Source organism: Mus caroli, unplaced genomic scaffold (genome assembly GCF_978045245.1).
Source record: "Mus caroli unplaced genomic scaffold, Mus_caroli_1 scaffold_11, whole genome shotgun sequence".
Lineage (NCBI taxonomy): Eukaryota > Metazoa > Chordata > Mammalia > Rodentia > Muridae > Mus > Mus caroli.
Genome location: NW_028227266.1, coordinates 17,595,692 through 17,717,500, shown reverse-complemented (window position 1 = coordinate 17,717,500; position 121,809 = coordinate 17,595,692). Strand labels below are relative to the sequence as shown.

The 121,809-nt window shown below is 48.8% G+C and overlaps 3 protein-coding genes across 7 annotated transcripts in view; 1 reads left to right on the top strand and 2 right to left on the bottom strand.

Moving 5' to 3' along the window:
• Positions 1-19,908: 19,908 nt before the first annotated feature.
• On the top strand, positions 19,909-99,432 carry Olfm2 (olfactomedin 2). 4 transcript variants are annotated; one of them, XM_021171748.3, is made up of 6 exons: positions 19,909-20,033; positions 91,198-91,347; positions 94,340-94,486; positions 94,751-94,970; positions 95,292-95,398; positions 98,336-99,432. In XM_021171748.3, the coding sequence occupies exons 1-6, from the start codon at positions 19,965-19,967 to the stop codon at positions 99,011-99,013; spliced, it is 1,371 nt and encodes a 456-aa protein (XP_021027407.1). In that variant the 5' UTR covers positions 19,909-19,964; the 3' UTR covers positions 99,014-99,432. The 4 variants fall into 4 exon arrangements, with proteins under 4 accessions (XP_021027407.1, XP_085700579.1, XP_085700578.1 ...); XM_085844452.1 differs by lacking the exon at positions 19,909-20,033 and adding an exon at positions 39,668-39,776; XM_021171747.3 differs by lacking the exon at positions 19,909-20,033 and adding an exon at positions 40,879-41,245.
• Positions 99,433-103,228: 3,796 nt separating this feature from the next.
• On the bottom strand, positions 103,229-114,234 carry Pin1 (peptidylprolyl cis/trans isomerase, NIMA-interacting 1). Its single transcript, XM_021172184.3, has 4 exons — positions 114,129-114,234; positions 110,508-110,726; positions 104,516-104,626; positions 103,229-103,749 (listed from the first exon to the last, which is right to left on the bottom strand). Exons 1-4 carry the CDS (start codon positions 114,184-114,186, stop codon positions 103,640-103,642), a joined length of 498 nt encoding a protein of 165 aa, XP_021027843.1. The 5' UTR covers positions 114,187-114,234; the 3' UTR covers positions 103,229-103,639.
• Positions 114,235-120,178: 5,944 nt separating this feature from the next.
• Ubl5 (ubiquitin like 5) overlaps positions 120,179-121,809 on the bottom strand; it is a 2,124-nt gene continuing 493 nt past the window's right edge. For both annotated transcript variants that reach the window (XM_021172210.3, XM_021172211.3), the window contains exons 2-5: positions 121,756-121,809; positions 121,525-121,608; positions 121,355-121,392; positions 120,179-120,340 (exon numbers count right to left, since the gene is read on the bottom strand). The exon at positions 121,756-121,809 is cut by the window's right edge and continues 13 nt beyond it. In XM_021172210.3, the coding sequence (XP_021027869.1) occupies positions 120,297-120,340; positions 121,355-121,392; positions 121,525-121,608; positions 121,756-121,809 (220 nt within the window). In that variant the 3' untranslated portion in view covers positions 120,179-120,296. The remainder of the gene's footprint in view (positions 120,341-121,354; positions 121,393-121,524; positions 121,609-121,755) is intronic.

The window sequence follows — 121,809 nt, the reverse complement described above, 5'->3', positions numbered from 1 at the left end:
TTAATTTCAGCACTTGGGAGGCAGAGATAGGCAAATTTCTGAGGCCAGCCTGGTCTATAGAGTGAGTTCCAGGACAGTCAGGACTATACAGAGAAACCCTGTCACAAAAAACAAAAAACAAAAACAAAACAAAAATATTTAAGATTTTAACCAGGCCAGGGATGATGGAAGATGTCTTTAAGCCTTGGGAGGCAGAGGCAGGGAGATCTCTGGGAGTTTAAGGCCTGCCTGGGCTACCTACATAGCCAGTTCCAGGATAGCCATGGCTACATAGAGAGACCCTAAGTTAAAGAACTAAAACCAAAAGATTCAAACACCCAGGGGTCTTTTTTGCCCCTCAAAGAGAGTCATGTAGCCCAGTCTGTCTTGAAATCCTTATGCATCCAGGGAAGGTCTTGAACTGCTGATCTCCTGATGATAGGAGCTTCGCCTGCTCCCGGGCACCAGCCCCCCCCCCCCCTGTCACTAGCTGAGCCCCCCATAGACTTGCGGCCATCAGTCACCTCAAGGTGATACTCCAAGCCCCTCCACATGTAGATGAGGCATCCCTAACGTCTCAGACCAAAACAATTGGAAAAGAGACATGACCTGTGGTCACATAGGCTCAAAACAGAGATCTCCATGCAAATGAGATACCTAGAGGCCCGGAGGGGGAGCCAATAAGCTTTCTTTTCCAGACATCCCTCCCTGCAAAAGGTATTTAATCTCAGGCCCACTCTGAGAAGTGGGGTATGGTTTTACAAATCCACTTTCCACCATGGCATAAATGATTTGGAGCCACAGACTGTCTCTTTTCACTGGGACTGCCATGGGAAGCCATAGAGAAGGCATTTGCCTACAGAGCTGCTGCCTAATCTCCCATAGAAGGCCTCTCTGAGCTCCCAGCCACAACTGCCACCAAGCCTGCTGCTGGGTCAAGCCAAGGACTCTCCCTATGGGACCAGCTGGAGCCCCCTTTTGTACCCCCAGCCCTGGTCTAGATGCAGCCCTTGGGCCCAGACTCCTTTCTCAGCTCTTCCACAACTTCCAGAAGCTCCTGGGTGTCTTAGGGCCTGGGAACCCCACAGCCCCAGCCTCTGAACAAGCTCTGGCTTTCTCATGTCTCCACCTGTGCTTCCCACCTCTGAGTAGTGCCTTGGGGCTTCCCTGTGGCCCAGCACCCACCTGGCAGCAGCAGCGGGTAAGCACGGTAAAACTCCCCGAGCGGCCATGCCCTGTTGGGGAGCAGACACGGAACCCACAGCCCTACACACCTCCACAGCTGGATAATGCCCTGCTGAAGGTGGGACCCAGGGCTTCATGCATTCTAAGGTCAGCACTCTGCAACTGAGCCCCAGTTCTCCATGTTACAGTTATTAGGTCCTCACGTCTTTGGCTTGCCTGGAAGATGGTTCCAGAGATTTCCATTGGACATGGTGATAGTTGGAGGTGAAAGGTACAGAGGGTAAGGTCTGAGTGCTGGTTCAGGGTGAGTTGAGTGGAAAAAAATGAAGTAGGAGTTGAAGTTTGCTGTGATTTGGGAGTTAGAAATTAGAGGCTGGTTAAATTCTCCTGAAACTGAGGGCCAGGCTGTAGCTCAGAGGCAGAGCTTACCCAGCATATGCAAGATTCTGGGTTCCAATTCTACCACCTCAAAAGAAGTGCAGATGAGAGATGAACAGAGTTGGAGACTGGCTTTCTCTATATCGCATGAACCTGTGGCTGTGGAGTTACAGGCGCAGTGATGAGTGGGAAAGACCAGACTTGGAGGGTTGGTGGAATGGATCAGTGGGCAAAGGCACTTGACACACTGCAAGCCTGGAAGCCGAGCTTAATTCCTGGGACCTAGGTAAAGGTGGAAGGAGAGAACTGAATACACGAAGTTGTGCTTTTGACTTCCACACATGCTACACACACACACACACACAGAGAGAGAGAGAGAGAGAGAGAGAGAGAGAGAGAGAGAGAGAGAGAGAGAGAGAGGGAGAGGGAGAGGGAGAGGGAGAGAGAGAGGGGAGAGAGAGAGAGGGGGGGAGAGAGAAAGAAAGAGAGAGAATGAATCTCCACTAAATAAAAGTTTTGTTGGTTAGTGGCTAGGCATGGTGGTGCATGACTTTAATGCTAGCACTTGGGAGGTAGAGGCAGGTGGTTCTTTGTGAGTTCAAAGCTGGTCTGGTCAATATAGTGAGTTCTGGGCCAGCAGGGGTACACAGTGAGGCGAGGCAGTGTGTGTGGTCTGTCTGTCTGTCTGTCTGTCTGTCTGTCTGTCCACCATGTGTGATCAGTGCTCACACAGGCCGGAAGAGGGTGATGGATCCACCCATCCACTGGAGCTGGAGCCACAGACCGTTGGAAGCCGCTGCATGGGCGCTGAGATGAAACCCAGATCTTCTGAAAGAGAAGTCCTTGCTCTTAACTGCTGAATCACCTCTCCAACCTTAAAAACTTGTTTTTAAGGGTTAGGCACAGACTTGTGGACAGAGCCTCTCTATCTTGAGTTCTCCCACTGTGCAATAGGGGCTGGCATGTGGCTCTCTGGTACAGCAGTTACCTGGCATATGCGAGACTCTGGGTTCTATTCCAAGCACCACAAATAAAAAAAATGCATGAATAAACTGTGTATTGATAATTTACAATACCTGATGCAATGTACATGTTGTGTGAATAGTCATTGGGTAGCGGAATAATGATAAGTACATTTTCTGGAGCTGGGTCTCAGCTGGCAAAGGGCTTGCCTAGCAAGCACAAAGATCTGATTCCATTCCCAGCCTGGGATGAACCAGATGTTACTTTAGTTTTATCTCAGCACCTGGGTGATGGAGGCAGGGAAATCAGGACTTCAACATAATCCTCAGCTACAAATTCAGTTGGGGGCTAGCCTGGGCTCCACAAGACCCTCTCTCAATAAGACAGTAAACAGCCCTGGTCTTAGCTTAGTCAGTATAGTGCTTGGATTGCAAGCATGAGGAACTTGGTTGGATTTCCTGAAGCCATGGTGGCTTGTGCTTGTAAACTTCAGAGCCTAGGATGTGGAGACAGATGGAATCCTGGAACTTGGTGGCCAGCCAGCCCAGCCTACTTGGCAGTCTCCAGGCCAATGAAAGACCCTGACACAGAGAGCAAGATGGATGATTGAGGAATGACCATGGAGGTTGTCCTCCAGCCTTCACACGAAGGTGCATGTGAATCCATGAGCTACACACACACACACACACACTTAAACCTGCCAGCGCACAAGAAGTACAGTAATCTCACCTGGGCCCAACTCTTCACAGACACTCTATTCTGTTTGAGAGCCTCATGTAGCCCAGGCTAACCTCATACTTGGTGAGGACCCTCCTGCCTCTACCTCCCAAGTGCTAGGATGACAGCTATGTACTTCCATGATTTTCTGATCTTCCTTGGTTTTGCTGTTCTATCCCCATCTCTTCGCGGGTTTGTGCAGTGCTAAAGACAGGCTTCCTGAGTTTGTGCATGCTAGGCAAGTGCTCTACCCAGCGAGCCAGGTCTCCACTCCTGTGGCCCAGGGTCTGAGGGCAGATCTTCCTTGGTTTTGCAGTCCCACCTCACATACCCCAAGGCTTGCCTTTTGGATAGAAGGGATGATTAGTATATAGCTTAATGAGGATGCTTTAATCAGCCAGAAGCTTGTTAATGAATGAGCAACTCAACCCTGTAAATTTCAGGTTAATTGACAAAGGTGTGAGGAGGGAATTCCATTCTGAGCTCGGCTCAGCTTTTACTGGCGTCATTGCCAGCACTCTGGTGGCTGTTGGGAGAGCCCCCAGCTGATTTGCATATTCAGCAGCTCTAATTAATTGTTTTGTTTCCTCTGAATCTACTGATAGCCCTTGTTCCCAGCTGAGGTGCAGAGGCCAATAAGGGGCTGCCTGGGCTGCATAGGGAGCCATTTGTGGGGATGACCAGCAGGGATTGTGCACCTGGGTATGCAGAGCTGCAGCACATCAGGCACACACATTGACACATATGGAGCTGGGACACATTCAACTTGTCATTGTTGCAGCCTGTCTGTCTGTCTGTCTGTCCATCCATCCATCAGTCTGTCCATCCACCCATTCATCCATCTGTCTGTCTGTCTGTCCTTCCCTCCTCTCCTTTCCTCTTACCCCCTCCCTTTCATGCTTGTCTCTGTGTGTGTGTGTGTGTTTGTGTGTGTGTATGTGTGTGTGTGCACCCTTGGTCACACAGGAAGACCAGAGGAGGGTGTTAACGTCCCTGCTCTCTCTCTCTCTCTCTCTCTCTCTCTCTCTCTCTCTCTCTCTCTCTCTGAATAGACAGGACCTCACTGAACTTGGAGCTATGCTGGAGCAAGGCCCAGGGACCTTTCTGTTTCTATCCCCACAGTGCTGGGGTGACAAGTGCACAGGATCATGCCTGTCCTAGACCTCTGAGCTTAGATCTGCTTGCCCTAAGGATGCTCTTGTACAAGATATTGCCCCAGCCTCCCCTGCTTGTCTGTCTTCTCCTTCTGTCATGCTTTGTCCCGCCCTCCCTTCCTTCTTCCCTTCTTCCTTTCCTCCCTCCCTTTCTTGAATTTTTGACAGAATCTCTTGTAACCCACAAGTTCAAGGACATCTCTGGCTACAAAATTTAAGGCTAGCTTAGGTTATCTGTGAAACTTGGTCTAAGCCCTGCCTGCCCCTCCCCCAAATAAAATAAAAGGATGTCAGCTAACTCTCCATCTCCCCAGCTGCACCTCCCAGGTGTCGGATGGCAAGTCTCACCACAGTGGTTTTTGTGGTGCTGGGGATGGAACTCAGGGCTTTGTGGATACTAGGGAAGTGCTCTAGCCACTGAGCTACAGATGGAGACCCTGTACTGTTGTAGTTGAGGCAGGGTCTGCCTTTGCTTGTGTAGAATAACAGGCGTGTATTTTCACAGCCAGTGGACAATAGCTTTTTATGTTCCCAAAAACCAGAACCTGGGATATGCTCTGCTACCCTTGAGGCTCACCTTGTGGATGGAGCCCTGCTTGCTTATTCATCTGAGCTAGAATCCTAACTCCAGCCCTTCTTAGCTGTGTGACCTTGGGCAAGCAGCTTAGCCTCTCTGAGCTCCACTATAGTCTCTGGTGAAACCCATTCCCAAGTTACTGCAGAGTGGAAATAAACATGGACACCCACCCCTGCCCCCAGCTAGGAAGGGGGCAGAAGTCTGACTCCTCCGTGGTAGGAGCTGCTGGGGCTTCTAAGCGGGAGTTCCAAGTTCCCGTGACCACAGATGAGGGCTCTGTTTCCTGTCTTGGCAGAGCCAGGAAGTCTTATTGGGTCTCCTTGTCCCGCCAACTCGGCCTCAATTCCCAGGCCTGTGACTGGAAGCACATGCTCTGGCCCGCGGCCTCCCTCCTTCCCTCCTCTGCTCCCACTGAGGGCTCCTGAGTCATCCTGACCTCTGTGGCCATTTCTCCCAGGCTCATTCCCACGCCTGTGGGGCGGCTGCTTGTGTGTCAGAGGCCGTTAGTGTGGCTCCATGGGTGTGTGCGCATGACTCCCTGCCAGTGATGGGGACTCGGGGTGGGGGTGGGGTGGGGGGGGATGGGGGTGTGGGGGGGTGTGACTGTGCCCTAACTGTGCAGCTTCTGTGATATGCTCCGTATTAACTGTCTATACTGTCTGTGCAAGTGAGTTCACATGTTAACAATGAACCTTAGGGGTTTAAACATACTTTTTCTTTCTTTTTTTACTGTTTTTTTTTTTGAGACTGTCCTGGAACTCTGTGTAGACCAGGCTGGCCTTGAACTCACAGACATCCACCTGCCTCTGCCTCCCAGTACTAGAATGAAGCCACGACCACCGTGCCAGACCCTGAAGTTTTTATTCGGTACATTTTATTTATTTTGTGGGTAGTGGTTCACTCATGCCCTCAGCGTGGGTGTGCAGGTCAGAGAACAGCTTGCAGGATTCAGTTCTCCCGTTCTACAGTGAGAGTTCCAGGGATCAGGTGGTGAGGTTTGGAGGCAAGCCCCCTTACTTGCTGAGCATTTGCTTGTCCTGGCTTCTGTGTGCATGTGATGTTTGTTTTATGCATATTGGTGGAGTGTGTGTGTGTGTGTGTGTGTGTGTGTGTGTGTGTGTGCATTTGAGGGAGTGTGTGGCTGCCTGCTGCATGCAAGACATCAAATGGGCTCCTCTCTTGCTCCCCTCTTACTTCCTTGAGAGAAGGTCCATCACTGGACTGAAGCTCACTGTTTAAACTATGCTGTCTGGTCAGTATGTTCTCAGGATCTGCCTGTCTCAGCCACCAAATGCTAGGGTTACAGGCCCAGGTTTTTACTAGGGTGCTATGAATTCAAACCCAGACTCCTTGTGCATGTACAGCAAGCCTTTTTATCCACTGAGCCATCTCATAGACCCTCTTATGGTTTGTTTGTTCTTGAACTTTTTCTATGTGTGCAAGTGTGTACACACATGTGGGGCAGGGCCCTGTGTGAGTACATGTATGGAAACAGTTGCTTCTTTGCTTCATTTGCCGGCTTCACTTATGTAAGCAACATATTTGGATCATGTGCACCCCTGTACTTTCTGCTGAACCTCTTGTTTCCAAGAGGACCTCCTACTTTCAGTACCTTTTTTTTTTTTTTAATTATTGAGCATGGCCCCTCACTGAACTGGAAACTCACTGATTCAGCTGGGATTCAGCTGGTGCTGGGATTGCAGGCGACTGTCACCACATCTAATCTTGAGGATTGAATTCAGGCCTTCACACTTCTTAAGTAAGCAGTCTCCTGACAGACCCATCTCCCTAACTCCTGTTGTTTGATTGTTGTTGTTGTTTGTTTGTTTGTTTGCTTGCTTTGGTTTTTCTAAACAGGGTTTGTCTGTGTAGCCCTGGCTCTCCTGGAACTTACTCTGTAGACCAGGCTGGCCTCGAACTCACAGAGATCCTCCTGCTTCTGCCACCCTAGTGCTAGGACTAATGGCGTGTGCCATCACTGCCAGACCTGGTGTTTTGTTTTCAGGACCGGGTCTCACATAGTTCAGGCTGGCCTCAAATTCACCACTGAGCTGAGGACCCTTGAACTCCTGATTCCCCCGCTTCCACCTCTGAGCTGGGGTGACAGGCGTGCACTACCACACTCACTGTGACTGCCAGTGCTGTGGTGTTTGTAAATCAGTTGCCAGAGCAACTGGAGGCCCAGTTCCCATCTCTGTTACTGGGTCAAGGAGCGCATGCATGTGCCTGATGCCGGCAGGTCCCCAGTTCTCAGGCAGTGACACTGACAACGGACTGAAGGGAAGAAGTCTGCGGTGAGCCCAAGGGTCTGGGTGAAACTCAGGCCTCCCTTGAGAGTTTCTTTGGGGACACAGATGAGGCCTGTTCTCCCGGCTGTGGAGGCAGCTAGGCAGCGGGCATTGGGAGACTGATGTGGATGCTGTCTGGCAGGATCCTGAGGAGATGCCAGATGGGAGAAGTGAGGGAGCACTACCTCACCCTGGCGTGGACAGGCCCCACAGACACTCCTGCTACCTCCAAATCTGGAAAGGGCTGGAGCTGGGGCTGTGTTGGTAGAGTGTTTGCCTACCCTAAAAGCTCTGGGTCCCATCCCAGCAACATATAAACTAGATGTGGGGATGCACCTACCAGCCAGCACCTAAGCAGTGGAAGCAAGAGGACCAGGAGCTCAAGGCCATCCCCACAGGGTACTTGCAAGAATACAAGGCACTAGGGCTGGCTATAGCTCAGGAGTACTGTGAATCTAGCATGCTTGAGGCTGGAGTTTCAGTCTTAGCATAGCAGGAAAGAGGGATGGGAGGGAGGAAAGAGAGGAGAGAGAGAGAGGATGAGGAAGAGGAAGAGGAAGGGAGAAAAGAGAGAATACAGGAACTAAAGAGATGACTCAGCCATTAAAGCTACTTCAGAAGTTAAAGCTACTTCAGAGGTTAAAGCTACTTCAGAGGTTAAAGCTACTTCAGAGGTTAAAGCTACTTGCCACTAAGGCTGACAACTTGAGTTCAATCCCTCACATAGTGAAAAAGAACCAACTCCTTCCTGTAAGATATACACAAAATGATATACATGAAATAAATAAATAAATGTGTGTGTGTGTGTGTGTGTAAGAAAGAGAGAGGGGAGAGAGAGAGAGAGGGAAAGAGAAAGAGAGAGAGAGAGAATTCAAGGAAGAAAGGTGTGAAGGGACTTAGCTCAGTGTTGTTTATCTGGAGTCCTACCAGAAGGTAGCTTAAATTAAAGGGTGTTTCTGGCGTAGGAGGAGGGCAGATGGTTGTTCACTGTCCTGAGGTCTCAGGCTGCACAAGGAGGAGCCTCTTTCTGCAGGAAGTATTCATGAATACTTCCTGGGAGGCAGAGGCAAGTTTGTATCTGGTTACATAGCAAGCCATAGGCCAGTCTGGGCTACAGGATGTTAGTATCAAAACCAAACATCACCTTTAAATACAATGTGTGTAAGTGGTGTTTTGTGTGTGTGTTGAGTGTGTGTGTGTTGTGTACAATGTGTTGTGTATGCTGTATTGGGTATGGTATGTTGAGTATCGGATATGTTGTGTTCTGTCTATGCTATGGTATATGTGATGTGTTTTGTGTAGTATTGTGTTGTCTGTTTTGTGTGTTGTGCTACATATGTGCTGTGCTGTGTGTGGTGTAAGTTATGTGCTGTGAATGTGGTGTGCGTGTCAGTGTAGGTGTGTGTACATGTCCACACGTATGCACATGTGGAGAGAGGCTGATGTGAGTGTTTTCTTTATTCACTTGTGGTTTGTTTGTTTTTGAGTCAGGATCTCCCAGTGAGCTTGCTCATTGGTTCAGCTCTGCTGACTGGAGCTTCAGGGATCCATCTTACTCTGCCCAGATCCAAACAAGTGCAGAGATCAGAGGATCAATCTGCCTGCCTCCACCACACCCAGGTCTTCTCATGGGTGTTGGGAGTCCTCATGCTAAAGGAGCAGGCTCTTTACCAAGTGAAACCCCACCCCACCCCAAACACATCTTCAGGGTTTATCTCTGGGAAGCAGGAACCACACCAGGAGCTAGGGTGTGGTGTTGCTTTCCCCTCTCCCCTCACTAAAGTTTAGATAGTGGAACCTTGGCCTAGAGGTTAGTGGAACCTTTAAAAGGTGGGGCTTAGTGGAAGGTGATGCAGCCACTAGGGGGCACTGAGAGAAAGCTCAGTAAAGAGCACTGGCTACTCTTGAAGAGGATTTAGTAAGGGTATAGTGAGGTTATGGGATTCCTTCTCTCTGTCTCTGTCTCTGTCTCTGTCTCTGTCTCTGTCTCTGTCTCTCTCTGTCTCTCTCTGTCTCTCTGTCTCTCTCTCTCTCTCTCTCTCTCTGTGTGTGTGTGTGTGTGTGTTTCGAGACAGAGACTTACTATGTACCTCTAGCTCACTGTAGACCAGGCAGGTCCTGAACACACAGGGTTCTACCAGCCTCTGCCTCCGAGTGCTGGGATGAAAAGCCAGCACCACCATGCTCTCAAAGTGGATCATGCACAGATCAGGTTGGCTTCTGTACTCTCTGGCTCTCTGTCCTGCCTTGTGACCAACCTCTTTCTTACATGCCCACTACAATCCCCCCACCCCCTACTCCTCCATTCCCTTACCCCCACTACCACCACCATGAGAGTCTATCTAGAGTCTAACAGATGCAAGTGCTCTGCCCTTGAACCTCCAGAGAGACTTCTGTTGTTGTTGTTGTTGTTGTTTTTAAACCTTTTATGGATTCTTTGAGAATTTCACATCATGCACCCCCGTTCCACTCACCTCCCCAACCCTTCATATCTGCCTTCCACCCTTGTAACCGCCCCACAAAAGAAAGTAAAAAATAAAAAATTAAACAAAACCCAAATCCATCTGCCATGGGAGCTGTGTCACAGTGCATCCCACTGTAAATAAAAAATAAAATAAAACCAAAGTCATCCTGTCGTGGAAGCTGTGTCACGGTGCATCCCACAGTACACCCTTTTCCACACCGCTTTGCTTGCAAATGTTCGTTACAATGAGTCATTGGTCTGGTTAAAGGTTTCTGGTTTCTGCTATGCTATCAATACTGGATTCTCACCAGGACTCCTCTCTGATATCCTGTTGCTGCCTGGTGTCATGGAGATCCTGCAGCTTTGGGTCTGCAGGACTGGCCTCTTCCTGCACTCCAACAATTCATCCATGGGGCAGATGTTGGGATGGGACAACTCAAAAGTCCTGGATCTGGGCCTGGGTGGTGTCTGAGGTGCCAGCCTGACAGCTCTCCCACATCCACACCACCAGGGTGAGCTCTCCTCCAGCACTGCCTGGGCTAGCTCACCTTATGCTGCAGCCAGCAAGACAGGGGCCAGCTCTCTTGGTGCCCCAAGAGGGCCAAGGGCCATCAGGGCCAGCTAAACTCTGTGTGTGTGTGTGTCTGTGTGTGTTTGTGTGTGTTTGGGGTGTGTGTGTGCTCTCCAGAGTGTTACAACTGGTGAGGGGCAGATACAGTTCCTGGCTCTCATGACTGGGGGTCAGCTCTGGGGTGGGAGTGGGGATGGGGGTGGGGGAGCATCTCTCCTCCGCCCACACCACCTCATGGCAGACAAGTAGCCAGAGCTAGCTCACTATCACACCCTGGGGTCAGCTTGCTTGGCTCCCACCACCAGGGCCAGCTCTACTATGTTGCCCAGGCATGGTGCAGGGCCTGCTTTCAGAGTACAGCCTGCAAGGGGTGGGGCTAGATCTCCTGAGAGCCACAGCCAGTGGTGGGGGCAGCTCTCCACAGCCCTTGAATATCAGCTTGGTCCCTGGAGGCAGCCCAGACCAGAGACATCTGCATGGCCTTTGTTATAATATGAGCCACAGACATCAACACAGTCCCCTGCTGCTGTATAGCCATGGACCCAAATGTGGCCCTCAGTGGCAGCACAGGCTGGCACCATGGCCTTAGGTGGCAGGGCAGGCCACTCACAACAGGCTGTTCCTCTCCACCCTCAATCTCCAGGTCCACGTCTCTTCTTAATGTTCAAACCATTCGGCTTCTCTTTCTCTCCCACGTGTCTATCACTTACCTTAACATTGCAGTGGCTCCCACTGCGGTTAAGTCACACCATGGGCAAGACTTTGGGTGTCTTGCCCACCAGAGCTGTGTGGCAGCGGCAGACCTATAGACCTCTGTTCTTTTAAATAAAAAAAAAAATAGTGTGTATGTGTGTGTTCGAGCATGTGTGTACATTTGTCATGGCACATGTGCAGAGGTCAGGGGACAACCTGTAGAGTTGGTTTTCTTCTCTCACCGTGTGGGTTCTGGGGCAGCAAATGTTCAGGGAGTCTCATGTCTACTTGAATTGCTTCTGTTCTGACTGGGTGAGCCAGATCCCTGCACGGTTTGGATTAGATCTGTCTGATGACTGGTGAAGGACAGCTTTGGGTTCTGTATTACAGCAACGTGAAGTGAAGTGAGACCCCAGGGATCTTGGTAGTACAGCTCAGCAGCTGGCTGGGAGGATGGGGCTAGGAGTGGAGATGGTCTCACTGGCTTACCAATGAGCTGCTGCCTCTTCCCACTCTACTGATCCCCTACACACCAGGGTCAAGGAACTCATCAGAGAGACCCGCATTCTGTCCTCAGTGAGCGGGCAGAGACAGATGTGTGCAACCATCCTCAGCAGCCTGAGAACTTCCCCTAGATATTTAGGGACTCCAGCTCAGGCTACACTGAGATTTGTGGCTTTGAAACAGAAGAGAATTTCAGTTTATGAAACAGTTGGGGATTTTATTAAAATGGCTCTTTTTCACTTTGTTGGTTTTTTGTTTTGTTTTGTTTTTGAGACAGGGTTTCCTGTATTGTTGTGACTGCCCTGGAACTCCCTCTGTAGACCAGGCTGGCCTGGAAACTCACAGAGATCCACCTGGCTCTGCCTGGTGAGTGCTGGAATTAAAGGTGCATATCACAGCTGCCCAGCTTCCCTTTTTATATGTATTTATTTTTGAGGTCTGGAGAGATGGCTCAGCAGTTAAGAGCACTGGCTGCTCTTGTAGTGTTTGATCCTCAGCACACAATTGTGTGCTGAAGGTTGGTGGCTCACGGTCATCTGTAGCCCCTGTCCCAGAGGATCCCATGGCCTCTTCTGGTCTTCTGGGACACCAGGCAAACACGTGGTACACTGAGATCCTGAAGGCAAAGCATCCAAACACACAATTCTTTAAAATTTATTTTTACTTATGTGTGTATGTAGGTAGCCAGAGGCCAGAAGAGGGCTTCCTACGGGTGAAGCTGGGGTTACGGACAATTGTGAGCTGCCCATCATAGATGCCTGGAACTGAACTCAGGGCTTCTGTGAGAGTAGCCTGTGCTCTTAACTGCTACTGAGCCACCTTTTAGGCCTCAATTTTTTATATATGCATTTACATATATAAAAATATATGATCTATTATACAATAATATACAACATAATATGATATAAATTATATATCTTATAACAATATAATTCTATTATATACAAATTAAGTATTATTTTAAATAAATGCTAATTATGTAAAATTTATTAATATGTTTTTATGTTTATTATATTTTATATATTCTATTTTACTTTATATATTCTATTTTTAAATATATTTTATTTTAAAATACATTTCATGTTTTATATATTATATAAAATACATTATGTATTTTATATGTTAATATATGTTATTAATTTATTTAAATTATCAATGATACGATTAATTTAAATAAGTAATAAGTAATAGACCATATGTTATTATATTTTAATATAGTTTACTGTATTATATATTTTAAATTATCATATTGTGTTTTATATATTATAGTAATATAATAAATATTATGTTTTAATACATTTATTAATATAAGCATTCATTATTAAAATAAAAATAAAAACATAAATACATATATATTTTGTATTATGTATAAAATAATTATATTGTGTAATATATATATATTGTATATATGTATGTATATATACATAGTCAAGATAGGGTTTCTCTGTGTAGCCCAGGCTGTGTTAGAACTCACTCTGTAGACCAGGCTACTCTCAAACTCAGAGATCTGTCTGCCTCTGCCTCTGGAATACTGAGAATAAAGGAGTGAGAGTGTACCACCACTGCCCTGCTCAATATATATTTGGATTATATATTTATTGACATTATTATTGTGTATATGGTTTCTTTTTGTGTATATGGTTGTTTTGCCTGCCAGTATTGTGTGCCTGTATGTATACCTGTGCAACATGTGTGGTTCCTGAGGCGGCCAGAACATGGTATCTAGTCCATTAAAACAGGACTTATAGATGGTTTTGAGCTGCCAAGTGGGTTTTGAAGAAGTGAACCTGTGTCCTCTGAAAGAGCAGCCTGGGCTCTCAACCTCTGAGCCATTCTCCAGTTCCCCTCAAGACATTTTAATATGAGCTGATGCCCAAGGTTTAAGAGAAAAGGGCATTCAGGGTTAAAAGACATGCCTGAAGGTCTGAATGTGGGCTTCTCAAAGAAGAGTCGTGAGGCACGGCGAGAGATGCTCACCCACGTGAGGGTACAGGCATCTCAAGACAGGTCACAATGAACTGTCTTAGCATCAGCCATGTAGACCCTTTCAGTGACTCCAGTCAAAAGGTCACTGTAGAGTGGCTCAGGAGGCACCTTGGGTGGAATTATATTGGATAAGGTAGAACCTGGTGAGATTCCTAGAAGATTGCTGGATTAGAACAGGTGATGGTGTGGGACTTTCGACTCTGCCAGACAGAGGCTTCAACAAGACATCCCTCTCTTTCTATCTTTTCTCAACCCCAGAGCTCAGTAGGCTAAGACGTGTGTGCAGCCCTGAGTTCCAGGCCAGCCTTGGCTGTATATCAAGGCTGTGTCTCAAGCAAATAAAACAAAACTTGACTCTGAGAACCTTGAGACGACCAAGGACAGCAAAGGCACAGTGCTGGCCCAGGCTTGTGAGTGGACTGATGGTGGCAAGGGGCACTTTTCAGCAGGACACTTGACACAGTGTGATAGGGACTCTCACATTAGCACTGACCACTGATGTGGTCGCTGCAGTGGCATTAACTATATCTGCTTGGGTCCTATCATCAGAAGCAACAACAGCCCTGAGCTGAGCATGGTAGGATGCTATCCTAGCAAGCACAGGACCCTGGGGATCACCCCTAGCTTTAAACTAGGTGCAAAGGTACATGACTGTTATCCACTACACAAGAGGTGGAGGCAGGAGGATCAGGAGCTTGAGTTGGAGGCCAACCCGGGTTACATCTTTTAAAAAGTAAAATATTAATTAAAATAGATCTACCACAGTACACTATAGGGACTTCCACATGAGGAAGGGTCAAGCCTCCATCTTCCCAAAGACACAGGAACTAGGGAAGAATTAGTTCTCAAAGTTCCAAGTGGCAGATGCTAAGCCACAGAAGGAACTTCCTAAAGAGACTGAGACCAGAGGTGACAACAGCCACATCTAGACACACTTACAGGAGTGGAGGATGGAGAGGGAAAGAGGGAGGGAGAGATATAATCTGGTTTTACCTTTCCTCCTGCCCTCTATTTTCCTTTCACCTCCTAGTGTCTGGACCTGGTTACAAGGAAGGAAACCTGGGAGATGTAGTTTGCAGTGTGCAAAGGATGCTGGGAAATGTAGTTTAAGGGGTTTGTTTGAGGAGGATGCTGGAGAGACAGGTAAATAGAGGCACTCAGAACTTTAGCACCAAAGGTTAATTATGCCACAGAAGCCGTAGGTTGTTCGTGGTAGTGACCACTTCCCTGACATTGTTCAGGGAGGACAATTAGTATGGTCTGGATAAAATGGCCCTCATAGACTTTAGTAGGTTTGAGCACTTGGTCCTTACCTGATAGTGTTTGTTTGTTTAGGAAATCTGCGAACAGGAACAGCCTAGTAGAACTGGCCGGTGGGGACTGGGCCCTGAAACTGGTATCTGCTTGGCCTGGGCTCTCTCCTTCCTCATCTGAAAGATGTCAGGAGCCTCCATCATACTCTCTGGCTGTCGTACATTCCCACCATGACAGAGTGTGAATTAACTGTTCCCCAGTGGGGCTGGAGAGATGGCTCAGTGGGTAAAGCGCTTGCTAAACAAGCTTGGGACCTGAGTTTGGGTCCTCAGCAGCCACATAAAAGCCAGGTACAGCCAGGCAGACTGCTCAGTGGTTAAGAACACTGACTATTCTTTTATAAGACAGGAGTTCCATTCCCAGCAACTATGTCAGATGGTCATGAACTCCAGCTCCAATGAATCTGACCCTCTTCTGACCTGCCTTTCATGAGAACACAGGCACAGAGGTGTTTGTATGCGCATGTGCTCATGCACACACACACGCACACGCACACGCACACACACACACACATTGAAAGGACCTCCAAGACCAAGTTCTCAGCAAAGGGGATTTATTTGCCCGAAGGCACAGAGGGCAGGGAAGGAGAGACAAGATAGGGGATAGAGGATGAAGGAGTGGGGAAGGGAACAAGGGAGACGGGGAAGGGGTATCTGCCCTGGAGGGGCACAAAGTCCTGCCACTGGATAGTCATGCCTCATAGGAAAATGGCAGCTAAGGAAGAAACCCTGTTTTAAGATGATGTGTTTAATTTTAGTTGGGCGTGTTAATTAGGTGAGCCAAAAAGGGCTTTTGATTGCTGGACTTCAATATTCTGGTAGTTGGACCTGGGTGGTCGCTTCAGAAGGAGGAAATGGCCAAATAAGGGAATAGACCTCGGTGGCTAGCTTTAGGAATGTAATCTAAACATTTTAGAAAGGCAGAGGGAATGAAGGAGAAGGGCAAGGCCTGTCAGAACCATGTTTACCAGGCTGAACTGGCCAGAGTACACACACACACACACACACACACACACACACACACACACACACACACACACTCACACACAGCCCTGCCTTTAATCCCAGGGTGGGCAGAGGTGGTGGATCTCTGTGAGCTAGAGGCCAGCCTGGTCTATATAGAGAGTTCCAGGGGCCATCCAAAGCTACATAGTGAAACACAGTCTCACTAAACAAAGGTAGTCCAGTGATGTGCTGTTTAGTTTTTGTCCACTTGACACAAACCAAGACAGCCTGGGAAAGAAGGAATTGCACTTGAGGAATGGCCTCCATCAGACTGGCCTGTGGGCATTTCTCCTCCATCAGACCAGCCTGTAGGCATTTCTCCAGGGCGTTTAATAAACTGTTGATCGCTATGGAAGGACCCAGCTTATTATGAGCAGTGCAATCCAGGTGGTCCTGGGCTGTGTAAGAAAGCAGGCTGAGGAAGCCATGGAAAGCAAGCCAGTGAGCAGCAGTCCTCCATGGTCCCCTACCTTGAGTTCTGGCCATGGCTTCCTCAGTGATAGACTATATCCCATAAGCCATGTAAACCTTTCTTCACCCATGTTGTTTTGGATCAGTGTTTTAAGACAGCAGCGAACTAGAACACACACACACACACACACACACACACACACACACACACACACACACACACACACCACACACACACACCAAACTAGAACAAGCCCAGAGCTGGGAAATAGAGACAGAAGGACCCTGCAGCACACTGGCCTGCCTACTCTAACTGAATCAACACACTCCAGGGTTAGTGAGCATCTGTCTCAAAGGTAAGGTGGGCAGTGACGGGGACAGTGGACACAGACCTGTGGGTTCCAGACACAGCTGCCTGCGAGGAGCAGCTGTGTCTGATCAAGGGGCTAGCCTGCCAAGAGCCAATAGCCAAAACCCTCGCCTTTCACGTGAAATGCCTGTGAGTGGCTAGCTGCTTGCCCAACTCCTGACTGGACTCTACCAGACCACACCCTTCTCCTTCCTGCTGATTATGAATTTGCCAATCATATCAGACTGTGAGGTTGAATTCCAACCAATGAGATGAGGTACAGTCCCCGCCTGAATAGAGTAAAAACTAGGTGACCTTCCCTGGTGTGCTTGCTCACCTGGTTTTGGTCATCACACTCTTTTTTACAAAAAGAAATTGTATTGCCAGTTCACTTCCCATTTGTTTGTATTTCTTTGTGCAACTGAGGATTTTTTCCAACTTATGCATTCACATGCATGTGAACAGGTGCACACACACACAGACCCTGAACTGAAATAAAAAATTCCATACGTGTCCTCTCCCTTGAATTGCTTTTGGCACTTATCTGACTGCCAAAGAAGAAGACCTGGCAGGGGTCATGGTCCTGAAATCCATGTTGAGCAAAGGCAGATCCCACCTATTCCCATTTTACAGTTCAGCCACTGCCCTCCCACCCTGAAGAGCCCTCAAAGGACTGACCCCTTTTGGGGGCAACGGGCTAAAGGATTGGTGGAAATGCCTTCCACCTAAAACCCAGGTCCTGTCTTGAGTTATCAAGGGCTCTGGTAACAGGCTCTGGGGATCAAGCAGCCCAGCATCTACCTATGTGTCAGCAATGCCTCTTGACAAGAACTCGGGTGAAGAAACAGGTGTCTGTGTGTGTGTGGTGGGGAGCGCACAAGGGGGCCAGAGAAAGACAGTGGAGGTCTTTATCAGTTGCCAGCTTACTGCCTTGAGTCAGGGTGGCTCTCTGATCCCAAGTCTTGATATCTTCACTAGGTTGGCTGGCCAGCAAGCTCCCAGCATCCACCTGCCTCTGCACCCCAGATCTAGGGCTACAGTCACACCCAGCCACACCCAGTTTTCATGTGGTTGCTTAGAATATGAACTCAAGTCCTCCTGTTTCCATGAAAAATGCTCCTCCTACCCACCGAGCCAAATCTGCTAGATAAGGCCTTCTTCTACATCTTTTTGGTTTTGTGCAGTGCATGTGTGATGTGTGTGTTCGTATGTACGTATGCACGCGTGCATGTGTGTGTGTGTGTGTGTGTGTGTGTGTGTGTGAGAGAGAGAGAGAGAGAGAGAGAGAGAGAGAGAGAGAGAGAGAGAGATCCACCTTTAGTATGTGTTTCTCAATCATTCTCCACCTTATAGTGTATGATGCATGAACAAATAAGTGTCTGGGTTCATGAGCACAGGCATGCATGCAGACACCAGAGCAGGACACTGGTGTCTTCCTCTATCTCTGACTGTCTGGTTGCCTAAGACAAGGTCCCACTGGCTTCACCATTCTGGTTTTCAGCTAGGCTGGAGCGCTCAGGATCTGCTTGCTTGTCTCTGTTCCCCAATGCTTACTTGCATCTCCCATGCCTCCACCTCCCTCTATCCTTTATGGCAAAGTTCCCTGTAATCCAACTACATCCCTTTTCCTACCTCAACGCCCACCCCCACAACACCCCCACAAAGAGAGAGAAGGAAGGGAGATGCCATTGAAAAGCTTCAGGGAGGGAAGGTGAGTGGGGACACTGCTGGCTAGTACTGAGAAGCAGACAAAGACTGCAGAGTCTCCCAGAAGAAGGCAGGACAGGGATGCGATTCATATGCAAATGAGGCATGAGGCTTGGCTAATATTTTGATTCTCTTGAGAATCCAGTCTATCATTTGGCACCATTAAAACAGGAGAGAGATGGGCTTGGGGGACAGGGGAGGGGAGAGCTTCTACCATGAGGACCTGTGGGAAATCGGTGACCTGAGAAAGGGGACATGGGATGCCCCTTTGTTGAGGAATGGGTCACCCACCGGCTCATCCCACTGGTTTGCCTCCGAGTCTCTTCTGCTCATCCCCCACTCCCATCTCTTAATTTTTTCTTACACATTTGTAGAAATTTATTTTTGCAGGTACATGCATATGTGCCTGTAGGTCAGGGGACAACTTCCACGTGGGTCCTGGGGATTGAACTCGGGTCACCAGGGTTAGCAGCAAGCTCTGTTACACACTGAGCCATCTCAGTGGTCCCTCCTTATGTTGTGTGTTTGGTTTTGAGACAGGGTCTCAAGTAGTTTCAGTTGGCCTCAAATTTGCCGAGAATGTCCTCAAACTCATTAATTTTTATTTTTATATTTTATAGGGTCTCCCTTTATACTGCAAATCTGTGGGTCACAACTGCTTTGAGTCCTAAGACCATCTGAACACACACATATTTACATTACAATTCACAACTGTAGAAAAATTAATTATGAAGTAGCACCAGAATAATTTTATGATTGAGGACCACCACAACATGAATTAACATGTATTAACGTGCCACCGCGTTAGGAAGGTTGAGAACTGTATAGCTTTGCCTGGCTTGGCACAGTCTATGTAGAACTTGCTGGTTTTGAACTCACAGAGATCCCTTAGTGCTGGGATTGAAGGTGTGTGCCACCACACCCAGATGACCTGGGACTGTAGATCCTGCTGCCTTTAGCCCCCCAACTCCCAAATGCTGGAATGACAGGTGTGTACCACTACAACTAGGCTGTGTATGTGTGTTGAAATAGGGTCTTAATCTGCAGTCTTGGCTGGATGGATCCCATCACACAGCCCAGGCCAGCCTCAGATTTCCAGTCCCCTTTCCTCTGTCTCCCTAGTACTGGGTAACAGGTGTGCACTGCCCCATGACTCCTGGTGCCCACCTCTGCCCCACCTTTCTTCCTGATATTCACACTTCCCCAATTTCTAATTTTCCAGTCTGTGCCTCAGTTTCCCTGTTGATTACCCTGTCTCTTTTCATACTAGCTTCCCTTTTGGTCCCCGCCTTCCACCTCTCCCCCCCCCCCCCATCCCTCTCCTGCTCCATGTTCATCCTGGGAAAATCCTAGGAGGGTGAAATTGACAAGCACGTGACAGTCCCCCCTCCCCCATCTCATGACCTTTCACACCTAGGTTTATGGGGATGGCTAGTGGGGGGTTGCGGAGTCTGGTTCCTGACCCCCCCTTGCTCATTCGTGTCAACTCCCTACCTGCTGACAGGGGCCCCACTCTATGGGGCTGTCGCCCTGAGCCGGGCTGGGGGCGGGGCTGGGGGCGGAGCCCGCGACAAAGGCTGGGCGCGGGGCGGGGGTGGGGTGGAATCCCGGCCGCGGGCGAGGCGGGGAGGAGGCGCTCGGGTCGCCCGGGCGGGCGGGCGGGGTCGCGCCTGGCGGCGGGTCCCCATTACCCAGGCGCCTGTCGGGCGGGGGGCGCGTCATGTGGCCGCTCACGGTCCCGCGGCTGTCGCTGCTGCTGTGGCTGCTCTGCCCAGGCCTCGCCGGACAGGTAGGGGCCCCGCGGGCAGGTGCGGTCGCTGGGGAGCCCTGGAGGGGACACAGGCTCAGAGGGGTCCCGCGAACAAGAGCTTTGGGGTCCACCAGCCTCCCCTTCTAACAGCTGCAGGATGGCGAGGGGCATATGGGGAAGGTCGCAGCAAAGGAGGGGTTGGAACATCCACCCTTGTTTGGGGAAACCCTGGGGACACCCAATGAAACCTTAATGTGGGGAGATTGGGGAAGACACTCGTTTTGGGGTTCTGGCCCCCCTCGATGATCCACAGCTTACATCCCACCATCTAGCTGTGAGATTGGGGAGGGAAACTTTAGGGGGGCTTTGGGGTGTTGCCTGTCACTTGCCCATCATGGGGCCAGGGTGTTTAGCTTCTAAAGCTCCCCACATCCATTGCCTGCACCCCTATAGTGGGGAAAGGGGCGGGACTCACGTGTGAATGACTGACAGGAATGTGCGCCAGGTGCTTGCAGCTCCTGGGTGCCGGGGAAACGTGTGTCTTTGTGTTGTGGCTGGGTGTGACCCAGGGGAGTTTGTGTGTGTGTGTATGCGTGTTCAAATGTGAGTGAATTGGGGTGTGACTGGGAGAGGGTGTGTGTACGTGTGAAAGAGTGTGTGAGTGACAGTGGGGGCAGGGTGACCCGAGGACCAGTGTGATGACAGATAGGAGTTGTGGGTCTGTCTGTGACTGGCTGTGTGACCCGACATGAGGACCTGAGAATCTCTGTGGTGTGTTTGTCCGGCTCCCGCTATATGTCAATAACGGGGTGTGACAATTGTCCTCATGGCTGTGCCCAGATGCCTGGGTTGTCCAAAACTCGAGTGACAGTCAGGTGTGTGGCCATGTGAGGGCACTCTGTGCCTTTGGTTGAATACATCACTCTAAAACGGGGTGTTCAGGGTGACAGGCTGTGTGTGCAAACGTGACATCCAGGCCCTGTGTGTATCGGCTCTATGCATACCCCATTCCTGGTGTGGCAGATGGAGGTGCCTCCCTGTGGTACCCCATCTCTTGGGTAAGCTAGAAAAGCTATGCAAAATGTGGAGGGTCCAATCTATCTTCTACTATTGAGAAACCTCATTCCTCCTCCATCTTGGGGGTGGGAATACCCTCAGGATCTCATGTATGTGTGTGTGTGTGGGGGGGGGCGCGTTAGGAAGCTGCTATCAGTAAAACAGTAACATAATAGCAAACACTGTAGAAAGGCTAATGGTCACGCTTGTATTACAAACACAGCATGAGCTAAGGTGCTTAAGCCTCTGGGTGTCTTATCTATGGTTGGTAGGGCATCAGGGTTACCCTCATTTAAGAGATAGGGAAACTGAGGCACAGAAAAGTTAGGTCACTTGCTTAAGCCCAGACAGCCCAGAAGTAGTAGCACAGACAAGATAGAACACAGGCAGGTCGCTCCTGAACTTAGCATTTGTGAAATAATCCACTCCAGTGTCCACACTGCCTGGGTCGACGTGACTAGGCGGGGTTTTCTAGGTAGAAACTCACTAAAATAAGGGTCTGGACACCTTTCCTCTTCTGATTAAGATAAGAGGGCAATCAGCTGTAGTTACACCCCACTTTCCCGTGCTGGCAGAGACAGGTCCGGGTAGGATTTCTACAAGGAGACGTTGTGGGGTTCCTTGCGTTCGGTCCATCTCAGCACAAACACGAAGGGTGGGGAAGGTGCAGCTGGTTGCACACAGTGAGCACTCAATATGCAAGCCCAAAGGAACTAGGCACACCACGTGTGAAGGAGACAAAAAGAGAAAAACATACACCTAAAAAATGGCTGGCAAAAAATGAACCAGGAGGGAAAGCAGTCGCTTTAGTTTCTGAGAGTAATTGAGTCACCCTTAGGTTTCCAGTTCCAAGGCCAGTTTGCAGAGAAACCCCAGGAATGGAGGGAAGGGGCTTGGGGCGGGGCCGATTGGGGATGGAGCTACTTGGAGAGCAAGGGAGGGGCCACATGCCAGAGCGTGCTGGGGCCGAAGCGGGGACGTCTGAATCCCGACTCTTGGGGGGCAGCAGTCACTGGCTGCACTGCTTCAGGTGGCCACTAGGGGGCACCACGTGATGGCTGAAAAAAAAAAAAGTCAGTGGTTAACCAAGGTCTGCCTCCACAAGGGGAAGGAGAGGAGGAGGGCAAAAGAGGACAGGGAGGAGAAGAGAGGGGCGGGGTTCTGAGGAAAGAGGCTCTGCCCCTCTCATTTCTCTGTCTAGTCCCAGACACCTCCCCGCAGTCCCAACAGAACCTTTCCTGGGAAATCATTTTCACATCACCAGATTTGATGAAGCAGTGGGGCCCAGCCCTCCTGGAGCTGACCTTCAGGTGCAGCAGACAGATGAAACCACAAAAATGAATACACCAGCCTCCAAGAGCTGAATCCATATATAATCTTGTGCAAATAGGAAGAAAAAATCACAAGTAGAAGCTAGTCTTGGTGGCCCACACCTGTAACCCAGGGTATGTGTGTGTCGGAGGTGTGTGTGTGTGGAGGGATGGGATCAGGAATTCAAGGTCATTTTCCATCACATTGTGAGTTCAAGGTCAGCTTCCCCCCGCCCCATAAAGGAGATTAAATGGAAAATGAGGGTGAGGGTCTGGAGCAATGGCTCAGAGGTCAGGAGGGCTTGGTGTTTGTTCTAGTTTGCTTTCTGTGCTGTGCTACAGAACCGACAAGGAGGAGAGGGTTGTTTGTCTTACACTTCAGGTGTCCGTCCATCATTGATGGGGCTCAGGCCAGAGCTCATACTCTCAGGGGACTCAGAGCTTACACTCAAGCAGGGACCTCTGAGGACACTCAGCCAGCTTTCTTATACAGCCCTGGCCCACCTGACTACAGATGGCGCTGCCCACACTGGGCCAGGCCTCCCTACCTCAGTCAAGACCACTTCTCCCAGGCATGGCTGGTCCCTCGACCGAGGGGGCCTTTTCTCAAGTTGACAATAAAAAAATAACCAGGACCCCGTTCTTACAGAGGACTGGAGTCTGATTCCCGGCAGCCACACAGAGTGGATAACAACCACCGATAAATTCAGCTACCAGGTATCTAGTCCACAAACAGGCACACACAAAACAGTTACCTTTATTTTTTAGTTTGTGTATGTGTCATCATGTATGCATGTGTACCTGCATGTATGTATGTGTGTATGCCCTCATGTATGTGTGTATGTGTGTCGTCATTGTATGTGTGTGTACACGTGGAGGCCAGAAGTCAACCTGGAAGTCACCCTCAATTGTCCTTTTCCTTGTTTTAAAAATGTTTTTGAGATTTTAATTGTTTACTGTGTCTTAGTTATTTTGTGGTAGAAGGCACACAGCCAATGCTCTTAACCACTAAGCCATCTCTCCAGCCCTCAATTTAAGATTTGTTGGTGGCTGATGGTGTTTTGTTTGTTTGTTGTTTTTTAAAACAGAGTTTCTCTATACAGCCCTGGCTGTCCTCTGTAGACCGGGCTGGCCTCAGACCCAGAGATCCTCCTGCTCACACTCTCATTAGATGCAGAGCTCACACTCTCACTGGACCCAGAGTTCACACTCTCACTGGACCCAGAGTTCACACTCTAACTGGACCCAGAGCTCACACTCTCACTGGACCCAGAGTTCACACTCTCACTGGACCCAGAGTTCACACTCTCACTGAACCCAGAGCTCACACTCTCACTGGACCCTGAGCTCACACTCTCACTGGACCCTGAGTTCACACTCTCACTGGACCCAGAGTTCACACTCTCACTGACCCAGAGTTCACACTCTCACTGACCCAGAGTTCACACTCTCACTGGACCCTGAGTTCACACTCTCACTGGACCCAGAGTTCACACTCTCACTGGACCCTGAGTTCACACTCTCACTGAACCCAGAGCTCACACTCTCACTAGACCCAGAGCTCACACTCTCACTAGACCCAGAGCTCACACTCTCACTGGACCCTGAGTTCATACTGGACCCAGAGTTCACACTCTCACTGGACTCAGAGCTCACACTCTCACTGGACCCAGAGTTCACACTCTCACTGGACCCTGAGTTCACACTCTCACTGAACCCAGAGCTCACACTCTCACTGGACCCAGAGTTCACACTCTCACTGGACCCTGAGTTCACACTCTCACTGGACCCTGAGTTCACACTCTCACTGGACCCTGAGTTCATACTGGACCCTGAGTTCACACTCTCACTGGACCCAGAGTTCACACTCTCACTGAACCCAGAGCTCACACTCTCACTGGACCCTGAGTTCACACTCTCACTGGACCCAGAGTTCACACTCTCACTGGACCCAGAGTTCACACTCTCACTGGACTCAGAGCTCACACTATCACTGGACCCAGAGCTCATACTCATAGAACCCTGAGTTCACACTCTCACTGGACCCTGAGTTCACACTCTGACTGGACCCAGAGTTCACACTCGAACTGGACCCAGAGTTCACACTCTCACTGGACTCAGAGCTCACACTATCACTGGACCCAGAGCTCATACTCATAGAACCCTGAGTTCACACTCTCACTGGACCCTGAGTTCACACTCTGACTGGACCCAGAGTTCACACTCGAACTGGACCCAGAGTTCACACTCTCACTGGACCCAGAGTTCACACTCTCACTGGACCCAGAGTTTACACTCTCACTGGACCCAGAGCTCACACACTCTCCTGGGACCCAGAGCTCACACTTCAGCTGCTGCCACTGAGGAGACCTCTCATCTCAGTCCTTACAGTCTTGGATTACAGGTGTGTGCACTGTGCTTGGTGTTTGTGTGGGATTTGGATTCTGGTTCCCATGCTTGTGCCACAAATTCTCCATCCACTGAGCCAGCCCTCTGGCCCAAGTGCATGGTTCTTGAGTAGCTTAGAGCTGCAGGGAACCTGACAGTCCTAAGCCTGCCATCTCCCCTTGAGCAGGTGTCCTCTTCCCAACACCTGAAAGGCCTCCTTGAAGTCTTACTTTGTTTACTTTAAAATATTCTAGTTTTTGTTGAGACAAAGTTACACATAGACCAGGATGGACTCACTATATAGTCAAGGATGGCTCGCACACCTGATCCTCCTCCTTCACTCTCAAGTGCTGGGGCGACAAGTGTGTACCCCACACCCACTTTATCTTAATCTTATCTAGACTTAGGGCCAACGCTTTAGGGGTCCCCACAGGATGGGAAGGACTAGTTTGACTTAGTCATATACCCCAGGGCCTTTGCACTTACCACTCCCTTCCATTTACCTGGATGTTGTTCCCCTTGGACCCTATATTTCAATACCCTTTCCTCTTCTTTCTGCTTCAATCACTTTCTCTCAGAAGGCTGCTGTGATCGGCCATCTAAAATCATTTGTTTGAGACAGTTATGAAGTGAGACACACGTGCAGGCTGCAGCGTCACAGTAGCCATGCTGAGGACTGGGGGGCTCTGAGTAAACAGAGAGAGAACACCAGGTAGAGGGGAAACCCTGCACACAGCGAAGGTCCCCTCCCCCGCCCCAGGCAGGACAGCCAGCAAAGGCAGGGCTCTCTCTCACACCGCTAAGAAGAGTGTACAAGTGGAAACTCGAGGATTGAGCTGATCGAGGGCTGAAGGTGTGTAACTAACAGTTGACAAGATGCTTGCCTGTTTTATATGAAGCTCTGAGTTCCAATCCTCAGCACCACACAGAACCAACTATGGGGTCAAATCAGGAGTTCAAGGTCAACCCGTATTCCAGAAGTTTTCAGTCTGTGTGTTTAGAACCCTTCGGGGAGAGGTGGGTCACATACCAGACATTCTGCATATCAGTTATAAACATTACAATTTGTAACAGTGGCAAATTACAGTTATGAAGTAGCAACAAATAATTTTATGGTTGGGGTCACCACAGATGAGGGACTGTGTTAAAAGGTCTGAGCACTAGGAAGGTTGAAAACCACTGCTCTATTACATAACATAGTGCTTGAGACTAGCTTTGGCTACATGAGACACCCCACCTCCCGCAGCTCTAGAAACAAAACAAATCAGGCAGATGTACATAGCTCACCACCCAAAGCCCTGGATTCTGTACCCAGAATCCCAACTCTCAGAAAAAAGACACTGGCAGGCGATTGCCACTAATTTGGGGCTAGCCTAGGTTACAAAATGAGACCCTGTCACAATGAAACAAAATGCATGACTCACACAGTTCTGGACTTTTTCACAGAATATTTTCTGTTGTTGTTATCTGAAACTTCAGAAAGCAGACCACTGGAGAAGTGGGAACCCCTGTGCCCAGGGAGGTGCCTGAGATCACGGGTGTCAGCCGAGGCTGAAATTCCACGGAAGGGTGCTGCTACTCAGAGCCGAGCTGAGCTTCCTCATCCTACCAAGGTGTTAACCTCCCAGCTTGCCTGGGGGCGGGGAAATCAGGACAAACTGCGTGAGGAACCTCCTGGGGCTGGGCTCAAAACTGAGGAACTGGGGCGACACCTAGTGGTGGAGTGAGGTTTGTGCAGGACGCGAGGGGTGTGTGTGCTTGTGTGAGTGTGTGCACGCCCGCCTGTGCGCGCATACACTTAACAGACATACCTTAGTTGGGGCTCCTCACAAGCACTCCACTTGGTTTTGTTGTTGGTACTGTTTGTTTGGTTTTGGTTTTCCAAGACAGGGTTTCTCTGTGTAGCCCTAGCTGTCCAGGAATTCACTCTGTAGACCAGGCTGTCCTCGAAGTCACAGAACTCTGCCAGCCTTAGCCCCCCGTAGTGCTAGGATTAAAGGCCTGTGCCACCACCCTCTGGCTTTATTTTGTTTTTAAATTTTAATCACATTTATTTATTTAGGAAGGGGAGAGTTCTTAGCCTGGTGCCCACAGGAAGTCAGAGATGTCAAGGTCAGACGACAACTTCGGGGGTCCGTTCTCTCTTTCACTGTTTGGAACCTAGGTCTTCAGGTTTGGCGCCAAGCCGCCTTAGTCTCTGAATTTCTCACCTGCATCACTTCGTGTTGTTGAGAGAGGGTCTTTCACTGGCCTGGAGCTTACCAAGTACGGGACTGGGTATGGTCACCCTAGGGCTGACAGGTTATGTTCTCACATCCAGAGAACCAAGAATTCACACTAAGCACAGGGTGGCAGCAGCCCTGATACGCTTGGTACATCTGTGCCTCAGGCTAGTCTAAGAGGAAGCAGGAAACACCTGAGTGGAGCTAAGAGATTGGGTGAGGTGTGTTTGGAAAGCTGTTCACCTGAACACCAGTAAACAGAGTCTCTGGCTCCTCCTCTGCTCCTCCCCACCCTGTTCCTCCCCCCACGCCCGTGTGTAGGTATGTGTATGTTAGCCTGTATGTGGCCGAGTGTGCATCTGAAGGCCAGAGGTTGGCATCTGTGGTCTTCCTAGGTTGCTTTCTATTGTATGTTTTGGCGTGATCTGTCCATGAACTTGGAACATGCTGCTCTGGTTAGTCTAGCAGGGCAGCTCTCTCTGAAGTTCCTATTCCCACCATGTGAGTGCTGATATTCTACGCAGCCCACGCCCACCTGACATTTACACGGGCTTTGGGGATCAGAACTCAGGGCTTCATACTTCATACGGCAAGCACTTTACCCACTGAACCATTTCATTTATTTACCCGAGAGTGACCGTGTGTCTGATTCTGGCGGCCAGAGGACAGCGTGCAGGAGTTGGTTCTCTCCACTTACCATATGGGTTCTAGAGCTAGAACTCAGGTTGCCAGTCTTAGCAGCAATCTCCTTTACCTGCTAAGCCATCTTGCCAGCCCCTTTACACACAGTTCTAGTGATCTGTAGTACTGGGTGCTAAGTCCTACATAGAAGATAGAACTATAAAATGTCACTGCACAAAAATAAAGGAAGTCAAAAGTAAAGCCAGTCAAGGCCGTGAAGAGGATACACAACTCCTCATTCCCTAATCCCAGAGATCCTGATTAGCCTCAAGAAAAACACAGTGAGGCTGGAGAGATGGTTCCACAGTTAAGAGCACTGGCTGCCCTTCCAGAGGACCTGGGTTCAATCCCCAGCACCCATGTAGCAGCTCACAACTATCTGTAACTCCAAAGGATCTGTCCTCCTCGTACAGACATGCAGGTCTTCATGCTTCAAGGCAAAATACCAATCCACATGAAATAAAAATAAATAAATAATTTTTAATATAAAAAGAAAGAAAGAGGGGGCTGGAGAGATGGCTCATCAGCTGAGAGCACTGGCTGCTCTTCCAGAGCGTCTGAGTTCAAGTCCCAGGACCACATGGTGGCTCTGATGCCCTCTTCTGGCCAGCAGGTGTATATGCAGATAGAACACTAAAATAAATACATAAATCTTAACATAAAAAAAAAGGAAAGAAAGAAAAAGGAAAGAAAAACACAGTACATACACTGAGAGATGGATGCTTTCCCCTTGTTTCTCTGGTAATTTCAGTGTGACACACTGGTGACAGGGAGAGATGAGAGACACAGCCCACTTTGGAGAGTCTGAGAGTCTACAAGTCCAAGAGACAGATGCAAGCTGGGTAAGGTGGTACATGCCTGCCATCTTAGCTCTCTGAAGGCTGAGGCACAAATCTTGAAAGTTGAAGGCTGGCTTGGGCAACTTAACAAGTCTTTCTTTTAAAATAAAACAAAAGGAATCTAGGGGCGTGGCTCAGCTGTAGAACCCCTGCCTAGAATCCCTGGGGAAAGGGGCTGGGGACAAGGCTCAGTGTCACACAAGTGTAGTATGCAGAGGATCGTTTGCTAAGCCGACATGGACCAGAAATACATGGCTTCTGGGAATGGGAACTCAGGTTGGGTGTGGATGGGAGGTGAGGTCAGAGGTGAATGTGGGAAGGATGGTTGTGATCTGGCTTCAAAGACCTTGAATTCTAAGTTAAGCAATCAGAATTTATTGACTTGTCAGTCAGTAGTCACAGGCTAGGAGAGAGAACTCAGTGGTTAAGAGCACTGGCTGCTATTCCATAGAACCCAGGTTTGATTACCAGCACTCGCATGGCAGCTTAAAACCACCCCTAACTTCCAGAGAAACAGATGCCCTTTTCTGACCACCACAGGCACCAGGCAACACACACACACACACACACACACACACACACACACACACACACAGATAAACGATTATAATGATGATCAAGGCTATAACAAGATCCTGTCTCAAAATCAAAACAAATAAGGCCCAGCATTGGTGGTGGAGATGGCTTTTTGATCAAGTGCTGGCCTAGCACACACAAAGCCCTGTGTTCCAACCCCAGCACCACAGAAACTGTGCTTGGTGGAGCACTCCCACGGTGCCAGCCCTGGGGAGGAGAATCAGGAGTTCAAAGTCATATTTGGCTATATATTAATTTTGAGGCTATCCTGGGCTATGTGAGACAATGTTTTAAAAGAATAACAAAACAAACAAACAAACAAACAAAAAGCACAGAGGTGTCAAAACTTGATTCTAAGCACAGCGGAAGCTCCACGTTTCTAGCATGAAAGTAGAGAACCCAGCAAACCCTGGTTTAACCCCAGCTGGGAACTCACACACGTCTCACTCAATATTGAGACTACAGACACCTCTGCAAGTTGGCTTTGGAGATAAATAAATCCTGTGGAGACGATGCATTTGCCCATGGAGTCTGGGGATCATGGGACTGAGTGATGGCTCAGCAATTAAGGTTTTGTTCCTCTTTTGGGGAGCCCAAGTTTGGTTTCCAGAACTCACATGGGGCAGCTCACAGCTACCTATAATTACAACTCCAGGGTACCCCCTTCTGGCATTTGTGGGCATTACATTCAACATGTGCACATACGATTATGCAGATATAAACACATACATAAATAAAAATAAATAAAAGAGCCAGGCATGGTGGCTCACACCTTTAATCCCAGAACTCCAGAGGAAGAGACAGGCAGATTTCTGTGAGTTCAAGACCAGCCTAGTCTACAAAGCAAGTTCCAGGATAGCCTGGGCAGTTACACAGAGAAAACCTGTCTCAAAACAAACAAACAAACAAACAATAAACAAATAAATAAAAGAATTATGAATTGTGACAATCTACTATGTATGACCAGAAGTGGGGTTGCTGAGTTATGTGGGAAATCCTGCTAAAGTTTTCCAATGTTGAAGAAGTTTCTGGCAAGGGTGGGTGTAGTGGCTCATGATCCCAGTATTCAGGAAACAGAGATAGGTAGATCTCTGTGAGCTGAAGGCCAGCCTGATCTACATAGCAAGTTCCAAAACAGCCAGGGCTACATAAAGCCAGGGCTCAAAAACACCAAAAAACCAAGCAGGGGTGGGGGGCTGCAGGGGGAGAACTGTTTGCTCCAAGATGGACTCTGACCCTCATACCCATGCTGTGGCATGCATCAGATAGATAGATAGATAGATAGATAGATAGATAGATAGATAGATAGATAGATAGATAGTTTCTGGCAGCTATGTAAAGTAATGCTTCTACCAGACAGACTCCAGTCATCTCACATCCTTTGGATTCGTTGCGTGGTCTTGTTTTTTGTCTTCTCAGATATTCTGATAGCCACAAACTAGGTTCTCCTTGAGAGGCTAAGGAGTGCTCTTATGACTCATAATGTTAAGTAGCTGTTATTGGCATGTAGATGTCCCACACATACTAAATGTCTGGTCTTCTGGTTGTGTGTGTGTGTGTGAAGGCCTGTGGGTACACCTGTGCATGGGGTGCTCCTGTGTGTGTGGGTGCTCTTGCACATGTGTGCATGTGTGTATGTACATGCAGAGGCCAGAGGCTGGATGTCTCCATGGTTGTTCTCCACCCTATACATTGAACTAGGTTGTCTCCTTCGAACCCAGAGTTCACTGATTTGAGCTAGCTTGCTCCAGAGACCCCCAGGCCCTCCCCATGCACGGAAGCAGGCTAGCCAACAAGCCACTGCACTAGGTGGGCTGTGGGTTCACAGAGATCCCCAGGCCCTCCCCATGCACGGAAGCAGGCTGGCCAACAAGCCACTGCACTATGTGGGCTGTGGGTTCACAGAGATCCCCAGGCCCACCCTCCCCATGCATGGAAGCAGGCTAGCCAACAAGCCACTGCACTATGTGGGCTGTGGGTTCACAGAGATCCCCAGGCCCTCCCCATGCAGGGAAGCAGGCTAGCCAACAAGCCACTGCACTATGTGGGCTGTGGGTTCACAGAGATCCCCAGGCCCACCCTCCCCATGCATGGAAGCAGGCTAGCCAACAAGCCACTGCACTATGTGGGCTGTGGGTTCACAGAGATCCCCAGGCCCTCCCCATGCACGGAAGCAGGCTAGCCAACAAGTCACTGCACTAGGTGGGCTGTGGGTTCACAGAGACCCCCAGGCCCTCCCCATGCACGGAAGCAGGCTAGCCAACAAGCCACTGCACTATGTGGGCTGTGGGTTCAAGCTCAACCCTCACACTTGTGTAGCAGACACTTTACTCGGTGAGCATTTACCCGGTCACTCCTCTCCACTGAGAGAGATAGGGGAGGAGATGACAGGTGTGAACTACCACACCAAGCTTAAGGGGTACCGTGTGAGTGTGTGTGTGAAACTCAGAGCTTCACACTAGGAAAGCTTTCTACACACTGAGACAAATTCCTCTTTTCACTTCTTATTTTGAGGCAGGTTTTCATTCTTGGTCTTCCTGCCTCATCCTCCCAAGCAGCTGAAGTTACAAATCTCTGCTGAGCCCAACAATGTTTGAGAAAGTTTGCCTTTTCCAGTGTCTGCCTTATATCAAATTGTTGGACAAAAGTCGTTAGGGGTGAAAGTGTTTGTGTTTACTCAGTTTCAGGGTATGGTCCATGACAGCAGCAGCAGCAACGGGAAGTCAAGGTGACCAGAGCTTGTAGGTCCTGATTAGTCAGGACCACAGAGAGAGGAATGCAGCCGTGTGCTCAGCTGGCTGCCTGCACTTTTGGACAGTTTAGGAAATGGTGCTGCCCAGAGTGGGCAGGATCTTTCCAACCCAGTTAATGCGATCAAGACAGCATCCCACAGACACCAACAGGCCAGTCTAATCTAGATAATTCCTCATTGAGATTTACTTCCTATGTGAACTAGACAGTACCAAGTTCACAATCAAAGCTGACATCATACCCACAAAATGAAGATAACCCTTCTGTATTTTTTTTTAAAGATTTATTTATTATATGTAAGTACACTGTAGCTGTCTTCAGACACACCAGAAGAGGGCGCCAGATCTCGTTACAGAGGGTTGTGAGCCACCATGTGGTTGCTGGGATTTGATCTCTGGACCTTCGGAAGAGCAGTCGGGTGCTCTTACCCACTGAGCCATCTCACCAGCCCCCCCTTCTGTATTTTCTTCCAAAACTTTACTGTCCAGAGTTCTCATTCTCTCTCTCTCTCTCTCTCTCTCTCTCTCTCTCTCTCTCTCTCTCTCTCTCCCCCTCCCCCTCCCCCTCCCCCTCCCCCTCCCCCTCCCCCTCCCCCCCCCTGCAATGCTAGTGTAGAGGTCAGAAGTCAATCTTGAGTGTCATTCCTCAGGCGCCAGCTGCTTTGGTTTTGGAGACAGACTCTCGCTGACCTGGAGTTTTACCCTAGCCTGGTTGGCTAGTGAGCAGCAGGGATGCCCTGCCTTCCCAGCACTGAGATACAAGCATATACAGCACGCCTAGCTTTTTCTTCTTCCTTTAAAAACTATCTTTTATTTATTCCCTGACAACTTCATGCATGTATGCAATATACCTCGTTCATGCTCACTCCCAACTCCCCTGCCCCATTTTCCTGGAAATGCCCCAACACTTTTCCTTTCCACCTCTGTGTTCTTATTTGCCCGGCCCTCAGAACCACCCAGTGCTTCCTGTTGACTTGTTTGGGTCTTGTGTAGGTAACCACAGTTATAGTAAGCTCCTGAATGCAGTGCTGCATCATGTCCAGAGGCTAGCTTGTCACAGCATTCCTCCCCCATCCCCTGCCTGTCTGTCCTCTCCTGGGATGAGCCCTGAGCCTTGTTTGGGGGCTGGGTCGGGAGGTTTGAGACAGATGCTCCATTTAGAGTGGAGGACTTGGTCACTATGCTCAGTTTTGTGCACTGACTGCTGCACTCTGCAGAGGATGCTTCTGTGGATAAGGGTGAGAGCCGCATTGATCTATGGGTAGAGAGGAAGGCATTTTGACAACTTGCCCATTCAGCAGAGGTACAGTGGTAGGTTTGCCCCTAGGGGCCATGACCTCCCATGCCACGGGCTTCTGAGCAGGTTTGCGCATAACTGTCGTTCCATTATTGCGCCAGTGGCCACAGCTTGCTTGGCAGGTCAGTAGGCTTCAGCACTAAGATCATCAGTGCTTTTGGGGGTCCTAGGGATCAAACTCAGGCCTTTATACTTGCATAGCAAACACTTTGCCCACTGATATGTCTTCCCGATGCCAGAGGGTTGATTTTTGTATATAATATGAGGTAGGAGTCTGCTTCCACTCTTCCCCACTATGAACCAGCCCAAACGAATCAGCTCCATATAGACTCTGTGACTGAATGCTGGGTGACTTTGGGAAAGATTCTCAGCATCTCTGTGCTTCTAAGCCCTCATTTCTTGTCTTGTTTTATTTGCTGTTCTTGGAATTGAACATAGAGCATGATGGGAAAGCGCTTTACTACTGAGCTCCATTCCCAGCCCTGTTGATTGATTTTTAAAACGAGGATTGTTGTTGGATGCTTTTAGTTCCAGTACTTAGAGGCAGAGGCAGTAAACCCTGTAAATTCAAGGGCAGCCTAATCTATATGGAGAGTTCTAGCCTTACCAGAACTACACAGTGAGACCCTGACTCAAAAAAGGAGATGGCTCAGTCAGCAAAGCGCTTATCATGCAAGCATGTGGACCTGAGGTACCACTGTGGGCACTGTGCCCTAGAGGATGCAAAGACAGAAGGATCTGTGGGGCTCTGGCAGCCAGCCCAGCCAAATTGATGGGTTCTATATTCAATGAGCTGTTAAAACAAATTGAAGCCAGGTAGTGGTGGTGCACACACACCTTTAATCCCAGCATTCCTGGGGTAGAGGCAGGCAGATTTCCGAGTTTGACGCCAGCCTGGTCTAAAAGCAAGTTCTAGGATAGTCAGGACTACAGAGAGAAACCCTGTCTAGCAACCCAACAAAACAAACCATAAGTTGGAAGACACCCATAGAGGAAGACCTGCTACGTGAGCAAGTGTACATACGCAACCACACTCACACACGAACATGCACACGCGTAAGAGCTGGTTTTGGTGTTGTCTTGAAGAACAGGACTATAGAGGCTGATGGAGGTTGAGAAGCCATAAGCTCTAGTTTCTGTAGGTCCATTAAGGCCAAGCCTAGGCTGTGGGATGAAGCCATAATTCTTCACTGTGTATATATTAGTCAGGGTTTTGTAGAGGAGCAGAACCGAGAGAGAGAGGGAGAGAGAGAGAGAAAGAGAGGGAGAGGGGGAGTATTTCATTTATTCATTCATGTATTTAAGTTTATCAAAGTGGCTTACAGGCTGTGGTACAGCTAGTCTGACAATGGGTATATACCAATGGAAAGTTCAAGAATCTAGTATTTGTTCAGTCTATGAGACTGGATGTCTCAGCTGGTCTTGCTGGAATCCCAAAGAAGTAAGCTGTTATGCCAGTTAAGGAATGGCCTTGCTAGCAAGAGTGAGGGCAAATGGGCCAAGAGCAAAGTCTTCCTTCTCTGTCCTTTACACAGGCTGCTACGAGAACATGTGGCCCAGATTAGAGGTGGACCCTCCCATCTCGAAGGATCTGGATTAAAAGTGAATTAAGAAAAAAAAAATCGCTTCTCGGCCTTTTGGCTAAGATCAAGTGAAGAAAAAAAAAATCCTCACAAGTGTGCCTGGTCTCTTGAATTTTAGTTAACTCCAGATGTAGTCAAGTTAACAACCAGGAACAGCCATCACCGTGGGTTCAGTTTGTGGCAGCCATGAGCCTTCATCCTAGCACTTGGATGTAGAGGCAGAAGGATTGTAGCAAGCTCAAAACCAGTGAGGGCTCTGTTGCCAGTTCCAGGAGGCGCAGAGACTTCCCGGTGAAACCCTGTAAAAAGAGACTGGCATGTAGCTCAGTGGGTAGAGTGCTTTGCCCAGCTTGCACAAAGCCCTGGATTTTATCCCTGGCACTGAATAGATTAGGGGTAGTGATGCAGGCCTGTTATCCCCAACTCAGGGGGCAGAGGCAGGAAAATCAGGAGTTCAGGGTCAGCTTTCCTTTCCTGCCCAGTGATTTCAAGGCCGGCCTAGCTTATGAGACTCTTTCTCAGAGAATAAATACACATGAAGCTGTTTGATACAGCTGTGGGACACACACCCTGAAGTAGCCTGTCTGAATGCGGAACCAGCGCCTCATCCCTCGGGGACGGGCTGATGTTCCTCACTTTGTTCTCCTTTCCGCTGCCCAAAGAGTCAGTTCCAGGAATTTACCTTCCCTGCCTCCATGGATTTGCCTTTTCCTGGACATTTTATATAGATGGGATCATAAACTCTATGCTTGTTTCTCTCCAGCTTCTTTTCCTTAGAACAATGCTTGTGTTGAAATGTAGAACGAGGCTGGAGTGGGCATTGATAGTCCCTCCTGCATGGGGCTGAAAGGTCAGTTCGATCAGTGTCCTGGCTTATTTGCACACTCGCCAGGATGGCTGGCTTACTCATTATTGGAAAACCCACTCCTATGAATGTCACCTGTGTGTCTTTCTGCAAACTTACCCTTTGCTCTGGGGTGGATGAATCCTTGGATTTTCCGACAAGTTCCTATTTACCTTCTCAGAAGTGACAAAGCTCAGATGAGTGGAAACGTTTTATAGTCCTAGTGGCAGAGTTAGGAGTACCAGACATCAAATCTCACGGATGCTTAATACTCTCCTCCTAGTCAGGGTCTCCAATTCACGATAGATCTGCACTATGTAGCTGAGGCTGGTCTTGAACTCTTGATCCTCCTGCCTCTATCTCCCCCCCCCCCTCTATATATATATCTGGGATTATAGTGTGTCCATACATGGTTTGCGCAGTGCTGGGGATGGGATTCAGGGCTTCATGCATATAGGGAAGCATTTTACTAACAGAGACAGACAGCCCAGCCCTGATACTCCTCTCTCTCTCTCTCTCTCTCTCTCTCTCTCTCTCTCTCTGTGTGTGTGTGCATAGGTACACATGAATGTGGAGGCCCCAGGTTGATTTGCATGTCTTCCTCAAACATGTCTCTATTATTATTATCATTATTATTATTATTACTATTATTATTATTTCGGTCTTTCTTTAAACCTAAAACTCACTGGTCCAGCTAGGCTGCCTGGGGTGGGGGTGGGGTGAACGCAGGGGTCCTCCTGTCTCTTTTCCCCATCCCCAGGACAAAGATTACACACACGGGCCAACACGAGTTCTGGAAGTTTGAACTCATGTGGTGAATACTTTATGAACTGGTCCTCTCCCCAGCCTCTCAGATAATATTTTTTAAAGATTTATTTATTTTACGCATATGAAGTACACCATAATTCTCCTCAGTGGAGGCATCGGATCACATCACAGATGGCTGTGAGCCACCATGTGGGTGCTGGGAATTGAACTCAGGACCTCTGAAAGAGCAAGCAGTGCTCTTAACCTCTGAGCCATCTCTCCAGCCCCTCGGCTACTCTCTTTTGAAGAGTTTATTTCCATGTGTGTGCCTGATTGTACAGAACTATACCACATAAGTACAGGAGCCCCAGGAATCCAGAAAACGGCATTGGATGCCCTGGTACTGGAGTTATAGGCAGTTGAGAGCTGATAAGTGGTGCTGGAACTGAACCTAGGTCATCTGGAAAAGCAGCCAGTGCTTTGCAGAGCTTCTTTCCAGCCCTCTCTGACAATTTCTAATGGGGACAATTGTAGTGGGCACATGAATTGTTTGTCCCATGAAATACAAAGGTCGGGTATCTAGGAAAAGGTAGAAGTGGTGTGGACTCTGGGTGGAGATTTGGACCACAAATAAGCCTTGGTCAGAGACACACTTAGTCAACCAGTGAAAAACAATTAATTTCTTGCTCGTGACACATGCCTGTCATTCTGGCTTTAGGAAGCAGGAGGATCAGGAGTTCAAGATCACCCTTGGCTAAACAAAAGGGGGTGGGTGCTAGAGATGTGGCCCAATAATGTTTGCCAAGCATGCATGAGACTTTGGACTTAATCCCCAGCACTGAAGAAATATAGCTGATAAATAAATACCTAATCAAGGTAAAGTCAGATGGTGCTAGGGGCTCCAACTTCAGGAAATGGTCAGGGAAGTTTCTTCAGGTGATATTCAGGCCACATTGGAGTGAGGGTTATGAATCTGAAACACATGCGTGTGACTAGTGTGCACCCTGACTTCCATCTCAGCCTAGAAAACAAGCAAACACACTCAACACAAAAATGACATTCAGATCTGGGGACAAGGTTTGCCACACAAGCACCAAGACTTGAGATGCCCAGGGTTCATTTTGATGTTGGGCAGGCGACCCAAACATCTGAGAGTCAGAGACAGTGAGCTGTCTGGCGTCTAGTGAGGGATTGCCAAGTTCTTGGTTTGACTGAGAGACTCTGACTCAATGAAGTCGGAGTGATGGAAGGAGACACCTGATATTGAGATGGGCAGGTGCACCCTCCCCCCCCAGTCACATACCTTCCCCCACATGCAAACACACATATGCATATGCATGCCCCAATCACCCAGGGTTGAATCAGGGAAGCAGAGGAATATGTGGAGAGTCAGAAGGGAGAGCTGATGCTCGCCTCTGGCTTCTGCATGTGTCTAGGACCCACACTGTAGAAGAGAGGAGAAACTCCCACAAGTTGTTTTCTGACTTCTGAGCCCCACCACAAGCGTAAGTCAGTCAGTCAGTCAGTCAGTCTGCCAGTCAGTAAATATAATTAGAAAAACTGAAAAAGAAAAAAAAGCCCCAGTCCCACCCCAAGCGGAAAGAAAGGGAAGCCCCACTCCTCCTCTGTCTGTCTGTTCCTTCCCAAACGCTTAGGCTTAACAAGAAGCCAGTGGGCAAAGGGCCAAGGAAATACAGTTTTCTGGAGGACAGAGCACGTCGCTTACGCCCAGAGGACAGAGACTTCAGTGAAGGATGCAAGCAGGCTGCCTGGATTCCTGTGGTAAAATGTTTGTCAGCTTCCAGGGACAACAGATGCAAAGGTCCTGAGACAGAAAAGGGATGAGACAACTAAATGTGCAGAAACTGAGAGAAGGGCAGGTGGAAAGATCTAGATATTTAGGTTGGAAAGGCAGAGAGGCAGGGGCAGAACTAGGAAATGATAAGGTGTTTCAAGAAGGGAATGAGTGTGGAGACTAGAAAGTTAATCATCCACATTGTGTGTGTGTGTGTGTGTGTGTGTGTATGTGTGTGTGTGTGTGTGTGTGTGAAGCGTGCACATGCACACGAGCACGCTGTGGCAAGCATGTGGAGAATCGGTGCTAACAGGAGGCAGTGGGTTCTCTCCTTCCATCATATGTGCCCTGTTGATCAAACTCAGGATTTCAGGCTTTTAGCTTTATCTACTGGGCAATCTTGCCAGCCCAAGGAGGCGATTGCCATCTTTAGTGAGAAGACTTTGGAGAGGCATGGAGAAGGGAGAAAGGGGTGCCTTGTAAGTGCTCCCAGCCGTTACAGAAGCCTGGCTGTGTGAGCTGGCCTGTCTCCTAGCACCCGAGGTGAGGAGGTGAGAAAGTGCACCATTGTGGAGGCCCACCATAGCCCAGTGGTCTTAGAGGCTGCTGTCAGACAGCTCTGGTTTTAAACCACAGTAAGATTTCCTCCTTTCTTGACCAAAAGCTCGGGTTCCAGCTTGAGGGCTTGCCCCGGGTCCTCTGCACTAAGGTTTCCCCACCGTTTGAAAATCTCCTGATCACAGTGTTTAAGGCGTACCTGGAGACATGACTCAGTAGGATGTACACATGCCATCCAAGTATGAGTTCAGATTCCCCAATATCTAACCCAGAAGTCAGATGTGGCATGGCTGCGCTGCGTTTCAGGGGAGGCTGAGACAGGCTCTCTGGGGCCGGTCTGACCAGCTTAGCCAAATCAGGGAGCCCCAAGGACAGTGAGAGACCTTGTCAAAAATTAAGGTGCAGGCGGGTTTGGTAGCCCAATGCCTTTAGTCTGAACCAGAGCTACACAGAGAGACTGAGTCTCAAAACTAACTTACTAAAAAGACTAAATAAAATCAATTAACTAATAAAACCAGGCAGAGAGGGGCACCGAGGAAGACACTCCATGTATACCTCCTGCCTCCTCACTCGTGCGCACAGGTCTTCCTTAGTCTCCACCCACCCCCTTCGGAGTCTCCACCCACCCCCTTCGGATACCTATTTGTACTTTCCTTCCTTCGTTTCCTATGTCACTCAAAATTCTTTTTACACTTATTTAAAGTGCTAAAGTAGTGGGATGGGTGACTGTATGGCCACAGCCTTCAAGTGGAGGTCAGAGGATGCTTTGGGGAAGTCGTTATCGCTTTTCCTCTTCAGAGATCCAACTCAGGTTACCAGGCTTTGTGGTAAGCACTTTTACCCACTGAGCCATTGCTTCCCCCCACCCCCAGACCTTCCCCAAGTCTTTTTTGAAGCTGGTGGGGATGGAGCTCAGGGCTTCAGACTTGTTAGGCAAGCCTCTACCACTGAGCTACATCCCCAGCCCTTCCTCAAGTCCTGTCTGTCTCCATAACGCTGTGTTCTTGAGCTTTGGCCTGTAATTGAGCGGCAGGCTACCTCTGGCTTCTTACACATACCTGACCCATCAGGCCCCCAGAACCACTTTACAGATGAGGAAACTGAGACAGACCGGAACAACTATTGCTGGAGGTCAGGTAGGGGCTAAACCTGCTTCTCAGTGGAGTTCAGACAGTTCAGGACCCCCCAGCACCCAGAGGTTGGGCGCTTCCGGCTCCGCAAGCGGCCAGCGAGGTAAAGGCCTGAGTCATCGCCGCCTCCAGACGGCGGCGGCCGCCGGCCGAGGGCGACGGCGGCGGCGGCGGCTGCGGGAGGTGATGCGGGGACGCCAGGAGGGGGCGTGAGTGCGAAACCGAAGAGAGGCGACCGCGCGGGTGCTCCTCGCCCGGCCCTGCCGCCCGCTGCGCTTTCCAGCCTCCCTCACCCGGGCACCAGCCCAGTGCAGGTCCCTGGGGGCTGGAGGAGACCGGAGGTCTTAGTTCCCCGCCTCCCACCCCAAGTTCAAGTTGTGAGTCAAACCGTGCGTTGGGACCTGTCTGCAAAAAGAACTGTCTGGGTTCACGACAGTCCCGGGTGGCACCGCCGCCCTCGGATGCGCAGGGAAAAGCATCCCACTCCCCAGGTTACCCACACTCCAGAGTCTGTACCGGCCACCCTGGGCTTTCCTAGTCTGGAATCCACAGAGGGATCCCCTTCAGAATGATCTGGGGACCAGGAAAGCTAGGAGAAAAGAGTCTCGGAGCTCGGGAGAGCACCGAAGTCCGTCCCGCACTGCTCTCTGTGCGTCGCGGGCTCGGGACCAGGCTCTGCACCCGACCGATCAGGTGGGTGAAGACACCCGACCTCCACCCCCTGTCAGTTTTGGGTGGAAGGTGTGGGCTGGATTTTTTTCGCCCTGAAACGTAGGGGTTTTGGAGAGGGGATGTTGCGTACTGGGGAGCCCTGGGATCACCACTAAGCTACAGAGGGGACTCGAGCGAGGATGGAGGATTTGGCTGGGGGGGCGGGGCCGGGGATGCCGCGGCGGCGGGGGTGGGGGGAGGTGGCGAGGGTGTCGCTGGCAGGGGATGTCCCCACTTCTGCAGGTGGGAGAAGGTCCGCCAGAGGCTCTGCGGGGAAGTGGGGGTCGGAGTGGGTGCATTCCCATTCTCCCCCCAGCCCTGCTGGCTCTAGGGCCGGAGCCGTGACGTCACGGCGGCTGGAAGTGCCCGGCGGTGGCGCGGGAGGGGGTGGCCGAGCCGGCGCCTTATAAAGCTGAGCCCGCGAGGCGCGCGGAGCCGCAGCCGAGCGCGTCCCCAGTGTCACCCCATCCCACCGGCCACCGCCCCCTTGGATCCGGTCATCTCGCCATCGGGACCCCCCACCCCTCCACCCCACTGGGGTGGGTAAGCGACAGCTTGAGTGCCGAGCAAAACGGACTGAACACCTGCTTTTTTGGGGTGGTGGCGCGGGGCATGAGGCGAGGGGCGCGATGTCGGTGCCGCTGCTCAAGATCGGGGCGGTGCTGAGCACCATGGCCATGGTCACTAACTGGATGTCGCAGACGCTGCCCTCGCTCGTGGGACTCAACAGCACCGTGTCCCGCGCGGGCTCCTCGGAGAAAATCGTGAGTGGCCAGCCGGCTGGGGGGCGCTCCGGCTTGGGGGGGCGTGGTGCCCGCAGACCCCGCGGCAGCTCCTGGGAAAGGGACCCTCACAGCCCCAAAGTGACAGAATCTTGGGTTCAGGCGGGAATGTCATCTCGAGGGGACGTGGTCTCTTGGGGGTCCCGGGCTGGACCCCGAGGCACAAGGGAGCCCCGCGCCCGGCATAGCTCTGGGTTTGATGATTGCATTTGCTGGGCTAGAGTCCTCTCCGAGGGGACCTGCTAGTGCCACTGGGGTACCAAGCTGGCTCCAGCCCCAGGCGGAGGCGGCAGGGCTGCGGAATTGAACCAGATCCCGGCAGAGTGGGGCGGAGCTGGGCGGTTTGGGGGAGCCAAGAGGGTGTTCTTCTATGTTGGAGTGATTAGGGGATATCTCGAAGTCTCCATATATCTTCAGCCTGTGGGACTCTGGCTGTGTCTAAGTGTCACTGAGTAGTGTTCTCCCTCCCCTTCCCTGCGTCTCTCCCCCCTCCCTTCTATTTCTGTCTTTCTTTCTGACTTAGTGTTTCTTTTTTCTTTTTCTTTTTTTGCCTGGCTCTCTCTTTCCCCTGCACCTGGTACCAGCGTCTTCGTTCCCAGGATTTGTCTCCTGGAGTACTGACTATTGATCTCCCTAACTCCTCACCTTTGGAGATGGGGGGGGGGGGGGGTGCGCGCAGGCTCGAACCTGAACAGAAGCTCCTCAGCCCCCTCTTCTGTTCTATCATCCCCCTTCTCTCCCCTGCTGGTAGTTCACAGGGATGGAGAGGGACACAGTCAGTCTTTTTAATCATGGTGGCTCTGTCTTGTTGACAGGGAAAGAAAGATGCTCTTCTATTGAAAACTTCCCTCATGCCCTGTTCCTGTCCCTATGGGAGCCCCTCTGATCTTCAGTCTGTTTGTGCGACTCCCCTCAATTCCATCCATCTGACTCCCTCACTATTCCCCTTTCATATAGTTACAATCTGGACAGACCCTTATGCATCTATAATAACCCCACTCCTCCTGGCCAAAATAAGACTTTGCTCCCAAAAGCTACAGCTGTGGGGTGTGAAGGGGTGGGGGTAGCAGCTCTTTGAGTCCAGGGTATGGCCCAGCCCTGGGGCCAGGGGACATATGGCACTTGACACAAACAGCAAGCTTTCAGACCAGCTCCTCAGACTTGCAGTTCTTTGAAACATGGTGTCTTTTTGTGTATCTGTGACATCAAGTGTCATTGTTTAGGTATGTCTTGTTGTGTCTGTCTGAGCCTGTGGTTTGGGGTTTTGGGGTGGGCGGTGAAGAGAAACTTTAGTGTATCTCTGACATAGGGTGCAGGTATATTCTCCCCAGTGTGGGTGTGTCCCTGTGTGATTGTTTTTGGATGGATATATGTCTGACTGTGTCTGCAGTTGTTTATCCCTGACTGTGGATGTGGGTTCATTATGTGACATGAGTTTGAATGTACAGGTGTAATGGAGCCTTCTGAGTGTTGCTGTCACGGGGGGGGGGGGGGGGGGAGCATTGATGGTGTCGTTGAAATCAGAAGCCAAATTCACCTTTCCTGCCTGAGTGGAAGTCTATGTGAGCACCTGTGTGCCGCTGTGTGAAAGTGTCTGTGTACACAGGAGCCTTTGCTATATCTGGGGGACATGTGCAGGGTATGTTGTGTGTGTGCGCATGCATGCATGCTATATTGCACATGTGAAGGTCAGAGGACAACTTGCAAGGGTCAGTTCTCTTCTTTCACCCTCTGGGTCTCCAGTCTTGGTGGCAAATAACTTAACCTGGCCTTCAGTTATGATTTTGTGTGTTCATACATCGAATTTTTGTGTGCTTGTGTTTATATATGCATATGTTTATGTATGATTAGCTGGTATACCTATGTGTTGCTTTCATGAATTGTATGTTTCTATAAGCTGGGGGGGGGCAGTGTTTGGCTCCTTTGAAGCTAATGGTATCTTGGTCTAGCATTCCCCAGCGCCTAACTGCTGAAGCCCCCAGCTCTCTCGTCCCTGCCCCAGCCTGCAGTCTTCCCGGGACTTGCCAACATGCTCTGCAGCATGAGCTGCTAAGGTGATATCAGCCTGGGAGGTGGCAGTGGAATGAGGGTGCTCAGCAAGGGTCCTAACTACTACAATCCCAGCAATTGGGAGGGTGAGGCAGTGGAGTAGTCACAAGTTCCAGGTCTCTTTCTCAGAGAGGGAGAGTTGGAGCCCGGGATGTTAGCTTAGCATGAAGAGCACCAGCTACTCTTGTAGAGGACCCAAGTTCAGTTACCAGCACCCATTTGGTAGCTCACAACTGTCTCTAATTCCAATTCCAGGACCACCAATATCTGCTTCTGACCCTTGAGGGCACTAGGCTTGCATGTAGTGCACAGCCGTACATGTAGGCAAAACATCCATAGACCTATGAAAATGAAAGGAGAGAAAAAGAAAGACGGTTATTTAGGTCTGTATAGAATCTGGATTCCTCCAACTTGTTCTTCAACTCTGGCTGGTGGCCCAAGCTACTGCCACTGAGAACAACAGTAATAAGTCCTGTGTCACAGAACTGCAGGCAACAGAGACCTCTTTAGATTCCCCATCTGTCAGTCTGTCCATCCATACATCCCTCCATCCACCCATTCATCCATGCATCCATTCATCCAGTCACCCATCCAGCCCTCTGTCCACCAACACTCATTCACCCATCCATCCATCTAGCCACTCATCTGCTCTCCTATCCTTCCATCCATCTTTCTATTCATCCATTCATCCACCCTTCCATCTATCTTTCCTTCTATTCATTCATCAACTAGCCAGCCTGCTATCTTTCCTTCTATCCACCCAGACAGCCATCTGCCATTTTATCAATCCATCCAACCTTGCATCCATTCTCTGTCCTTCCATCCATCCACCCTTCTTTTCTTTCATCCATGTGTCCATTCACTCATCTTTCTATTTCTTCATCTCTCTCTCTCTCTCTCTCTCTCTCTCTCTCTCTCTCTCTTACACACACACACACACACACACACACACACCCTCCAACCCCTCTTTTCATCCATTATCCAGCATCCAACCATCTGTTAATCTACTATCCACAAATCTGTACTTCCAACATTTCAGTTCATTAATTCATCCCTTTATTCATTTAATTGAATTTATTTAACAAAATTACCAATTGCCTCTTCTATACAAGCATGTCTACACTGAAACAAACCTCTCTGCCTTAAGTCTTTCAGAATATATGCTCTGTCAGTAGTAGGATTTAGATTTGAATATGTGTTTTAATTCTGGCCCTGCAACTTAACGGAGCACGTGACCTTGGAGGAAATCATTGAATCTTTGTAAACACCAATTTCCTTATTAGGTAAGGAGAGTTCAGAGTCTCTATTAGACTGGAAGGTCCACACAGAGGCTGGTGTTGGAGCTCAGAGCTAGAGTGCTTGCATGGTGTTCAGCCTTGCATTCAATCCCAGCACCACAAAGACAACCAACAGCATCTGCAAGGAAGCCCGTGGTTTGCTCATTGCTGCACACTGTGACCTGATGTAGCAGAATCACAATAAATAGTTGCCATGCAGCTGAATCTGTAATTACATCCTGGAATCTACCTTCAAATGGAAACCAATAGCTGGGTGTACAGTGGGTATCTATTAGAGGCAAGCATATAGTGAGTTTAGAATAAGGATTTTCTTTTTCATTTTTCTGAGACTGAAGAGATGACTGAATACGTGCAGCATTTGCCTTGCAAATGTGGGGCGCTAAGTTAACCCCCTGAACCCAGTAATGTTGAACGCAGTAGTGCATGTGTGTAATACCAGCACTCCTATGGAGAGATGGAGGCTGGAGAACCCCTGGAGGCTCAGGGCCAGCTAATCTGGCATATACAGTAGTGAACAAGAGACCTTGTTTCAAACACATTAGCATACTGAGCTCCACATGTGCACCATGACACGAACGCTCCTGCACATACATGATTATACATATACGCACATTATCACACTCACATATACACAGACACACCAAGATTAAGTATATTGTTCAAGTTTTAAAATCAATTTGTCTATAAAATGAAAATAATAATTCTTTTTGAAATTGCATTTATTAAGCCAGGCAGTCGTGGCACATGCCTTTTAATTCCAACCCTTCAGAGGCAGAGGCAAGTGAATCTCTGAGTTTGAGGCAAGTCTGGTCTACAGAGAAAGTTCCAGGACAGGCAGGGCTACACAGAGAAACCTTGTCTTAAAACCCAAACCAAACCAACCAACAAAACAAACAAACAAAAAACCCCAAAGCAAACATCTATTTATTTAGTTTGTGTTTGATCAAGGGGTATTTGTGTGCCTTGGAGCACATGGAGAGGTCAGAGGACAAAGTCAGTTCTCTTCCTCCTCCATGTGGATTCTGGAGAGAGAACTCGGGTCATCAGGGTTGATGTCAAGTGCCTTCACATTCTCACCCCCATTGAACTCTTGTGGGTAATGGAGGCCTGATCCCTATCCCTAATCCATCCATCGTTATAGCCATATTGCCTCCTCTCCCATCACACCCTATGTCTCTCTCTCCCTCCGTACACCTATCTATCCTTTATTTCTTCTGTTAATCCATCCTCTCATCTTTCCACCCCAAGGGTTGGAGGGAAAACCTGAAAACACATAGTAGGTGCTCAATAATGGGTTGTGGGAAAGGAGTAGAACCCAAAGAGGGGGGGGCTAAGAGGGTAAATGCACACACAGTGGGAATTCCTAAGCTATGGCTCAGGAGTTGGGTACTGTGCCTCAGTGGCCTGACAGTGAGCTCAGATGTGGGACGGCTTTTCTGTGGGTGCTGCCCCACCCCAACCTCCCCAACACAGAAGCAGCATAGCCTTCATAAACCATTCTGTGAAGGAGAGAAGGGAAGTTCCCCCTCCCCCCACTTCCTTCTGCTGGCTTCCAGCCATAAACCATTCCCAGGAGATAGGAGCCTTGAGCCAATGACTCCTCACTGGGGGACTATAAATCCAGACTCAGGCTAAAAGCTGACATCTCTGTTGTCAATGGCTGCTGCCATGGAGGGCCTAGAGTGAACTCCTTGCATCTTGTCTGTTCTGCTCTAATCCGATCTCCCTTTCTCCCCAGCGCATGAGCATGTGTGCGCGGGCATGTGTGTGTGTGTGTGTGTGTGTTTAACCCAGCAGTCATCCTCAGATGTTATTTCTCAGGCACCAACCACACTGTTGTGATTTATTTATTTATTGGTTTTTCTAGACAGGGTTTCTGTGTGTAGCTCTAGCTGTCCTGGAACTCTCTCTGTATGTAGATCTGCCTGCCTCTGCCTCCTCGGTGCAGGGACTAAAGGCATATGCCACCACACCCAGCCTGTTGTGTTTTATTTTTATTGTCTTATTATATTTATTTGTTGTCTATGTGAACAGCATGTGTGTGTGTGTGTGTGTGTGTGTGTGTGTGCTCGTGGGCATGTGTAAATCACAGGACAGCTTGCAGAAGGCAGTTCTGTCCTGCCATGTGTCAGGCTTGACTGCTAGTGGTATTTACCCCGAGTCATTTCCTTCTTCGAAGAGCCAAAGGACAGAAGGGGATATCAGTGAAAGGAATGCATTCAAGGAGGACCTTTTGCCCCAAGAAGAAAAGGGAGGGTCTCAGCAGGAGCTCTTTGGGTACTGAAGATGTCCAGCATTTATGGCTTTTCTTGACAGTTTCACAGGAGGAGTAAGTCCCTAAAACCAGTCTAGAGATGTCCTGCAATGCCATGGTAACCAGCACCTCATTGCTCAGCCACTGAGCTCAGATTAGATTCATTTCTTGCTTCTGAGATGTTTTCATCTTGTGCTGGCTCTGGTGGGAGAGTTCTGTCCCACTGGTCTCCTGGAACCCACAATGATGGATGCTCCTTAGGCATACCATCATGGAAGCAGGGGCCAGAGGAGGGGGCACAGCTCCTAAAGCTTTGCCCTGATATGGCATAGATTGCTACTGATCACAGTCCATGTGGTCAAAGGAGTCACAGGGTCCATGGCTGGGGGAAGCAAAGGGATATCCAGAGCTGTCTCCTAAGCCCTCTTCTCAACCCAAATGAGAGTTCTTAGAGGCTAAGGACTGCAGTTGGGGCTGGGGCTCAGTCAGTAGACTGCTTGCTTTGCCTCTACAGATACCTAGGTTCCATGTCCCACACTGAACGATGTCACATGACTGGAATCCCAGTGCTCCGAGGTAGAGGTAGAAGGATCAGAAGTTCAAGGTCATCATCAGTGTATAGCAAGTTTAAGGCTAGCCTGAGCTTTATGAGGACCTGTCCAAATGGAAGCAAGTAAGGAGGAAAGGAAACAAGGAAGGAGATGAAGAGGGAATTAAATAGGGAGAGATGTAGCTGCAAGAGATCCATCCGAGAACTATAGTTTTAAGAATTTCTGATCTGGGGAGGGAGGGAGAAAGTCTTCACTCACTCACTCAATTTTGGGCTGAGGGTATGGCTCAAAAGTATATCACTTACTTAACATGCACAAGACCTCTGGTTCCATCCCCAGTACTACAGCATGCACACACACACACACACATACACACACACACTCATGCCCTTGTACTTTTCCTATGCCAGATTGACATCCTAAACAGAGCTGTAAAAGATACATTGATACCCCTATGGTAGGCGATTAGAAGAAGTGTTATATCAAGAAACATAGAACAGGACCAGTGACATCACATGGCTCAGTGCATGATGGTGTTGACTGCCAAGCTTGATGACCTGAGTTCAACCCCAGGACCTCATAGTAGAAGGAAATTCCTGCAAGTTGTCCTTTGACCTCCACACAAGCACAGTGGCATGCACACATTATTTCTGGCTTGAAGGGCCTCTCTGATTAGTTAACATCTGTGTGAAATCTGAAGGGATTTAGACAAGATATTCAGAAGAAGAGCATTAGGGGTAGAGGGAATGGCAAGAATAAAGGTCCTAAGGCAAGAATCTGTTTGAAATGTGGGAAAGACATGGAGAAAGCCAGTGTGACTGGAACAAAGTGGGTGTCAGGGAAAGAAGGAGGAAGCAAGGGTGGGGTGCAACAGGAGCCACATCATATCCTTAAACATTGTGTGTATGTTGTATGAGTGTATGTGTATGCATCAATTGGGGTTTGCGTGCAGCAATCTGTGTATAGAGTCAGATGAACTTGTGAGAGTTGTGTCTCTCCTCCTACCATATGGGTCCTAGGGATTAAACTCAAGTTTTCAGGCTTGGTGGCAAGTGCCTTTAGCTGCTGAACTTTCATTTGGCATTTAAAGGCGTTTTTGTTGACTATGAAATCCCAGCACTAGCCTAGCAGCCCATAGTAAGTGTTCAATAAACACTTGATAGGAGACTACACGGGTGAGAAATTAGAGGCTGTGGGCGGTTCTGAGCAGGGGAGAGAGGAGACTTTACTCAGGGTTAGTGGTTTGCTCCTGAGACTTCTGGGTACACAAGGCTGGGGCTCAGCAAAGCATGACAGGAGGGACTACACTGTCCAAGTGTGGTAATGATGGGAGCTGAACCAATGCAAATGCCAAAGAGGCAGAGATAGGGAGATGGTGGAGCTGATCTGTGTTAAGCATGGCTTGGTCCTAGACCACTTGATTCTGCTCAGATACCAAGATGTGAGAGAGAATGGGGGATGAGGACCATCCTTCCTTTGTGATAGGAAGGGTTCTGACGAGTGAGAGCAAAAGTATGGCTCAGCAGTAGGGCCTCTGCTTACATCGCCTTAGTGAGGAACTGGGGGTTTGTCTCAGTGATAGAGCCCCAGGCTAGAATCTCTCTGTGTCTTAGTTACTGTCCTATTGCTATGACACATGATCACGACAACTTATAAGACAAAGCATTCCCCTCAAAAAATGAAATAAAATAAAATAAGCTGGGCAGTGGTGGCATACACCTTTAGTCTCTGCCCTTGGGAGGCAGAGGCAGGTGGATTTCTGAGTTCGAGGCCAGCCTGGTCTACAGAGTGAGTTCCAGGACAGCCAGGACTACACAGAGAAACCCTGTCTCGAACTCCGCCCACCCCCCAATAAAATAAAATAAAGAAAAAGCATTTAACTGGGGCTTGCTTAGAATTTCAGAGTTAGTTAGTCTATGATCATCATGATGAGAGACACAGAGGTGGTCAGGCATGGTGCTGGAGTAATAGCTGAGAGCTCATGTCTGATCCACAAGGTGCAGGCAGACAGAACATAACCTCCCAATTAACCAGCAACTGGGGACCAATTATTCAAACATCTGAGGCTATTGGAGGCCTTGCTATTCAAGCTCCCATATCCAGTGAGGAGTTGGGGCGTGGCTCAGTGGTAGAGCCCCTGCCTGGAATTCCCCAGTGAAGGGCTGTTGGGGTAGGTCAGCAGCAGAGTAGGAAGCAGAATGCTGGAGGCTGTGGGTTCCATTCCCAACACTGTTAAAAGGGACAAGGTGTCCACACATGATGATGCATGTCTATAATCCCAGCCCTTGGGAAGCCGATGCTGGAGCCAGGCTACACAGCAAGACTCTGTCTCCAGAGAAGGAAGGAAGGGAGGAGAGGGGGAGGGAAGGCTTGCACATCCTTCAGGGTCTCCACTCTCAGATCTGCAGCCCTTGTGACACGACATGGCATGCATGGTGACAGAACTATTTCTGGAATGTTGTAGTGACAGAGGAGAGACAATGAAACCAGCTCTGGTGTGACTGGGTTTTCTGGAGGTAGCAATGCCTAAATTAAGTTTTTTTGTTCTTGCTTTGCTGGCCTCCAGCATGCCTGGCAAACACTATACTATGGAGTTCCACCTTCAGCCTCCAAAGTAAGGTGTGTGTGTATATGTGTAGGTCTACTCGTGCCACAACACACATGTAGAGGTGAAAAGACACTGAATACTCTAGAACAGCTGCTCCAAAGGCTTTGTTCTGGGGACTTGAACTCATGTTCTTACACTTGTACTACAAGCACCTTGAACATATCTCCAGCCCATGAACTGAAGTTTGAAATCTGGAAGAAAAATCATCTGAGTGAAGGGTACCAAGAAGGAAGGCTTAGAAGTGAATGGCCACCTGCTTCTTGATGGGCACTGAAAGAATTGTAAGCAGAGGCTCTGGGACCTGTGTAGACATCATTAAGAGCTCAGTGAGGTCTATCTTGATTACCTTTGGATGGGGTCCTGGTGCAAGAAAGAAAGACAAGGCTGTTGGCGATGAGTTTCCACAGGTTCAATAGTTTAGAATTTCACCTAGAGCTGCAGAGAGAGAACACATCTGTATTTCTAGCAATTAGAAGGGGGAGGGAGGAGAATCAGGAGTTTAAGGCCACCCTCAGACACAGGAAGTTGGAGAGGAATCTGGACTATATGAGACTTTGTCTCAACAAGCAGAAGGGAGGGAGTGAGGGAAGATGGAAAAGATGGAGGGGAGAAGGAAGGAAGGGGAGGAGATAGGTAGCTGCAATAGAGCCTGGTAGCATGGTTTTCTGTTTTGTAGGCATTGGAACAAGGGAACAAGCATGCCTGGAGAAGGCCAGGGCAGTCAGTTGGCGGGGGGGGGGGGGGGGGCTCTTCTGGTTTCTCTTTGGTTTTCTTTGTCTATACCTCTCCAGGGCCAGGAACACGCCTTTAATCCCAGGATTTGGGAGACAGAGGCAGGAGGATCTCTGTGAGTTACAAGTTACCTTGGTCTACATAATGAGTTCCAGGCCTCCCAGGGCTACATAGTGAAGCCCCATCTCAAAAATACAAAACCAGATAAAATAGAAAAAGAAAAGAAAGTGGTATGGGGTGGGAAATGGGAAATGCACATGTGTACCATGCACACATGTGCAGCTCAGGGGGCCGCTGTCTCTGCCCATTACCTCCTCTTTAGATAGATAGATAGATAGATAGATAGATAGATAGATAATTTATTTTACATCCTGCCCACAGTTCCCTTTCCTCCTCTCTTCCCAATCCTCCCCCACCATTTCCTCCTTTTTAAGGAATACATTTCCTCCTCTTAAAAGAATACATTTTTGTTTTAAAATATTTTTGAAGTTTTAAATATTTTTGAATATTTTTTATTTATTTATGGTTTTTATATGTATGGGCATTTCACCTGAATGTTTGTGCACCACCCATGTGCAGTTCCCATGGAGGCCAGAAGAGGGCGGATGCCCTGGAACTGAATTTCAGGTGGTTGTGAGCTGCGGTGTGAGCAATGGGAACTGATACTTGGTCCTCTGCAAGAGTGACAGTGCAGCCAAGCTTGGTGGCGGTGCAACCTTTAGTCCCATCATTGGGCGGTGAGGCAAAGCCATCTGTAAGTTTCCAGTCAGTCTGGGCTACACAGTGAGACCCTGTCTCAGAAACACAAAGACACAAAACCCCAGAAAGAGCAACAAGTGCTCGTCACAGTGCAACAGCTCCCCACCCCGTCCACCTCAGTGAGAGGCAAGGTCTGCTCTGTGTTCCTTGCACTTCATACTCCAGAGTACGGCCAGGATTCCCGCTTCCACCCCGCACCCTACTGTAGGGGAGGTGGGACTCTGCCCACCTACACATCTGGTTTTTTCCGTGGTTTCTGGAGATTGAAGCCATCCGGCCTGAGCAGCAGCAAGCTCTCTTTCTTGCCGAACCATCTTGCTTGCCTGCTTTTAAACTTTCTATGCAACTATTACTCTCTCCTTAGGTCTCTCTCTGTTTTCCTCTTTTCCTCCATTTATCCCCAGGGGTCTGTGTGTTGCTTATCCTGGCCCTGATACTTGAGCTGAAGCGATGCTCCTGCCTCAGCTTCCCAAACAGTATCTAGAACTATCTGCCCTTGCCATCTAGCCTGGTTAGTTGACTGATTTTCTTTCTCCTTGTCTTCATCGCGTGTTCATTACCCATTGTAAGTTCTTTGTGAATGTTTGTTGACTGACTGTGTGTGACTCTATCTGGGTGTGTTTCTGTCTGTCTTCTTTCCCCTGTGTCTCCAAATCTGGTGTGTCCTGCTTGTGTCTCTGCTTTATCTTCATGTATCTCTTTGGCTTCTGTCTCTTATTCCTATCTTTGGGTATTATTGGTCTCTTTCATGTGTGTGTGTGAGTGTGTGTGTGTGTGTGTGTGTGTGTGTGAGTGTGTGTGTGTGTGTGTGTGAGTGTGTGTGTGTGTGTGAGTGTGTGTGTGTGTGAGAGTGTGTGTGTGTGAGTGTGTGAGTGTGTGTGTGTGTGAGTGTGTGTGTGTGTGTGTGTGTGTGTGAGAGTGTGTGTGTGTGTGTGTGTGTGAGAGTGTGTGTGTGTGTGTGTGTGTGTGTGTGTGAGTGTGTGTGTGTGTGTGTGTGTAGTAGTAGTAGTAGTAAGCCTGAGGTCAACCTCAGCTGTCATTTCTCAGAACACATTTGTTTGTTTGTTTGTTTGTTTTTTCTCCCAGACAGGTTTCTTTGTGTAGCCCTGGCTGTCCTGGAACTCACTCTGTAGACCAGGCTGGCCTTGAACTCATAGAGACCCACCTGCCTCTGCATCCTGAATTCTGGGATTAAAGGCATCCCTCACAGGGCTGTTTGTTTTTAAATGACATATATGTATGCATGTAGGTATGTACTTTTATTTGAGGTGTGGGGTGGGCTCATGCTAACAATGAACATGTGAAAGTCAGAGGAGAATTTGTAGGATTGGGTTTTCTCCTACTGTGAGAGTCACAGGGATCAAACTCAGGTTTTTAGGCTTGGTGAGACGCACCTCTGTTCACTGAGCCATCTTGAAAGCTCAGCTTTGGTTTTTTGAGACACTCACTGATTGGCCTGGTCTGGCTGGCCAGTGAGTCCAGGGATCCACCTTTCTCTACATCCCTAGCCCCTTTGTCTCTCTAGTGTTTCCCTGGGACCATAGGATCTTGATAGCAGTGGAGGGTGTGGAGATGAGATTAGAACTGATGGATGCAGTGATGAGAAGGATTTCATGTGTGCCGAGGAAGTCAGACCTGAGCCCACCCCCATCTCTCCTCAAGGCTGTGGCAGTGGTAGCTCTTCCCTCCACCCTGTGCCCCTCACCCCTACCTCCCTTCCCTCCACCCTGTGCCCCTCACCCCTGCCTCCCACTGTCCCGAGAGAGGCTGCCCAGCATCGGCTCCTGGATGGAACAGCTGTCTGGCTCCAGCCTCTGAGGCTCATTTTGAACAAGTGAGATGATTGCAGGGAATGATGGGAGGAGGGAGAGGAGAGGAGGGTGACAGGGCCAAAGAGGAATCAGCTTGATTGTCACTGCTGCTACTGCTGCTGTTGCTGCTGCTGCTGCGGGAGGGAGGGAGGGAGGGCGGGCGGGTAGCAGGTGGGGTGGCGTGTGCCCAGGAGATGAGAAGGCCAGGAAAGCAAGGCAGAAAAAGGCAGGGGGACATTTGTCTGCCCATACTGCCAGTCCATCTGTCCCTACTTCTGGTCCTCCCTCTTGTGCAGTTTCCCTGTGTCTCTCCCTGTGATTCGAAGCAGACTCTGCCTCCATCTCTGTCTCTACCAGTCTCCACCTTCCTACTGACATCTCTCTCTCTCTCTCTCCACCTGGATTTCTGCATATCTCTGAGCCTGGCCCCCGCCTGGCTCTGGACACCGCTGTCCTTATCAGAAGCAAGGCCAAGATGCAAGGCAATTCCCTCTCCTTATTTTTGTCATACTCCAGCACTCAGACACATAGACAGCACAATTTCCCAGGAAACCGATGAACCATGACCTTCAGTACAGGGGTATTTGCAGAGATATCTCAATTAGGACTAATTAATTAAGAGAGCCACTTGGCCTGCCCTCTCCCCAGCCCTGCAGTCCTTGCAGCCTCCCAGGAGGGACCAGCCAGTGAGTGCTTGGCAGAGAGTCTGGCTCTGGCTGCATGGATGTCTGCTGTATCCCAGCCTGCTCCTGGCTCCCTCATCCATCCATCCAGAAAGACGTGCAGGTCTTTAATCCTTGCACCTAGGAGGCAGAGGCAGGAATGATTTCAGTGAGGTCCAGGTCAGCTGGGGCTGCACGGTGAGACCCTGTCTAAAAAACACAAACACAAAGGAAAGGTGGCCACGGGAGGATGCCTGACCCAACCAGCTCCAGAGAACACAAGGTGAAATTCAGTGTCACCTGGCATGCGTGAGGCTCTAGGACGTGTTGAGGTGTTCAGAGTGTGCCAGTCATTCGGGGAATGCCTGTGCATCGCCAGGTGTGTCAGTGTACTGAGACACAGCCGGGATGGATGCAGCTTGGTGTGGTGGTCATGCTCTGTGGAGTCCTGAGACAGGGTCATATGTAACCCTGGTGGGTCTGCAGCTGCCTGCAACCAAAGAGGAGCTTGAAATGCAGCCCCTGACTCTAGGCTAGCTATATGATAGCCTGTGCTCCCCGCCATCCCATTTTAGGTGGCGCTGGGGATAGAACCCAGGGCCTCTGGTATGCTAGGCCAATCTTTTATCCACTGAGCCACACCACCAGCTAGCTGCACATCTCTATGCTTGCAGGTAAAGTATCTTCCATCAAGGGTATAAGAGGACAGGAAGAGGCATGGCACCATCTATAGCTTCTAGAAGGTCCAGCAAGGGATAGTGATTAAACACACTGGATAATCGCACACCACACACCCTGCCCTCCCCTCACTGTGAGCCAAGAGGATTGCGCTGCAGCTGTTTTTCCTTTTTTTCTTGTGTGTGTTGTATATGCATATGTCTCCCCGAGCTCTCTCTCTCTCTCTCTCTCTCTCTGTGTGTGTGTGTGTGTGTTTGTAGGACAAAGGACAACTTGTAGGAGTTGGGCTCTCCTCTTTTACCATGTATGTCCCAGGGATCCAACTCAGGGCATCGGGCTTGGCAGAAAGTACGCTTACCCACTGAGCTATCCACCAGCCAGCTTTAGGCAGCTTTTTGTTGTTTTTTCAAGGCAGGGTTTCTCAGTGGGCTTCTCAGGTTTCTCAGCCCTGGATGACCTGGAACTCACTCTGTAGACCATGCTGGCTTCAAACTCAGAGAGCCGCCTGCCTCTGCCTCCTGTGTCTGAGGTTAAAGGCACACGCTACCACCACCCTATAGATAACTTCCTAACACAAGTCTGCCTATGTCTTTGCACTGCACACACAGACTTACAAGATCAGAGAGTGTATATCCCTTCTTGACATTAATTTCTAGCTAGATGGAGTCTTTAATCCAGCTCAGGATTAGGGCTCTTGCGATTGTATGAAAGAAGTGACTAAGTCTTCAGTTAAGACCTGATGACACAAGCTTTGATGAGGACCAAAGATGTCACTCAGCTATCACTATAACAAATGGGAGCTGGGCATTGTGGCGCATGCCTTTAATCCCAGCACTTGGGAGGCAGAGACAGGCGGATTTCTGAGTTCTAGGCCAACCTGGTCTACAAAGTGAGTTCCAGGACAGCCAGGGCTACACAAAGAAACCCTGTCTCGAAAAACCAAAAAAAAAAAAAAACAAACAAACAAAAAAAAAACAAAAACCAAATGGGGCCCAGAACTCAGTCTGGAGCCACCATGTATCCCAACCATGTATCCCAAGATGTGACTGTTAGCACAGTAACTGGGCAGTTTGGGGGCAAGACCAATTCTTTCTCCCCATATTCATTTCTCTCTCTCTCTCTCTCTCTCTCTCTCTCTCTCTGTCTGTGTGTGTGTACATTTGCAGATTGTATATGATGAGGTGCGCATGGGTGCAGATGCATGAAGAGGCTTGGAGTTGATGTTAGGAATCATTCTCTATCACTCTCCCACTATATTCATTGAGGCAGGGTCTCTTAATCAAACCCAGAGCTTACTGAGAGTGGTCGGTCTCATTAGCCAGCCTACTTTGAGGATCCCCTGTCTTTGGCTTCCAAGGCTGGAATTACAGGTGGGCTGCCACACCCATGCAGCATTTAGTTCTGGGGATCCTAACTCCAATCCTAACACTTGGTGTTGAGCACTTAAACAGCTGAGCCCCTCATGAGTTGCTCTCCATGTTACCCAGGTCTACTCATCAGCTCCTGCCGAGGCGTGTGGTCAGGGAGCTGGGGTTTGAGCTCCTGCTCTCTGGCTATTCCAGTAGAGATCACACTGCTAACGAGCTAGCTGGAGACCCAAGAGGTCAAGTGACACTGTGTCTACACATGTCATTTCCCACTGTGAAAGTATGGGAACCATCTCTCAGTCGTGGTAATGCAAGCCAAATAAACCTCTTCTCCACAAGTTCATGTGGTCAGTTTTGTCATCACTCTGGTCATGAGCAAGGAGAGCTGAATTTGGTGGCATGCCACGGCCTTGCAATCTTAGCCTCAGGGAATGGTGGGAAAAAGATGAAGAATTCAAAGCCAGCTTCAGCTACATAGCGAGTTCCAAAGGCTGGGGCTGGTGATGTGACTCACTTGGCAGAGCACTTGCCTAGCATGCAGCAGGCCCTGGGCTCCATGCCCAGCGTTGGATAAACTGACTGTGGTAGCACATGCCTCTGACCCCAGCATGTAAAAGGATCAGGAGTTCAAGGTCAGCCTCAGCTACATAGTAAATTTGAGGTCAGTTAGAGCTACACAGGCCCAGTCTCAACCCCTCTCTCAATGCATTTTCTGTTTACATGTGTTTATCTGGCTGCATGATATGCCAAAGAGCATCTGTTTGATCATAGGAGGCTCCTGAACAAAGGGGAGCTCACAGCCACAGAGAATTACATGCAGTTTCATATATCCTCAAACAGGCCCGCTAATACAAACACGGCTTGTCCTGGAGTCACGCTGCTCCGCACGTGTCCAGGACTGCTCACGGATGTGTTGCAGATATGTCTGGAATGAATCATGGTACATCCAAGCTGTGGCTGGAGAGGTTACTCAGAAGGCCATGCAGTTCCTCCGGACCTGCTCCTGACTGTCCTTTGCAGGTCCCTCATCTCCACGCCTTTCTTGTTGCCTGTTTATAGCTCTGGGTTTCTGCAGCTTCCAATCCCTGTGGATCTTCAGCTCCATATCCCTGCAGCTTACATGAGTGTGCTAGGGTATGTGGGACACACATGTAGAATCCAGTGGTCAATTCAGGTGCCTTTCTCTATCAACCTCCATATCATCATCATGTCATCATCGCCATCATTGTCATCATCGTCATCATCATATTTCATCATCACCTCATCATCATCATCATCACCACCACCGTAACAAGGTTTTATTATGTAGCTCTGGCTGGCCTAGAACTTCCTATGTAGATCAGGCTGGTCTTGGATACACCTGTTTCTACCTTCTGAGCCCTGGGTTGAGTTGTGTGTCACTATGGCCAGATCTACTCTATTTTTTGAGACAGTCTCTCATTGAACTTAGAGCTTGTCTTTTGACTAGACTGACGAGCTAGGGATCCCCAGGACTATCCCACGTCTGCCTCTCCATCGCTAAGGTTACAAATGCACATCTTCACATCTGACTTTTACATGGGTGCTGGGAATTTGACTTCAACTCTTCATGCTTGCACAGCAAGCACTTTTCCCCCTGGGCCTGCAGCTTTAACCATCTTGACTCTGCACCCCAAGTTCATATCCTTACCCTGGTGCTTTGGGGCATATATTGACTAGTTTTCTTCTTGCTAGGACCACGTGCCCAATAAGAAGCAATTTCCTGGAAATCAGTACTTATTTTCTCTTTTCCTGTTATGTGATAAAATGTGCTAAGAAAGGTGACTTAAGGGAGAAAGGGTTTCTTTTACTCACAGTTCCTGTGTCCATCCTTTATAACAGGGCCGGAAGCAGCTGGTCACATTGTTCCCAGAGCAGGGGGCACACAGTGGTGAGCAAACATTTGCCGCCGATCACCTCCTTCTTCACTCTCACACTCCAGAGTCACAGCCTGGACATGGCCCCACACAGCAGGCAGGGTCTTGCCACCACAATGCCATCAAAATAATCCCACACAGACATGATCTCCCAGAAGATTCTAAACTGTGTCAAGTTGACAGTCATCAAAAAGGCTTATTTGGGGGGCTGGTGAGATGGCTCAGTGGGTAAGAGCACCCGATTGCTCTTCCGAAGGTCTGGAGTTCAAATCCCAGCAACCACATGGTGGCTCACAACCATCCGTAACGAGATCTGACTCCCTCTCTGGAATGTCTGAAGACAACTACAGTGTACTTAGATATAATAAATAAATAATCTTTAAAAAAAAGGCTTATTTGGGGTTCAAGTTTGGGGGGGTAGGGCATGGCGGGGTAGGCGTGGCTGTAGGAGACTGAGGTGACTGATCACACTGAATCTCTGAAGTAAGAAAGCAGACATTGAATATAAAATCTTGAAGTCTGGTTGGAGAGATAGCTCACTCAGTATAGAGCTTGGTACACATGTGTAAAAGCCTGAGTTCTAACCCTCAGTCCATGTCAAATGTCAGGTATGGGTGGCTTGTGCTTGTAGTTCCAGTGCTGGGAAAGCAAGAAGGGTCCCTGCGACTTGCTAGCTAAACTGGGTTAGCTTAACCTGTTTGGTGAGTTCCAGGCTAGTGAGAGACACTTTCCCCTGACAAACAACACCTGAGGTTGACCTCTGGCACCTACATATTCATGTGCACACATGTACCCACATGCACACGTGTGTACCCTTTACCCACTTACTCCATTGACGCTCCATCTCCTCAACCTTCCCAAACAGCACCGCCACCTGGGACTAAGGGTTCAAATGTGTGAGCCTGTGGGAACGACTTCACAGTGAAACCACAATGGGTTGTTTGTCTCCTGCTAGCTAGCAGAGACTGGAGCCCTAAGGATCTAGGAGTGCCCCTCCTAAGGATGGCCCACAGGTCAGAATGTCCCCTTAGGGAGTGGTGCTGAGATGGAGACAGTGACAGCCACTCACTCTGTGTTCTGTGACTGAGTGCCTGGAATCACAGAGTCTGTTAGGGAAGCCCCATGCAGGGCCAACAGGATGGCTCAGTGGAGAAAGGTGCTGGCAAGCTGAGTTTAATCTCCAGGATCCACATGGTGAAAGGAAAGAACTAGCTCTTGAAGGTGTTCTCTGACTTTCTCACACATGCTGTGGCACTCATGTGTGCATGCACACACATGAGCATGCACACATACACACCAAGCACACCATAATAATAAATATTTAAAAGTGGGCTGGAGAGATGGCTCAGTGGTTAAGAGCACTGACTGCTCTTCCAGAGGTCCTGAGTTCAATTCTCAACAACCACAGGTGGCTCACAACCATCTGTAATGGGAGCCGATGCCCTCTTCTGGTGGGTCTGAAGACAGCGACAGGGAGAAGTCTTAGGGGGAGATAAAATTGAGGTACGGAGGTCCACAGCTACCATCACAGCATAGAAGTAGAGACAGGAGGATCAGGAACTCAAGGCCATCCTAGGTTACTCAGTAAGGGGGAGCTCATAATTTTTAAGGAAAGAATGATCTTTAGATAACCATGTTGGAAAATGAAATGACCTTGCCTTCACTCATCCTGGAACACAGCAGCCATTTGTGAGAGATGTTCATCTGAGAGGTCCCAGACCCTGGGCATGTGGGGGTGGGCTCCACACATGACAGGATGCTGAGAAACTAGGGCACTGTGACTATGGAGTCACCTGGATCCATGTCGTGAGATAGGGCAAGCTTTGATCAGACAACAACCTGAAAGACAACAATCCTGAGGTCTTTAGATGATCCAGAGTTGACTGCCAGATTCTAGTCAAGCCCAAGCCATAAAGGCTAAGCATGCATCTAAGGCTAGACTCCAAATCGTTGCAACTTAGACTAGAAACAAACTCATTTCAACAGATCAGAGCAGTGCTGGGGACTCCAGAGAAAGAAGCCCCACCCAGATCCTGAAATAAAGCAGGGTGTAACTGAGTACTGGCATAGACTAGGGTTGACCTGAGTCTTGAGACAGACCATGTTTGAAACTGAAGTCTGTCTACAGCAGGTTGGAACTGAGTGCTGAGGTAGACCAGATGTTCTAGTTGCTTTTCTATTGCTGTGATAATACACACTGGCCAATGTACTTGGGGAAGAAGGGTATATTTGATTCACACTTCCAGGCCACAGTTCATTATTGAGAGAAGTTAGGGCAGGGATTCAAACATAAACTTGAAGCAGAAACCAGTGGAATGCTGCTATCTGGCTAACTTAAAGGTTTTCCTCAGGCCCACCTTCCTGGGGATGGCACCACTCACAGTAGGCAGGACTCTTCTCTTTTCTCTTCTCTTCTCTTCTCTTCTCTTCTCTTCTCTTCTCTTCTCTTCTCTTCTCTTCTCTTCTCTTCTCTTCTCTTCTCTTCTCTCTTTCTTTCTTTTAACCTTTCTTGACAGGTTTTTGTTTTTGTTGTTGTTTTGTTTTGTATTTTGTAGCCTTGGTTATTCTAGAACTGTGTAGACCAAGCTGGCCTGGAACTCACAGAGGTCCACCTGCCCCTGCCTCCTGAGTGCTGGGATTAGACATGTGTTCCACTGTGCCTGGCTAGGCTGGAGACCCTCTTACATCTACCATCAATCCAGATAGTGCCCCCAGACATTTCCACAGGCAGGTTGAGATCCGTCCGGTGACCTGAGGTTGTGCCAAGCTGGCAGTTAAGTATAGCTAAAACACAAGGCTAACTCACCTCCAAACCAGAAGATGTGTTTACTGGGGAGATCGGTGGGGCCCATGTGTTCTCTCCCTAGCTGTTGACCCATTTCTTATAAACTGTTGAGTGTCTGGATTTCTAAACTGTTTTTGCTGTTGTTTGTTTGTTTTGTGTTTTTGAGACAGGGCTTTACATCAGCCAGTCTATCCTCAAACTCTCTATGTAGCCCAGGCTGGCCTTGAGCGCCATATCCTTCTGCCTCCACCTTCAAAGTGCTGGGGTGACAGTCTGGCTTGGAACCACATTTATACTACAGCATGCAACCTCTCTCTCTCTCTCTCTCTCTCTCTCTCTCTCTCTCTCTCTCTCCCTGGAGGCAAGAGGATATGGAGCTCAGGGCCAGACTAGGCTACATAATTTGGATATAAAATGCCCCCCAAAGATTTGTGTGTTAAAGGCTTATTGCCCAGCAGGTGGGGCTACTGAGCAACCATTGAATGGTGAAGGTGCTAATCTCCCCCCCAGATGTGTTTATAGCTAACTGGGCTGTTAGTAGGTGGGGCCTGCATGAGGGATGAGGGACATGTTTAGAAGAGGATCTCTTGTGTCCTGTTGATCTTAGTGAACAGCTTTTCTGTGGCCCCCATCCCCATGGCCGCGTTTGATCTTAGACTCAAAGCAACGGGCTGAAAGCTCTGAAGCCATGAAGCACAACATCTTTCCTCCTCTAATTTATTTTCTTTTATTGTATGAGTGTGTGTGTGTGTGTGTGTGTGAGAGAGAGAGAGAGAGAGAGAGAGAGTATGTATTGTGTGTGAGTGTGTGTGTGAGTGTGTGTTGTTTGTGAGTGTGTATGTGAGTTTGTGTGTGATCAAGTATGTTTGGTATGTGAGTGTGTGAATGAGTATGTGAGTGTGTGAATGTGAGTATGTGGATATGTGTATGTGAGAATGTGTATGTGTGAGTGAGTGTGTGAATGTAAGTATGTGAGTGTGAGTTGTGTGTGTTGTGTGTGTGAGAGTGTGTGAGTATATGCATTGTGTGAGTGTGTGGATGTGTGTGAATGTGTGTATGTGTTGTGTGTGTTCTGACCTCCTTACATGGGCCATGGCACATGCATAGCAGAGGGCATAGGGCAACATTAGCTGTTGGTCCTTGCCTTTCACCTTTTCGAGACAGGGTCTCTATTTTGTTGCTCACCATATATGTCAGGCTGGATGGGATTCTCCTGTCTCTACCTTCCATCTCGCTGTAGAAGCACTGGGATTACACTTGTACACCACAGTTGTATACCACTGTGTCCAGCTTTATGTAGGCTCTGGAGATTTGAACTCAGGTCTTTATGCTTGCATGTTGCGCACTTTACCACTGAAGATCACAGCCCAACTCATCAGCTTTTGAAGTTTTCTTCTACAGCTCACTGATACATGCACACCATTGGCTGAAGGAAATCACATGGCCACTGTTGGGAAGCATATCCTACCAAGCATCCAAGAAAAAAACGATTTGAATATATTTTGAAAATGGTACATTTATTTATGTGGGAGGCGAGCATAGCATTGTGTGCATGTGGAAGGCAGAGGACAGTCTGTAGGAGTCAGTTCTCTCCTTCCTCCATGTGGTTCCCGAGAAGACACTCAGCTCAGCCTGCTTGGTAGCAAGCACCTTTACCCACTGAGCCATCTCACTGGCCCAGGACTGGAATATTTTCCAAAAATGTGGTGTCTCTCTTACACATGCACAATGTTACACACATACATACACAGACACACACACACACACACGTATGCTTTATTTCTTCAGTTTTTATTTATTCTGTTTCTGCACACACACACGTGTGCATGTATGCATGCATGGCCAGGCCCGTGTAAGGAAGTCAGGGAACAACTCAGGGGATTCGGTCCTCCCCTTCCACCCTGTAGATCCGAAGAACTGAACTGTGCTCGTAGGGCTTGGCCATAGCGCCATTTTCCCTCTTGAGCCCTGTTGCTGGGCCCCCTTCCCAGTCTTATCACCCCTTTCTTTCCAACAATGGGACGGAGCTGGGAGTCACAGATACCTTCTTGTGTGGACTCCCTGCTCGTCTGTAGCTAGGGATCCTAGGGCACTAAGATTCCCACCCAGAGCTTCAGCTAGAGCTGAGAAAACCGGGTGGACACCTTCTCGGCCCCAGAGTGGGCAGTATTTTTCCACAGTCACCAGGGAAGAATAAAAGCAGGCTCTGGAAGAACTCCATCCTGGCGGCCAGCCTTCTCCATCTCGCCAGCTGTGGCTTGGAAGGAAACCCTGGAGGCGAGAGGACAAACCCAAAGGGACCCCCGTCCTCCCGAGCTCACCCGCTTGGTGCCACCAGGGACCCTCTCCTTGCCCTCGATCGGCCAGCCCCCCTTCCTCCCAACTACTCAGATATTCCAAGGCAGGAAACTCATGAATATTTATAAGGGCCTGGCAGTGAGGGAGATAAAAAAAAAAACATTTGAAATTTATGAAGCTGGGTCTATCTATAAATAACAGACCATGGCTGGTGGGGTACCTCCCTCACCCACTGAGGGCTTCAAGTTCAGTACCAGATCTAGTGGAGTCTCCCAGAGCTGTCCCTCTATGAACACATGTGTGTACAAACATACAGAGCTTCACTGTGTATGCATGTATGTGTGATGTATGGATGTGTGTGTATAGGAGTGCACACATCCATGCACACACAGAAGCCAGAGAACGGAGTTCTCTATTTTACTCCTTGAGACAAGGTCTTTCACTGAAACTGGAGCTAGACTGGTGCAGCATTCCCCCCCCCCATACCACACACACACACACACACCCCTAGATCCTCTGGTCTCTGCCTCCCACAGTGCTGGGGTAACAGGAACCCGTGCTCAGGACTAGAACTCAGGTCCTTGTGCTTGCACAACAAAAGCCCTTATCTTGATTCTTCTCCTGACTCTGGGACTCACAATTTAGCATTCTTCTGTTCATGACACACACATGTTCACACCTGGGTAAATAGAGACATGCATTTACACCCACCAGGGGCTGCCTCCCTTGCACATACAAACACCCAGCTGTTCAGCGTGGACCAGAGCCTGCCTAAGCTATCTTCTCTGTTCACACTTGGGCAAAGGCAGCCGCTCACACTTACACACTGACACAAACTGTAGAAAGGCCACACCTCAGCTCATGAGCCCCTTCCTGACCCATGACCAAAACCCAGAGTCCCTTTTCTGGGCCTCAGTTTTCCCATCTGAATAAGGGACATGCTGAGAATCTTGTCTTTTGCAAGTGATGTTTGGATTGTGTGTGTGTGTGTGTGTGTATGTGTATGTATGTAAAACAAGGGATTGAAAACCAGAACCTCATGCCTGTTAAGTAAACATTCTATGGCCTAGCTACTCCACAGCCTATATATTATTTTTTGAAATCTGCTCAGGAGAGGCCTGAGCCACTGGCTCGGTTGTTTAGCCCCTGCCTAGAATCTCCTGGAGGTTAGTGGTGTGGTTTAATGGTAAAGCTCTGGGTTAGTTTGCTCAACATCCTGACATTCATCTCCAGCACTAAAACCAACCAAAAGACAGTCATGGTGGCACACACCTGTACTCTCAAGAGGAGCAGATGTTCAAGGTTACTCTTAGCTTCATGGAAGCCAGCTTGAGTTTCATGAGATCCTGTTCCCAAAAATAAACGAATGAAATTAAGTCCATGGTTGGAGACAGGGCTGACTTGGGAAAGTGCTTTCTGTGAAAGTCTGTGGCTGTGAGTCTGATCTCCCAGAACCCACATAAAAAGGCCCGATGTCATAGTGCATTCCTTGGACTAGCACCAGGGAGCCAGAGACAAAGGGATACCTATGGCTGGTTGGCCAGCCTAGTTCAATCACTGAGCTCCAGGATCAGTGAGAAACCCTGCCTCAAAACACACACACAGATACAGACACATATACACACACAGAGAGACACACACGCATATATTTGACTATGTATGTATGTGTATATATACGTGTGTGTGTGTGTGTGTGTGTGAAGCAATTGAGAAAGACCTCTCTCCCCCCTCATGTGTGTGTGGGGGGGCACTTTAGAACACAAACTGCATTACAGAGTCCTCTAGATGATTGTGGGTGGGCACTCACACTAGCCATCGTCACCTGCTGCCTGTGGAGCTGAGGGTGTCTTCCAGTCTTCTCCAGGCTGTGAGGCCAGGAATATGGAGGTCACAGCTGTATGGTAAGCACATCTCATCAGCATGAGCTTCAGGCAGAAAATAGCTCCTATACTCCCTGAGCATTACCAGTGAGGGTTACAGGGCCACTAAACATTTGTGCACCTCCACCATGAATGTCTGACAGTAGTCCCTGTTCTCAGTTCCCTGGGGCTGAAAAATCAGGCCAACTTGGCACTGAACATCTCATGACACAGCTGTGGGCCCTTTTGGATTCATTAGCTCACTGCTGGAGACTTGGGCCTCTGCCTCCCTGACCTGCCTGGGAATTTCAAAATGGATCCTTAAGGAAGACTCTGACCTGAACAAGCAGAGAGCTCACTCAGTTCTCTTAACACTAATGGGAAGCATTGCCACTGTTCTTGCTTTGCAAATGGGAAAAGCATGGCTCAGAGAGGTTAAATCACTTGCCCAAGGTCACACAGCCAGAAAGTAGAGGAGCCAAGATCTGAGCTCAAGTCAGCTGATTCTGGCATATGGCTGAGAGTTTGAGGGCAGCTCAAGCTATATACATAGTGAGATCTTATCTCAAAAAGCATGGAAGTGTGTGTGTCCACTCTAAGAGGAGAGAGGAAGAAGGGATGACTGGCAGAGGACAGACAGATGGAGGGAGAGGAGGAAAGGGCCAGTGAAAACCTTAGAGAGAAACAGACATGCACTCAATTCCTCTGCGCTCCTGCAGCCTGCAGCTGTGTCCACCATGGCAAAGAGGATGCAAGGGAGGGGGAGAAGGATAAAAGAAGGTAAGGAGAAAGGGTAAGGGATGGGAAAGTGGGAAGTGAGGGCTGGGGAGATTGGCTGTGCAGTCGTGAGGTCCTGAGTTCAAATCCCCAGGACCCACTCAAAGACAGCCATGATAGCAAGAATCTGTAATGCCAGTGCTCTTTTGTAGAGGTGGGGGCGGGGACAGGAGACTCCCTGGAAGATTGTGGCCAGCTAGCCTGGCATATGCAAGGGTGAACACACACACAGTGACCCTCACCTGCCCTTGGAAATGTGAGGGTTTTCCTGGAAGCAGTGACTTTTTCTCTAAGCATGGAGGGATTCATGGAACTAGGATGGTTTGGGGCCTGATGGAGGAGGGCAGCAAAGCAGAGACCCAGCCTGTCAGCAGTTCCCCAGCCCTGTGCTCTTAACCCGAGTTCTGGCGCTTAACATAGAAGCGAGCAGGGTCGACTCAGGTTCTCTTTTTCTGGAAATACTGTATAGATTCTTATTTGTCATCTACCAGGTTGTAAGGGACAATTTAGACATGGAGAAAGTGGAGATGATGGAGACAGATGCTCTTGTCCTTGGCCGCTTCCTTCCTGATTAGTTGTGTTACTGTCTCATGGCTATAACGAAATGCCTGAGGTTAGATAACGTTATAAAGCAGAAAGATTCAGCACACAGTGTAAGAAGTTCAAGGGTATGGGCTTGGTATCAGAGAGGCTCAGATGAGGGCTCTGTGGTGAGAACTGTTATCACCACATATGTTGATACCATGGAACTCTGCTCCCAGCCCCTCACTGGAGGATTCTAAGGCAGAAGGGCTGTACCACCGGGCCACACTCCCATTTCTAAGCTCACTGTTACAACCTTCTGGAGAGAATAAACAGGGCGGGGGGGCGGGGATCCCCTCACCAGAATGACCATACTCTGGTGAGGGGCAGGTCTTAATGACCTCTTCCTAGCCCCATCTCTTAAAGGACCCATCACCCTCTCAGACTGCCATACTGGGAACCAGAAACGTTTGTAGGGAGAAGCCACATCTAAGCTAGAACACGGTTCATCTATTTCACTCACCAACTGTATGATAATAAGGTTTTCATCATGATGAGATTCAGCAAGGAGATAAGAAGGTCTGGGGTTGCTGAAATGGTGGAAGGAGAGAAGCCACACCGTAAACGTGTCCTCTGATCTTCACAGGCAAGTTGAGGCATGTGTGACCACACCCATAGACAGTGTGTTTGTACACTCACACAACAAACAAACAACAAACACTTTTTTAAAGGTCTGCTTTCAGGGAGCAATTATGGTGGGCTTCTCAGAGGTGATGACTTTTCTACCTCATTCTTCACTATGGACAAGAAGAATTGGGCCTGGAAAGATGGGTCAGCTGTTAAGAGTGCTTGCTGCTCCTACCAAAGACCCAAGTTTGGTTTCCAGCACCTACTACTGCCTATGACTCTGGTTCTGACGCACCTCATGCCCTCTTCTGGCTCACAGGCACCTGCACTCATGTGGCGCGCACACACACACACACACACACACACACACACCTATAAGTTAAAAGAACTGTGGGTGTGGTGACTCACATCTTTAATCCTGGTTCTGGGAGGGCAGACGCATGCAGATCTCTGAGTTTGAGGCTAGGCTGGTTTACAGAGAGAGTTCCAAAACATCCAGGGATGCATAGAAAGACCATGTCTCAAAAACAACAACTAGCCGGGCGTGGTGGCGCACGCCTTTAGTCCCAGCACTTGGGAGGCAGAGGCAGGCGAATTTCTGAGTTCAAGGCCAGCCTGGTCTACAAAGTGAGTTCCAGGACAGCCAGGGCTACACAGAGAAACCCTGTCTTGAAAAAACAAACAAACAAACAAACAAACAAACAAAAATCCAACAACTAAATAAATAACAAATAAACTAAATAACAAAATAGAGCATTATCCTTTTTCCTTCTTCTTTTAGAAGTGACTTGGGGCTGAACAGGAGTGGGTGTTCTACTGTGATTAGTTAGGTTCGGGTGACTGTGGAGAGCAGGAATCTGGTCCTGAGTGCTGGTTATGTATCTGGTGTCCATGCCAGACCGTTTCCTGTACTGCTCTGTGAGATAGACCTGTGAAAACTACATTTCCCAAGTGTCCTTGCCCCCTGGTTTTCTGCTTGCTTCTGGCAAACAGAAAGCTGCAGAGGGTACTTGCAGGCTAGAGAAAGGGGAACTGAGAGGGAATATGGTGTCCCTTCCATCTCTCCATTTCCCATCTTCCACTTCCAAGTATCCTGCATGGGGGCTCCAAATTTTGCACTCTGGCCACACCATCTGCCTTAGGGTTACCGTTGCTGTGATGAAACACTATGATCATAGCAAGTGGGAAGGGAAGGAAAGGGAAGGGAAGGGAAGGGAAGGGAAGGGAAGGGAAGGGAAGGGAAGGGAAGGGAAGGGAAGGGAAGGGAAGGGTTTATTTGGCCTACTCCACACCACAGTTCATCATCACAGGAAGTCAGGACAGGAACTCAAACAGGGCAGGATCCTGGAGGCAGGAGCTGATGTAGAAGCCGTAGAGGGATGCTGCTTACTGGCTTTCTGGACTACCATCCCAGGAATGACCCCACCCACAATGGGCTAGGCCCTCCAACATCAATCACTAATTGAGTAAGTGCCCTACAGGCCTACCTACAGCCCATCTTATAGAAGAATCTTTCTTTCTTTCTTTCTTTCTTTCTTTCTTTCTTTCTTTCTTTCTTTCTTTCTTTCTTTCTTTCTTTCTTCCTTCCTTCCTTCCTTCCTTCCTTCCTTCCTTTCTTTCTTTCTTTCTTTCTTCTCTTTAAAAATATTTATTTGTGTATTATGTATACAATGTTCTGCCTGCTGTATGCCTGCACACCAGAAGAGGGCACAAGATCTCATAGCTGGTTACGAACCACCACGCAAGGAACTGTACTCAGATCTCTAGAAGAGAGGCCAGTGCTCTTAACTTCTGAGCCATGTCTCCAGAACTAGAAGGACTTTCTAAATTGAGGGGCCCTCTTCAGAGATGACATCAGCTTGTGCTAAGTTGACATAAAACCATCCAGCGCACCAAAGCTTGGGGTTGCAGCTCTTTTTATGTTGTTTTAAAGATTGCTTTTATTTTCTGTGTGTGAGAACAGACGGCGTGGTGCCGTCAGAGGCTGGAAGAGGGTGCTGTGTCCCTGGAGCTGCAGTTGTAGGGTAACTATGAATGTGGGCGCTGGGAACTGAGCTCAGGTCTTCTGCAAGAGCACTGGGTACTGACCACCAAGTCAGGACTGCAGCCCCCGGTGACACCTGACAGCTGCCAGTCTTCACTGCTTCCATAGTCCCTCTTCAGCCTTCTGTCTCCTCATCTTCAAGTCCCTCCTTGGGGCCATCTGGCATTGCTGCTCCTTCTCCAGTCTGAGAAGACACAGCAGCCTCTGCCATTGAAACTTCCACACCCGAGCATTCCCCCAGCAGTGGAGACTAAGACGAACCCATAGCTCTGTCTTACAAACACAGAAACTGAGGCACCATAGGGTTCAAGTCACTTGCCCAAAGTAGCAAGGCCAGAAAGCAGCACCACGCATGTTCTTTGCCATGCACTGGGCGAGGTTAAGAGCACGAGCCTGGCACGCATGTAGGTGATAATGCAATCGCCACTTGCAGAGCTGGTCTTCAGAACGCTGAGGCTGGAGGTGCCTGCCAGAGCTCCTTAAGCGGGCTGGACACAGGTGCAGCTAGCCACAATGCCTGATGATTGAAGGCCCTTCTGAGCTCAGCCACCTGGCAAGACAATGACAGGCCCCTGCTGACTGTCATCCGCAAAGGAGCAGAGGGGCAAAGGGCCTCTCTGCCTGGGAGCAGCTGCTCCCAGCTCTGCCAGGATTGATTTTCCCTTCAAGTGGCCCATTCTTATTAACAAAGGGCTCGGTGACCCAGGTGACCCTCACCACCCACTCTCCTGCAAGTGCATTCTGTCTTTGTGCAGTTCTCTTTGGGTCCAAGGGATGGAACCAAAGGCCTCATGCATGCTAGGCCACAGCTTGCTGCCTTGGACATGAATTTCTTTGGAAAATCTGGGAAATTCCAAAGGATGCATGGAATTCCATGTGAGTTTCTCTGCTGCCTTGGCTCAGTTCAATCAAGGGATAAATTGTGTACGCCCCTCCCAAGCACATATTTGTCTTAACTCCAGTGTCTCAGAGTGTGGCTGTGTATGGGAAGAGCCTTCAGAAGGGAGCCGATGCAGGCTCTGAAGCCAGTCAACCAACAGCAGCTCAAAAATTGATAAAGGGCTGGGTAGAGTGGTCTGTGCCTGTAACCCCAGGGCTTGGGTGGCTGAAACAGGAGGATTGTCAGGAGTTTAAGAACAGCCTGGGCTATGTCATGAGTTCAGGGATAGTGTGGTGGCGGCGGCAGTGGTGAGGACCTGTGGCTAACCCAACTACCCACATGATTTTTGCCTTTTCATCTTCCCCAACTGTAAAGTTAAATAAACATCTTTGCTTTCTAAATTAACCAGCCTCAGGCATTCTGTTACAGTAATAAAAGTGATGCCTACACAAGCCTCCTGCACAGAGGAAATGGAGCAGAGGGAAAATTAGATTTGGAGGAAAAATGGAGAACATTCTAGCTCGACTCCCAGATCCCACCCCCACTCTCACCCCTAGTTTTATCCTCAGCCTCTCACTGACAGCTTTTGAAATGTTCTACTAGGGTAGAACCTTTAGGAAGGCAAGGACCTCATTCATGGCTGCATTCCTGGAGCTTGGGGCAGTACCCAGTGCATAGTAGATGCTTAGTGAATGCTCCTGAGAGGAGCAGGTGCCCATGTGCACTGGGCCTTTGGTGAGGTTCCCTCTGCTAAGAATCCAACCTCCCTACCCCGCGGCCCCCACTCACCCACTTGTTCTGTTCAGTTACTGTGGCTTCTGTTCTCCATCAGCCCCGCTCAGCCAGCTTTCCTCACACAGCCTTGTCACACCCTTTTATAATTGCCTCCTCACTTGTCTCTTTTTGGCTTATGTATGAATTTGGGGAGCTCGGAGGGAGCTGCAGTCCTAGCCCCCTTTGTGAGGAAAACAGCCTCGGGCATCTCAAGAGCTCTCTCTGAACTGCGACTTTAAGCACTCGGAATACATTAGCTCCCTGCATCCGCAAACCATCAACTGTACTGTCACCAGTTTCCCTGTTTGGGAAATGAGGAACCCGAGGCTCAGAGACAGTAAACAACTTGTTCACTTTTGGTATTGCAGAGCCAAGGCAGTGCCTGTGAGATGACTCAGTAAAGGCACTTACAGCCAAGCTGCTCCACCTGTGTCTGTTCCCTGGAACCTATATGGTGAAAGGACAGAGCTGACCACAGAAAGTTGTCCTCTGACCTCTACAAGTTTGCCATGACATGAGCATATACATACATACATACATACATACATACATAAAGTGTAATTGGAAAACAATACGTCCAGACTGTGTGACCCCCTTTGTTTTTGTGCCCCAGGTCACACCCACTCACTAGTATTTATTTATTTATTTGTTTGTTTGTTTATGTTGAGACAGGGTCTCTCTATGTAGCCCTGGCTGCCCGGAGCTCACTTTGTAGACCTCCAACTTGCCTCTACCTGCTGAGTGCTGGAATTAAAGACGCGTGTCACCATGCTATCCATTTATTTTTATTCTGAAAGCAGCTCTATGACATTCCCTGTGAGCCACACTGCACTGGGAAGCTTCTGTTTGCTTCTATGGAGGCCGTGCCTTTTCTAGAGCCCAGGCTGCTCTTGGACTCTGGATCACCTCACCTCAGCTTCCCATGTACCAGGATGATAGCAGTGCCCTGTCATGTCATCAGGCAAAGCCTTTAAATACTCAAAACAGCTTATTCCAAGACCATCAGATTGGAGCTATTTCAGATCAGCTGAGCCTCGGGTTACAGCTGGGCAACTGAGGGTCAGAGTGGCTAAGTTACTACAAATCCAATACCACATAGCAGAACTAAGATTTGAACACAGGAAACTTGGATCCAGAATCAGCTGAGAGGGCTAAATGCATTTAGACATTTGTTTGAAACCTTGGAACGTATGTCCAGAGGTACAACCAAGTGAAGGCTGGTCTGGACACCTATATGAAGTAGCCCCAGAGATATAGCTCAGCGGTAGATCCCCTGCCCAGAATCCCCCAGTGAGGGGCTTTGATGAACGGCACAAAAAAAAAAAAAAAAAAAAAAAAAAAAAAAAAAAAAAAAAAAAAAAAAAAAACGGAACAAAGAGGGCAAGAGATCAGGGAAGAAGGGATGGCAAACCAGCTGGTATCCTGGACTTCCAGGGACATGGCAGTAGCCATGGAGGCCATCCCAAGAGCCAGCAGCTTCTGGCCTGGGCTCCTTGGGCAGCAGGTAGCTCCGCACCCTCATGTCCCAGCCCGTGTGCAGCCTCCACCGTCTGTCTCCAGCCTGCCCGGGAGCCTCCTTGCAGCAAACGTTTCATTTTGTGCCAGGGTGTCCCTGGCTATCCGTACAAACGCCTCCGCCAGCACGAAAGATAAATTTCTCCCGCGCCGACCTCTCCGCACAGCGGGATTGATTTCCGAACTCCAGCCCCTGCCGCAGCTCGGGCCCAGCCCCCACCGCGAGTACCAAGGGCTGCAGATTTATACCCTGGCCAGAAATTGAATTCCTGTAAGTCGAGGGAAGTGTCTAAAAAGCTCATCCGGGCTCATTTTTACTTCTGACAAACTTCAGGTGAGAGATTAAATCGGAGTCGGGCTTCCAGCAGCAGGGACCCTGCAGACTGAGAAATCACTATCTGTCTTCCACCCCCTGCCTGGAGCTCGGTCTTCCAGGGCTGAGAAAGCAGCTGGACCTGTGCTGAGCAAGCGGTTAAGGGGGCGGGTTCCCACTGCCGACTAGCGAAGGGCACCTGCTCTGTGGCCTTCTTGGTCCCCATTGAAAATATGGAGACATTCACAATGATGCAACTTGAAACCGCTCATTTGGGTCCCTAAGATGGCTCCTTGGGTGGACGCACTTGCCTCTAAGCATGAGGACTGGAGTTCCATCCCTGGGATCCACATGTCAGAAGGTCAAAACTGCCTCCAAAAGTTATCTACTGACCTCTAAACATTCATCATGACATACACACCCCAACAAATAAATAAATGCCCATTTTAAATAGATAGATAGATAGATAGATAGATAGGGCTGAAGAGATGTCTTAGAGATCGAGTCCATACTGTTCTTGTAGAGGACATAAGTTACACACACACACACACACACACACACTTAAAAATAACAAAAAATCTTAAAAACAAAAAATTTAAACACTCATTTTAAATAGGCTGTAGCAACCTGGGCCATGGGTGGTTCTCATTAAGCGTCTCTTTGCTATGGCAAGGAAGACCTCAGAGTCTGGATAATTTCAGAGCCCTCAGCCTAACTGCCCCACCATTGCCAGAGAGAGAGGCACAGGGAAAACCAGGGAGGAAGAAGCAGAGACAGCAGTAACAGGTTGGGAGAAGGAAGAAGGAAAAGCCACCAGAAAGGCACCTCTAGCTTGCCTGGAAAACCAGCTGTCTGATGCAAATGCGGCTGGCTGCTCCCGTCCTTGGTTCAAAAGCTGCTAAGTATTAAAGAAACGAGTCCTTGATGTCAACACAAAAAGGATCAAAAAGGAATCTTTCTGAGAAGACAGGCGTTTTTATGTCTCTCTGAACTTCGATAGATCTGGCCTCTGGCAGGGAGGCAGACAGAACAAGCCGAACTGTAGGCTGAGAGGTAAATGACTGTGGATCCAGGATTTGTTCATTCAGTAATTCAGCTGCAGCTGCTATAGGAAGACAGCGGCATCTGGGGGAACCTGCAGACGGATGAGAAGGGTGTAGGGACATGGGTCCTAGTCCCCTCTTATTTTACTTTTTGGGGGTTGGTGGTGGTGCTAGGATACATGGCTTTGTGTATGCTTAGAAGAAGTGTTCTAGCCCCGAGCCAGACCCCCAGCCTCTTACTGGGGACTCTAGGTAAGGGTTTTGTCACTGAGCTATGCCCCAGCCATGGCTGGTGGTGGTGGTGGTGGTGGTGGTGCTGAAGGATTCTAGGCAGGTGTTCTACAGGTGAGCCACGCCCCCAAATCCTCACTGAAGGATTCTAGACAGGGGCCTCTACCGATGAGCGAGACCCCAGTGAAGTTCCTGAGTATAAAATGGAGGATCTGAGAGTGAGGCTTCATATAGAAAACTGGGCAATCACTGGCTTCCAAAACCAAAAAGCTACTGGGCATTTTATAGAATCTCTGAGTGGTGTCCCTCAAGGCTGTCAAGGTCACAGGAAAGAGTGGAGACACTGTCCCAGAGAAGAGAAGCGTAAGGAGATGGGGTGACTCAGTGCAGTGTGGGATCTTGGATTGGTTTCTGGACCCAAAAAAGGACTTGAGTGGGAAAACTGGAGAAACTGGACAAGTCTGAATTCAGTTAGTAGTGATGGGGGCTCAGTTGTGATCGGTGTGCTGGGGTTACGTAAGATATTAACAGTGCAGGGAAGGGAGCAGGGACCAGGCGGGTGCTCCCTGGCCTGTCTTGTGGAATTTTCCTGTAAACCTAAACTTACTTCAAAGAAGACGTTTATTAGAAAAGAATCAGCAGGGCGCTCACAAGCATTCTGGAAGCTGTTGGGTTTTGTGTGTGATAAGAGCCTGGGGGCCCGTGGACCACATGCTCAGCACTGTGATTGGCTCATAGTGGATAGTAATTGATGACGTGCCCGAAGCACATCTGTGACACCCACATTACTTCAGATGTGGTGCAAGGCAGCCAGCTCCCAGGTTCACACACTAGTGAGGTGGTGGAGCCGGCATATGTGCTAATAGTGTGCGTGGAAGTCAGAGGTCAACGACAATGCCAAGGATCTTCTCTGTTTATCCACTGCCTTTGGTTTTTTTCATTTTATTTATTTGTGTCTCTGTATATATATGTGTGTGAGCATGTGTGTGTGTGTGTGTGGCGTGTATGTGTGGTGTGTGTGTATGTGTGTGCTGTGAGGTAGATTTGTTTTATTGCCGTTTTACAGATGACACAGACCAAGTGATAAGCTGGGAAAGCTACCAAGCAAAAGGAAGGAAGGGAGAAGATCCAGGACCTGAACATTCATTATGGCTTAATCTCACTTAATCTTGTAAGAAACTAGCTGCCAAGCACTTAGCACAGGGCACCGCTCAGAGGAGTGAAAGAAATGTCCGCTGTTATTTATTATTAATTATTAGCATGGCTGCCGTTGCTAAAGAATTTCTAACATAGGTCTGTCACACAGCACTGTCACAGAACACTGTATATGTGTGTGCATGTGTGTGAACGTGTGCATGTACCCTAAATACTATGGGAACATTTAAGCAGTGGGAGGAATGCTGGATTAATCGATTTTCTTTGACTGTAACAAAATTCCAGAGACTGGGTCATGTACAAAGAAGAAATGTTTAGAGGCTGAGAGTTCAAGGTTGGGTGTCCCTTCTGGTAAGGGGCTCATGATGGATGTCATTACAGTGCAGTGACACACAATGTGACAGAAAGCCAGGGCTATTCAGGAGGCAGGCTCACTTCTGTTATTCACCCGTTAGTCAGGGTTTCTATGTGTAGCCCCAGACTGGCCCTGAACTTACAGTTGTCCTGTGTTGGCCTCCCAAGTGCTGGGATTGTGGATGTGAACCAACATGCCTGGCAAGGCTCGCCTTTTGTGTTATTTTATTATTTATGTACTTAGTTTTAGGCTGTTTGTTTGTTTGTTTTGGTTTTTCAAGACAAGGTTTGGACTGTTTTTATAGTGACCCACTCTTGTGGGTACTAGCTTATTCCGTGATCCAGCATAAGCGTCTGTTGTGTGAGAACAAACACCTACTCACTTCAGATAGGGAGTGAGGAGAAACCCAAGTACAAATAACACTAAAGTCCCACTTGGGAAACCAATGTACTTTAGTGGGCTTTACAGGGGCAGAAACCACTGAAAGGGAGCTGCATCATCAAAACCCACCCCAGCATGGGTTACAACACTCAAAGCTGGGGACCTGGAGTGCACTGCACAGCCTGCAGGCTGCTCAACAGGTTGGAAAGCGTCCTTTCCAAGGGACGCTGGTCTAAACCTCTTCCAGGCAGCCTGGCTGGTTTCTGCTTCTTCCAGGCAGCTGGTCTTGTCTTAAGGTTTTCTTCTGCAGTTTGTGGTGTCTGAGATTCACTCTCAACAGTCTTTACTGCTTATATACAATTAGACAGGGAGAGACCTAGTGAATCTGGTCAGTTTTAGAGACTTCCTGAAGCTATTCTGAGTGGTTGGGTTCCTGTCTTTTTTTTTTTTTTTTAATTAGATATTTTCTTCATTTACATTTTAATGCTATCCTGAAAGTCCCCTATACCCTCCCCCCGCCCTGCTTCCCTACCCACCCACTCCCACTTCTTGGCCCTGGCTTTCCCCTGTACTGAGGCATATAAAGTTTACAAGACCAAGGAGCCTCTCTTCCCAATGATGGCCGACTAGGCCATCTTCTGATACATATGCAGCTAGAGACACGAGCTCTGGGGATACTGGTTAGTTCATATTGTTGTTCCACCTATAGGGTTGCAGACCCCTTCAGCTCCTTGGGTACTTTCTCTAGCTCCTCCATTGGGGGCCCTGTGTTCCATCCACTAGATGACTGTGAGCATCCACTTCTGTATTTGCCAGGCACTGGCATAGCCTCACATGAGACAGCTATATCAGGGTCCTTTCAGCAAAATCTTGCTGGCACATGCAATAAGTTCCTGTCTTAAGGAGTGTCAGATGGTCTGTTTCACCTCCCCTTACAACAGTGGTTCTCAATTTCCCTAATGCTGTGACTGTTTAATACAGTTCTTCATGTTGTGGTGACCTCTAACCATAAAATTATCGAATGCATGGACGGAAGAACAGAAAGATAGATCAATAGATCAATGGGTGGATAGATAGTAAATAGATGGGTGAATGAATGAATGAGTATACATATGGATGGATGGATGGATTATGAATGGAGAATGAATGAGAAGTGAGTGAATGACTGAATGTGTGAATGGGTGAGGGAGTGGGCATTCTCACAGTCTCGCCCACTCTGCCACCTAGCTCTCCCAGGCAGAGCCACCGAGGCTCAAACGATTCCCTGCCCTTCAGCCTGGCCAGGTGAGCTGATCTCTTTTTTAAAGTCTGACAAGCTTATCACTCAGTTGGGATTTGCTCAACAGCTCCAGGTCTGACAAAGGCAGCTGGCTATTATCTCAAGCTCTCCAAAGGGCTGGCTGCTGACACGGTTCAGATGCAGCAGCCAGGCGTGTCCCTAAAGCATTTATCACAGCCCCTCTTCCAGGACTGCTTCCGAGCCGGCCAGAAGCCCATGTCAGCCTGAGCTCAGACAGCCCTCCTGGGGGAGGGAAGGGGGAGAGGGGGGAGGCAGAGAAGGCAGGGAGACTATTCACTGTGAATATGTGAAGACATTTGGTCTCTAACCAACCAGCCCACCAACATTGAGCCATTCCATAAACATCTGAAAGACAGACAGAACTCCCCACCCTCATACCACTTTCTACCTTGGCAGAGGCCCTGAGGCCTGAAAGGTCATGACGACCCAGGTTTAGACGAAAAGGACAGGGGAACGGCATTGAGGTCATGTTTGCTGTGACCATGTTAGCCTGAAGGGAGATCATGTTTGAACCTTGGCTCCACTACTAACAGGCTGTGCCACTGTGGTCAAGAGTCCTGGCTTTTCTTTGCCCTAGGGAGAAGTGGCACCTCCAGCCTTGTAATGAGGATTAAACCTGTTAGCAGATGCTGTGTCCTCACAGCACCCATCAGATGCATCAGGGGCTGCAGTATCCTGTACTGCCCAGCACCACAGGTTCCAAGTCAGTGTGATGTTGAGTCCCTCCCTCCCCTTCCCTCCCCTCCCCTCCACCTCCCCATCCCTTCCCTCCTCTCCCCTCCCCCTTCCCCTCTCCTTCCCTCCTCTCTCCTCCCCCTCCCTTTCTCTCCCAGTTTCCCTCTCTCTCTCTGACCTTCCTGAGGAGAGAGCTTGTTAATAAACTAGCCTTCTCTAGTACAGCCCAGCCCTTGTCAGTGTGTTCCTTAGGAGGAAGAGCCCAGCTGGGATGGTAGTGTGTGCTTTTGATTCCAGTACTGGAGGCAAGCAGATCTCTGTGAGTTCAAGGCCAGCTTGGTCTACATAGTAAGTTCCAGGCCAGCCAGGGCTGCACAGTGAGACAAATAAAAAAGTGGTGTGCCCTAATAAATCTATCATGTTTGGGATGGATTGTGGGCCCAGCCTCCCTTACTTTTGACCTGGAGATGTGTCATAGTATATCCTTCCCTGCTGCTGTGACAAAAATACTCTGACAAAAGGCAACTTTGACTCACACAGAGGGCCAGTGAGATGGCTCACCTGGCAAAGGGGCTTGCTGTTCAAACTTGGGGATCTGAGTTAGATTCCTGGAACCTACATGAAGGTGGAAAGAGATCAGACTCCATAGAGTGTCCTATGACCTTCACATGCAAGCTGTGGTACACATGTCCTTCACTACAATGACAGCCAAGCAACAGGACTGGAGAGATAGCTCAGTGGTTAAAACACGCGGCTCTCCCAGAGGACCTGACACACGGAAGCTCACAACTATCTATAACTGCAGTCCAGGGGATCCAACATTGTCTTCTGGCCTCTGTGGGTACCGTATGCATGTGGTACAGACATGCATGGAGGGAAACACCGATAAAATAAAACAAAACAAAACAAAATAATTTAAATAAAACACATATTCTTTTTTTGTTTTTGTTTTTCTTTGTTTGTTTGTTTTGAGGCAGAGTTTCTCTACATAGCCTTGACTATCCTGGAACTCACTCTGTAGATCAGGCTGGCTTCAAACTCACAGAGATCCACCTGCCTCTGCTTCCCGAGTGCCTGGCAAAACCACATATTCTGACTCATAGTTCAGGGATACAGTCCCTCATTGCAGGGAGGTCAAACCAACAAGAGCTAATGCAACCTGTCATGTGGCCTCCACAGTCACAGCCGAGAGCAATGGCCACGCTGCTCAGTCCACTGGCTCCATTTGTGTTACATTCACCACCCAAGTGTATTAGTTTTGATTCAGTCATGCTGTGGTAGCATGACTACGACTTTGATAGGATAGGTTTATTTGACTAATCCATGGGGAGTCAGGGCAGGCACTCAGGGTAGAAACCTGGAGGCAGGAACTGAAGGGAGACCACAGAGCATCGCTCCTTGCTGGCTTGTTACTCATGACTTGTTCAGCTTGTTTGTTTGGTTGGTTTTGTTTGTTTGTTTTTCCAGACAAGGTTTCTCTGTGTAGCCTTGGCTGTCCTGGAACTTGCTCTGTAGACCAGGCTGCCCTCAGATCCCACTGTCTCTGCCTCCAGAGTGCGGGGATCAAAGGCATTTGCAACCAAAGCAGGCTCAACCTGCTTTCTTATGCATTGGCTTAAGTTCTTCCATATCAACCATCAATCAAGAAAATGGCCCATAAGCTGGCCCACAGGCCAATCTGACGGAGGCATTTTCTCAGTCGGGGTTCTATCCTCCCAGGTCACTCTTGGTTGTGTCAAGTTAACAAAAAAAAAAAAAAAAAAAAGGAAGCCAGCACACCTGAGAATGGCCCCACCCACCCACAACTACATTGTGTCTTTCCATATCAACAAATGTCATCAAAATAACCCGGCACAGGCATGTCCATCTCCCAGGTGCTTCTAGATCCTGTCAAACTGATAATTTGCGCTGCCTATGTGGAACTTTGACACTTCTGATGTGGACTGCATCCGTTACATGACGTCACTAAGGCCACCTCAATGCTAGCATCTTTCCTTATATCTCTAGAGTGGAGGGATAAACAAACAAGCAAGCAAACATCTAGGGGGCTGGCAAGGAGGCACAGGGAATAAAAGCACCTGCCATGCAACCTGAAGACCTGAGTTTGAGTCCCAGAGTGCACACGGTAGAAGCTGAACCTACTCCTGAAGGCTGTTGTATGGCCTCCACATGCCCATGGCTTGCTTGTGACTACATATGTACACAAATGCACAGACAATAGTAATGATAATAATTAGACTTGACATATAGACAAATGCAGGTCTGGAAGGTGATTGAGTTGGTAAAGTGCTTGCCTTGCAAGCATGAAGACTCTATTTTGAAAATCCTGAGCCTGGTGGTCCCTGCTTGTAAACCCAGTACTGGGGAAGTAGAGCCAGGAGGATTAACAGGCAGCCTGTCTGGCTGAACTGAGAGCTTCAGGCCATGGAAAAACTCTTTCTAAATATAAGATGGGGCTGGCAAGATGGGTCAGTGGGTACAGGTGCTTTTTTTTTGTGGCAGCCTGGTGACCTGAGTTTCATCTCCAGATCCCACATAAAGATGTAAGGAGAGGGCGCCACAAAGCTGTCTTCTAGCCTCCACATGCTGGCGCACAAAGTAATAAGAGTATTTGTAAAGGAGTAGATGACTCCTGAAGAATGATACCTGAGTCTGTCCTCTCACCTACACCACACACATAGACACACACACAGATACACACAGACACACACACAGATACATACACAGACACAAACACACACAAACACACACAGACACACACACAAATACATACACAGACACACACAAACACACACACAGACACACACAGACACACACACAGAGATATATACACAGACACACACAGAGACAGACACAGACAGACAGACACACACACACATTACTTCATTGGCCTTTGGGTATTAAGAAAGTAGCAATTTTAAAAATAGCTGCAGGGCTGGTGTGTGGCTCAGTGGTAGAATGCCTCTCTAGCATGTATGAGATGATGGGCTCCATCACCAGCACCATCAAGAAAACTGTACAGGGCTGGACAGATGGCTCAGCAGTTAAGAGCACTGACTGCTCTTCGAGAGGTCCTGAGTTCAAATCCCAGGAACCACATGGTGGCTCACAACCATCTGTAATAAGAGTCTGATGCCCTCTTCTGATGTGTCTGAGGACAGCTACAGTGTACTCATGAAAATAAAATAAATAAGTAAAATCTTTTTTAAAGAAAAGAAAGGAAAAGAAACCTGTACAGCCTAATGGTGACTGTGACCAACTTCTCTAGCCCTGTCTGCCTAGGGCTATTTTAATCCTATATGCACACTCTATTGGCTCTCTTTGTAAACCATTGCATCCCCCAGGGATCCTTGTGGGGTAGGAACAGTTAACATGTCACTTTCACAGGTGAGGAGGGTGGGGCTCAGATAAATTAACCAACTTATCTGGGTTCAAATTGTTAATGAAGAACACAAATCCAGGTAGGACCTTGTGGAGTAGGCACCACTCCGATGGAATAGGAGTGAGAACCGTCCGGGGCCAGGTGTGCAGGCGAGCGAGCAGTGATGGCGCGAGCATTCACCTGGAGTCCCAGTGCGCTGAAGGTGGAGGCAGGAAGGCTGAGAGTCTGAGCCAGCCTGGGCTGCAGACCAAGAATTTGTCTGAAGAAAAAAAAAAAAAAGGAGAGAAGGAGGGAAGAATGAAGAGAAAGAAAATGAGGAGGGGAGAGGAGAGAAAGGATGGGAATAAAGGGATGAGAGAGAGAGAAGCCTAAAGGCAGCACAAGAGAGGGGGAGGGGCAGGGGAGGGGGAGGGGCAGCTCCTAACTGTAAGGATTTTGGATTTTGCCCGGAAAGACGTGGGTGACATCACAGAATCCTTTTTGGGAGGCCGTGGGAGAAATCCCTGCCTGTTCTCAGTACCTAAAATAGTTGCTGCTTCTTGAGAGCATCTGGCGTCCTTTGCTTTCAGGACACTGGGGACAGCAGAAGTGACCAGCTTTCTCTTTTCGAGTTTTGTGCTGAGGAACTAGAAGCCAAATTCTTGGCCAACCATATGCTGTCAGGGCCGGGTGTTAACACATTTGTTTTTCTCAGTCTTCTTCCTGCTTGTGCGCCTCTTACTCCTGTGCCAAAATAAAAACATGAATTTAAACAAGCTTTAGAGCCAGGGTTGGGTCTTGGTTGGTTGGTCCAGCAAGTGGGAAGCCCTAGGTTCCACCTTCAGTGTGGTATAACACTGGGTGTGGTGTCACATGCCTGTAAACCCAGCACTGGGCCATGGTCATCCTCAACTACATAGAGTTAGAGGCCAGCCTGGGCTCAATGAGACCTTTTCTCAAACAAAACAAAGCGTGAGGGTACCAGGGTTAGGAGAGTTCTGTCAAGAGTGACAGGGCTGGGACTGTGGGGAGTCACTTGCTTAGTTCCAGCAGGCTCTGGCTTCCATCTGACATTTCCTTACAGAGGGATTCCTGTTTACTGTTTAAATGGTGAGGTGGATCACTAGGTAAAGGCTCTTGCTACCAAGCCTGACTCACTGAGATGGCGTCCAGCCCCCTGCCCCCCCCCCCATGGACCGAACCAACTCTGACCCCACCCCCAACACACACACATACAGAGAGAGAGAGAGACTGAGACAGAGAGACAGAGACAGAGAGACAGAGATATACAACACAAAAAATAAATAAAATGAAATGCATTAAATTAAAAAATAACTTGTTTGTGTGGGTGTTTTGATTGTACACCTCATGTGTTCAGGGTGTAGAGGCCAGAAGATGGTGTCAGATTTCCTGGAACTGGAGTTACAGACAGTTATGAGTGGCAACTATGTAGGTCCTAGAGATACAATCTGGAAGGGCAGTTAGAGGTCTGAATGGTTAACCCACCTCGATCGATAACTACACACACACACACACACACACACACACACACACACACCCATGCATTGTTTTAAAATAGGAAAGAAATTTGTGGAGGAAGTTAAGCTTGGGTGATAGCTGTTAAAGAACTTGCCACCATGCAAGCCTAGAACCCACCCCCAGAACACACACAGTTTTAAAAGGTCTGTCGTGGTGGTACATGGTTGTAATTCCAGTGCTGGTAAGGCAGAGACAGGAGTCTTCCTGGGGTTCCCTGGACAGCCAGCTCAGCTGAATTAATGAGCTCCAGGTCAGTCAGAGATACTTTCTCAAAAAAACAAAGTGGAGGGCTGGCTGTGTTGGCACATGCCATTAATTCCAGCACTGGTGTGTGTGTGTGTGTGTCTGTGTGTGTGTAGAGGCAGACAGATCAAGACCAGCCTCATCTATATGGTGAGTTCCAGAACAGCCAGGGCTACATAGAGAGATCCCTATCTCAAACACAACAAACAACAACAACAACAACAACAACCCAAGGTAGACAACACTTGACTGTTGAGGCTTGAGGACTGAAGCCCAAGGTTGCCCTCTGATCTCCACATTCATTCATTGCAGGCCCGAGTGCGGACACACACACAGACACACATACACAGACACACACACAGACACACACACAGACACACATACACAGACACACACACAGACACACACAGACATACACACAGACACACACACAGACACACACACAGACACACACACAGACACACACACACAGACACACACACAGACACACACAGACACACACACAGACACACACACAGACACACACACAGACACACACAGACACACACACACACAGACACACATACAGACACACACACAGACACACATACAGACATACACACACAGACACACACACACAGACACACACACAGACACACACACACACAGACACACATACAGACACACACACATACACACACACAGACACACACACAGACACACACACACAGACACACACACACAGACACACATACAGACACACACACACACAGACACACATACAGACACACATACAGACACACATACAGACACACACACACACAGATACACATACAGACACACAGACACACATACAGACACACATACACAGACACACACACACAGACACACACACAGACACACACACACAGACACACATACACAGACACACACACACAGACACACACACAGACACAGCACAGAGACAGACAGACAGACACACACACACATACAGACACACACACAGACATACACACAGACACACATACACAGACACACACACAGACACAGCACAGAGACAGACAGACAGACACACAGACAGACACACAGACACACACACAGACACACACACAGACACACATACAGACACACACAGACACACATACACAGACACACACACAGACACACATACAGACATACACACAGACACACACACAGACACAGCACAGAGACAGACAGACAGACAGACAGACAGACACACACACACACACACACACACACTGAGAAAACAAACTTAAAGCCAGTGATAAGAAAGTCTGACTTAGAGATGGAGGTAGGGCTGGGTTGTACAGCCCTTTTGTAGACTTTCTTAAGTTCTGAGTTTCATATATACGTATCGTGATATCTTTGTGTGATATGAGGTTGGAATCCAATGCCTATGTTTGCTAAATAAGCACTCTAGGGTTCAGAGTCCCAGATTGTTCTTGCTGTATAATGCATCTTTCTGTGGATGCATCTTATAATGTTAAGTTATTATGCCAATTATTATGTAATTAGAAGCTTAAAAAAGAGACACTCCTACCTGTCTAGTTTTAGGCAGTGCCTAATAAAATTCTTTTATGGGCAGAAAGAGGGCTCAGCAGGTAAAGGTCCTTGGATGGCTCAAGTTCAACCATAGAACTCATACAGTAGAAGAGAGCTGCTAGCTGTTCTCTGATCGACATATACTCCCACGTCATGGCACATGTGTGCACCTGTGTTCGTGCGCACATACCCTACATTGTAATTAAAAGAATTCTTTTTTAAAAAGATCACTGTAAGCCGGGTGTGGTTTTGCACGCCTTTAATCCCAGCACTTGGGAGGCAGAGGTAGGCGGATTTCTGAGTTGGAGGCCAGCCTGGTCTACAAAGTGAGTTCCTGAACAGCCAGGGCTACACAGAGAAATCCTGTCTCGAAAAACCAAACCAAACCAACCAAACAAACAAAAAAAAACAAAGAGCACTGTAGCAGCCTGGTACTTGGCCACACGATCCTTATGATTTGTGTGGGCTGGATTCTTAGTCTCAAGTTGGCTGGGTAAAGTGCAAGAACAGACATCTGACCACCTTGGCTGTGGGTTGGCAGCACGCCCTCCCAGAGTGTCTGATCCCACTCTCAAATTTAATTGGAACCATTGTGTGGTGTTTTACATATCCTTGTAAACCACTTAGATGCTTTTCTGGAAGGAAGAAAAGTCCAAATAAATATATAAGCCCCAAGCCACCTCAGCTTGCTGATTAAATTACCCAGTCTCAAATTCGATTCTATCCTCATTTTATTAAGAGGCAGCTGCTTGCTCTCTTCCAGTTGGCTAATCCTCCCTCAGCCAGTGCTCAGGGGGTGGCTGCCCCCAGGGGACCCAGCCACAATCCCTCTGTCTCGGGAAGCTTTTTTCTTTTCTTCATTTTAGCAGAGTTGGGGATAAACCTCAAGGATGGCATGACTACTAAGCCAGTACTCACTGGAGGATTCTAGGCAGGGGCTCTACCTCTGAGCCACGCCCCCAGCCCCTCACTGGGGGATTCTAGGCGGGGGCTCTGGCACTGAGCCACGCCCCCAGCCCCTCACTGGGAGATTCTAGACAGGGGCTCTGGCACTGAGCCACACCCCCAGCGCCTCACTGGGGGATTCTAGAAAGGAGCTCTATCATTGCCCTGTGTGTCTCAGGCTTAATTAACCCTGAGTCTATTATGGAGCCCTGTGCTTAATTGGGACAGCAGCTTCCATGAAAGTATTTGAAAACTCCAGCTCACAAAATGTGATTTGAAGAAGAGGTACTTGAGGGCATAGCTTATCCTCTTAGAGCCCATTAGCGGACATATTAAGATGGGAACCAGAACTCAGGAAAAAAGAGTGCCTGGGAGGCTCGAGAGATGACCCTCTTTTACAGAGGACCTGAGTTCAGTTCTCAGCACCCATGAGAGGTAGCTCACAAGTACGTGTAACTAAAGCTCCAGGGCTCAAACGCCCTCTTTTGGCTTCAAAGGGCACTGCACTCATGTGCGCATACCACTCTCCCCCACCCCGCCCCAATTAAAATAAAGTATTTGAAAAGCACATCCCTGCCTTTTGATGAGATTATGGGGTGGCTCAGGAGGTGCCTTGGGTGGAATTATATTGGATAAGGTAGAACCAGAAGCCACCGGTTGCACGAGAGGCTGAGGGACTCATGCTTTCCTGTAAATGCATTTTCTGGTGAGATTCCTAGAAGCTAAAGGATTGGAACTGGTGATGGTATGGGACCCCTAACTCTGCCAGACAGAGGCTTCAACTGGGTGAGGGGCTCCTTCCTCTTCTCATGTGCCCAAGATTTTCCTCTCTCTCTCTCTCTCTCTCTCTCTCTCTCTCTCTCTCTCTATATATATATATATATATATATATATATATATATATATATATATGTGTGTGTGTGTGTGTGTGTGTGTGTGTGTGTGTGTTAATGTGAAGGCACTGAATGGCTTTTGTGGGGTCAGAGGACAACTTGTGAGAGCCAGTTTACCCCTACTTTGTGGGTGCCCAGGAGGTGAACTGAGATTGCCAGGCTTAGTGGCAAGCACTTTTACCAGTTGGGCCATCTTGCTTGCTCCACACTGTTATTTTATGCATTTCCCTGAGATAGACCATTGTGCCCCTCAGGTTAAGACCCTCCAGGAATTAGGGACTTTGGTGCCAAGCTACGTAGACCCCAGTCTTGAAATGGCATTTGGACTGTTCAACATCAAGCCTTCTAGGTCATTCCCATTCCATAGTAGTGAACTTGACTGAATATTTGAACTTAACCCTGCAGGGCAAAACTCAGGATCTTAGTGTGCTGAGACCTGGCGGCCAAACCCAAGGCATTTAATTCCACAGCTGCAGAGAACACTCCAGCAGGGCGCGTGCCATACAGACAATTATTTTAGGAAAGCCACAGAAGCTGTCTCTTCGTGGTGCTTAGATCTTGCTTCTCTTTTACAATTCAATATTTCATATGTTGGGAGAAGTGTCTTGTTTGCTTCAAAGGACATGCCAGGAAGCACAGGCCGGAGATGCTAATTATGTGGATGGGGCTGCTTTGTTTTTGCATAATGAGAATCTTTGAGGGGAGCTCTAGCCTAATTGCTTGGGGACCTGAGCCAGTGGGAGGATATATAGGCAGGGACATTTGGGCTCCTGTTCTTTGTTCAGTTTTGAAAGAACTGGATTTGCTTTGAAAGGAGGCTAAGCAATTGTGCTTTCTTTGGGGAGCAAGGGAAAGCCTTTTGTAGGCCATTTTTCCTGTGTTAGACTGAGTTCCTGGCTGAGCCTAGTGGACCAAGGCTGTAATACCAGCTGCCTGGACACAGGGAGCGTACAAGACCAGCCTGGGTAACTTAGTGAGACTCTACTTCAAAAGAAAAAGTAAGAGATGGCTCAGCAGTTAAGAGCACTGACTGCTCTACCAGAGGACCTGGGTTCAATTCCTGGAACCACCATGGCAGCTCACAACTCTAACAGTTTCATGGGTCCTATGCCGTCTTCTGATCTTCCCAGGCAGGCATTTAATGCACAGGTATACATGGAGGCAAAACAAAGACCACAGTATCCAGGTACCCAGGCGTCCTGAAAACTAATCCGGAACAGAGCCACTTTGTTTACTGGAGGCTCTCATGGGGGTTGCAGAAAATGAGCCTGTGTACCCAGAGTAAATGAGCAGCCCCCAGGCCTCCTGGCTCTGTAAGACTTCCTGGAGTAGCCAGAAGTTCTCAAATAGAAACCTGCCATGGTGATACTTGCCTGTTATTCCAGAACTCCAAGGGTATAGGCGGAAGTATCAGACCAGGTCATCCTTGGCTACATAGTGCGTTTGAAGCCAGCCTGGGATACATGAAATCTTGTCTCAACACAAACAAAACTAAGCAAAATGAACAACAACAACAACAGCAACAAAATCAAGTGTTCTACAGGTAGCTGGTTGTGGTGGTACATGCCTTTAATACCAGTACTGGAGAGGCAGTTGGATCTTGTGAGTTCAAGGCCAGTCTGGTAAGCAAGGCAAGTTACAGGATAGCTTAGGCTTAGAAACTCTGTCTGGAAAAACCAAACCCAAACCAAACCAAACCAAACCTTTAAGAGTTTTCTGACAAAGGACTGGAGAGTTGGCTCAGGGATTAAAGAGCACTGGCTGTTGTAGAGCCTTGGTTCCATGGCCAGCATTCACATGGCCCCTAACAGCTGTCCTGGAACTGCAGCTCCAGGGGACTGAAAACACACACTCAGGCAAAAAACACATACAGACAAAACAGAACAAAACCAAACAAGACAAGAGAAAACAAGACAAGAGCTCTTGCACAGGAGAGGCATGGCTCACTAGGTGTGCTAGAAGACCTTAGGAGAGTCTCTCCTGACTACATGTACAGAATGGACTATGACAGCTTCCGGGGCATACAGGGCACTGAATCATTCTTAAATTTTTTATTAGCACAATATACATAGTAATGGTTATGGCATTTTCATAGCCCACAATGATCTCTCATTGTATTCATCCCATCCCTTCCCTTGTCCCGCCCACTCCTGCTGACTCCTCCCTCTTCCCAGCCAGCCTTTCTATTTTCATGTCTTTCTCTTTTTTTGTGACCCAGAGGGTTTTGTGAGGGTTGACTGCTTACAGAGTGTGGGTGAAGGGCTGTTTACAGGGTGATAGGCTCCTTACCAGTGGCCAAACCACTGAGGAAATGTCTTTTCCTCCTGAGCAACCATTACTGCTTGTTAATCCTAAGGCAGGGACAGAGCCTTGAGCTTTGTCTCCCAACCCCAGCTACCATTAACTGCCCATCACCCCTCAGAGATGGTTGTGGTCTCATTAGTCCCTCCTCCAGCAACCATTAATTGTCTATCAGCCCCCAGGGAGGCTTCTGCTGTTTGAGCCTTGGCTCTGCCTAATTCATTTCTTTTCTTTTTAAAAAACTTCTTTTAATTATATTTTTTATTTTATGTATACTGGAGTTCTGCTTCCATGTGTGAGAATGTCATACCCCCCTGGAACTGGAATTACAGACAGTTGTGAGCTGCCATGTGGATGCTGGGAATTGAACATGGGTCCTTTGGAAGAGCAGCCAGTGCTCCTAACTGCTGAGACATCTCTCTGACTTGGCCAGTAGGTGCAATGACTCAGCGGGTAAAAATACTTGCCACCAAACCTGATGACTTGAGTTCTATTCCAGGGAATCACACTGTGGAAATAGAGAACCAATTTCTGCCAGTTGACCTCTGGCTTCCACATGCATTTTGAGCCACACAATGTGTCCACACACACACACACACACAAAGTAAGTAAATAAATAAGTAAATAAATAAATGTAATAAATAAACAAAACTTTGAGCAGGAGTTCATGCAAGGTAAGCCCAGCAGGCTCTGACAGAGGGAGTCCCCGGCTTAGGTAGGATGTAAGAGGCACAGCCTTGAGTCATTGCCACCGTCTCCGCTATCGTCTGTGAATGGATTATTTTTCTTATAAATTAGTGGAGGTGTGGAGCTCACTGTGTGGTTAGCTCATTTGCTCACATTTCAATAAAAGAATGCATTGAGTGGGAAGAGACCAGCGCGCAGCAGGAGTCTCCCCAATTGCTCCTGACTCAGCCTGCCTTACCTCTGCCTCAGCTCCTGGGCACTGCCTCTTTGGGATCAGTAACAGCTGTGCACATAGTGGCTTGTGCGCTGCTTGCCTCTCCAGAAACACGCGTTGCAGGACACAGTGTAGGCAGGACTGGGCTCAGTGGCTCATGCTTGTCCAGTATGCCCAGTGCTTGCCACAAAGATCTGGCTTTCCTCCTCAGCACTGAGGAACAGAATGTAGCAGTCCATGACTGTCAGCCTAGTGCTCAAGAGGTGGAGTCAGGAGTATCAGGATTTCACCATCATCCATGGCTACAAGATGGAGTTTGAGGCCAGCGTGTGCTATGTGAGCTCCTGTTTCAATACAAAAACAAGCATGCTAGATAGGACCGGAGTTCTGCATTTCTCATCTCCCGGTCACTACTCACTGTCTTCGCCAGGACTCCAGCAGTCCCTCTGAGCTGGGACTGAGCACCCGCATCAGTGCGTTGTCAGTGCGTCAGTGAGCATCTATCTCTCTTCTGCTGATGATTCTCCATTGCTTCCACCTCGTCCACACCAGAAGCCAAAGTCCTGGCTGCTGCTCATCAGCTCCTTCACTGTCACACTGTCACCTCCCCACTCTTGCCTCCCTTCACTTAGCGCCTGGCTCACTCTGCTCTTGTCACCCAGGTCCATGACCCTGCCTCAGGCCTTGCTGTTCCTGCTGCCTGGAACACCTTTCCATACACATGGTACTCCCCTATCCCCGTCCAGTCTACACTCACCAGAAGTCACACCCTGAATGACACCTGCTCCTCACACCCTCTTTTCCTTGAATTTCTTCTGTCTATATTACTCAACAATTCAACATGTGCAATCTCCACTTATTTACATGTGTGTGTGTTTCCTCCACTTTTGAAATGTGTGTGAATGTGTATACACAACAGGCATGTGGGGACCGGGGACAACCTCAGGTATAGTTCACCAGGAGCCATTCAGCTGTTTTTGGACTGGTCTCTCTGTAGCCTGGAGCTCACCAAGGAGGCTACGCCGGCTAGACACTACAGAGATCCTCCTGTAACAATGGCCCCAGAACTTGCACCACCATCCAGGGCTCTTTGTGGGTGCTGGATCGATGTATTGATTTGAACTTACTGTGGATACCCAATCCGTGTAGCACACTCCAACACAGAATTCCTACACTTAAGCAATCCTCCTGCCTCAGCCCCCAAGTGCTGGGTTATCAGGCATGCAATACTACATCCAGCTCCAAGTCCCTGATTTTTCAGTGTCTATTCTTAGGTCCCTTTGCACATTGATAGAGTGCTGAAAGTTTCCCTTTCTGGGGCTGGGGCTCAGTGGGTACAGTGCTGGCCTATCATGAGGCAGGCTCTGGATTCCATTCCTTGCACCTAAGAATCAGGGGTGGTGTTACCCTCCTGTAATCCCAACACACAAGAGGTCAGGGCAGGTAGATCACAAGTTCAAGATTACCTTCAGCTATATAGTTAGTTCAAGGCCAGCCTAGGCTTCATGAGATACAGCATACATGTGGCAGTCCAAAGACAACCTAGAGTGTCAGTGTCCACTGTCCACCTTGTTTGAGACAGTGTCTTGTTCATACCTGTATAAGCCAGTCTAGAAGGTCCAAGAGCTTCCAGGATTCTCCTGTCTGCACCTCCCACTTTGATAGAGTGTTAGGTTACAGACATGATCTCTTTATGTGGGTTGTGGGGAACCAAACTCAGGTCCTCACAGTGGCATGGTAAGTGCTTTCCGCCTTGTTTCCCCACGTGTGCACGTGTGTGCTGGTATGCACTTGTACACATGTGCAGAGACCAGAGGAAGATCTCAGCTGGTGATGTGCCTCAGGTACCTCCCATCTTGTTTGAGACAGAGCCTTTCATTGGCCTGCTAAGTTGTCCAGTTGTCCAGTCAGGCCAGAGAGCCTCCAGGGGCCAGCCAGTCTCTGTCTCTATCTTTTTTCACGGGCTCTGTGGATGGGTTCCTACTCTCTGACTACAGCCTTTCCTCCACAGACTCTCTTCCAGAGCCCGGAGGAGGGCTGGCAGCTCTACACGTCAGCCCAGGCACCTGATGGCAAGTGCGTCTGCACAGCCGTGATCCCTGCACAGAGCACCTGTGCCCGAGATGGTCGGAGCAGAGAGCTTCGGCAACTCATGGAGAAGGTAGGGCCTGGCAGCTGCTGGGGGAGGCTGAGATTCCCTTTTGCCTCTCCTCTTCCTGTCACCATCTAGGCTAAACCACAAAAGATCCAGCTGGGTAGCTTGTTTTAAAGTGGCCAATGGCCAAGATACCATCTAGGTAGGTTTTTTTTTCTTTTTTATTTACATTTTTATTAATTTTTTTTTAAATTTTTTTGGTTTTGTTGAGATAGGATCTCCCTAGGTAGCCCTGGCTGTCCTGGAACCCTCTCTGTAGACCAGACTGGCCTTGAACTTGGAGATCCACCTGCCCCTGCCTCTTCATTGCTGGGATTAAAGGTGTTTGTAACCATACCCAGCTCTATTAAATATTTTGAATTTACCTTTCTTCTTGTTGTTGTTGTTATTTTGAGACAGGTCTCACTGTGAAGCCCTGGCTGGCCTGGTACTTGCTCTATGAACCAAACTAGCCTCAGACTCACAGAGATCTACCTGTCTTTCTGCCTCTCTAGTGCTGGAACTAAGAGTGGGCACCACTTGTCCTACTTGTTTGCTTTTCCTTTTTGAAACAGTATCACATAGCCCAGGCTGTCCTAAAATTCACTATGTAGCTCAAGCTTTGAACTTCCGGTCCTCCTGCCTCTGTCTCCAGAGTTTTGGGATGAGTGGCAGTCATGGACCCACTTCTGTCTTCCAGGTGAATGCCTTCATTCAGTATTTGTTCCAGGTTTCCTAGAAAGAGGGGCCACATGTTTACAGAGCTGGGAAGGCTGTCGTGCCAGGGATAAAGTCTTCATTTGTTCTTGTGTACCCTGACCAGGCAGCCAGTGTTCCATGCAGCCTTGGATGTCCCTGCTAAGAAGGTGCTTGGTGCCCTCATCAGGCAAGGGTCTCGCCTGGTCTTCATTCTGTAAAGGCTTGTGCAAATCGTGCAGCTGGGAGTGGCAGTGCACACCTATAATGCCAGGACTTGGGAAGCTGAGGCAGAATGACTGCCACAAGTTTGAGTCCAGCCTGGGTCACATAGGAAGATCCTGTTGAGTGGGAGGTGGGGAGGGGGGCTGGGTTGCCGCCAAGCCTTACGGCCTGAGTTCAATCCTCAGGTCCTATACGGTTAGAAGAGAGAATGAACTCCCACCAAGTGTCCTCTGACTGCCACATACCAAACAAACAAGTGTAATTTTAGAACATTTTAAAGAGGAGAGAGGAGGGGGCTGGTGAGATGGCTCAGTGGGTAAGAGCACCCGACTGCTCTTCCGAAGGTCCAAAGTTCAAATCCCAGCAACCACATGGTGGCTCACAACCACCCATAATGAGATCTGATGCCCTCTTCTGGTGCATCTGAAGACAGCTACAGTGTACTTACATAAAAATAAATAAATAAATTATTATTAAAAATAAATAAATAAATAAATAAATAAATAAATAAATCTTTAAAAAAAAAAGAGGAGAGAGGAGTAGTTGGGGACTTAAGCCAGTCTGGCTGAAGTGTGAACTTCAGGTTTGGTGACCCTGTCTCAAAAAATAAGGTGGAGGGTTATTGTGGAAAACAAACAGCATCAATCTCTGGTCTCCAGACATACTTATGCAGATGCATATGCACACATATATACATACTTACATACATAGATATGTATGCACACACATATACACACATACATAGGTATGTATGCACACACACTTAACACACTTACACATAGATATGGATGTACACACAAACACACACACAGACATGTATTCAAACACAGACACATACACACTTAGATATACAGATATATATGCATACACACACACACACACACACACACACACGCACACACACGCACGCGCACACACATGCCTGCATGCAGAATCATTTTCACCCTGGCTGCCTCCACTTCATCTGTCTCCAGGATGTTTCGGATTCTTTGCTGACTGAAGTCTCTGTCACTGCCTATTTGTGTCAGCTGTGATGACTGCAGCCACCCCCCTCACTGAACAGAGGAGGAAGCTGAGACTTGGTTGCAGGGAGCACCTGGGGACTTGCAACCCACCCACCCCTTCCTCTCAGAGTCCTGCTCTGCCCACTGCCCTTACTGAAACCGCTTTTCCCCAAAGCGGTGGACTTTTACGTAGGGCCCTTGTTCACAGTGGCTGAAAAAAAAATAGTTCATGGCTTGACTAGTGATGTGTCCCTCCAGGTCTTGTATAGCCTAGGCTGCTCTTGAACTCACTGTGTATCTAAGGAGGACCTTGAAGTTCAAATCCTCCTGGATCCACTTCCCAAGTGGTTTGCATACAAGTATGAACCACCCACTTTATGCTAGGGTTGGATCCAGGGCTTTGTGCACCCCTGACAACCCCTCTATTACTGAGCTTTTAAAGCCCTAAAGCCCCAGGATCCTCCCACCGCTGTTTTCACTTTGTTGTTGTTGTTCTTGTTGTTGTTGTTGTTGACTGACCTGGAATTCATGCTGAAGCCTTGGCTGAGCTGGAGCTCATGGCAATCCTGCTTTAGCCTGAGTGCTGGGATTACTTCTGAGGCCCACCACTTCTGGCTCTTTGCTTTTCAAGACAGGACTTCTCTTTGTAGTCCTGGCTGTCCTGAAACTCGCTTTGTAGACCAGGCTGGCCTCGAACTCACAGAGATCCACCTGCCTCTGCCTCCTAAGTGCTGGGACTAAAGGCGTGCACCACCACCACCCAGCCTGGGCCCTTTTTTTGAGGATACCCTTGAAATTCTGATCCTTCGCCTATTCCTCCAAGTGCTGGGATTATGGGTGTGTGCTACCACTCCTGGTTCTAGTCTTCATTTTGGAAAAGACCCTCTGCCTTGCTGTATCCGAAGGGTGGAAGCCAAGTATTGGGGAGGAGGGGCCAGGTGTGAAGGGATGGGACTTTGTGGAGCCTGCTATTGGAAAGTTGCCAGTGAGATCAGGGGAGAATGGGGTTGGCAGGGGTCCGTACTGGTCCTGGCCACCTGATCCAGTCAGTGGCTGGGAGGAGGAGCTTGTCTCCTGAATGGTTTTCCTTCTAGGTACAGAATGTGTCTCAGTCCATGGAGGTCCTTGAGCTAAGGACATACCGGGATCTCCAGTATGTTCGCAGCATGGAGACCCTCATGCGGAGCCTGGATGCAAGGCTCAGGGCAGCCGATGGGTCAGTCTCAGCCAAAAGCTTTCAGGTGGGTTCTTCTGAGCTCAGCTCTGAGGTCAAGAGAGTGGTTGGAGGGCCTGGGGGGAGGGGCTGCAGTAAGAGTGATTGCTGTGAAAGCCAGAGGACCTGAGTTCCAAGGGTGGGGCCTCGTCTGGGAATAAATGAGGGGTTGGCTGGCCACTGGGGTCCTGAAGGCATCCATTGGCAAGGGATGAGCACTGTATCCAAGATGATAGGGGGTGAAGGTATGGGTCAGGGGTCGGATCGGCGGCCATTTTCTCCTGGTGAGCAGGAACTGAAGGACAGGATGACAGAGCTGCTGCCCCTGAGTTCAGTGCTGGAGCAGTACAAAGCAGACACACGGACCATTGTGCGCCTGCGGGAGGAGGTGAGGAACCTCTCTGGCAACCTGGCTGCCATCCAAGAGGAAATGGGTGCCTACGGGTACGAGGACTTGCAACAGCGCGTGATGGCCCTGGAAGCCCGACTCCATGCCTGCGCGCAGAAGCTGGGTATGCCTTGACCCTGAAGCTTGCCCCAACCCCGATCTCCACACCCAAGCCCAATGCTGCCCGTGTGCTCCAAAGCTAGGTACGGTTTGGCATCTAACTGCCAACCCTCCCTCTTTGGTCTCCCTAACCCAAGGCCACCTCAGGCCCCAAAGCTGGAAGTAGCTTTGGCTCATTTTCAACCCTTTGTGTCCAAGTTGACATCCTGAGATGACACTCAGGTTTCCTCCCAGCCCCCAGCCCTTCCCAGTGCACCCAGTGTCCTGCCTCCTCTCGGAGGTCTTGCTGCAGTCTATCCTCACGCTCACTGTTCCCATCTCCCAGGCTGCGGGAAGCTGACAGGCGTCAGTAACCCTATTACCATTCGGGCCATGGGGTCCCGCTTCGGTTCCTGGATGACTGACACAATGGCCCCCAGTGCAGACAGCAGGGTGAGTGATCTCACTTCAGTGACTGCCTGCTGGCGCCCGGGGAATCCACACTTGACTCTTATTTAGGTTTCAGTTTTATTATTTTTAACTCGTGGGTGAATATGGGGAGGTGGGTAGTGCACTTGAAAGAGAAAAGGCCACTGGATGTCCCTAGAGCTGGAGTTAGGATCTGCCTGTCTCTGCTTCTTGAGTGCTGGGATGAAGGGTGTGTACTACCACCATGTCCAGCCTACTCACTGTTTAAAAATAATTACATGGATATGTGTGTACATGTGCACCACAGCATGTTATGTGTAGGTCAGAGGACAACTTGCTTGGTTCGATTCTTTCCTCCTACCATGTGGCTCTTGGGGATTGAACTGAGGTTGTCAGACTTGGAAGCAGGCACCTTTACCCTTTGGGCAGTCTCACACCAGTGGTTTGTACTCTATCATCCTGAGTCTTTGGCCCTTTTCTCGACTGCCTAGTGACCACAAGACTGAGGTTCCTCTGTCTTTGTCAGTCTTTGTCATCTGTCTAGAGAATACGTTTGTAGGCTGCATGTGTCTTTTGACAGCAGGGACATACTCTGAGAACTGCAGTTAGGCAATCTTGCCATGGTGTAGACATATAGTACTTGCAGAAATTAAAATGGCATAGGAATAGGGAGGGAACTAGCACAGGGGTAAGTGTTTGCTCCACAAACATGATGACTTGAGTTCAAACCCCAGGCATCCATGAGTGGCCATGTGCACCAGTGCTGTGGGGAGCAGAGACAGGGATCACTGGAGCTTACTGGGTCCAGTTCCAGGTTAATTTAGAGACCCTGTCTCAATTAAATGAGGTGGAGGTCGATACAGCAGGACATCTAATGTCCTCTTCTGGCCTCTGCCTGTTTCATTTCTGTGGTTGATAAAATACTCTGACAGAAAGTAACTTAGAGAAGAAAGGGGCTTAGTTTAACTTACAATTCCAGGTTAAAGTCCATCATTGTAAAGAAGTCAAGACATGAATTTCAAACAGCTAGTCACAATCATAAGCACAGTCAGGATGAGAGAGAAAGGCACTGCACACGACGCACATTCTTGCTCATTTGTGCTCAGGTCGGTTTCTCCGTTCTCACACAGTTCAGAACTCCTTGCCTAGTGAATGGTGTTCTCCACAATGGGCTGGGTCTCCCCACATTAATGAACAATTAAGACAATTCCTTATAGACATGTCCACAGCCCAATTCTCTGTAGACAATCTCTCATTGAGACTCACTTACTAGGTAGTTCTCGGTTGTTTCAAGCTGAAACTAACCAACACAATCTGGAGAGATGGCTCAGTGGTTAAGAGCAATGGCTGCACTTCCAGAGGTCCTGAGTTCAATTCCCAGCACATACATGGTGGCTCACAACCATCTGAAATAGGATCTAATGTCTTCTTCTCATATGAAGGTGTACATGCAGAGAGAGCACTCATACATAAACTTCATAATACATAAATCTTTAAAAGCTAACCATCACAATGGGTGATCAAGTGAGCAAGGCAGTAACTCAACACTACTCCATTGTGATCACTGACCTCAACAGATAATGATGGTCCAACCAGCTGGTTATTGGAATTGGATTTGAACTTAACTAGTCCTGTGCACTCTTAGCCACAGACACTTGGGCAGGTGCCTTCATATTGTTCTTGTGATTTTCTTATCCTTCAATATTGAAGTTCTTAAGTCTCACCTCCATATGAGGGCATTCACAAGTGTATTTGAGCATGGTGCTGACAGTGATGCTGAGGGTCAGTGACATGCCTGGAAATCTGTGCTGACGGGAGTTAGCCAGACAAGGTGGCAAACCTACTTAATCCCAGCACTTAGCTTAGGACGCAGATGCGGGTACAACTCTGTGAGTTCAAGCCCAGTTTGGTCTACAAAATGAGTTCCAAGCCAGCCTAGGTTACATAGTTAGACTCTACTCAAAAACCAAAACCAAAACAAACAACAAAAACCAAGTCAAACCAACCAAAATATAGTGAAATCAAAGTAACCTCTTATTACCCAATAGCTGTTCAGTGAACAGTCTCAACCTAGTGTCCAGTGAATCTATGATCCTAGTAAGTCTCCTAGAGGAAAATGTTCCCTGATCCTTCAGGTCATCACCTCTAATTTAGGGTCCTTTTGTTATGTGTTCATAAAGGAATGTGCATAGACGGGTGTGTGTCCCTGCATGAGGCCAGAGGTCAACATGTTTTTCTCTATCATTCTCCACTGCCTTTTCTTTTCCCTTTAGTGTGTGTTAGATGTGCACAGGTTTGTGTACAGATGTGTGTGCTCACAGACCAGGGACAACAGGTTCCCCGTTGTATCACTCCCAGCCTTAGTTCTGGATATAGGCTCTCTTACTGAGCTAGGCTGGCAGTCAGCATGCCCCAGTTGATCCTCCTGTCTCTGCGCTCAAGAGCACTGGGGTTATAGGCACATACACGGCCATGGTCAGCTTCTCAGATGGGTTCTGGGGTCAGACAATCTTTCTGCTTGCAAAGCAGGTGAACTTCCCCATTGAACCATCTTCCTGGCCCTTTCAACCCCCCCTCCCCTCAGTCAGGATCTCTCACAGAACTTGCAGCTCATCAATATGGCTATGCTGGCTGGTTGATGAGCTCCCAAGATCTGTCTCTGGCTTCCCCTGCAGTGTGGTTACAGCTGCACACCACTGTGCTCAGCACTTTTATGGGTGCTGGGATCCAACCTCAGGTCCTCATGCTTGAGTGGCAAGCACTTTACCCCTTGAGTCATCTGCCCAGGCCCACTAGTGTTCACAATCACTAGACTATAACTGGTCACTAAGGTCATAGGACGGATGGTGACTGAGTAGCGACATGCTGATAATGGCTGAACATGATTGATGTTGCCTGGCTGGCTAGTCTCAGAGGGTCACTGGCTACAGTCCCTCCAGTGACTGGCTGCTGCTCTCATAGGTCTGGTACATGGATGGTTATTACAAAGGCCGCCGAGTGCTGGAGTTCCGTACTCTGGGAGACTTCATCAAAGGCCAGAACTTCATCCAGCACCTGCTGCCACAGCCATGGGCAGGTACGGGCCATGTGGTATACAATGGCTCTCTCTTCTACAATAAGTACCAGAGCAATGTGGTGGTCAAGTACCACTTCCGGTCCCGCTCGGTGCTGGTGCAGAGGAGCCTCCCGGGGGCTGGTTACAATAACACCTTCCCCTATTCCTGGGGCGGCTTCTCGGACATGGACTTCATGGTAGACGAGAGTGGGCTGTGGGCTGTGTATACCACCAACCAGAATGCGGGCAACATCGTAGTCAGTCGGCTGGACCCTCACACCCTGGAGGTCGTGAGATCCTGGGACACCGGGTACCCTAAGCGCAGCGCCGGCGAGGCCTTCATGATCTGCGGTGTCCTCTATGTGACCAACTCTCACCTGGCCGGAGCCAAGGTCTACTTTGCGTACTTCACCAACACGTCCAGCTATGAGTACACGGATGTGCCCTTCCACAACCAGTATTCGCACATCTCGATGCTGGATTACAACCCCAGGGAGCGGGCCCTGTATACCTGGAACAACGGGCACCAGGTGCTGTACAACGTCACCCTCTTCCACGTCATCAGCACTGCCGGGGACCCCTAGGTGCCCCCGCAAGGGCTTTGGGGAGCCTTCCCACATCGCCTGTGACCTTCCCCCCCCCGCCCCCCAGCCTTCTCTTGGTCATGCCCTTGCCTTCCTAGATTCCAGTCTCCCCACTTCCCCAGCCTAGCTTTCTGTTCTCAGTATCTCTACCCATGCATTTTCTCCATTTTATTGATCTCTGCTTTTGATACTCCACTTCTGAGTCTTTCTGCCTTTTTATGGATGCTTCTCTTCCTTATTGATCGAACCTCTCCTCTCCTCTCCCTCCATCCACTCTCCCTCCTCTTCCTTTCCCACATTCCTTACCCCTCACTCCCACCCTATCCCTGGATCTGAGTGCATGGATTTTGTTTTTTAAATTTATTATTTACATGTTTTCTTTCCGGGTTGCCAGAATAAACCGGACCTTTGACATTTGGTGCCTGGGTTGTTTTGTAGCTACTGTTAACTGCAGAAGACTTGGCTCCACGGAGTCTCTATTACCTGTGCTTCTGGTGTGACCGGAGGTGGCGTCCTTAGACAGCCCTTCCCAGAGCTAGCTAGGCCCTGGAGGAGCCTACCCAACCCAAAGGTGTTTTAGTCGAAAGCCATTTATTTAAAAGCAACTGGATCAGAACAGCATAGAGTTCTATTATGGCGATGGAAACTGGCCTTCAGTGGGCATTCCCCAGTGCTCTCTCACTCATCACACCGGCATAACACTAAGCTGTCTGGTTCTAATGGCTTTTTAACAGTTTGGCTGCTCTTGAGGAGGTTAGAGCCCCTAATTTCTTCTCTGCTATGTAATTGCAGAGACCGTTTTTACACAAGTCATACTAGTTAACTGCAAGACTCAACTAAAAGGTGTACCTAGGCAGGGTTTGAGCAAACCCACTGCACTCTAAGAGGCTGGGGCAGAGATGTACTCAGTGCAGTGGGGACAGGAGTCCTGAAACTGAGCCATGAGCTACTCCTCCTTAGGTAACTCCTCTCCCTTAATAAACCTATTCATGCTGGGTGTGGTGGCGCACGCCTTTAATCCCAGCACTCGGGAGGCAGAGGCAGGCGGATTTTGTGACACTGCACGGGGCGGGGGTGGGGTGGGGAGATAAGAGGATTGGTTAGGAAATGGGCCGGGCTCTATATAACCTTGAGTTTTTGATCCTCCGGATCTTGCTTCCACTACCATGCCTTGTTTGTAATGATGCTGAGGATGGACCCCAAGGCTTCATTCATGCTAGACAAGTATTTTGCCAGCTGAGCCACAGCATGATGAGGGCTTCATGTCAGCCAGGTCTGTGGTATAAGGGCATAGTGGTTCTCAACCTGTAGGTCAAGACCCCTCTGACAAACTTCTATCTTAAAAAATATTTATGGTTCATAACAGTAGCAAAATTACAGGTACGAAGGAGCAACAAAAATAGTTTTATGAGCCGGGCAGTGGTGCTGCACACCTTTAATCCCAGCACTTGGGAGGCAGAGGCAGGCAGATTTCTGAGTTCGAGGCCAGCCTGGTCTACAAAGTGAGTTCCAGGACAGCCAGGGCTACACAGAGAAACTCTGCTTCAAAAATAAAGTTTTATGGTTGGAGGGTCACCCCAACATGAGGTATTAAAGTCACAGCTTCAGAAAGGCTGAGGCCAAGGCATCACAACTTGGGAGAGCAGTGAGTGATGTGCGGGGATTTCAGCTGAAATGGAGCAGCGAGTGATACATGCTGCTTCCCATCCCCCACACCAGCCCACCGAACCCACAGCAGGAACAGCATGTGCAGATCTCCACTGGCCATGACCCCGCCCTGCTGAGGCCACCAGGAGGCTGCTGTCCCCATCTCTAATTAATGGCCTCTGTGATTAAATCATCTCCGGGAACTCAGACTTGGATGCCATATTGGGAAGGAAACCCATGAATAATGAATGGGGCTGCCTAATGCACTCATTTAAAACCAATTTCTAAAGGCATCCTCGAGAAGAGCAATTAATTCCCACGTAAGTGAACAAGCACGACACTGGGGAAAAGAATAAAGCCCCGGATTAGCATGACAAACTTCATGCCACTGAAGACAGCAAAGGCTTGGCATGGAGGAACCCACTAGACATACCAGTTCTGGGGAGGCTGATGCCACCCGGGTGAGATCTTGTCTCAAAATTCCAAATAAGGAAAAGGAGTGTGCATGTCTCTTGCCTGTGACTTGTGCTCAAGGTGGTCACGGTCTCAGATTCAAAGAACCAGGCTGCACTTACAGCACTGTGGAATTCTAGCCTTTGCTAGAGTATACTTGGGCCTTGAGACAAGTTTCCATAAGGACAGGACTGATGTCTGTCACAGGTGGGCACTGAGTGTTTACTTGGGCCAGAGCATCTGATAGTGCACCCACTGTCTCACTCTTATATGTACTCTTAATATATAGTCAATGAATACATGCACACACATGTGCACATGCATGCCTGAATGCAAATACACTTAATATACAAATTACTCGGCACATGCTGCAACTACAAAGGATTAGCAATTGGTCCTACCCTCCTCACCCATTCTGTTAATTTGTCTGTCTTGAGCTATGTGGTGCTGAATTAACCAACTTGCTCTAAATCATAGATGAGCGTTTGGCTATAATCAGGAGGCTGCCATTCCCTACTGCAGCAATAACCCAGAATCCCGTGTCTGGTCTAAGAAGAGCCCATTAAGAATGAGCAGTAGAGTCTGCACAAAGAGAATTTTCCATCCCTTGGGGGTGGGGGTTTGTTACACTGTTGCCATCCTAAAGGCCCAGGATTTATAGCCAGTTCCCAGTAGCAAGTCTGGGTGGGAACTTGGAGCAGGTGAGGGAAACCACAGGTAGTTAATAATATATGCTGGGGACACTGAGTGGGCTCCTGGGGCTCATTTATCTAACAGCAATGTTCAGCCTTAGGTTTTTACAATTGTGTAGACAGGAAAAGGGGTTGGCAGGGGTCCAAAGGACAGACCCTAGACAGTGGGTTGGGATCATATAGAACATAGATACCAAGTCACATGGCCACACATAGGGATGCACAAATTACCACTATGGTAATACCTGCTTCTTACAGGCAGTGGATCAGATGTGGCAGTGGCCCTAGGGAAACCTTCCAGAGCTCTTGGTGTTGCAAGCTATGCTAGGGGTCCTCTTCTTCCCTCCAAAGGCCCCATGATACTTGGAGGGCTGCCACTCCCTCCTGAGTCCACCCAACTGTTGCAAGACAGCAAAATTGTGACTGTTTGCCTTGAGTCCCCACTGGCCCACTGGAGAACATTTTGCTGGAGGTATAGCCAACTCAGCTCAGCCTGTGCCTGTCTGAGCTGGGAAAAAACTCATTAAACCTTCCTAATGACAAATGCTCCAGCAGGCGGCTGGCAAAGAGCGATTGCTCTAGAAAGCAGCCAGATGGGAGCAGGCTCAGGTGACTCTGTTCATGAGACTCAGGCCTGTGGGGAGGGAGGCTCTCTTGGGGTCCAGGCTTAATGTTGCTCTGGCCCCCAAGCCTTGCTGGTTAGAACTGCCCCCAGGCTGGGCCCCCCATCACTTGTGGGTATATGCAGAAAGCCTTCATTGAATTCTGAGCCCTCAGTCCATAGGCTCAGGGGCGGTTGTGGGAGACATAGGGCCCTAGCCAAGGTGGGAGCCCACCTTCTCTCCCCACCTGCCACTCAAAGCAATATCCATTTCCCAGCCCCCTCCAATAGGATCTCTGTTCTTCTGGGAGCTGATAAAGCCCCCCTCTCCTCCAGTTGAGGGGGCCTCTGTTACCATGGAAACAGCACCTGGAGAGTGCTAGGTCTTGTGGCGGAGCCCAGGAATATCCAGTCAGAAGTGGGTGGCAGATGCTGGGTGATTTGTTCTCACCAATAAGCAGTCTGTCTGTGTGCTGAGGGGGAGGGATGGGCACTGGGGGTGTGCCAAGGCAGATGCTAAGCCAGGTTCCCCTGGGATCACTCCAGACCTAACAGCTGGAAGTGGGGTGGGGTGGTCTGCGCATACCTGAACAGTCCCCAGGGTGCTTATACAATTGGGTCTGGACTGGTGGGGCTCAGAGGTATTTGCAGCCCTGGGAATATAACTAGTGGGAGGAATTCTTGCCAGCACCCCCCAAGCTGTGAAAAAGGTTTTTTAGAGCTGGAGAACAGTCTGGCCACCTGGGCACGTAGGTAAAAGCCCCATCCCTGAGACAAGGGCCCCACACCTCACCAGGAAGGTAATGATACAGGACCACCAGCTAGTGGTTCCAGATTTAATGCAAGGTGCGTAGGGCGCTGCACTGCACCCTGAGGCTGAGTTGCTGCATCGCCAGGTGTGGAGCGTCTGCTTTTTGCAACTGAACAGAGGAACAAATGGAGCATTATAACTAACAAGAAAGAAGGCCCTCCTGCCTGCCTGCCTCTGAGACCTGGGGGATCAGGTCACCTCTGACCCCCTGAGCCTGGGGGCCTCCCCATCCCCATTGCCCTTCTGAAGTCAATTCCTCCAGAAGGAGCCTGGCTAGGACAGCCCTGAATAGGGGCAAACAGGGAGCAGGATGCTCAGAGCCCCTCCCAGTCATTTTAGGAACAATAAATACTGTGTGACAGTAGCAGGAAGGGCATCCTGGGCTGTGTGGCAGCCGGAGCAGGCTGGCCAGGTGCCTGCCCTCATTCTGTGCGCAGGATGATATGGATGCCCGAGTCCGTGAACACGGGCCCACTCATCTCCCCTGTCCGTAGAGCAAACGACGCATCCTCAAACGGTTTCTGCATCTGACCTGTGAAACAGCAGACAGTGGAGGTCAGGCACAGGCTGCACAGCAGACGGGGCTCCTGCCTGCATTCAGTCTCAAGCATATTCATCATGGGTTTTATAGCCCTGTCACTGTGCAGTGATGAGCTGTGGCCCAGCTGAGAGCCACAGGCCCATTAAGGAGGCCCCGGGAAGCCCAATGACAGAATGAGAGATAGTAGACAGAGCTGTGCTGTACATTTAGACACACTGCATGATGAACTCCAGATTCCTGGCTGAACATTATCTATCCTGCAGGGAGGTGGCCAGGGCTGACAGCAGAAGCTTGCTACCTGACTCCAAGGCAGGGGCCCATACCTCACACTTCCAGTCCACGCCAAAGAGATGAAGGAGAGAAGATGGAGGGGGAAGAAGGGATCTACTTTCCTCTGCCCTTGGCAGATAGGTCTGAGCTCTGGGTTGTCTCCCTTGTCCATTTTCCCTACCTGCCAAAGGGGCAAAAGAGCTGGAATGCTCAGGGGGTCCCTTCCTATAGCTCTACCAGAAGATGCCAGTGACAAACCAGAATCACCTTGATGGGCCTGTGAGGGGGACAATGATCCTGGGAGGAAAGATACTAAGGAGGTTTTATATCCCTTCTGCAGTACAAAGAACCCAGGCCAGGAAGCCTGAGGGCTATGCTGCCACCTGGTGGACAGGAAGGCCTGTGCTCCGGAGCTGCCCTCCTCGGGCCCTTCCACCCAGAACACTGAGGGAAGGTGCTGGGTGTGGTGGTGTCCACTCTTGCCCACCTCTGCTGAAGGGACCCAGGTCTCCCCTGGCTTTGGCAGAGCTGCAATCACTGAACTGTGAGGCCAGAGATTCAAAGTCTTCCTCTCCTGACTTAATCTTCTGGATATAGCCTGTAGGGATACAAGGGGAGAGCCGCGCATCAGATACATAGAGGCCAGACAGGATGCAGGAAGAACCGGACACACCTAGGAGCTAGGCCAGACCTGCCCAACCTGTGCACCATGTTCCCTACAAGGTTATGCTGATCGCACCCACAACACCTCCCATACCCTCATGCCCAAGCAATCACACCCTTATCCTGTACTCTTAATATGTGCACCCATGAAGACAGTCCTCCCATGTGCATGTCCCAAGGGTGCAAACCTGTGGCCCATCCTCACGTGCCTATGGCCATAGCATGATCTGAATAGCCAGGCCAGTCATCCACGGTGCACAGGAATTGAAGCACCCATACACGCAGTGACCTCTTCTCAGGCCTGGACACAGAGCTGAAACCTCACAGCAGATGACTGCCCACCCCTACTCCTGGGGCAATGTCAAGGCTCTGGAGACCTGCAGCCAGCTAGCATGCAGCCAAGCTCTTCACTGGAGCTGGTGACCTCTTCAGCTGTGGGCAGTAGGAGTCTCCATCTGCGCAACATGGAGGCACAGCAGAGTACTTGCTGGGGCAGTGAGGTTGTAAGGACTGTGTGTGAGTGCTTGTACAATGGTCCCATAGGCAAGGTACCACACTGTACTGGCAGAGCTCAGGAGACATTAAAGCGGCTCTACTGGGTCATGACTCTCCTGCGGGGTCAGGAAGCCAGGGCTGCTGGAAAGAAGGTGAATAGTGACTGAAGCAAAGCCTCAAAACAACAATAACAATAAAAATCACTTGTCACACGGCCTGACTATCTGGGTTCTATCCCTGGAACCTACAAGAATTGAAGAATCAACTTCTGCAAGTTGTATCCTCTGACCTTCATGCACTCTTACCAACCCCCCACCTAAACAAAAGAAAACAAAGTCAGACAAACAACAAAACAATTGAAAGGACCCAGGCCCAGGGGAGTGAGAGCACAGTACCGTGCGGATGCATGTGAGCCTGTGCTATGCACTCTCAGACATGTGCAAGGTGGGGAGACTGCCAGGCACCTGGTCTAGGTAGCACCCGAGGTGGGTAAGAAAGCCCTAGACACAGACACAAGACAGCCCATCCTGCCCCCATCTTCTGCCTAACTTGTAGCCATGGCACACAGAGACTCCCAGGGCAGCCCCCCTGACCTGAGCAGCTCTCTCTCAGTTTTCCCAGATGGCCTGTACAGGACTCTGTCCTTTTTATCTCCGAGACATAGCCTCCTATGCAGCTCAGGCTATTCTTGAATCTTCAACCTTTCTGCTTCAGCTCCTGGACTGTTGGTCACGGCCATACAATCTACATGAGGCTCCACAGGGTGGCCTGCCACAGCTGCTGTTGGACTTCCACCCACACTTCCCACCCGAGCTGCTCAGTGTGCACATCACTGAAGGTCCCAACTGGTACTTGTACAACAAGTAAGGTTACTAGCTGCTACAACCAGTGCCTTGAGGGCCAGGAACCCAGCCATTCCTGAGCGCTCAGGGCCTCAAGGTTCCTATTGCCTGACACAGGGGGCAGGCAATATGACTGACTGACTGACAGCCAGGAGTCACCCCTATCTGAATGTACTACATGGCAGTTACCTTGGTATTTGGTCTACAACCTGTCAGGGCACACCTGGCTATCAAGGGATCCCCAACTCCCCTCTTTCTACATTGGTCGGAAGAGGCTGTCTCCATAAACCACTGCCTAGAGTCTGTCAGAGATACACAGGACTATGTGGTTTGACCTGTACATCCTAGTGACTTATCTGGAAACCACCCTTGGTATCAAGAGTCCCCTAGTACAGAATGAATCATATCGGTAACCCTGACCTGGCAAGCACCTGATTCGCATCTCCCTGGCTGTCTGGTTGTGTTCTTCTGTGGGGATCAAAGGATGTACTCAGGAATTTTGGCCAGCTCCAGCCCTGAGGCAGTGTCACCTAGTTGTAGCCATGGTCACAGGGAAATGTAGATGGGATAGCCAGAGGTGTTCTTACATACACACTGTCAAGATATAGCCATTTAATAAAGAAAGCATTGAGCTGGATGGTACAGTCCTGTAATCCCAGCACTCAGGACACTGAGGCATAGATACTGTCTCAGAAAAGAAATCTAGCCAGGGGCCCTCATTTACCACCGTTCCCTACTCTTCTGTCTAGACCTGTGCACAAGGCAGGAATTCCTGGTGGCCAAGGAATTAATGAATAAATGAAGCAGAAACTATCCCTGAGGAAGGAGATGGGGACCTATCACTATTCTTTAGACAGACACTGCTATTTCTCGCTTTTTGTTACCTGGACCTCTGTATTCAGGGCTGAGGCTAGACTCCCTGGACTTTCTTCAGGACAAATCACAGCCTCAGGTGGGGAAGGTGGGGAAGAAGTAACTCCCATCTGAGAGGCTTGTCCATCTGAGAGGCTTGTCCATCTGAGAGGCTTGTCCAACTTGGTCAATAGCACCCCAGCCAGCGTGCTAATGCAGTTGTAGTAGTTTGAGTACAAATGGCCCCACAGACTCATATATTTGAATGCTTAGTCACCAAGGAATGGGACTTTTGGAAAAGGATTAGTAGGTATGGCCTTGTTGTAAGAAGTGTGTCACTAGGGATGGGCTGAGATTTTAAACAGCCACACCAGGCCCAGTGTCTCTCTCTGCCTGTCTGCTGTAGATCAGAATGTAAAGCTCTTAGTACTTCTCCAGTACCATTTGTGCCACCATGCTCCCTGCCATGGTGATAATGGACTAACCTCTGAAATGGTAAGCTAGCCCCAATTACATGCCTCTTCTTCAAGTTGCCTTGATCATGGTGTTTCTTCACAGCAATGGAACAGTGGAGCAGTGACTAAGACAAAGGCATCCAGGAGTCCCTTAGACAGCAAACCTAACAGGTGAATGTCCACCTCTGCAGACATGTGTGGGTTCAGCAGTCCCTGAGGTTCAGGAGAGTGGCAGGACCAGCTTCAGACTCCAGTTGCTGAGACCTGGCTCTGCTCTGTGGTTCCCAGCCTTGTGAGGATCCAGTATCCAATGGCCTCAGGGAAGGGAGGGTAGGATCCTGCTTTAGGAGCTGGGGCAGCTGGGAGCTGGGGAGCTGGCTCAGTGGTCAAGGTGCTTGTCCATCCCTAACTGTGGGAGCCCCATCCTCAGGAACAGGAGAACCGACTCTCCCTGCAGGCTGTCCTCTAACCCCCACACGGCTGCTCTGGCATACTTGTACACATACAAATAAACAAGTGCAAAAGAAAAAATGGCCGGGCGTGGTGACGCAAGCCTTTATTCCCAGTACTTGGGAGGCAGAGGCAGGCAGATTTTGAGGCCAGCCTGGTCTACAAAGTGAGTTCCAGGACAGTCAGGGCTACACAGAGAAACCCTGTCTCGAAAAACAAAACAAAACAACAAAACTCAAACAAACAAACAAAATGTAATGGGCTAATGAAAACTCTCACTTCAGAGGGTTGTTCTGAGGGATGAATGAGTGACTGCCATAGTCAAGGCTAATGTAGAACAAACCCTTGGTAGCTACACATGCCCACTCTTCTGCTATGGCTGCACGCTAGTGTCCCAATATGCACTGTGAAGACACCCTGGCTCCTGGTCTGACTGCCCTGGGAGACAAGGAGTCTGTAGGGTGGGACTTGAAATGCTATGATGAGGTCCTATTCATAAGGAGAGGCACAGCCAGGCTAACTCAGGCTTTAGCTGAGTGGAGTGCTCTCCTTCCTACACCAGGTCCCAGGCTCAATCTCTAAATCAAGGACAGCAGTGCAAACCTGTAATCCCAACATTTAGGAGCCAGAGATGAGCAGGTCAGAAGTTCAAGGTCACCCTTGGCTACATGGGAAATTATAAGGCCTGCCTGGGCTGCATAAGCTCTATCTTTAAAGAAAGGTGAAGATAGCCAAGGTACCTTTTAATCCCAGTACTCGAAGGCAGAAGCAGATGGATCTCTGAGTTTGAGACCAGCCTGGTCTACAGAGAGTTCCAGAACAGCCAGGGCCACACAGAGATACCCTGTTTCGAAAAACCAAGCCAAGCCAAGCAAGCCAAGCCAAGCCAAACCAAACCAAACCAAACCACTGCCAAGGTCACCAAAGGACACAACAGAAGCAGCTCTCTGCAAGTCCAGAAAAGCAATCTCACCAGGAAACTACAGAGGAGAGTGAGAGAGTGTAGGTTTGCTGGTGTTTGAGAGTGACTCTAGAGGAAAACAAGAGGCATAGATTTTTCCAGAACCGTGAGAAAGAAACTAAGCTACAAAGCTTGTAGCATTGTGTTGCTGCAGACTAAGGCACAGAATGAACCAAAGGGTGGTTCCTTAACTAAAAATGCTTAAACAATCCCTCTCAGATCATAGGTGACCCAAGGCTGAGCAGGAGGGGCCCAGAGGCATAGCCATAGGCCACCAGGCTGGAAGGACATCACTCAGTCAGAGGAGGTAGCTGGTCTTTGAAGCCTAGAAAGGTGCTGCGCACATTCTGGTTCTGAGCCTCCCTGGATTCTCAGGACCTTAATGAGTAGGGACAAAGCAACATGGGACAGGGAGCCAGGGTCTGTCCACAGCTTGGCTGTCTCAGACAAGGACACGGCAATGATACCAGCTGGGCTTCAGGTTTCCTCTGGCTGCCATCCAGCAGCTGTAGAGGAGCCAGTGCTGGAAAAGAAGCTGCAGCAGGGATGCAGAAGTGCTGCTTCCAGAACAGGCAGTCTGTTTCCTAAAGGCAGAAGGGGAACTAACGGTACCTCCAGGCCAAGGCTAGCAGCAGGGGCAGATACTGCTCCCTCCTATCACTGTCACCTGATCCCCTTGCAATGAGTTCAAGGAGAGCCAGTGTTCTCAATAAAAACCAAACGAACTGGAGAGCTGGGTCAGTGCTTAAGAGCACTGGTTGGCTCTTCCTGAGGACCCTGGTCTGGTTTACAGCATACATATGGCAGCTCACAACTGCCTGTAACTCTAGTTCCTGGGGATCTGATGTCCTCTTCTGGCCTGTATGAGCAGCAGGAATTCATGTGCTGTATATACATACATGCAGACAATCACACATATAAAATAATCTCAAACACATCACACAAAGGGCCAGCAAGATGGCTTAGCAGGTGACTGAACCTGATGATCTGAGTTCAATCCCCAGGACTCACAAAGTAGGTGAAAGCTCACCCCTAAGAATTGTGCTTTGACTTCCACACTTGAACATGTGTGTTCCCATATACATATGGCTGAAAATATAGATTAGAAGTTAAGAGCACAGGCTACATTCACAAAAAAACTGGGTTTAGTCTGTAGCACCACACAGTAGCTGACAAACCTAATCCAATTTTAGGGAACTTGACTGATGCCTTCTCGCCTCCTGACACCAGACACACACATGCTGCACATACATACATGCAGGCCCTTAAGTTTAGTTGCAAGTACCTTTGCCCACTGAGCCGTCTTCCCAGCCCCAGCCCCAGCCTGAACCTCTGATCCTCTGTCTCTATCTCCATGCAGAGATTACAGGTTTGCATGACCATGCCAGGCTCACAGGGTACTAGAGACGAAAGTCAAGGCTCCCTGTAAGTCTCCTTAGCAGTTAAAACAAACAAACAAAAACCAAATAAACAAACCAACCAACCTCATTTTAAAACTCTACTTATTTATTGGGGCAGGGAAGCACACATGCTGTGGTGCTCTTGGGGGTGACAGAAAACTCCCAGGAGTGGGCTTTCTGCACACGTATCCCGGAATGGAACTTGGGCCCTCAGCTTTAGCAGCACGTGCCTTTGCCTGCTGAACCCTCTTGCTGGCCCCTGGCGGAGTATTTTGTCACAGGAACAGGAAAAGAACCTGAGGTAGCCCCTGACCCAGTTGAGAGAGGACCTCCAACAAGCCCTGCTCCCTCCCCTACTCACCATTGATGAGCTCCAGGGCCTCCTCCTTGCTCCTGGTGATCTTTTCCTGCCGCCAGGATGAGGGCCTCCGAGACTGGCTGTGCTTCACCAGCAGATGTGAGCAGCGTACCCTGGCAGGCTCACCCTGGCCATTCTTGCTGCTGCCTCCAACAGTGCTGCCGCCGCTGGGCCGCTCCCACTGGCTGGCGTTGGTGATGTGATTGAAGTAGTATACCCGGCCTGGGGGAGAGCAGCACCTACTTCAGCTGGGGCTGGGCCAAGGAGGCCTCCATCCCAAAACCAGGATAACGACTGGCTCAGGAGGTGCGTTAGTTAGCAGATCCATTTCCTGTTCTACCGCATGCTAAAGGCTGGGGAGGATGCTGTCCCCATCAGGACCTGTCAGGGCTGTGCTAATGCTTTAGGTGGTACCAGACAGACACTAAATCAGTAAAACAGATAAAACAGCTTCCAGGCCTTCTAGATGGCTCTGCAGGTAAGGGAACTTGCCAAGTCTGACAACCTGAGTTTGATCTCCTCGAAGTTGCCCAGTGGAAGAAGAGAAGCCATCAGCCTTGAGATGTCCTCTGACCTCCACATATACACCATGGCATAGTGCCACCTTACAAAATAAATACAATCAGATTCTCAAAAGCTTCCTCAGCTTTAGTTTGAGAATAGCCTTGGCTACAAGGGACCCAATTCCAAACATACACAACAAACAAACAGTATGGGCTGAGGTTCTAGCTCACTGGTTCATGCTTGCTTGGCACTTGTGAGGTTCTAGATTCAAGTCCCAGGACCACATAGCACCAAAAGATAAAAAGTGTAACTGTTCTTACCCATTGCTCCATTCCAAACAAACCCTAGGCACCACCTCCTCCATCTCTGCTTACAGCAGCAGCATTTGTGTCTTGTGCATAAACAGAGATAGATACCCCAAAGTTCTATTCTTTTTTTTTTTTAAAGATTTATTTATTTATTTATTTATTTATTTATTTATTTATTATATGTAAGTATACTGTAGCTGTCTTCAGACACTCCAGAAGAGGGAGTCAGATCTTGTTACAGATGGTTGTGAGCCACCATGTGGTTGCTGGGATTTGAACTCCAGACCTTCGGAAGAGCAGTCGGGTGCTCTTACCCACTGAGCCATCTCACCAGCCCCCAAAGTTCTATTCTTGACCCCTGCACTGGTGGCCTAAGTCAGAGCAAGGAAGCAGCATTATTTGGGACCTGCTGTCACCTGAGTGACAGTGAAGAGCATAAAGGAGATGGCAAAGGAAACACCTGAGGGAAAAGTCTGGCTTAGTGAGGCATACCTGTATGCTTAGCATTAGGGAGGCTGAGGCAGGGGGATGGATGTCTGCAGTTTGAAGCCAGTAAAGGTAAGTTTGCAAGACTGTCTCAAAAAAGTGAAAGAGAAAAGAAGAGGAGAGGGGAGGGGTATGGCAGAAGCTGAAGGAAGGACCCAGTAGATTCTGGGTCACTCCAAGAGCTGAGAGTCATTCCGGGTTACATAGCTGATCTAGCACCAGAGAAGGGCTGAGTGTTACCCACGAAAGAAGGGCTTTCATAGTCCTACTGAGAACAAATGGCAAGAATTGGGATTGGTCCATAGCTAGGCAGACGGGTAGAGGTGTGTGCGTGTAAAAGAGTTTTACTACAGGAGGCTTCACCAGCTGCTCTTCTATCGGACTGGGGTTCAACTTCCAGTGCCCACCTGAAGGCTCACAACTGTCTGTAATTCTAGTCCTAGGGTGTCTAGCACCCTCTTCAGGCTTCTCTGTGGGTATTGCATGCATATGGAATACACATGCAAGTCTAATGCCCATACATGTATTAAAAAAAAAAAAGTTTATGTAGCCCAGGATAGCCATGAGCTAGACCTCCTGCTTCTGTGTAAGTGCTGGAAATACAGCTGTGTGCCACCACACCCAGCTAGAAACAAGTTTCCGCTAGAAGTCACAACCCCACACCAGGAATAGAGCAGCCTGGACAGGAGCTAAATCCAACTAAAACCTTCCCAACAGGCCATCTCCATGAACCTCAGCTTTCTCATCTGCAGAACTGGGGCCAGAGGATAAGGACATCAGAGTCAGGTATAAAGGCAGAGAACTTTAGTCCCAGTGCTGAGAGGCTGAAACAGAAGGATCGTGAGCTAGAAGCTGGCTTGGGCTACACAGGAAGACTTTACGTCAGCTAATTAATCTGTGTCATGTAATGCCAGCAGACACCAGAGGTTCAAGGCTATCCTAGGGTAAGCAGCAAGTTCAAGATTAGTCTGAGTTTGTTCTCTCTCTCTCTCTCACACACACACACACACAGAGTCTTAAAAAGGAAAGAAAGAAAATGGCTCAGTGGGTAAGTGCTTACAGCCAAGCTTGAGGATATGAGTTAGTTACTCATGGTAGAAGGAAAAAACCTCTTGCAAGTTATTGTCCGCTCCCCACTTGCACACACACTAAGTAAGTATTACTAATAAAGACTGCCTCAATAAATACATTGGGCAAAGTGGAGCATGCCTGTAATTTCAGCACTTGGGGGAGCTGAAGCAGGGGACCAAGAATTCAAGAGTAACCTGTCTTTATGAGGCTCTGTCTAATACCTTTCCACATCCACCCTCGACAAAAAAGGGGAAAGTGAATGGCATTAAACCTAGCTGGGTTAACTCAGAGAGAGCCAACACACGCAGTCTCCAGAACCCTGATGCTTAATAACTAAGAATTCTGAGAGAGCTCTGTAGGCTGCAGCGACCCTAGCTCTACCTGAGATCCTTGTAGCCTACTCTAGGCGTTGCCACTGACACCGAGGAAGGGGATGCTTGGGATCAAAAACAGTAAAAATAAAAATAAAATTAAAATTAAAAATCATTGCAATCCAGGGCATTCCTAGTAACTGAAGTGCATTATCAGATGAGTTCTTTCCGTGTCCTGGCCTCAGTTTCTCTCACCTCAAAAATAAGAGCAAGTCTTCTTTTGAAAGAGGGTAGCTAAAGAGAGGAGGAGGAGGAGGAGGAGGAGGAGAGAGAATAAGCCAAGGAAAAAGAGAGGGAGGGAGGGAGATATGGAGGTGGGGGTGGGGATAGGGTAAAAGGAAGAGAGAGGAGAGGAGAGGAGAGAAGAGGGTGGGGTGGGGGGGGGGAGAGAGGGTAGGAGAATGTGAGACCACACCGACATGGACTTATGAAAGAACTTAAAGTCTTTCAAAGACCTTGGTACCATACTTGACCCAGAGACGAACTGGCCTGGTTAGAAGCCATCACTGTCGCAGGGTCCCGATGGGGGTTGGGGGGCGGGATGAGCGGGCACGTGTCTCGGATGCTGCGGGAGAACTCAGATCAGGGCGGCCCACGCCCTCTGCACTGAGTCCGGATCTCTTCCTCTCAAGGAAGCCCCGAGGTGCAGCCTCGTCACCTCTGAGCACCGGGGCTCAGCGGTGGGCGAGGACGGGGGCGCGTCTGTGCCTGCCCCACCTCCTACCTCAGTTTCTGGCTTTCTGGGCCCGTTATCCGCGGTGGAGGTCTGATCTCCATGCCCGAATCAGGCCGGTGATGAGACTCGCCTGTCTCGGCGAGCTCCAGCCTAACTTCCGCGAGCTCGCGAGGCCCCGCCCTGGCCCCAGGCGACCCCCGTGAGGTACCTGAGCTGCGACTCATACGCTTCTCCCAGCCGGGTGGCAGCTTCTCCTCGTCCGCCATCTTCCCTCCTGCCGCAGCGCCTGCTCCGCCTCCGCGGCTCTGACCCCGCGCCAGAGCAGCGCCGCTGGTGATTGGCTCGTCCAATAGAAACGCCAATTGGACGGCAGCACGGAGCCTCGAGCACGCGAGCTTTTTATTGGACTCTCCTGCGGTCGGACCGCCCCTACACACAGCCTCCCACTTTCCCAACACCACTGCCGATTGGCTCGTCTGGAAGCTACGTCATTGGGTGCTCCAACCGGGAAAGTGGCTCCCTCTAAGCGTCAAAAGGCTTTCTTGGTTCGCTTAGGCCACAAAATAGTTTATTTGACTGGCTCCTGAGGCAGCCAATCCGGCCTTCTTGAGCCTTTCTCGGAGGTCCGCCAGCATCCACGCGGAAGTGGCCAGCTGGAACTAAGATACAGGGTACTTTTGCTGTACTTTGCCGTTGCCATAGCAATGCAGTTGCCTTGGTGACTATGCAGAGCCTAACTATGCAGAGGCTAACTATGCAGAGCCTAAATTTGGCTTTTGAGTTCTCCTTCCCACTGTTTTTTCCCAAATGTCCAAAGCGAAACCAGTCCCTTTTGGTTTTTACAAGGCGAACCATTTAACTGGTCCATTCACCCACTTTCCGTATCTTTTTTAGAACCTACTTCGACTTATTCCTTCTCCATGGGCTCCTCCTGGCTTCTAGGCAGGTGACTGATAGGTGAGAGCGTTACCACTAGGATGAGGAAAGGGAGTAGAAGAGGGTGGACAGCTCCAACGATCGGTTTTAGTCAATTGGTAGTCTGAGGAAAAGGGTGTGCTAGTGTATACCTTCAATCCCAGTACTCAGGAGGCAAAGGCAGGCAATTCTCTGAGTTTGAGAACAGCCTGCTCTTCAAAGTGAATTTCAGGACAGCCAGGGCTTCACAGGAAGCCTTGTCTCAACAAACAAACGAACAAACAAGCAAAAGGAAAAAAAAAATCTGTGTAGAGCTAGAGAGATGGCTCAGTGGTTAAGAGCCCTAGCTACTCTTCCACAAGACCTTTTCAATTCACCAGGCCTGCACGTAGTATGCATCCACACATACATGCAGGCAAAACACTCATATACATTAGAACTTTAAAATGTTACTTTATGCCTAGTGTTGGTGGCAAATGCCTTTAATCCTAGCACTTGGAAGGCAGAGGTAATCAGATCTCCAAGCTCAAGGCCAGCCTGGTGTACAAAGTGAGTTCCAGGACAGCCAGAGTTACACACAGAAACCCCATCTCCAGAATTAAAAAAAAAAAAAAAAGTTACTTTACAAAAGATTACATTTATAAGGGATACTGCCATGAAAACTGTGTAGTCAAGAGGACAATTTGTGGCACTCTGATCTCTCCTTTCACCATGGGATTCTGGAGGTCAAACTAAAGTTGTCAGGCTTCGTGGCAAGTTACCCATCTTGCTGGCCCTAGATAATGATTTTCAAAGACACTGTTGGGGGAGGGGTTCAATGTGAGTTCACCAATAGTATAAACCTCTGTGTGACTTAAAAAAAGATGGCACTCAGTGACATGAACTCATGAAAGGGAATGATTAGAAGCAAGATTCGACTGGGTTTAAAGCCAGGCTCTACCACTCACTGTGAACTGCTTAACCTCAATGATAGAGCCTTACAGTAGCAAAGCATGGGCCCAAGGACAGCACTCAGTGGCTAAGAGCATTTGCTACCAAGCCTGAGGACTTGACACACAAACATCTTTGTGAGTTTGAAGCCAGCCTGGTTTATACAGTGAGTTCCAAGACACTCAGGGCTACAAAAGACCCAGTCTAAAAAAAAAAAAAAGTGAGAATAGCTCAGACCTAGAGTTCAAACCATAATAGCAAAAAATGACATGACAGACTTAATAAGGCTACTTTCTTATTTGAAACCAGTCTAGAAGTATGTAGACCAGATAAGAAGCCTCACTGTGTTCCTCCTAGCCGGAAACACTCAATGCATTCACATAAGTTTCCATTAAAATGTGGTAGCACATGATTTTAATCCCAGCACTGGGGAGGCGGAGACAGATGGATCTACAAAAGGCCAGCCTGGTCTACAAAAGGAGTTCCAGGAGAGTTAGGGCTGTTACACAGAGAAATCTTATCTCAACAAACAAACAAACAAACGGTTTATTTTGTGCAGGGTGTGGTGGTCTTGCTTTAATCTCAGAACTCAGGAGGTAGAGGTAGATAGTTATCTGGGTTCAGTGCCAGCCAGATGTACATTCAAGTTTCAGACAGGCCGTAGCTACATATAGAGAACCTGCTTCATAACCAACAATAACAAAATTCACCTGAAAACCCAAATAATGTTTATTATTAACCTGAGTCATGGTTTAGTGCATGTGTGGAGCTCAGAGGACATGGCAAGATTTCAAATTGATAGTCTGTATTAAGCCAGCTGGCGACTGCTTGGAAAGGAACACTTTTTACAGAGCAGCCCCAAATGCATGGTACAAGGAGTTAAGATAAGGAACACAGAAAAACTACATTCTGGTAGCAGTATCAGGGGTAAGCAAGTAAGCAGCTTAATAAGAGCTAAGAGCATGCAGTTATCTGGGACATTTTGACCCTGAGTTTGTAGAACAGGATTGGGTGCTTTCCCATGGGACTCTTCAGAGCAAGGGGTAGAAACTCAAGATGGCTGCACCTGAGACAAGATGGAGAAACCTTTACCAAGTTATAACCTCTCTGTGTAGTTGGTTCTCTCCTTCCAACTGAGTCCCAGGGCTAGAACTTAGGTCTTGAGGCTCAGGTAGAAACACCTTTACCAGCCCAGCTTTCCTACTGTGTTTTCTTGAAGAAGAAAGAAGAAAGAAGAGGAGGAGGAGGAGAAAAGAAGGAGAGAGAGAGAGAAGGAAGAAGAAGAAGAAGAAGAAGAAGAAGAAGACAACGACGACTATGTAGCTTAGAGAAATGTCTCAGTGGGTAACGTGCTTAACACACAGTTGTGGAGTCCTTAGTCTAAATATGAAGAACCCACACACAGCTGGATGCAGTAACAAGCAAGCATCAGCAACTCAATGTCCACATCCAGGAGGAGATAGTGACAGCACAAGTCCTTAAAGCTCCTGTGATAGCATCTTGGTTGTCAACTTGACCACATCTGGAATAAACGAGGAAGCAGTGGGACACACCTGTGAGGGATTTTTCTAGGTTGGATTATTTGAAGTAAAAGACCCACCCTAAATCTAGATCATCTGAGGGCAGAAACCCATCCTTAAATCTGGTCACACCTTCTGGTGTCAGCCCACAAGAAAGGGCATGGAAGAAGGAAGCTGTTGCTTTTTGCCTGTCTGCCCTCACTCTCACTCACAAGTCTGTCTGTCCTGTTCCTGAGGCAATCCTTTTTGCTGGTGTTAGTGGCTACTTTGTGGGACTCCAACATAGACTGGAAACTGGCAGCTCTCTAGATCTTCTCTGGGTCTCTAGTTCCAACTGGGACTGCTGAGACATGCAGTGAACCGAACCACCATCAGATCCTTCACCTTTCTTTCCCTCCAGGAGTGCCACTGTTGGACTACTCAAACCAAAGTCTTGTAAGCCACCTGAATAACCCTCATATAAAATATTCATCCCCCCCCCCCCCCGTTCTGTTCCTTTAGAGCTTCGGCTACCAAACCAGTGGCCTCAAGTACAAGCAGGGAAAACAAAGACATCGTGTCTCAAACAAGGCTAGAACTGACAGCCAGGGTAGTCCTCTGACCTCCATAAGCAGGCCATGGCATAGTGCACACACATATAAGCTCAAACATGCACACTAAGGTAAAGGCTAAGCCAGCTCAGTAGTATAACCAGGTTAGACTATGCGAGGCTCTGGGTTTGAGCTCAGCCTTGGAAAGAAACACCCACAAGAGTACTGTGCCAACATATACATATAGGGCCAATGAGATAGTTCCTTGGGTAAGAGTGTTGCTGCCAGGCCTGATGGCCTGAGTCCCAACCTTAGGACCTTCAAAGTAGCAGGGGAGAACTGATTCCTGTTAAGTTGTCCTTTAACTTTCACATGTGCACTATGGTACACGGATGTCTGCCCCTCCCCATAAACACATGCATATAAGTAAAAATGTAACAAAAATTTAAATCCAAGTAGTATATATGTACTTATTTATATATATGGGTGTAATGGGTGTTCTTGGCTGTCAAGTTGACTGCATCTAGAATTAACTAAGCCAAGCGAGCCGAGCACACCTGCAAGGGATGGTTTCGCCATCGAATCACTTAAGGTAGGAGACCACGCTAAACCTGAGGTTTTTCGAAATGGGAAGACAGAGTGGGAATTTTAGAAGAGCCATTATCCCTGGAATTTACTTTAGAGTGATTGACTTGAAGTAATCTTTTGTTAACATTCCGTGATTGTTATCTGAAATCTATGGGGTTGTTCTTCCCATGGGAATTTCAGAGCCTTTGCATGACCTTAGTTTCAAGAATCTAGGAATATCTTACAATGGCTGAGAATTGCTTAGGAAATGGTTTCTTCAGACAATTCCTAGATTAGATGAGAGACTTTGGTATCCAGCCTTATGGACTGAATCTTGGACTTGCCACTGAGAGACAGCCAATGTTGGAACAGTTGGACCAAAACCTGGAAGGCGCTCTAATAAATCCTGTTCGGATCTCATTATGTCACCCATTGTGTTACTTTTCTGACTGCTGTAACAAAATAGCCAATAAAAGCAATTTTAGTACTTTACTACTTTTCAAACAAGATCTCTTTGCTTAGTTTGGTCTTAAATTTAAGATCTTCCCACTGGGGCTGGTGAGATGGCTCAGTGGGTAAGAGCACCTTACTGCTCTTCCGAAGGTCCAGAGTTCAAATCCCAGCAACCACATGGTGGCTCACAACCATCTGTAACAAGATCGGACTCCCTCTTCTGGAGTGTCTGAATACAGCTACAGTGTACTTACATATAATAAATAAATAAATTAAAAAAAAAATCCTCCCACTCGGACACCCAAGTAGGTTTATTTATTTTTACAAGGATGCATGTGTGTTTCTGTGTGTTCCTAAGTATGGATGTTAGAGGACAACCTTGAGTTGGAACACAGTCTACCTCTTATGTAGTCACTGGCCTACAGCTTAGCAACTAAGTCAGAATGACTAGCTAGTGAGGCCATAGAGCTTGTCTCTACCTGTCCAGTGGTGCGTTTACAGGTGAGGTACACCCACACATCCAGCATTTTCACATGAGTTCAGGGAGCAAACTCAGGTCCTCCTGCTTGTAGGGCAAGCAGTCTGCCCATCTCTCCACTAAAACAAAAAAACATTCTTTGCCGGGCGTGGTGGCGCACGCCTTTAATCCCACACTCGGGAGGCAGAGGCAGGCAGATTTCTGAGTTCAAGGCCAGCCTGGTCTACAAAGTGAGTTCCAGGACAGCCAGGTCTACACAGAGAAACCCTGTCTCGAAAAACCAAAACCCAAACCAAACCAAACCATTCTTCACAAATTACCCATCCTCTAGTATTTGTCTAGGGCTACAGGAAACAGACAGCATTACTTTCCATTTCCAAACTCGGGCCACACTGTGGAGGGTAGATGAAATCCATGGCGCAGCCACAGCTCCTGGCAATTTTTTTTTTTTTTTTTTTTTTTTTGGTTTTTCGAGACAGGGTTTCTCTGTATAGCCCTGGCTGTCCTGGAACTCACTTTGTAGACCAGGCTGGCCTTGAACTCAGAAATCCGCCTGCCTCTGCCTCCCGAGTGTTGGGATTAAAGGCGTGTGCCACCACACCCAGCTGTCCTGGCAATTTCTTAAAAGCAAAACTGAGACCTTTTCAATCTCAGCAATCTTGTAGTGAAGGCAGGAGTCACTGTGGTACACAGCCAGTTCATAACCTGGTCTACACAGGACTTTCAAGACAAAAAAAATTTCCAATTTTGAGGTGCCAGGTGTGCATCACCAGGCCCGGCTTCCCCTCAAGTAGCAGTACCCCCTAACTACAGATAGCAGGTCTCCCCTCGGATACAACTCTCATACAAGTATGACAGCAGCAAAGCAGCAGCCAAGTTTTTATTCATGTGAACTGTTAAAAATGACCATCTACACCAGTGTCAGATGAGGGTGGGAGAGGAAGGCAGGGCAGAGCAGGGAGAGGAGGAGAAGGAATCCCCCTCTACTGGTAATAAAGCTCCAGGTTCATCCCATCGTGGATTTCATCTGAAGGACACGTGTTAAGGAACTTTGATGGAGAGATGACTTTACCTTCCATCTGCTCACAGCTGGATCCTGTAGCTCAACACCCATCCTGGATAAAGGAATGGACGCTCTGATCTAAGAACTCAAACTATAAATAATATTCAGTGGAGCTTAAGACTGCCAAAAAGGCAAAGTTGTTTGTTTGTCCTCAAGTGCCCTCCACCCCATCACACACACACACACACACACACACACACACAGAGAACAATACATTTTCTTAAATGCTCATACTCAGGTTGGAGATAGCTCAGCAGTTGAAGAGCACTTGGGACTGTTCTTCCAGAGACCTGGCTTTATGTCCCAGGACTCACGTGGTGGTTCCAGGGAACTGGAAGCTTTCTCCTGGTCTCTGTCAGCAGCAGGCATGCATGTGGTCCAGACATAATTGCAGGCAAAAGATCCAGACCCTCCCTCCTCAAATTTAAAAAAAAAAAAAAAATATATATATATATATATACATATATATGTATATATATATATATATATTGTCCTCAACTACAGTCACACTCCACCTTCACCTCCTGTCCAACACTCAGGTTGGCGTTAAGTAGTAAATATTTTGAACTTGAATATCAAAATCCTTCCAAGTCAAGTTAAACTATTTCACCGATCACCCTGTTCACCAACAAAATAATTCCACAGTTTCCATTTTCTCAGTAGTCACAACAGGGTACATTTTAAGTTAAATATTCCTCTTGCTTAATTTCTGTACAGGTTTCAGTATAGAACCAGAACAAAAATACATGGCTTCTTGCCGGGCGTGGTGGCGCACGCCTTTAATCCCACACTCGGGAGGCAGAAGCAGGCGGATTTCTGAGTTCGAGGCCAGCCTGGTCTACAAAGTGAGTTCCAGGACAGCCAGGGCTATACAGAGAAATCCTGTCTCGAAAAACCAATAAATACATAAATAAATAAATAAATAAATAAATAAATAAAAATACAGGGCTTTTTTCATGAACTTCAGGAAAAGGATACAATCTCCCAGAGACACGTGGTCCTTAAATATCGTGTACCTACGGGATTCAGAGAGAAGCTGATAAGGGGTGGGGTGTCTTTTGTCCTGAAAACAAGCTGAGGACTCTTTGGGGTTGCCTGAGGTGCTCACCCGAACCGAAACCTTCTAGCCTAATACTGCACGTACTTACCACTTTTTAAGAACGATCTTGTTCCAGCGGGTGCCAGTTTGAGCAGCTATCAGTTTCTTCAAGTCGCCGATGGTGTCATCGGTGCTGGGCACGAAGGAGTTAAGGTAAATGAAAGGAAGAGGTAGACCGAGGAAGCCGTAATTAGGCCTCCCCATAAGCGTCATTTAACTGAAACCATCCAACACCACCATCTGCCCCAGAGGCCTCTGCCAGTCACCCCTCGGTGGATACTTGCACTTAACGCGGACTTTCTTTCCGAGACGGTCGTTGCAAACCACCTCAATC

Excerpts from the sequence above, each read along its gene's own strand:
- Olfm2 (XM_021171747.3), top strand. The coding sequence starts at position 41,111 with ATGTCGGTGCCGCTGCTCAAGATCGGGGCGGTGCTGAGCACCATGGCC. Across the intron at positions 41,246-91,197 it reads CGGGCTCCTCGGAGAAAATC|ACTCTCTTCCAGAGCCCGGA; the intron begins GTGAGTGGCCAG and ends TTTCCTCCACAG. Across the intron at positions 95,399-98,335 it reads CCCCCAGTGCAGACAGCAGG|GTCTGGTACATGGATGGTTA; the intron begins GTGAGTGATCTC and ends CTGCTCTCATAG.
- Pin1 (XM_021172184.3), bottom strand. The coding sequence starts at position 114,186 with ATGGCGGACGAGGAGAAGCTGCCACCCGGCTGGGAGAAGCGTATGAGT. Across the intron at positions 104,627-110,507 it reads GGCCCTGGAGCTCATCAATG|GCTATATCCAGAAGATTAAG; the intron begins GTGAGTAGGGGA and ends GTATCCCTACAG. Across the intron at positions 103,750-104,515 it reads CCTGGGTCCCTTCAGCAGAG|GTCAGATGCAGAAACCGTTT; the intron begins GTGGGCAAGAGT and ends GCTGTTTCACAG.